Below are 144,179 nucleotides of genomic sequence, written 5' to 3'. Positions count from 1 at the left end.
GTTAAATAGGATTTAAAGAAGAAGATAAACTTGTTGTTCTTTTAAGAAAACGGAAAGGGGTGAAGACAACACTATTCATCAGGGTTCCAGTTACAATTTATAAAACTCAATACAGACTAGTGAAGGCAGAAAAAAGCATGCATTGGCTCTCTTAATTAAGAAGTCTTAATTAGGTAGCATTTCTGAGAAAAGTAAAATTAGTGGCCATCTAAAAGGGGTGGGGATTTTAATAAAATTGTAGTTCTTTGAATAAGTTGAAAAGAGTATGTTTGGTATCTAGAGCTCTTAAAAACTTTTCAGCATATATGGAGGTTTTTATTATGTAACCTGTTGATACCTAATTGAAGTGGCCCCTCCTTTAATCCCATAATCTACTTTTTCTCTCAGAGTTTAACCCAGTGCAACAGCCACAATTAAATGAGAAAGTACTGAAAGACAAACGTAAAAAGCTGCGTGAAACCTTTGAACGTATTCTACGACTCTATGAAAAAGAGAATCCAGATATTTACAAAGAATTGAGAAAGCTAGAAGTAGAGTATGAACAGAAGAGGGCTCAACTTAGCCAGTATTTTGATGCTGTCAAGGTAATCAAGGTTTTTTTTGTTTGTTTGTTTTGTTTTTTGAGAGATAAACTAAAATATTATACAGATTTGAGTATCCCTTATGCAAAATGCTTGAGACCAGAAGTGTTTTGGATTTAGGGGTTTTTCTTGGGGGCAGGATATTTGCATATATTTTAGGGATTGGACCTGAGTCTAAACATGAAATTTATGTTGCATATGCACATAGTCTAAAGATAATTTTGTAAATTTTGTGCATGAAACAAAACTGCGGCCCATCACATTACGTCAGGTTTGGATTTTTCCACCATGGCATTATATGGGAGTCAAAAAGTTTAGGATTTTGGAGCATTTTAGATTTTCAGATTAGGGATGCTCTATCTGTACTTATATTTAAAAAGTTAATGGGAGAATGGATCATGCTGAACCTCTTCCTCATAGCAATTTCTTCTAAAACTAAACATGCTTACCCTGTGAACCAGCAAATCTAATCCTCTGTATTTAAGCAGGAGAAATTAATTCAAAACTAGGATCAGCCTACTGTTCACTAATAATATAATGGATAATTAAACTGTAGTATATTTATACAATGGAATACTGTTCAGCAGTAAAAGGAATAATCTAATACTCAAACCAACATGGAATAAAAAAAATTATCAATAAATCTCAAAAACATGCTAAGTTTATTTCATTGTTACAATTTCATTTCTAGAATAGGTACAACTAATCTATGCAGGAAAAAAAATGTAGCAGTGGTTGCCTTGCGGGATATTAGAGATGGATTGGGAAGGAGTATGAGGTATATGCATTTGTCAAAACTTGACTGAATTTGTACATTTTGTAAATTTTACCTCAAAGATGGGAAAAAGTCAAATGCTGTAATTTCTGTAAAGGAGGTAATATGCCCCTCATTTTACAGAGGAGGGCACGAGTTAACTTGATTAGGTAAGCTAAGCCAATACACAACAGAAATTCAACATAGGCAAGCTAATGAGCCCAACCTGCACCACTGGATATATACATTTGTTAGTTGACATGTATTATTTTTCTATCACCCTGCAAATTAAATAGGGTAACTTTGGTGTTAGATACTTTTAACAGTTGGATTTCTCTAAACAACAGGTATTTCAAATCATACACAAAAAGACTTACCTGATAGTAAGAGGAGAAAAAGCAGCTGTGTTTTGGTGTTTTCAGTAATAAAGGTTTTTTCAACTCTTTGACAGTCTTTGGAAGTATTGATGTGAGGCTATTTTTGTGGGGGTTTTAGTGATATTTATGTTAGTTGGAAAGCATGTCTGAGTCATGAAACAGCTAACTTGTCATTTTTAGTGTTTAGTTTGTGGATGACTTTTTTATCGTAATACTGAAAGTTTCTCTCTGTTTCAGAATGCTCAGCATGTGGAAGTGGAGAGTATTCCTTTGCCAGATATGCCACATGCTCCTTCCAACATTTTGATCCAGGACATTCCACTTCCTGGTGCCCAGCCACCCTCCATCCTAAAGAAAACCTCAGCCTATGGGTAAGGAAGCAGTGTCACAATCAGAGTGCATTTAGTAAAAGCACAAATTGACTGTCCAGTGCCAGAATTAATGCCGGGGTAAATAAAAGACAATGTGGATGTAAACAGTATGAAATTTGATTAAATGTAAAATAAGAAATCCCTTGAAAATTGTTTAGAAGAGAAAAATATTATTATTAAGTGATTACTGTGGGGTTTTTTTGTTTTTGTTTTTTTTAACAGACCTCCAACTCGGGCAGTTTCTATCCTTCCTCTTCTTGGACATGGTGTTCCTCGTTTACCCCCTGGCAGAAAACCTCCTGGCCCTCCTCCTGGTCCACCTCCTCCTCAGGTCGTGCAGATGTATGGCCGTAAAGTTGGTTTTGCCCTCGATCTTCCCCCTCGTAGGCGAGATGAAGACATGTTATATAGTCCTGAACTTGGTGAGGAGTGACTGTTCTTTTGCTGTTATAATTACCATTTTTTATGTTGGCCCTGTTTAACATATTGTTCACCACTCTCAGAACTTAGGAAGTAAATGAGAGGATGTCATATATATACTCATATACATACAGTTGGATAAATTATAGGATCTATCCAAGTAAAAGCATCGTACATAAGTATATTGTGTTTTAAATTAGGCTTTTCTTAGAGATGTAACTCTATCTTTTAAGACTTGTGTATCTTGTTCCCTTTTAGCTTGTTGTCATCAGACTACAGTGTTGTATACATTCACTGACTGTGTATGTGTATATAAATATGATTGTTGCCAAAGGAAATGGGTTCTCAAATTAGAACCTCTTTTTAAAAAAATCTTAAATTACCAAAAAGTAGTGTTTAAAATTATTGGCAAATGAAAATATTGTTAGACTATATGAATAGCTATGTACAGGAATTTTTTTTTGTAAGAAGTTATTACAGTCTTGAGTTAAAATAACATAATTTTCAGTATTTCTGGGTACCGTGTTTTGGAGGATCCAATAATGTTACTTGTCCATGTTCCCTTCCCACTTTTCAGCCCAGCGAGGTCATGATGATGATATTTCTAGCACCAGTGAAGATGATGGCTATCCTGAGGACATGGATCAAGATAAGCATGATGATAGTACTGATGACAGTGACACTGACAAATCAGATGGAGAAAGTGAGGGGGATGAATTCGTGCACCGTGATGATGGTGAGAGAGACAACAATGAAGAAAAGAAGTCAGGTATGTGCAGATGAAGGATTCATGGTATTGATCGATAAAGAGGAAACAAGCCGAAGGTCCTAATTTATTAGTGAATCTGTGAAAGTCCTGTGAAGTCTTTGGAAGTAGGGCTCATAGCTGTATTCATCTTTGTATATTAAAATTTTGAAAGTTTTTGACACAGTAAGTACTCAGTGGACATTTATGAGGAAAAGCATTAAACAGTGTAATAAAAATGTCTGTAATAAAGTTCACTTTAGGGCAAAAGGTATAATAACTATTCAATAGCATAAGCATATGTTATTATGGTATGTTATAGGAAAGAAAGGCAAATAGCCCTACCTTTAAAGCCCTTTTATGGTTATCTTATATATTATGAACCAGGATCATAATTTAAACCCAGGTACACTCATGAGTGGAATCATGAAACGTATCTATAATGTGTATGTTTTGATTATTACAAAAATTCAAATTGAGTTACATGTACTCTTTAAAAGTAGTTATGACATTTGTCAAGAACATTTTAATCTTTGTAATAGGTACTGGCAGTGCAAAATGCACATTAATTCTGTCAAACCTCAGCAGTTCGGGAGCTTCTTTTGGGATTATTTTTGTGGCCTACAACAGAATACTTATATAATACTATGCAATACTAATGTTAATATTGATGACAAATTTTTCTCCTGCTGTGTCTTAAGAATCATGGTTGCCAACAAAAAAGCTAGTTAAAAAGAATAGATAGAGCTGGTAATGTATAGAGAACTGTTAGGTAGGAACTAGTACTAGAAAGTAGAAAGCCATTAGAGCCACAGCAGCTCCATTTTTTTTCTGTGACTATGTGGTCTCTTGCCTTCTTTTCCTTTTATTCTGCCAAGAGATTTTTCTTTTTCTTTTTCTTTTTTTTTTTTTTTGAGACAATCTCACACTTGTCACCCAGGTTGGAGTGCAATGGCGCAATCTCAGCTCACTGCAATCTCCACCTCCCAGGTTCAAGCAATTTTCCCAGGCAGCCTCAGTCTCCCAAGTAGCTGGGATTACAGGCACCTGCCACCAGACCTAGCTAATTTTTGTATTTTTAGAAGAGGTGGGGTTTTACCATGTTGGCTAGGCTGTTCTCGAATTCCTGACCACAGGTCATCCACCTGCCTCGGCCTCCCAAAGTGCTGGAAATAACAGACGTGAGCCACCACACCCAACCAGATTTTTCTTATATATACTCATCAACACACATGTTATAAAAATGGCTGTCTTAACTCTGACTTGATATTCACTCAGCTAATATTTACTGAGTTTTTACTATACACAGGGAATTTTTTTCTAGGCACTAAGGATACAGGGTAAACAAAACTAAAGTCCTGTCCACTTGGAACTTTTCTCCTCCTAAAATGTTTACCGAGAATGCTCCTATCCGGTGTCTTAATGAATAGCCTTTGTCAGTTAAGAAGTTCTTTTTCGTCTTAGCTTGCTAAGAGGGTTATTTCTTAATCATAAATATTTTTTATGTATCTGTTGGGACGTTATTATATTTTTTTGTTCTTTGTAAGTTCTTTATTGTAGTGAATTACATTGCTGGCTTTTAAAACACTGTTAGAATCGACCTGCTTACATATTTTTTTCCTTTTTGTAAATTTTAATTTTGATAATGTTTGGAGAACAAGTGGTGTTAGATTACAAGGATGAGTTCTTTAATAGTGATTCCTGAGATTTTCATGTGTCCCTCACCCCAGCAGTATATAAATTGTACCCCGTTTGTAGTCTTCTTTCCCTCACTCCCCTCCCATCCTTCCCCACTGAGTCCCCAAAGTCCATTGTATCATTCTTATGCTTTTGCATCCTCATATCTTAGCTCCCACTTATAAGTGAGAGCATACAATATTTGGTTTTTCATTCCTGAGTTACTTAACTTAGAATAATGGCCTCCAACTCCATCCAGGTTGCTACAAAGGCCATTATATTGTTCCATTTTATGGCCGAGTAGTAGTCCATGGTGGATATATACCACATTTTCTTTATTCACTCATTGGTTGATGGGCATTTAGATTGGTTCCAGATTTTTGCAATTGCAAATTGTGCTGCTATAAACGTGTTTAAACTTGCTTATATTTTATGTTGGCCAGAGATGATTTTTGGTATCAGGGTTATGCTAGCTTCATGAGTTGGGTAACATTTCATTGTTGTGCTCTTGTTATCCTTTTTTTTTTTTTTTTGAGACAGAGTCTTGCCCTGTCACCTGGGCTGGAGTGCAGTGGCATGATCTTGGCTTCCTGCAACCTCCGACTCCCAGGTTCAAGTGATTCTCATGCCTCATCCTTTTGAGTAGCTAGGATTACAGGTGCCTGCCACCACGCCTGGCTAATTTTTTTTGTATTTTTAGTAGAGACGGGATTTCAGCATGTTGGTCAGGCTGGTCTCAAATTCCTGACCTCATGATCTGCCCACCTTGGCCTCCCAAAGTGCTGGAATTACAGGCGTGAGCCACCTCACCCAGCCTGTTTCTTCTTTTCCTATCCTCTTTATTAGGAGATTTCTGTAACTTAATGTTTGGCTGAATTTCCTCTTAAAATTATTTGTAGCTTTTAAGGAGCTCTTCAACTACCCTTTAAGTTTTGAATATTCTGAACTTATCACTTCCTTGGCCAATTTTAGTAATTTATATTTTCAAGAAAATTGTTTTTATCCAGGTCTTCATATTGTTAATATAGCTATCTCTTCCTGCATTTCTGCCAAGTAGTAAGTAGCAATCATATCTAGTTCTTTATAGTATTATATAGTAAACATTTACTGAATTTTGTTGAACCCAATCTACTTCACTCCCTTCCTGTCCCCTTAGGTCTGAGTGTACGGTTTGCAGATATGCCTGGAAAATCAAGGAAGAAAAAGAAGAATATGAAGGAACTGACTCCTCTTCAAGCCATGATGCTTCGTATGGCAGGTAAGGCAGGGAAAAAATAGTGAATCACCTTTTGGTGTTTCCTCACGCTAATTGCTTTACGTACATTTTTCCATTTAATATCTCAACTATCTTCAAGTAAATAATAAGTCCTTGTTTTAAAAAAATAAGGTTTGGAGCCATTATATAGGCTGCCCAAAGTTACACAACAAGTAAGTGGTTGAACTGGCATTTAAATCTTGGTCTATCTTCTTTTAAAGCCTGAGTTCATTCCACTATGCTACACTAACATAGATGAGTAGAATATTATTTTATTCTTTCACATCTAAGTATTTTATTGAAGAAGACTATTTGGTTTTTAATTTTAAGAACGTATTTATTAACCATGCGTATTTAGTCATTGCTATTCTCCAACCTGAAAGAAACCGAATCAACTCTATTTATTGGGTTTAAAATTTCTTTCAGGTCAAGAAATCCCTGAGGAGGGACGGGAAGTAGAGGAATTTTCAGAAGATGATGATGAAGATGATTCTGATGACTCTGAAGCAGAAAAGCAATCACAAAAACAACATAAAGAGGAATCCCATTCCGATGGCACATCCACTGCTTCTTCACAGCAGCAGGCTCCCCCGCAGTCTGTTCCTCCTTCTCAGATACAAGCACCTCCCATGCCAGGACCACCACCTCTTGGACCACCACCTGCTCCACCATTACGGCCTCCTGGGCCACCTACGGGCCTTCCTCCTGGTCCACCTCCCGGTAAGCCTTAAATACTGTGAATAAAGTTTAAATGAGGTTAGAGTGAAGTCATTCCAAAAAATATTATGCATTGTTATTGTTCATGTTTTCTTGTTTCTTCCTAATGGAATTCTGTTAAGATGTGAAGGATTCTAAAAAGACAAGTAAAACTTGTTCATTCCCAAACTGTTGTTTGCAACTCATAGTTCTACTGATAGCACCTGTTTTTCTCCAAAGCACTCCTTTTTTCAAAGTTCTTCTGATTACAGCAGACAGAAACTCGAACATGTAATGGAGGCTTTCTTTAGTATTGCTTTTTAGTATGATAAGTTGACCTAGTTCTAAATTGGCAGTGAGTGGGAGTAAGACACAATTAATACTGTCTTGTGTTCTTAAGTTAGGAATTTTGAATGTCAGTGTAATCTGCATAGTCCTTTTAGTTGTAGATCTTTTTTAGAGGCAAAGGTGATTAATCTGTTTATTAAGTTTTCAGCTTAAAAGTATAAAAAGATTATAAAATGAAGCAACAGAGAACTTTTCAGCTATTTGTGATTTAAGTCCTTCATCCCACTGTCAGCCTTCTAAGTTTTCTTCAGTTGAGCTAATCATTTTCCGATTGGTACAAAGCAAAATTACCTATCTTATGTCATTTTTAATGGTCTTATATGTTCATGAGTTTTGGGGGGGTTCCTTAAAGCATTGTGTTTTTTATTCCATTTTCAGCTTATACTGGAAACATTTAAGAATTCTTGGCCGGGCGCAATGGCTCAAGCCTGTAATCCCAGCACTTTGGGAGGCCGAGGCGGGTGGATCACGAGGTCAGGAGATCGAGACCATCCTGGTCAACATGGTGAAACCCCGTCTCTACTAAAAATACAAAAAATTAGCTGGGCATGGTGGTGCATGCCTGTAATCCCAGCTACTCAGGAGGCTGAGGCAAGAGAATTGCCTGAACCCAGGAGGCGGAGGTTGCTGTGAGCCGAGATCGCGCCATTGCACTCCAGCCTGGGTAACATACATGAGTGAAACTCCGTCTCCAAAAAAAAAAAAAAAAAAAAAAAAGAATTATCACCATTGTGTATTTCCAGCACTGCAGAGCTGTGATTGAATATGCTTTTAGTCAGTGTTGGGAAATTAAAGATCCTCAACAAATCTAGTACTCTTTTTCTGGTGTTCAGATATTGAATGAATTATGTTTTCATATATGTTTCATTAAGTTTTTGAAGTTGATCTGATTTCAGGTTAAAGTCAAACTATATTTGAGTTACTTTTAAGCTATAATTATTACTTAATGTATATTTGTGTGACATTAATTTATCATTTTTCTCTTTTTCAGGAGCTCCTCCATTCCTGAGACCACCTGGAATGCCAGGACTCCGAGGGCCTTTACCCCGACTTTTACCTCCAGGACCACCACCAGGCCGACCCCCTGGCCCTCCCCCAGGTCCACCTCCAGGTCTGCCTCCTGGTCCTCCCCCTCGGGGACCCCCACCAAGGCTACCTCCCCCTGCACCTCCAGGTGACACTTTCAATTTCTATAATAAAAATTTAGCCTACTGTTTATTATTTCATTTGCTCTGAAACATATTGTCACATTTCAGTATTGTGAAATCTGAGGTAATCTTACAGTCAGTAGTGGTTTTTAAATTGCTGTTGGCCTGGCTTGAAGTAGAATTCTTCCAGTGGGTATTTGCACTTTATTCTGCCTGTCACTTGAGGGACTTCTAGCTAGAAAACGTGGGATTAAATTTTCTATTTGATAATTTTTTGGTTTTAGTAGTTACGAAGCTGTTTCATGCATCTGTGTGAGTACCAACTAAAAGTTTAAAATTACAGAGTTTTTTCTCTTTGCTCTACTTAGTGTCAAGGTTAGACATGCAGATTTTCTTGTAGGCTTGTTTTATGTGGCAGGTATTTCTAGTTTCCCACACTAAAATGTGCCAGTTTCCTGTGAAGGTCTGCTCTTTTAAGTGCAGCTGGGGCTTTTTTTTTTTTCTCCTCTCTCTCTCTCAGTGGTGCACAGAATAATTAGGAGTTTGTATAAACAATAGGATGTTAGATATAATAAAATATAATACTTTAAAAGTGGCATTTGAAGAATTGAAATCTGCAGTTCTTGGTATATGAATGTTATGTATGTGTGAACTGTTGATAGTACATGAGTTCTTTTCGAGTAATGATGACAGATTGTGATTAGTTGCATTCTCTTGCTCCATGTTCATTTTATTTTTTCTTTGAGCCAGAGTTTCGCTCTTGTTGCCCAGGCTGGTATGTAATGGTGCAGTCTCAACTTATTGCAATCTCCGCCTCCCAGGTTCAAGCGATTATCCTGCCTCAGCCTCCCAAGTAGCTGGGATTACAGGCGTGCACCACCATGCCCTGCTATTTTTTTTTTTTTGGTAGAGAAAAGGTTTCATCATGTTGATCAGGCTGGTCTTGAACTTCTGACCTCAAATGATCCACCCGCCTCAGCCTCCCGAAGTACTGGGATTACAGGTGTGAGCCACTGTGCTCAGCCTCCATGTGCATTTAATAACCAGGGTTAAAATTTTATTTCCTGCCCATTGTTACCTTTTTGTGTGAGGGAAGTGGTATGGAAATATAATGCATGGGGATCAGTCTCCTGACTTACTAATATCTGCACTATCCAGCTGGAATAGAATCTTGGGATGTAAGCTTTGAAATAATATGTGAAACCAGTTGATGGCACTTTATATTTTAAAGTAGAACATTGATTTAGGGAAGAAGAGAACATATTACTGTAAGTATAGGAATACAGGTTGAAGGTAAATATTGTTTTATAATAGAATATTCCTGAGTTTTAAAAAGTAAGCGACGTGAGTTCAGCTTATTTTCTGTAAGTTGTTATCCATTTTTTTAAAAATTGGCAACTAAGCCGGGTGCGGTGGCTCACGCCTGTAATCCCAGCACTTTGGGAGGCCGAGGCGGGTGGATCACGAGATCAAGAGATCGAGACCATGAAACCCCGTCTCTACTAAAAATACAAAAAATTAGCTGGGCATGGTGGCGCGTGCCTATAATCCCAGCTACTCAGGAGGCTGAGGCAGGAGAATTGCCTGAACCCAGGAGGCGGAGGTTGCGGTAGCCGTTGCACTCTAGCCTGGGTAACAAGAGCGAAACTCCGACTCAAAAAAAAAAAAATTGGCAACTAATATTTAAATGTCCTTAATAGTAGTTAAATTGTATTAGTTCTTGTAGTATTCATCCTTGCCTATTTTATTCATTTAGGTATTCCTCCACCTCGTCCTGGCATGATGCGCCCACCTTTGGTGCCTCCCCTTGGACCTGCCCCCCCTGGGCTTTTCCCACCAGCTCCCTTGCCGAACCCTGGGGTTTTAAGTGCCCCACCCAACTTGATTCAGCGACCCAAGGCGGATGATACGAGTGCAGCCACCATTGAGAAGAAAGCCACAGCAACCATCAGTGCCAAGCCACAGATCACTAATCCCAAGGCAGAGATTACTCGATTTGTGCCGACTGCACTGAGAGTACGTCGGGAGAATAAAGGGGCTACTGCTGCTCCCCAAAGAAAGTCAGAGGATGATTCTGCTGTGCCTCTTGCCAAAGCAGCACCCAAATCTGGTCCTTCTGTTCCTGTCTCAGTACAAACTAAGGATGATGTCTATGAGGCTTTCATGAAAGAGATGGAAGGGCTACTGTGACAGCTTTTGGTGCCAGAACAGGCTTCTGTTCATGACAGTGGCCCATGGAGAAAGAGGCTCTTATTAAACTTAGATGAAAGAGCTGCTTCCATTGTCAGGGTATTTTCTAATTTCAGTTCAAGGAATATCCTAAAATTTAGCCTTGTTCAGAATTTACTGCACATAAAAGAGAGTATTTCATTCAGAATAGATCAGTTATTGAAGCAGTGCTGCTAACATCATTCCCTTTCACACCACCGTTTTCATCCTGTTTCTTCACCAGTTCTTTGGAAATTTGTGATCAGAGGGATCTTAGTTGCTTATTTTGTTTTGACTCTTCTTGTGTGCTGTGGGCACTGGAGTAGAGATTTCTGACAAAAACAGTTTATTTCATCTTGCCTTTTGTGTTTGAGTTATTTTTAATATTTTCCTGTAAATATTTTGTAATATTTTACTTGTGATGAAATGGATCACAGTGTCATTTCCTAAGACAAGGCAGGATATGTGGGAAGAAAATGTACAATTCTTTGATTAAAATTATTTCCCACTCACCTAAACTTTGAGTGATTCGTGGGAAAAATAAATAAATGTTCTACACCAAGATACTCTGCGTTACTGATAATGTGTAAACATAATACCTTTTTTATGGGCAAAAAAAAAACGTTTAAGTATTTAAAACTTGGGTTTAAGGAACTGCCATTTCTAATACAGAATTAGAATCTTACTGGAAACATGGTAAAAACTAAGTTTTAAATTTTAAGGGATAAAAGAGTAATTCTTTAAGATTGTCATACTGGCTTTAGAGAAACTAGGTGTTAGGAATAGTATGGCTCGGCTTTTCTTCTTCTGAAGGTGTCTTACCTTCAGTGCTTACTTATTCCAGAGCTTTGTGAACTGATAGAAGTGGAATGGCAAAGGTCATTTTAAACCATTTTTAATGAATCATAAAATGTTAGCTTTTTTTCCTTTTTAAAGAGGTGGGGTTTTTGTGCTTTTATATTAAAATATGAATGAATAAGAATGCTTAACATTAATTTGCATTTATACCATTTCTTTACGAAGTGCTTTAATGACTAATCTACCAAGTAACCCTAGTAGATTACTTTTCTGGGTATTTACCCCATTTTACACTACAAGACATTGAAACTTAAAAAGGACCCATGATTTATCCAGTGGTCCAAAGTGTGTATTTCATAAACACATACACACAATATAGGCATTGTTTAGGCATGCCTTACTTTCCACAGGATCTTAAATGCCTTTCATGTGAATCCCATACTATCAAAAATTGGTAATAAACTAAAATGTAATGTAGTAATACAATATAGCATTTCTTTTCTTAGAGTTGATACCTTTGATGGAGTTTTAGATTTTTATCTGAGATCTTTTGTGTGTTTTGGCTTTGCTTGAAAATTACTGATTTATTCTTTCATATTAAAGCAAATCCTGCCAAAGCACTAAATAGACCATTTTGGGTTGGTTTGTTTTTTAATGTAAATTAATATAGGTCAGCACGTGAATTGAGTGATTGCTTAGATGCAAGGATTGAACCTTCAGTTATCAATCCTTGATATCTTGTGGATATCAAGGATTGAACCTACAGTATCAATATTGTAGTTACAGTTTCAGCATAAACAGTTACTTTCTAATATTTGAAATATTTTTAATGATCTTACTTGAAATTTATATTCTTTCTGGGCACGATTTCTTTTTTTATCATCATTTTTCCTTAGAGACAAGTTCTTGCTTTGTTGCCCAGGCTGCAGTGCAGTAATGTGATCATAGCTCACTGCAATCTCAAACTCCTGGTTCAAGTGATCCTCCGGCCTCAGCCTCCCAAGGAACTACAGATATGTGACACCTCAGTCAGCTAATTTATTTTTTAGAGACGGGGTCTCACTGTGTTGCCCGGTCATCATCTAGCCTCAAGAGATCCTCCCTCCTCGGCCTTGAGTTGGAGATTTCTAATCCATGTTAATAAAAGAAAGCTGTTGATGTTTATCATAAAGGCATTTCCTAATATTGCTAGTATAATTTTCTGAAAATTAGTGGTAAAATGTGACACAGTATATCAGGTGCATCCACAGGAAAGGGAAATTAATTAGTTCTGATTCTGGGTATACTTGTTATAATTTACATAATATTTTCACAAAAATGGTTAGATTACAACTATGAAATGTAAATGATACAAATCTTTAATCATGTATATGGATAGACTTGTGACTATTTCCTTATCAAAATGTCACTTTAGGGACAGCAATTGCCCCTTTAAGTTAAGGACCACCACAGTAATACTCTGCCATGTCATTAAATCAGCATAAAGGCCTAGATGCTATCCAAGATTCTGTTTCAGTTCTCATTTTGTATGTTGTTTGTGCTCTTCATTAAAATACCTCTATATATAGCTGGATGGGGTTATTTTTAAGTATTATAAAAATCATTTTTACTGCATTCAAGTAATTCTTGAGCATAGAAGATGGGACAATCACCACCCATATAGAACTCAACAGTTCAAACTACAGCAGATCTGATATCTGAAAATGTTCCTCAGCCAGTTAGTTTGGAAGACCGGCCTTATTATGGTACTTCTGGGGCTCAAAGCTGTCACCAAGCAGAACTACACATGATTTCTTCATAAACAGATTCTAGATCCAGGAAGGTATTAATAAGTTGCTAGAAAACATTTTTACGTTCTGAGAAATTCTAAGAGCTTTTGGCCAAAGTCAGAAATAGAACATCTGTGAAGCCAAAAGAACTATCTCCTGGCTTTGGTTCTCTCAAAGAAGGCCTTGTAGTTTATGAAGAAAAGAGAGAGGACAGAAGGCAGGTGGCTATGCTCTGGGTGAACAGAGGGATTTTAGTTGGCAAACATTTTGCTGAGGGGCAATAGCCAATAGAGAGGCTGGAGAATGAGGGGGTAACTGATGGAATGACATGCCTGAGGATTTAGGGACATCAGAATTAGAGTATGAAGTTTATTTATTGTACGGTTACTGTCCAGCAGCTGAGCTAGATGCTGGGAATACAGTAGTCAGCTAAATCAAGTAAGGTCCCTACCCTCAGGGACCTTAGGGAAATTCAGGGAATAAACTTCAATGTCTACATCTGTCTCAAACCTTGTGTACAATAATTATTAATGCTAATTTCTTTTTAAAAATCCAACTTTAAAATTTGGGGAAAAAGATCAGACATCTATACATGTCATGTGCCAGTGAAGACATACTCATTTTACGTTTATAATTTTGTATGTTAACTTTTTAAAGGTTTAAAAAAAAAAACAAATGGAATGTTTGTAAATTTAGAACTATTAAATATACACTGTGGGTCTAATGGTGCTGCAACCAAATAGAGAAAGTTTGTTTTTTAAATAAATCAGAAGTCTGCAAAGAGAAGACCATGGGTTCCCAAACACGTTTTTCCTTGATGTGTTACCCAGTCACAGAATACTTCCCCACAAGCACATTAAGCTTAAAAATAAGCTGTGTTTTTTAAAATTGTAAAATACAATAAATCAAATTTTAGTAAGAATTAAACCACCTTTGCAGGGGATAAATATATACAGAATTAACACTCTAAATATGCTGTAAGAAATGTAAAAAAAATACATATTTTAATGGCTTTTATAACAATATTTTGTGAAGAAAGTTAGAATACATTACAGTTTCTAGCCATATAACCTCAAGAAAAATTTACAGTCCAGGGAAGAACAGAATTAACTACACTGTTCATTATTATTGTCTATATCCAGCAACCTTGATTTCAACAAAATGGAGAGTCAGGTAAAGAAGGAAGATGACTGCCAAAGTATAGGCAGGAAGAGGGAGAAACGTATATCTCTGAAATCCTGTCCTATTTTATTAAACACACCACCCACAAATGAAAAAGCCATATTATTTTTATGTGAACTTCTTTGTAAAAGCGAAAAAGTGCTTCAGCAACTTATTGCAAAGAAAATCATACCTTCAAAGAATATTTGATGGCTTTCTTGAGTGAAAAGGAAAGTAAAACCCAGGCCAAGTAAAAATCCAACATCTGCTCCTAAGACTGTTCTTATGGCATAATAACGCAAACCAAGGGAGGAGATATTTTTAAATCCACACTTTGTACCCTCAAAGTTTATTTATACAATACCTGTTCATGGATAAAAAAGAAAACGTATTTGAAGAAATAATTTTAAGACTTTTTTTTTAAACTTAAGGGTTAATCTAATAAAGCATCTATTTGAAATAACTGATGCTATTCTGCTAGTTTTTATGGAGAAAAAAATAGTTAAGTATTTAAAACTTGGGTTTAAGGAACTGCCATTTCTGATAGAGAATGATAATCTTACTAAAAACATGGTAAAAGCTAAGTTTTAAATTTTAGGGGATAAAAAAGAGGAGTTATTCCTTTCCCTTAAGATTGTCATACTGGCTTTAGAATAACAGAGGTGTTAGGAACAGTATGGCTTGGCTTTTCTTGTTTACAAAATGTCTTCCAGTTTATGGAGAAAAACTAGCAGAACAACATCAGTTATTTAAATAATTGCTTTGTAGTTTAGGGAGCTTTGTATTTTTCATTTTTGCTTCCACTTATCAGTCTATCGACTGGAACAGGATAAGCAAGGTTTCTCTAAAGGGCCAGATGGTATTTTGGGCTTTGTGAGCTATACAGTTTCTGTCACTACTCTGCTTTCCTAACATGAAACCTGCACTGAAGGCAGGTAGCCTACCTTACTTGGTGTCCACATGGAAATATGCCCTTTCCTCCTGCAATGTTCCTCTACAGGGCCCTCTACTGAGAAAACTTCCCGGAGCCAATATTGAAGTTTTAATTTGGAGCTCAGAATCAATCCGTTTATAACTGGCATATATGAATCCAAAGAAAACTCAGGGGTCTATACTTCTTCTATCACAACGTTTTAAAGCAATTCTTAGCACAGGTTCCTCAGGCAAAAACAAATGGAATACTTCTCTAGCACCTTTTGGCAGGGGTTAGGTACTGCTAGCTTATGTGTGCTAGCTAACATAACTTTGTGTGTGTGTCACTTTTTGTTCTTGAAAAATCTCAAAGGAACTTTGAGATTAACTAGCAAGCTCCATGACAGAGTATATTGAATAGAACAAAGCTAGGAACTAGGAAGTAAGCAAAAATGCTCCAAGAAACTGGCACAGACAATGTACTCACCAAAATATGTCATCTTCTATATTTCTTGGGCTTCCTTGCAGTTAGATTAAGCCTGGGTTAGTTCTAGCAGATGGGCTGAAGCAAAGAAAAGAGGTGTGAGTTCTCTGTGCCCCTGTTCCCTGCTGGAAGAGACAAGAGATACTATGGCTGGTGAGTGGTATAAAGAATGATAGAAGAACAGGCTGGAATCTATAAACCTGTAAACTTTATCGACTTTACTTAAGGACTACTCTTATGAAAATTTTAGCAACGCAGAGATTGCATCTGGATTGTTTGTTCTTGCTAGAACACTCTGTATATCAGGAGTGATATATGCGAAGATAACTTTCATCATGTTGTAAAAGGTCCAGTGACACTCTTTCCCCCAAAATGGATACATGCCCATATTATACTTGGAAAACTAAGAGCTCTGCCCTCCAAATGCTCTCTTTATATTTTTCCGCCCTGCTGTATGCCTCCAGAAAGCTGAATTATAGAGAGGGCTTCAGTGGCCTTTCTTGTCTTTTGTCTTCCATTTGGGCTGGGCGATGGGAAACAGGATATTAGGGAGGAAAGTAAGGTCATGGTATTTACCTAATATACACATTTAAATAAGTAATATATATATTTAAAGCATGATTTATTGTTAGGAACACCTGCTATACCATGTTCAAGAAACAAGGACATTCTTACCCCATGTGAAGACATGGACAGAAAGATAAATTCAAGATAGAAAGTTACTTGATGAACATGAAAATGAGGATTTTGTTAGTGGATATGGATCCTTAAAATATATTATAAATGTATGACTTAACTACTCAAAGACAGTAGCTTCCTCTTTTGCATGGCTTAGAGACTGCCAACACTTGCCTTGAGATGTCTTTGTCTCCATCCACCAATGAGCGACCACTCTCCTGGCTGTCACATTATTTTTTTAGCTAATGAGCAAGAAAAAAACAGCCCAAGACAGTAACTGGCCTGGACTATCAGCTGAACTGTACTGTTGCTAGGAGTTGGCCTGACACAGCTACACTGTGGTGATCTGCGGAACATAAACAACACCAGCAGAACACCAACACGAGACAAGGCCACTGAGTGGCTGTGAGAAATCAAATAAAAAACAAGACCATTCTGTAATCATGTCTGAACAGACACAAAAACATGAACGTTGTTCAAACAACAAAAAGCCCCCTATCCCGGCTAGTACGTACTAGCATATTTACCAATTACAGCTTTAGTTTCACTTTATTCTGCACTTTACAGCATTCCTTGCACCCTACTTCCTGACAGCATGCAATCCTGAGCATAGCCCCCAAATCAGCTAACACAACCCAAATCCTATACTATAGCCTAACAACCTCTCACTGAGACACCCCACATTTCCCCGTGGAATGTGATCCCCCTTGCTGCAAAGGGCAATAAACCCAACTTGTTCAACTACAAGTATGTTCCAACATAGACAAAAATATAAGGTTCGCCAAAGCTCTCATTGCAGCAGGACTCTCAACGCAGTGTGCACATCTGAGACCTCCTGTCACTTAATCTGTGTGAGGTGCCACTTGCTCATGACTGGGAGTAAGTTCACATTGAACTGAGTTCCTATATTTGTGGAAGCACTTCAGTGTTGACTTTATGTGTTTCCCTAGGAAGACGATCTATTGGTTTTTAAATTATCTAATCAGATTTATATTCTTTCATCAAGCCATTTTTAGTCTTCTATTTCTTGCTTGTACTGCTTGTTTAATATTTAATATTGTCCATAGGGAAAGCTATCAACATAGTTATGATAAATCTGTTTGCAAGTGACCTCCAAGTGCTGAGCAGTTCAGAAGGCCTCCAGACCAGAGATCTTAGGATATATTTTGCTTGGAGTTACCATTTCTAAACTTAATTAAGACTTTTTCTTCAGTCTTGTCTACTTGCCCCTGAGAACTGGACTACTTTGTTTTGTCTGCCTAGACTAATAGCTGGCCCTTGGCCAAACTCTGGGGGTGAGAGGTTACACATCTTTACATACCACTGCATCTCACCTCGTCTTCAGTCTAAAACTGCATTTCTTTCAGGCCAAACACAAGCTTTCTTCATGTTGTCTCAATACAAGGCTAATAATCTGTACATTTCTGTCTCTAATAGGCACAATTTCATCAGGGATACTTAGGAACTGTAGTGGTCAATCGGGCTTTTAACATGAAAAAGACAGTTCATTTGAGAAGTACTTTAAAATAGAAAGCAGGCCAGGCACGGTGGCTCACCCTTGTAATCCCAGCACTTTGGGAGGCCGAGGCAGTCGAATCACCTGAGGCCAGAAGTTCAAGACCAGCCTGGCTAACATGGTGAACCCCGGAGATAGAGGTTGCAGGGAGCAGAGATTTCGCCATTGCACTCCGGATTGGGCAACAAGAGCAAAACTTCTCAAAACAAAAACAAAAAAATAAACAGAAAGCAAATAAACTCTCATGAGCAGACTACTTGTTTGTCTAAAAGAAAGATATTTTGTTGAATATAGGGCTCAATTCTCTTTTGATTCTATACTCTGCGGTTAAGCAATGTTGGCTTTTGTATTTCATGGCTTGATAAAATTATCAAGGCTCTATCAGCATAGTAACTTATGCCTGTAATCCCAGCACTTTGAGAGGCAGAATCAAGATCAGTTGAGCCCAGGAGTTAACAGCCTGGGCAGCATGGTAAAATCCTATCTCTACAAAAAGTATTAATAAAAAAAGTAGCCGGGCGTAATGACATACACCTGTAGTTCCAACTGCTCAGGAAGATAACGTGGGAGGATGGCTTGAGCCCAGGGATGGAGGCTGCAGTGAGCTGCCATCACAACGCTACACTCCAGCCTGGGCAACAGAGGGAGATCCTGTCTCAAAAAAATAAAAAATTAAAAAAAAAAAAAACAGAAAAATATCATGGATCCAAGTTACTGTTCAAATAAGCCATCATTCTCCTTTAAGTATGTATATGTTAAAATCCGATTTTCAGCACATAAGCTTTCCTTCCTCCACTTGTGGAGAAAACAAAATAAAACTTTACAGTGATTAATTTTATATCTGCCTGAAACCAGTTTCATTATTTCTTCCTCTGCTTCTTCTTTGTTCCTCTTATTCTCCATTTCCCTCTCTTGGAAAGCTAAACATTTATTGATTTTTTTGAAAAAAATTGACTTGTCCGAGTCCAATTTCTCATGTTTTAATCATTCTAAAATGCCTACACTGGCTTTATGAATAAGTTACTGCTTTTTCTGAAACTTTTTAAAAACTTAAGATGTAAAAAATTTTATTCAACTAAAAAGAATGAAGATAAAGGATATCTTTAAGGGTTCTTTGCCAATATTCTTCTTGGATTTTAGAAAAATGTTTTTGCTGTCACCATGTATACCTTAAATTTCCATATGTGCAATTTTAAAATGTAAAGGGTAAAAATGCATTTCAATTCCAATTCCATTAGTAACATGAGCTTGTCACCATTTCCTATGTGTGGAAAAAAGTAATAACTTTTAAAGACCATATTTTAGTTATATGGCAGATAAGCAAGCGGGGGTATGAAGAAGCCCAGTGATCCAAATTGTGGAAAAATCTCTATTGACACTTTCTCTCCCAGGGTCCTTCGCTGCATCCTCTCCTGTCTTTAAGTGATGCCTCTTTCTCTGCCAGTCGATTAAATCTCACAGATCCCCAGATTCTGTCGGTTGTGGTAATTTTTGATATCTGTCTGTACTCTCTACATACATGTATATGTTCTTTCTGGATGCTTTGATCTACTCTAGCTATTTTTAGTCATGACTCCCAAATTCTTATCTCCAGGACAGATTTTTTTCCCTAGATTTGGATTCAAATCCAGTTGCAGGAGTTACCTTTTGACCCCCATGTCTTCGTGCATGCTGCCTGTCAGCCCAGCTCACACCTCCCATCAGCCAGTGTACCCACCTGGCTGAGTACAAGGGTACCCGTATTCCCTGTTTCTGTTAACACCCTGAGCATCTCCTTCTCTCTACATGCACCCTGTTATCTTCCTTTTGTGTCCCATGATAGTAAGTTTCTTGACAGCTGGTTACCAATCATAGGTGGAACACATAATATTGTTCAATAAATTGTTAAACAAACAGGGTCCATTTTTAATATGTGTGAGTGGACTTAACAAGCCATAAATTCTAAACTAGGTTGTCTTCAGAGGGAAAAAACAAAAACAAACCCCCCATAAAATAAACAAAAAACCATAAAACAAAAAACAACAAAAATGCAAATTCAGGTTCACAAGCTTTAATCATTTATTACTTTTTTGTTATACATTGAATTGTGGATGTCCTCTAGTTAGTAAAACAGCCACTAAAATTGTGTTTATGGTTTGCTGTCACGAAAGTCACAGGATTGCTAGAATGCTGTATGTTTACCTGTTTCAACAGGTCCCATCAACTTCCACTACACACTTTACATAGAAATAAGAACAGCTACTATTCATCGAGCCTATTTCTATGGGAATCTTAGTGTCCTCACTCACATTAATTCACTGAATCCTCCCCAAACTTGCTAAGGTAAACTATTATGCCCATTTTAGAGAGGAAATGGAGGTTTAAAGAGATTAAGTTTCCAAAATTCAGATAATAAGGGGTAGAGTGAATCTCAATCTAAGTCTCATTGCAGAGAGCAAGGGGCTTTGTGAAATCTGCATGTAGTACGCCAGTCATCACCAATTAGGGGGCCTGACTAAACCTTTTGATTCTGGGCAGGCACAACTAAACAGACCGGTCCTCGGGGACACAAAGACAAGACTGGCCCTGCAGGAAAAGCAAAGATCAAACAAATCCTGGCCAAGCCACAGCCACACTGAATGACTTATCTTTGCAGTAAGAGTATGTGTGTGCATAAATAAAACTATGGATTATAACTCTATTAAAAATTGGAATTCAGTCCCCACCAGATTTTGTCTTAGGCCTTTTTCCATATGGTCTTATGCTTGAAGAAGTATTGGCCTTTTAAATTAACAATCACACATCAGCAAGAATTACTGTTTGTTCATCACGGATCATGGGCTGAGCTGATTTTGTAGGAGTATGCATTTTAAACTGCCAATAAATTATTCAGGTTAAAAAAAAAAAAAACTCTCAAAACCAAAATGGTGAGGGGTTGATTGATCTTTGAGCCAGAAGAAATATTTGAGGGGATCCTAAGAACCCTTGAGATCACGGTGAGAGAGGTGAGTGGAGACAGGGCAGTTACCATGCCTTGTATCTTGTCTATGTTGCTCATCAGGTAATAAGAGCTGGACAGACTGCTGTGACTCCTCCCAGGGAAAGACAAAGACGCTTTTTTCATATCAATGTCTTGTTGCCCTTTGTCTTTATTTCTTCATCACTTTGGTAACAATGTCTCAGATGCCTCATCTCTTTAAGAAGTTAGACTCAAATGTCAAAACCATATATGCATTTTGTTCCACTGACCCCAAGTAGTAACAATGGGTACTAATTCTAACAATTAGGCATTTTTAAAAAGTCCTGTTAATGTTTACCTATAATTTAACCTATAACGGTTAAACATACCCTCATAGAACATGGTACTTTTTTCCATTTATTGAGTGTCTAATATGTGACACATAGTAAATGAACAATCTCAATCCTTAAAACAGGTGTTACGACTTTTACATATGACAAAACCACAGGGAGTGGAGTCAACAGCAGGACATCTGGAACCTGCCCAATAATTTGCCTCCTAACAGAGGTGTGTAGGGCCTGACCTTTGTACATCTCAAAAATGGCAACATGGGAGAAGTAATTCCATTGTTCATTCGCAAACAGCAGAGAGGCACAAATACTAACAGAAGCTGATCTCCCATATTATCATATGTATTTGCTCCTTGTCCTGTCTCTGTCTTCAGGAACCAATAAAAATAAAGTGAGCTCCAAGAGTGAAAATCTGGTTGGCCTCATTCACAGCTATATCCCTATCACTTTGTACAGGGCCTGGCACAGAGAGATGTTCAATAAATACTGCGGACAAAATTTAAGTCCACGTGGGAAAATGGACCAGCTGCTACCAAGGGATGAAGACATACAATATATACATATATTTTGGGGGAAGACTTCAATTCTGACTCAGAGGAAAGATGAATCCAAAGTTGTGAAATCTGTACTGGGATCTTTTGTGGAGCCTCTGGGCCAGGATGAAATTTGCTGAGAAGGATGAAATAAATGGGGGTGTCAGCTAAGGGCAGAAGATGATTACTAGCGTTAACTTTCAAATGTGGATTCCTGCTCTGAAATGTGTTTCTCCCCACACTTAAATATTTGGCCCTGTCTTTCATCACATATTTATTAAAGCAATATTGTGCCATTAGGCAATGCAACTCCCAAAGGTATTACTGGAATGAGGTCATAGTGGGAGAACGTAATATAAGGGATTTCAAACATGTTATTTGTTGGGTAAGAACGCCTAAAAGCAAGAGGTTTTTGTTTAGTTTTAAAGCAAAGTCAGAGTCTCAAAGAGAATATGATGAAGACAAGATCATTATGAAGCTAGAAACGTGAGAACAATCACTTTAAAAGTTTAAGCATATGTAACTCACGACTAAAGGCGCTGCAATGTTATGCAACATGACTGTCAGGGGAACGAATTTCCAACCTCATAACTCATGTTTCTGTATTACTCATATTATTGAATCTTTCCTTCATTTAAAAAAATACGAACATAAGGGTGCTACATAAAGATATCCGGTATCCAAAGCATGAAAGCACAGCAGCTACTAGGCTAAGAAGAATCTGTTAATAGCCTTGATAACGTGCCATCAGAGCCACTTTCCAAGACGGAAAGTTACTCCACTTTTTGAAAAAATATGGCCGGGGACACTTCCCGCCCCAAGCCCAGCTCGACCCGACGGCTTTCTTCCCAGACTTTGTCCTCAGTGCCCCCAAACAAGCAGGAGAGCGAAGACTGCGGGAAGGGGAAGTAAAAATAATTCCGGAGGCGGCCTCGCCGCACCGACTCTGCCTCCCCTTTGCCCCGCTGAGAGCGAGGTGCACTCCCACCCTGCCCACCTCCAGGCCACCCTACCCTAATGCCTCAAGGGTGACCTGCGGACTAAAGCAGCCCAGAGGGAATAGAGCCCACCCACCAGTACCTGCTCCAAGGGTTTCCCGGTCGCCCCCCCGGGGCCATCCGGCAGGTCCCCGAGACTACACAGCTCTCTCGACCAAACGATTTTCACCAACTTTATTGGCTCCCGTAGGGTCCCTCGCCGCCCTCCTCCCCACTAGATGTCACCGGCCCTCCATGACATCCAGCATATTCAAAAGCATTGCGGGACGGCCATGAAAAGGGCCCTTGCTGGGGGAGCCAGCTCCCCGGGGGCGGCGTCACGGTCACTTGCTCTTTGCCTTCTGACTCTCCGTCTTCTTGGGCAGCAGCACCGCCTGGATGTTGGGCAGGACGCCTCCCTGAGCGATGGTCACCTTGCCCAGCAGCTTGTTTAACTCCTCGTCGTTGCGGATGGCGAGCTGCAGGTGGCGGGGAATTATCCTGGTCTTCTTGTTGTCACGCGCGGCGTTGCCAGCCAGCTCCAGGATCTCCGCCGTCAGGTACTCCAGCACCGCCGCCAGGTACACCGGCGCCCCGGCGCCCACCCGCTCCGCGTAGTTCCCCTTGCGCAGTAGTCTGTGCACTCGGCCCACCGGGAACTGCAGGCCTGCGCGAGAGGAGCGGGATTTGGCCTTTGCTCGCACTTTGCCGCCCTGTTTTCCGCGACCGGACATGATCACCTCTCGCCTACAACTCCAGAAAGCTAGACAAACCGCTCACAGCGTCCGGTACCGGAATGCAACGTACTCCACCCGCACTGCCTTGACAAACTCTTTGCTGCCGCGCGGCAGCCCCTTCTCATTGGCTCTGGTGACCAATGACAGGCAGGCTCCTCTCCCAATTAGCGCTCTAGGAGAGAGACGGGCTCCTCCAGCTCTCTCCAATCAATAGAACAATCTCCGAATCCTCATTTACATAGCCGCTCACATAAATGTCTTAGCCAGCCCGCTCTGCGTCTGGTGAATTTAGTGGTTACGGGTTTTCCACGACCACGCCCGCTCCCAAGCAAATAAACTACTAGAAAATAAGGAAACATGGTTAAGAACAGAAAAAAAATCCAGAGCGAGACGCTGCTATGCTAAATGGACGTTCTCATATCATACAGCATGCTAGTCAGGTAGGTTTCTGTGTCTGCAGCCCGCCGCCGCTTAGGCGAAACAACAACCTCTCCTCAGAATTCTGCCTGCCTAGGACAGGGTCCATGGGCTCTTTCTTTCGTTTGTTCGTTGTCTTTTTTTTTTTTTTTTTTTTTTTTTTTTTTTTGAGACAGAGTCGTGCTCTGTCGCCCAGGCTGGAGTGCAGTGGCTGATCTCGGTTCACTGCAACCTCCGCCTCCCGCGTTCAAGCGATTCTCCTGCCTCAGCCTCTGTAATAGCTGAGATTACAGGCGCTCGCCACCATGCCCGGCTGATTTTTATACTTTTTAGTACAGACGGGATTTCGCCATGTTGGCCACGCTGGGCTCGAACTCCTGACCTCAGGTGATCCGCCTGCCTAGGCCTCCCAAAGTGCTGGTATTACAGGCGTTAGCCACTGCGCCTGGCCTGGGCTTATACAAGCGCCTTGCCTCCAGGTACCCAACAGTGTGGAGACCACACTGGTCTCCCTGAAAGATCCTGCCTCCCACAGCCAGCCAATCGTTCGCTTGTAAGGCTTTGAAGACAGAGTGATGACCAGACGTGAATGCTTCCTGTACTGACGTGAACAAACCCGCCTAGTCAAAATTTCTTTTGTCTTTGAGGCTATGGGCTTGCAAAGAGCCACTAGGTTTTATTGGCGAGGCCGAAGTCTTGGCCTCTGCTTGCTCCCCGCAAGTCAGGGCGCCCCGGATCAGTGGATAGCGTCCTCTGCAAAGACTTGGAGGCCGCCCGGGTCTGTTTGTAAATGAGCCCAGGGACTAAAGTATGGCAGCTTATTCTTATGCTAACCCATGAGTTTTGAAACAGAAAAAAGAGAAGTGTTTTATTTTGTTTTATTTAGAAATTACTTTCTACTAATTCATCAAGGTCATTTTATTTTTACCTGAACATTTTCACAGTTACACAGTTAACACCGACAGGTGAGGTGATGTTGAACACTTGCTTAAATAAACAACATTTTATTTGGATCCATTTAAATATAAAGTAAAACAAATTTACCTTCTCACAATCCGAATAAAGATTTGACTTCATTGAAATAACGTTTTCAAGTATTTATGTATATGTTATTACTGCCTAGAACAATGATTAACCTATAACTCAATAAGTGTCTTCAGAGCTATTGTCATAGTTTAGACAGTCTTTCTGGAGCCCAACTTCTCCAGCCTAAATCCTGGTTTTACCACTGAGCAGTAACCTTTGATAAGTTACTTGACTCCTGTACCTATATCAAAGTGTTTTGAAAATTAAATACGTTATTGAGTATCCAATAACTCTTAGATATACCAAATAAATGGGCATACAAATCTCTGACGCAGTTTTTAATGAGGTGTTCCTGGAATGAGTTCTGTAAACTAGTTTAAATTTTTGCCTTTACCATAGGGAATTTTTCAAGAGTTTTTGAACGTATTACTATTTTGGACACGGTTTTTTTCTTTTATTCTTATAAGCAAGAGATTTCTCATTTGAAAATGTTCTAGCCTTGATTTCTTAGAAAGTAAGTATAAATAAGTCAACCTATTTTGCCATTACAATAATTATGTCTTCAGGATCTGATAGACTTTTCCTCTTTCCTCTGAGTTAAGTATTAAAATCACGGAGTAAAAGAAAAAGAAATGCCTTTTGGGTTATGAAGATGGGCAAGGATTGAAACAATTGTAAACTGTAAGCATTTAGAAATATAATTTTACCATGAAGCCTTCCTTCTGTAAAGGCTTATCTTCAAGACCAGGAACAAAGAGCCCCACTTATTAAAATTCATTGTTCAGAATCCTAATAAGACTTATGAATCATCCTCTAAATAATAGCTGCAGTTAAACCTTTAGGGAAGACAGGGTCCTGACATTTTCCAAGAGCGGTGACACCTTACAGAAACTTTCATTTTTGTTCAGATTCTCTTGAGAAAGGAAGGGCTTCAGAACCTCCAGAGGGGATTTGCAGTAGAAATCATTATTCAAAGCCGTGATTGTGGCATCCATTATTTTATAAGAACTTTGAATTTTTAAGTAGAAAATGTGAGATGAGAACCTGAGATCTGAATGACATAAGACATTTACAGTTTTTCAGCTAAATAACTATAGGAACAGTTACTTGGCTGAAAAGCACACAGGCTCTTGCAGGGCAGGAAAACCTGCGAATTTCGCAGAAACAGCTGAAAGGGGAATGGTAGGAATGGGGGAGGAGTGGAGGTGCAGTGGAGGTGTGAGACGGGAAGCTAGAAGTTTTTTTATTTCAATTCAAAGTATTTTAATTCTCTGCAAGGCCACAAAATAGATATAGTTAGATAGATAGATACACAGTCCTATCCTACAATGTCTTTTAAAGACCCATGTGTGAAAAATCGTAGGTAATTGCTTTGAAATCTCCTATGTAAAGCATTTCAGGTTTCTATTGAGTTTCATAGTAAGTCAGGAATTCCGTTTGAAAAAATATAATTGGAGGGAGGTAAGGAAAGGACAAAGAACGTGCATAGGTCTGGCCTGCTTTTATTTAAGGGCTGAGAAAAGGCAATATAAATTCTATTAGCTCATACTGTTTTAACTTTAAAATGTATCACAATGAATCTTTCTCCAAATTTATGGCAAAAATATCAGAAAACGTTTTCCCAAAAGAGCAAACTACAAATCAGGCTGATTTCACTGATTGCTTCCTGGACTTGTAACTGCAGCAAGTCTCCAGAGGTAGGGCCTAGAGCTCCGCCCACTTTTTTGAAGTTTTCAAACAGGTCCGCACCGAGACAGTATAAGCCCTGGTCGGCGACCGGCAATCATAGTGAGCAGCCCGCTTTCCTCCTGAGGCAGAGCTGTGACTTCAGTATGTCTGGTCGAGGTAAAGGCGGCAAGGGGCTGGGTAAGGGAGGCGCCAAGCGCCACCGGAAGGTGCTGAGGGACAACATCCAAGGTATTACGAAGCCGGCGATTCGCCGCCTCGCTCGACGTGGGGGCGTCAAGCGCATCTCTGGTCTCATCTACGAAGAGACCCGCGGAGTCCTCAAAGTATTCCTGGAGAATGTGATCCGCGACGCAGTGACTTACACGGAGCACGCCAAGCGCAAGACGGTCACGGCCATGGATGTGGTGTACGCGCTGAAACGCCAGGGCCGCACCCTTTATGGCTTCGGCGGCTGAGTTGTGTCCCCACAGCTTCTTTCTAGATTCCAAAGGCCCTTTTCAGGGCCCCCAAACTGTCACAGAAAGAGCTGTTAACACTTCTAGATGCTGGGTAAATATCAGCCCTTTAGATAGAGCGTTCCGGATACCGGGAGTGGGACATTGCCGGCCGGAGCAAGTGCTCGGGATTAGCCTTGGCGGGCGCGGGGAGGACTAGACCTCAGGGAGGGGACTCAGCGTGTGCTTAGGAACGACCCTGGGAGGTGCCGCGCAACGCAGCAGTGACTTCCCACTTCAGTGCACCTAAAATACAGACTGCGGACTCTGTTTGTTTAGAAGTGTTCCTACAAAGCCTAAGTGTTAAAACTGGTCTCGGGCTTCTAAGCAGCCGTGTCGTTGGGCCTTTAGCACCTATCGAATGGCTTCCCTGTAAACCAGGGCTTAGGTGACTTCCCGCCGGCCTTTGGGGTGAGCGTGACGCGTCAGAGGGCGGATCTTGTGGGTGCAGGGCCTGCTAGACCGCAGGAAATGGGAGGTCGCAGCACCCAGTAGGAGCATGCCTCTACCTGCAATCCCGAAAGCATTCAATGCAGCCCTAGTGTGGCGCGTTGTAGTCTTACTAGCTACGATTTAACTTCATCGCTGAAGTTCTAAGTGAGGGTTTACCAAGCTCAGATGCTGAGAGCTAGGTGGTCGGGCAAAGCTCGCGGCGTCCTGCTGTTCCCGTAGCCAACTGCGTCAAGTTGCCCACGCCGAGCGGGTGGGTTCCTGCTCGGCTACCTGGCGGCGGGCGTGGAGTCCGCAGGCAGTGGGGTCACGCCGGCAAGAAAAGCCAAATCTCTAACAGCAGGTCGCCAAGTTGCCGGGAGTCCCCCGCTTCTTGCAGTGTTGTGCCCATCACAAGTGACACTAGCAGCCGGGAGATAAGCCCTGGCTTCCGACTAAAGGCCCTGTTCAGAACAGCCTGGGGGTAAATATGCAGTATATATTTTTAGTAGAAACGGGATTTCATCATGTGGGCCAGGCTGGTCTCGAACTCCGGACCTCAGGTGATCTGCCCACCTTGGCCTACCAAAGTTCTAGGATTGTAGGCTCTGCCTCCCTTTATTATATGGCTTCTTAACATATTCCCTGGGTACTCATACACCTTTCTACGGCTTCACATCTTACCTATGGACTCCAAGCCTCTGTTGACAATTCAGACCAATCTCCTTAGCGCCAAACCTGGATTTCCTATCTAATATTATCTCCTTTAAAATTTATTTGCTCACCATGTTTAAAATTGAATTAATAATTTTCCCACGGATTTAATCTTTCTCTTTTGTTACCTGAAAGGCAGAAACTTGGGACTTTTCCCATTCTTATCCCTCCCTCTGTTGCCCTCTGCTGTCCACCCTGACATCCGGTCTCCATTTGAACATTCTAAGAATCCATTCTTTCTTCTTTTTTTGATCACTTTTTAGTTTAGTTCCTCACTGATTTACAGTTTAATTTTTATTTTAATTTTTTTTAGATTTGGAGTCTCATTCTGTCACCTAGGCTGGAATGCAATGGGATGATCGTAGCTCACTGCAGCCTTGAACTCCTGCTCTAGCTATCCTGTCCTGACCTCCAAAAGCAGTGAGATTACAGGCATGAGCCACCATGCCCAGCATTGATTTCCAGTTTTAATCATTACCCGCAGATGTGGGGCTATGTACCCAGCACTGTGCTAAGTACATTATCTATCTGCTTTACTTAGATTGATCCTCAAAAACATTCCTACGAAATAAACTTATTGCCCTCATTTATACTGAAGATGTTAATAAATGACAAAATATATAACTAATAAATAAAGGAGCCTCAGTTTGAAATCAGCTTTATTTATTTAATTAGCTCCCCTTTGTAACAGGAGAAAATTGGATTTTCAAAGGAATCAACTTAAATTAGCCAATTGTCTTTTCAAAAGAGTTCGTGTTTTGTGTGGAGCTAACAATGAACTAATCTAAAACAGCTGCTCAATAGAACTATAGTGCTATTATGTGAACCACATGTGTAATTGAAAACTTTCTAGTACCCATTTTAAAAACGAAAAAAATTGATAAAATTAATTTTAAAAATATATTTTATTTGACTCAATATGTCTCAAATATTTCAACACCAAACCAGTAAAAAAAATTGTTAAGGTAAGGCACACTGGTTCATCCCTGTAATCCCAGCACTTTGGTAGACAAAGCAAAGAGGATCACTTGAGGTCAGGAGTTTGAGACCAGCCTAGACAACATGGCAAAACCCCATCTCTACTAAAAATACAAAAATTAGCTGGATGTGGTGGCGCATTCCTGTAATTCCAGCTACTTGGGAGGCTGAGGCACAAGAATTGCTTGAACCCTGGGGGTGTAGGTTGCAGTGAGCTGAGATTGCACCACTGCATTCCAGCCTGGGTGACAGAATGAGACCGTCACAAAAACAAAAATTCGAGGGATTTTACATTCTTTTATTGCACTAAGTTTTGAAATTTAGTGTGTATTTTACACATACATGTCAATCAGGAGACTAGCTTTTCAATTTACTGGATTTCATCAAGTTTACAGTTGAAGATGTTTCACATATCCAAGTTATTCCAAATATACTTTAGAATGTTGCAATAGTTGAATCAATTACCCCCCCCCCCAAAAAAAAAAGTTTTCTTTACTATGGACATTTATATTGGCAAAATTTGTTTATCATTTTAAAGAATTGATCTAACTTTGAAGTAAAAGCATATAAGATTCAAAACTAGTTTCATCCATGTTAAGTAAGTAAACTCACTGGGGTGTTAACTTGGTATTATTAACACTGAATTCAAAGGAGTATTGCATAGACTGAAAATCAACTCTAAATTGACCAATATCAAAAAAGCATTCTTCGAATTTTTCTTGCAGCTTTTATGGCCAATTTGCGTAACGCTGTGATTGATTCACAAGCTTTTTTTGATAAAACTTCTTTTATTTGTCTCACAAGGTGTCAGAGCCCTGGCAATGGAAGGTAAGCTCGGGGGTAGAAAGAAGAATTTACCCACAACAGTATAGGTTTGAAAGGGTAAGTTGTATTAGATAGAAAGAACACTGCAGCAGATTGCAGCGGGGCACTTCAGCAAAAGAGCACAGAGCGTACCACAGTGGATTTTTCCTTAGGAGCATTTATGGACCTTGAAGAGAGAGCTTAAGGGTAACTTGGCCCATGTTAGCCACCTAGGTCATAAATGATTACATTTGTAGACATTGTGGTGCCTTGATGTCAGCAAGGGTTGCACAATGAATTTTGACATGTGTGCATTCAGATATGTTTGTATGGAAATGTTTGTTACGTATAATTTTTTGGGAAAGAAGCCAGGAACCAGATGCCAGCTTTAGATAACAGAGACATCTAATTAATTCTACATTCCTCGGAGAAGGAGTTTTACCTCTGCATGGTCTGCTTGATGGCCACCACCAGGTGGTCTTTGCTCTCCTTATGTTCCCTTAATAAATATCTTGGTCAAATCTTTGACCATTTTTTTTTTTGTTTACCCCCATGCTTGTGTCCACCTGCTACCTATTAGGGTCTCTAGAAAGGGAAAACAGCACAGTGAAGGGGAGCATCCAGTCTGTCTGACTACATCTGTCATGAAGGAAATGAAGGGTCATGAAAAACTTGTTTATGGGCCAGGGCAGGGGACCAGATTCCATCAAGAGGCCCCATGTAAATGGAAGTTGCTGTTGCAGGATGATATTGCATAGTCATCTGTAGGTGAAATCATTGTAATCTAGAAGATACAAACTTAATGAGAGTGGTAAAAAGGCAGGGAGCAAATCGTAAAAGAAGAATGATGAGGAATAAATGTCCATGGTATGGGAGAGGCCAAGTGATCTCTGGAAACCAACCAGTAAGGGTTTTGGCCCAGTTTTGGTTACTTTGAGAAAGTATATGCTAGCTCACTTTGGCTATCACTTATTTTGGCATTTCACGTCTAGTATCATCTCATGGGAAAACATCCACCCAGTCCAGTCTCCATGAATCTTTGGTATCTTCTGACAGAGCAAGTGATGGATCTCTAGTGAGTAACTTTGATAAAGTCCTGTCTATTCAAACCCCAGAATAAACTAAACATTGATGGATGATGAATTTGGGTTCCAAATGGACTATGAATGTTGTGACAGTCACCAACTGAAGAGACTGTTTTCATGGACAAATAAAGGCACTTGTGATTTTAATTTGGTACTCACCTGCTCAGGATGGCAAGACAAATTCCAGGTAAGGATTGAAATTTTAAGTGTTAAAAATATCAAGTGAACAACCCATTAAGCTTTCATGTCATTTTATGCCCATGCAGCAGTTATTTCCACTTACAGTTTGAAGAATTAATTGCAGACAGCTTTCTTAACATTTGTATCACCTAGCTATATGGAAATACACTGTTCTCAAATGAACAATTAATATATTCATCAAGTTGGTCTTTTAGTTTACTAAAATGTGCAGCTAAAGTTTAACATGGGCATTTAATGAAATTTACCAGTAATTGCTCACAATAATTAATTCAGTCAACATCACCCAAGCGGTTGATACATATTATTATATACTACATCTTTTTCTAGAATTAAAAAATAAATGTGTAGTGCCAGCCCTAGATGTAAGTTACATATGTCAACCCTATCCAATTTTCTCAGCCATAAAATTTACCTTTTTCACATACCTCAAACTCTTAACAATGTAAGAAATGTAGATTATTGCAATTTTACACACAGGGCAGATGGCTTCATGCCAGCTGGATAGCAGAATCTAGATTCTTACACTGGCCACATGGTAGACATTTTTTCCTTTGTTTTTGCAAAACAGAATGTAGCTATTAACCATCTTGCAGTATAAGTTGGACATCATTGGAGTGAAAGATGTGAAGAACCCACAGAAGCAGCGATGAAGGCAATTTATATTCAACTTACAAAAGACCTTAAAATCGCCTATATGGAGCAGAACTGAGGTGGGGGAACATCGTAAAAATTTTGTTCTATTCGATTTGGCACATATACTTACGGTGCTTTGTTAACTTCTTAAAAATAATCTATTTGAAAAACCATTTATAAATATGAGAGTAATATAATAATTACCCAGATGCACACAAAATGTCCTTTTTATTATCTGTAAACTGTTTGCAAAGTATTTTAATTTCATGTTAATTACCTCTACAACTGCATAGTTAATATTTCAGTATTATCTCTAATGTTGTCTCACAGGAAACAGACAACCAAGTCTGCCGCCTTTAATCAATCCAGATCTCTTGAGAAGCCATTGTGTTTGAAAAAAAATTACATATATTCAAAACTAATGAGAGGCAGATCCCTGGTATATGGTGGATTTGGGCTTTTCAGAAAAATTTGCTTTAGTCACCAGCTAAAGAAATTGTTGCCAGGAATAAACAAATGAAGCCATAATTCTAGTTGGAGATTTATTTGAAAATGGTACTATATTGAATTCCAGGTATGAATCCAAGTTTTGAATTCTAGAAGGATCATGGCATGCTTACCCTTTTTGATTTCACCAACCCTGAGAGATGGTCTACACTTCAAGATTAGAATGTAATGAAGTTAGAAGAGCTGCATCCTATGAGGCAGGGAGAATCAGACATGGACTTACAGAGCTTTTTATTGCAATTCCATGACTGTTACTTATAAGAACTTACACAAATCTAAGGATCACTCTGAGCCATAGTTTCTTCATTCTAAATCTCTTTAAAGGAGTTGAGTCCAAGCTCTCTCCCACACTACAAGACCCCATTGTAGTGGTTCCTTTACCTGCTGCCATGCCTCCTCCATTAAAGTCAGCCTTACTATCTTAAAAAAATAAATAAATAAGTGCAGCAAACCACTATGGCAAATGTATACTTATGTAACAAACCTGCACGTTCTGCACACGTATCCCAGAACTTGAAGTAAAATTTAAAAAAAGAAAAAATAAACAAATAGTAACATCTCTTTAAAGATAACTCTGCCTTTTCATTTTTGTGCTATCACCAATTTAGTTACTGGGACTACACTAGCAGGTACAAAGAGTAAAAATCCTAGCTGTCACGGATATAACATTCAACTGGGAATAAAAAAAAATCAGTATGATATATATATATACATAGCTTGTTAAATGGCTCTAAATACAATGCAGTCAGGCAGGGCAGGGTAAGGGGTTGCAATTTTTAATAGAGTGGTCAGAGAAGACTTTACTAAAGGAACATTGAGTAAAGCCTGAAGGAGGTAAGAAAATGCTCAATGAAGTATATGGGAGAGGAGTATTCAAGGTAGGAGAGTGGCAAGAGTAAAAAGCCATGAAATGGGACCATTCTGTATTACTTAGTTCAGGCTGCCATAACAGAATACCATCAACTGGGTGGCTTAACAGAAATTTGTTTCTCACAGTTCTGAAAGCTTGGAAGTCCAAGGTCAAGGTGCCAGCATGGTCGGTTTTGTTCTAAGGCCTGGTCTCTTGGCTTATAGGTGGCTGTCATCTCAATGTGCTCACTTAACTTCTTAGTGCATGCATATGGAGGGGAGAAAGAGAAAGCAAGTTCTCTGGTGTCTCCTTTTATATAAAGGTACCAATCCCATTATGAAAGCTCCACCCTTAGTCCCTCATCTAACCCTAATTACCTCCCAAAGGCATCATCTTCACATATCATCACACTGGAGAAAAGGGCTTCAACACATGAATTTGGGGAGACACAACATTCTGTTCATAACACATGCCAAGTATGTTGAAGAAATATCCAGAAGGCTAGTGAAGCTAAAGCAGACTTGGTAAAGGAAAGAATGGTGGGGGATGGGATCAGAGTGTCTGTTAGCTTAAAATATTGGGAACTACTGGAAAAGTATTGCCCTTATTTTTAAATGAGATGGGAGCCACTGAAGGATTTTGAACTAAGAGGTGATATCATCTGAATTATGATTTAAAAGGGCCATTTTGTCTGTTATGAGGAGCATAGCCTATAGGGGGCAAGAATGCAAGAGATGATAGTCATTTGAACCAGAGTGGTAGCAATAGCAATGGTGAGAAGTTGGATTCTGGATGTATTTTCAAGATAAAGTCAGTTTATTGGAAATTAGAGAGGGATTAGATGTAGAGTATGAAAGAGAAGGAAGTGTTAACTGTAGCCTGAGGAAGTAGAGTTGTGAAGGGATGTACTTGTCATTACTGATGTGGGAAAGACTAGGGAAGGAGCAGAATTAAGGAGGGGGCAGAGAAAAACAGGAGTGTGTTTTTGGACATGTTAAACTGAAAATTTGTATTAGACATCCAGGTGGAAATGTCAGGTAGGCAGTTGCATATAAAATTCTTGAGGTTAGGGGAAAGGTCAAAACTGGAAATTGTGTGTGTGTGTGTATATATATATATATATATATATATATATATATATATGTCAGTGTCAGCATATAGATTGTATTTAAGGCTTTGAGCTCTATGATATCATCAAGGAAGTAAGCATACCTAAAAAATAGGAGAGGGCTAGGTATGAGCTGACAGGTGAAAGAAGAAAAGAAGAAAAAATATAAATAAATAAATAAATAAATAAATGTTTTAACTGTGAACTGAGTATCAGCATGGGTGTTAATACACGTCATTGGCCACATTAATGAGAGTAATTTTCAAGAAGTGGAGGGGGTGAAAGACTGGTGTTAGTTTAAAGAGAGTGTGAGTTGAGAAAAGGAAGGCAATAAATATAGGCAAAGATTTTAGAGTTCATAAAGCATAGAGAGGCATCTGGAGAGTGTTTTGTTTATTTTGCTTATAATAGGAGGCCATGGCAGCATGTCTGTGTGCTGGTAGAATCATCAAGTAGAGACAGAAGAAGCTGCAGCAGAGAGAGGGAGCAATTGCAAGAGCAATGTGTCGACTGGAAGAGAAGGGAGGGATGCTATCCAGATGCACATAGAAGCATTGACCTTAAACAAGCAGGGATGGATCAACCACTGAAGCAGAAGGAAAGGAGAAGACAGTAGCATAGATGCACAAAGTAAGTAACTGGAATGTCTCGGGAAAAAAAAAAATTCTTGGACTGTGTGTAAAATCATCTGTAAATTTTGCTAAAAACACAGATGCTTAGGCTCATTTTAAACTTACTAATAAGAATTCATGGGGTAGAGAGTACATGTCCCAAAGAGGGAAGACCCAGGGGAAAGAATGAAAAATCTCAGTGCGAATGAAGCAGAGAATTTGAGAAGAGTGATCAGAGATGAGTTAAAGCAGGCAAGACTTTTATCACTTGGATATGGCAGAAGAAAGAAAGTCTCTGACTTGGTTAACACAGTGGGTGGCAGACCCATACAGCCAAGAAAAGAATTGCTCAAAAAATCGCAGAATAAGGGATGAAAGTTGTTAAATTATGGACATGTTGAGTTTAGGCATCTATGTGACCTCCATGAGATGCCCATTTAGTTATTTATAACATTGTTTTTGTACTTGGAGGATTACAATTTTCATTATTGGGTGGACTAGTCTACTAACAAATGAGCTAAGTTTACCATCTACTCCTGTCACACGCACACACACACACACACACACGCACACACACACACACACATGACAGTCATTTAACAGATCTACTGATTCAGAGCCAATCTACTGATTGGCCGACCCAATTGACTCATTTCTTCTGACAAACTTTGTCTACAGGTATCATTCTTTTTTCTACACATTTATAGGGAATATTTTCTAAGGTACATCATGACCCACCTTTTCTATTTGTCATTATACATTAAGCTTAATTTCTTCTTCATGTTTAGTATATTTGGAGATAATAAACTTTTAGAAAATTCAAGATAGTAACATTATGAAACATTAAAAATTCCAAAAAACCTAAATGCCTGTACCACAAGCAAATGAACATGATTAAAAGAATGTGCTGGGGCCAGGCAGAATCTCAGGACTTTGGGACACCAAGGTGGGAGGATCACTTGATGTCAGGAGTTCGAGACCAGCCTGGCCAACATGTGAAACCCCATCTCTACTAAAAATATAAAACTAGATTGGCATGGTGGTGCATGCCTATAGTCCTGCTACTTGGGAGCCTGAAGCAGGAGAATTGCTTGAACCCTGGAGGTGGAGGTTTCAGTGAGCAGAGATCATGCCACTGCACTGCAGCCTGGGCAAGAGAGTAAGATTCTGTCTGGAAAAAAAAGAAAAGAAAAGAAAAGAATATTCTGGCACTCTAGAATAAATATATTTACCGTGGTATAAACTCTCTTCCTATGTGTGCATCTACTGGCAGTGTGAGGGCAGAGAATTTAATTGAATTATTATGGGAATATAGAAAATCAAGATATAATATATTAAGTAACATGGTTTAAACTTGATTCTACCAAGTATCACATACCTAATGAATCCTCTTTGATATGATTTGCAATGTCTTTCAAAAATATTTAAATAACTTCACACAAGATACTGTGCTGTGAAATCAAAGCTTCCATTACTTACCTTAATTTAATACTGGAAACACAGAATCTTAGGTACCTAAGTCTGAAGTTGTCATATTTTTCTTTTTACCTTCTACTTGTCACACTATTAATTCATTTTGAATGTTAAAATAATTTTTCCCATATATAAACTAGACTAAATGATATAATATATTGACAAAATAAGAGTCTTACTTGCATTATTTACAATTTAAGTATTCTTCCATTATTGTAGCTAAAGCATACACATAAATATGCTTTGCCCACTTTCCTTGTTACCTTCTTTCTTCTCTTTAACCGTCATATCCACAGATCAGCATTTTTCTTTTCCTCTTAAGTTTCTGTAATTCTATTTGACAGTTAAAACAAAAATTATAACACTATCTGATGTGGTTCTAAATGTACATAGAGACAATTACTGCAAATGATAGTAAGAGGAGAACAATTTTTTGTAAAGACAATTATGAATGGGAGAGGATAAAGGAATATAAAGAGAAGTAAGATTTCTGTACTTTGCTTGAATTGGTAAAATAATGATTCCAGTAGACTGTAATCAGTTATGTATACATAACACCTACAGCAATAATTTTAAAAGCCATTACATAGGGATACACTAAAAATACAATAGATAAACTGAAACAGAATTCTACAAAACTTTCAAATAACCCACAGGAAGGCAAAATATAAAAATAAAAATGAAACACAAAAATGAAAAACAGAACAAACAGAAAACAAAATAAAACAAGGAAGCAAACTTAATCCCTAACATATTATTGATTACAATAAATGTAAATGGGTCAAATAAAATAATCAAAAGAAATCTTGGCAGAGTAGACTTGAAAACGTGATCCAAATATATGATTTCTATAAGAAATTCATTTCAAATATAAAGATATAGGCAGGTAGGAAGTAAAAGGATGTAAAAATTTATGTCATGCAAACAAAGATAAATGCTGTGTGATCTTTATATGTGTAATCTAAAAAAGTCAAACTCATAAAAACAGAGAGTAGAATAGTGACTGGTGGGAGATGTCCATCAAAGTGTATGAAATTTCACTTAGGAGGATTTACATTCTGGAGATCTATTGTACAGCATGGTGACTATAAAGTTTATAATATATTCTCATTTTTTATGATGAGAATAAGATCTACTCTCTTAGAAAATTTCTTAAGGAAATTAGGAAGTTTCTAAGAGAGTAAAAATTTCTTAGAAATTTTATAGCAAAATGTATAGCAAAATTCAATGGTAGACTTCTTCCAGAAAAATAGAGTTGATGTACTTTTTCCTATTCCTCATGCTAAGCACACCAGAAACCTTGGATATTATATATAAAACAAACATATGAAGACTCTGAAAGGTGGAGAGAAAAACACAGACAAATGAGGAGACTTAGAATCCCGTAAATAACACGGTGGTGAGTTTCCCGGGTCTTTCTCTTGGCTTATATAACCCAGAGGCAAGAGAAAGTGGAATTGAAGAAAGTGGCAGTCAGGAAACACAACAGGCATAGAAAATTCTTAGAAAATTTCTAAGAGAGTAGATCTTAAATTATTCTCATCATAAAAAGTGATAAGTATATGAAGTGATAGATATGTTGATCTAATTATTCACAATGTATACATACAGAAAAACATTATGTTTCATGCCATAAATATACACTATCAATCCACATATATATACTATTAAGGTTTATTTTGTTATTATAGGCTTTTAATTTATCAATTAAACCTAAATAAAGCCAAAAAACAAAAAAACTGCATTGAATTGAATGCACAACACATCACATTTGTGAGCTAAAATGAAAGCATTGCTAAAATACTTCCAGTTACATACATTAGAAAAGAGGAGTCTCAACATATTAATCTAAGCTCTCTTCTCATAAAAACAGAAGAGAAAGAGCAAAGTAAACCCAAAGCTGGCAGATGGAAAAAAATAATAAGGATGGGCTGGGAGCAGTGGCCCACACCTGTAATCTCAGTCATTTGGGGGACCATGGTAGGAAGATCACTTGAGACCAGAAGATCAAGACCAGTCCAAGTAACACAGCAAGACCCCATCTCTACAAAAAAAAGTACAACAAATTAGCTGGGAATGGTGGTGCATGCCTGTAGTCCTAGCTACGTGGGAGGCTGAGGCAGGAGAATTGCCTGAGCCAAGGGGTTCAAGATTGCAATGAGCCATGATTGTACCACTGAACTCCAGCCTGCACAACAGAGTGAGACCCTGTCTCAAAAAATAACAATAAATGCATAAAATGTATATTTTTTAAAAAAGAAAATAAAAAGGATAAGAGCAGAAATAAATGAAATTGAAAACAGACAATACAGAAAAATCAATATGACAATCACTCTTTGAAAAGGTCAGTAAAATTGACAAACTTCTTGAAAAGTTGTTTTAAAAAAGGGAAGAGATACAAATTACCAATATAAAGAATAAAATAGAGGATAGCACTTCAGACCCTGCACACATTAAAAGAATAATAAGGAAACCAATCTATACATGTAAATTTGGCAACTTAGATAAAATAGACAAATTCTCTTTTATCTAAGATAGAATCATCTTAGATATTAAAATTATCTTAGATATTAAAATTATCTTAGATAAAATAGAACACTAACTACCGCAACTCACCCGTAATGAAATATATGCTGATAGACTGATAAGTATTAAGAAAATTGACTTCAATTTTTTTTCTTTTTTTCTTTTTTTTTTTTTTTTTAAAGACAGAGTTTCACCATGTTGGTCAGGCTGGTCTTGAACTCCCGACCTCAGGTGATCCGCCCACCTTGGCCTCCAAAGTGCTTGGCTCACAGGCGTGAGCCACCGTCAATTTTTTAAAAACTCTCCAAAAGGAAATATCTTCAGGCTTAGATGGTTTAATTCAAGAATTCAACCAAATATTAAAGAATTAATACCAATTCTACACAATCTGTTTCAGAAAATAGAAAAGGAAAGAATATTTTCTCAATTCATTTTATAAATCTAGAATTATCCTGATACTCATACCAGACAAAAACAACACAAGAAAGAGAGAAATTAAAAAAGAATGAGGAAAAGATATTAATAACTACAGGCCAATATTTCATGAACATAGATTAAAAATCTTTAACAAAATATTAGCAAGTAGAAGTTAGAAATACATAAAAAGTATTATGAACAACTACCAAGTGGAGTTTATTTCAGGATACAAGGATAGTTCAATATTGAAACATCAGTTAATATCATCTATCACATCAATAGAAAATTACACAATATTATCAACTGATGCAGAAAAGCATTTGTTAATATTCAACATTCATTAATGATAAAAATTCTCATAAAATAAAGATGGGGAAAATTATTTTACTTGATAAATATCGTTTACAAAAAAACTACAGCTAACATGATATTTAATGGTGAAAGACTGAATCCCCACACCCCAAGATTGAAAATAAGGACTGCTCTCACCAGTTGACTGTATTGGTCAACATAGTCCTGGACATAACAGCCACTGAATAAGGGAAGAAGAGAAATGAAAGTCATATATCTCAGTGAAAATGATATTAAATTGTCCTTACTTACAGATTACATGACTGATCATGTAGAAAATTTTAAAGCCTCTGTAAAAAGGATCTTAGAACTAATACGTGACTTCAGCATGGTCACTGATCCAAGATCAATGTATAAAAATTAATTCTATTTCTGTATACCAGCAATAAATATGTGAACATCAAAATTTAAAGTACAGTATCATTTATAATCACTCAAAAAATGAAATACTTAGGTATTCATCTGACAAAATATATATATTATTTTAATGCTAAAAATTATAAAACAGTAAATAAAATCTAGAGACAAGTCAGCAAAATGGTGTAATAAGAAGTAACTCACTCATATCCTCTCAAAACTAAGAATTCTGCATTCATCCACAGACAAGTCTCTGTAGGATTCAGGTAGGAAGCTGTGAATCCCTAGTGGAGCCCAAGAGTTAGAGAGGCTGTTTTGAGAGTGCAGACCAACAGCCAGGTGGCAGACTTGCTGATCTTGCCCCTGAGTTTTAAACCTAGAAACAGCCTTGTCTCCCAAAAGGTTTAGCTACAGTCCTGTTTATCCTTGAGCCTACAGCCAAAACAATTTGCCAAGGGGTCTAGAAGGAATCATGCACATTAGTGCCTTGGCAGAAAGACTCAACTGCTCACTGACAATGGTCTTGGAAGTAAATTTATTTATTTATTTATAATTTATTATTTTTTTAAAGGTGGGGTTTCACCATGATGGCCAGGCTGGTCTTGAACTCCTGACCTCAGGTGATCCACCCACCTCGGCCTCCCAAAGTGCTAGGATTACAGGCGTGAATTTAAAGTTGCCTTGTAACTGGGCTCTAGCCCTCCTTATCTGGGATCCCAGCTTATTACTGTTTGTGCAAGAACTCAAAAGGAAGACTCATCGATATCTCACAGTCTAGGGATTACCCATGTCGGCCATGTTAGCCTACAAGATGGGCACATCAGCCTCCATCCCAAAGCAGATCCTGAGGGGTCTCAGGCAGCTCCAGCTCCTCAGTCTGGGAACCGTCCCATTTTTGCAGGAAATGATGGTGGGATGTGCACCCTCCTGACCTACTGTAGTGAACTCACTGGGCTTCATCTCACAGTGAATTCTGAGGGGAACCAGTCCCAACTTCAGCATCTCCTGCTACACTAGGGGAACTGTCTCACCCATTTAGAGAACTGTTGGGAGGCGTGCATATCTGGGCCACCAGCTCCCATCCCACAGCAGGTACAGAGGCAGCCCAGTTTCAGCTCCATTCCCTCTTGCTGCAGTGGGGAATTGGCCTGGAAGCATCACCTGTCTGGGCCTATGGGACAGGCTTCCAGACTTGGCTCCCTGGCCAGTATTCTCACACAGCTTGGGTATATTCCTTGATCTTTGCCAGGTCCATCTCTGCCAGAATGCATGCCAACCTTGAGGCTTTTGTAAAACTCACAACAAATATGAGCTTAGCGCACCCTCTAGTGTTGAAACAACTACCATCGTCACAGTCTTTTATAACAGTCAGTCGGCTTAGATAACTGAACAAGCCCAATGAAGAGGATGGGCACGTATAGGGCCAGACTGTGAAGACTAAAATAAATACCTAATTTTTCAATGTGCAGACATCAATGTGCATCTACAATCACTATGAACTATCTGAATTATGCCCTCACCAAATAGACAAAATAAGGGGCTAGTGACAAATCTCAAAGAGAAGATGTGTAATCTATTAGACAAAGAATTGAAAATAGCTGTGTTAAGAAAAAAAAATTGTATGGAACCACAAAAGACCCTGAATAACCAAAGCAATCTTGAGGAAAAAAAAAAAGCTGGAGGCCTTGCAGTAGCTGACTTCAAATATACTGCAAAAAGATAGTAACCAAAGCAGCATGGCACTGGCATAAACACACACACACACACACACACACACACACACACACACACACACACACAAAATGACCAGTGGAATAGAATAAGGAAGAACATAGAAATAAATGCACATGTTTACAGCCAACTAGTTTTCAATAAAAGTTCCAAGAACACACATTGGGAAAAGGACAGTCTAATAAATGGTGCTTAAAGAACTGGATATACATGCAGAAGAATGCAATTAGATCCTTATCTCATCATATGCAACATCAACTCAAAATAGATTAAAGACTGAAATGCGGGAGTGTGGTCAGGCGGCCCAGACTGAGCAGGACTTTCCTTATCCCAGTTGATTGTGCAGCTCGCTTGTCTTCTATTCACCATGGCTTCTTCTGATACCCAGGTGAAAGAACTGGAGAAGCGTGCCTCAGGTCAGGTTTTTGAGCTGATTCTCAGCCCTCGGTCAAAGGAATCTGTTTTGGAATTCCCCCTTTCCCCTCCAAAAAAGAAGCATCTTTCCCTGGAGAAAATTCAGAAGAAATTAGAAGCTGCAGAAGAAAGACCCAAGTCCCATGAAGCTCAGATCTTGAAGCAGCTTGCTGGTAAACGAGAGCATGAGAAAGAAGTGCTTCAGAAGGCAATAGAAGAGAACAACAACTTCAGTAAAATGGCAGAAGAGAAACTGACCCACAAAATGGGAGCTAACAAAGAGAACCGAGAGGCACAAATGGCTGCCAAACTGGAGCGTTTGCAAGAGAAGGATAAGCACACTGAAGAAGTGCGGAAAAACAAAGAATCCAAAGATCCTGCTGATGAGACTGAAGCTGACTAATTTGCTCTGAGAACTGACTTTCTCCCCATCCCCTTCCTAAATATCCAAAGACTGTACTGGCCAGTGTCATTTTATTTTTTCCCTCCCGACGAATATTTTAGAAGCTAATGTAGGACTCTATAGGTAGATCCAGACTGTAAGATGTTGTTTTAGGGGCTAAAGGGGAGAAACTGAAAGTGTTTTTTCCTAAAGTGTTGGTCTTTCTAATGTAGCTATTTTTCTTGTTGCATCTTTTCTACTTCAGTACACTTGTGTACTGGGTTAATGGCTAATACTGTATTGGCTCTGTGAAAACATATTTGTGAAAAGAGTATGGAGTGGCTTCTTTTGAACTGTTAGATGCTGAATATCTGTTCACTTTTCAATCCCAATTCTGTCCCACTCTTCCCAGATGCTACTGGACTTAAATTGTTAATAAAACTGCACAGTGCTGTTGGTGGAAAAAAAAAAAAAAAAGACTGAAATGCAGCCAGGTGGTGGTGCATATCCATAGACCCAAGTACTCAGGAGGCTGAAGCAGGAGGATCACTTGAGCCTAGGAGTTCAAGGCCAGCCTGGGCAACATAGTGGACACAGTGAGCTCCTATCTCTAAATTTAAAAAATTGAAAAAAAGAAAAGACTGAAACAAAAGATCCAGACTACAAGAATAAAATATAGGGTAAATGTTCTGGGTGCAGTGACTCATGCCTGTAATCCCAGCACTCTGGGAGGCCGAGATGGGTGGATCACTTGAGGTCAGGAGTTTGAGACCAGCCTGGCCAACATGGCGAAACCCAATCTCTACTAAAAATACAAAAATTAGCCAGGTGCGATGGTGCACACCCGAAATTCCAGGTACTCGGGAGGCTAAAACAGGAAAATCACTTGAACACAGGAGGCAGATGCTGCAATAAGCCAAGATCATGCCAGTGCATCCCAGCCTGGGCAGACTGTGTCACAAAACATCTGTCTGTCTATCTATCTACCTACCTATCATCTATCTATCTGTGGTAAATGTTTCATGACATTTGTCTGGGGCAATAATTTTTTTTATAAGACCTCAAAAACACAGGCAACAAAAGCAAAAATAGGTGAATGCAATTACAGCAAAAAGCTTCTGCACAGCAAAGGACATGGAGCAAAGACAATGCCTATAGAATGGGAGAAAATATCTGCAACTATGCATCTGACAAGGGGTTAATATCTAGACTATACAAGGAACTCAAACAGCTCTACAGCACCCCAAAAAATCAAACACCCAACTTAAAAATGGGCAAAAAGCCTGAGTAGACATTTCTCCAAAGAAGATGTAGAAATGGCCAAAGAGATGTGAAAAATGCTCAGCATCACAAACCAGGGAAATGAAAATCAAAAGCACAAAGAGATCTATCACCTCATCTCAGTTAAAATAGTTTTTATCAAAGAGACAAAAAAATAACAAATGCTGGTGAGAATGTGGAAAAAGGGGAACTTTAATATACTGTTGGTGAGAATGTAACTTAGTACCAGACATTAGGGAAAACAGTACAAATATTTCTCAGAAAATTAAAACTAGAGCTACTATATGATCTAACAATCCTAGTGGTGGGTATAATTAGTATGTCAAGGAGATACCTGCACCCACGTTTCTTGCAGTGCTATTCACAGTAGTAAAGATATGGAATCAACCTAAGTGTACATCAACAAATAAATCGATTTTTTTTTTTTTTTGAGATGACGTCTTGCTCTGTAGCCCAGGCTGGAGTGCAGAGGTGCGATCTCAGCTCACTGCAGCCTCTGCCTCCCGGGTTCCAGCAATTTTCTTGCTTCAGCCTTCCAAGTAGCTAGGATTACAGGCACCTACCACCATGCCCAGCTTTTTATTTTTATTTTTAGTAGAGACAGGATTTCCAGGGGCTGACCCAGAGAGTGTTGAACCTCGGGATATAGTAGAGAGAGCTTGGCATGACTTGTTACCCCAGGCTGTAGAATCCTGAAAAAGAGTTACCATACAGCCCATGCCTGGTCAACTGGAGGACCATCCTAGTGGAAAGGGGACAATCTGGGCCTCTGACCCAAGCATAACAATTGCTTTGTTTAATGTGCAGCAAAATATTTGATGTATTCCAGTCAGACATTTGCATCTTGATATCCTGTCTCTATTGCTAAAGTTTGTTTTCAATCATTTACTTCTGCAACATCTACTTTGGTCCTATCATTGGGTATAGAAGGGATAATAGTTTGATCAGAAGAAGGTCCAAAAGAAGAAGAAGGAGAAGGGGGAAAAGAGAATGAGGGATTAATAAAACACATTTCGAAAGACCCTATGAGGTCTGTGCCAGCCAAGTTGGTTCCTATGCTATAGAAGTGAACTAAAGTGGGGTCAGGATTGGTAGAGGTGGAGGTAAGAATAGAGAGCTATAGTGGATTTCATTGGTACTGTTGACAGTTAGAAGGAAGGCTTTCTTTGGTGAAATGGAAGTGTGGGTTTAGAGAGGTGCAGCCCTTTGAGGAAGTCCAATCTTGTTCCTCAGTGGTCCATAAGACATCATCCTAGGAGGGACAGTACCATCCTGAAAACTCATCCTTGTTTGGTTCCCCAAATTTGAGAAATATGGGGACTTGGTTTCTATGAAGCAAGCATCATGGAGGTTAGAAGTTACTTTGGAAGGACAGATATTTTTCTGAGGAGGCCAGTTGCCTTTGGTTTTGGAGATCCCCGCAAGGTATGGTGAGACAGGCATCAAATGTGGCCGTCTGAGGAAAAGGTGACCTGGTCACGTTAATAACAAGGTGGTCAGCAGTAGAACAAGGAAAGAAGAAGGAAAAATAAAATAAATAAAGAGGGTTAAACTTTTCTTAGCTTTAGTTTGGTAAGGTTCCCCTGGGACTATGGCCCATGATTCTGGAGGGGGTGGAGCTTTTTTGACTCTGGGTATGATGGGTCCATCCTCTTTCTGCTATCCATATTATGGTTTCAGTAGTTAGGAGCACTAGGTAAGGTCCTTTTCAGGCCAGTTTGAGCTTTTCCTTCTCTCCAGCTTTTGATAAGGACGTGGTCCCCAGGCTGATGTCTGTGTCCTGGAAACTCTTAGGGGTGGCACCTGTGCTAAAAGACCTTTTAGTTCTGAGGGAAGAGAAAATGGAAGATAAACCACGTATATAATTTCTGAAAAACTGATCTTTTGTTTCAAATGTAGGAAGATCAGTGGTAGGATGTAGATGGGGCAATTCATAAAGCACCTTATAAGGGGATAGGCCTATGTCTTTTGGGGGAGCAGTTTGGACTCTCAACAGGGTGCTGGCCGTTCTATTTTCCCTGATGAAGGTGAGTGCCAGGGAGTATGATATTCCCATGTTATATCCAGTACCTGGACTAATTTCTTTATGACATGTGCAGTGAAATGAGTCCTATTATGTGAATCAATGTCTTTTATTAATCTAAACCTGGGTATAATATTTTCAACTAATGCTTTGACTACATTATCAGCAGTTGTACTTGAAAAGGGAATAGCTTCTCTCTCATGATTAAGGTGATCCACTATTACTAACGTAGCAGGAGCGGCCACGGGAAACGGATCCCTCAAACACCGAATAAAGGAGGGAGGAGCTTATTTGGCCGGGAGACCAGGCAGTAATTTGTCAAAACCCCAGCTCCTCTAACAAAGGAAGGTTCTGCCTTTATATAGGCTTACGCTTTAGATGTTACATGTGGAAGAATCTTAGGTTCATGGTTTTAGGACTCACATGTGAAAAGGTTTTGGTTTACAGTTTCAGGAATCACATATGAAAGTGTTCTGGTTTACAGTTTCAGGACTCACATGTGAAAAGGTTTCTGGCTTGATCTTGTTTTAAGTAAAAATAGTGCCTTCTGGAGAGTTTCCCCAAAGCCTAGCCTGTCACCTATAGGAAGGTGAAACTGGAGGCGCCAGTCGGTCACCCTTTTCTTCTATCGAAATGCAGCATGATAGTCAAAGGGGAAGTGGATCTGAGAAGCCTGGGTCTCCCTCTTCACTAACAGATACTTTAGAAGACCAATTGGAGGCATTTCTGTGTAATCAACTTGGATATTTTGGAATGGTCTTAGGCCTGGACTCCTTCCCCCAAGGGGTAATCTATTTATAGTTTGTTTGTTTTTCTGACATACGAAGAAACTATCTGTAACTTCTTTGGCCATTCCTATACACCCATGATCTCTGAGAACTGCATCACACATGGCCTGGGAACCTCAGTGGATCCCTTGATGCAGTTGGAATAAGATTTCCCTTATAAAGGGTTTGGATAACGTTTCTTTCTAGTCTGGCACTATCCATTTTCCTTCTGAATTCTCTTTAGCACCTATTTTTATTAGTGTTTAAACCAAAAAAAAGCCAAACACCATTTTATATTTGACAATGCTTCTTGTATGATTTTATGCAGGATAAACTAAATTTTACCTTTATATTAGTGTGCTATTAATGTTAAACTCAATTTTTATAAAACCTCGTAGACATTTACGCAATTTTAATGTCTGACCATAGGTAAGATTTTTATAGACTCTTTTTAACCCTTTATAATTTTTGTTAAAGAGCAGTGTTGGTGACCCCAAGAATGTGGGGCATGACCAACTCAATACCCCTCTGGAGGCTACATGAGCAAACAGCAAACTGTTCTCATGAAAGCAGGACGCTGGCAAACTGACAAACTGTGCCTGCCACCAGAAGGAATGTTGAGGGCAGTCACATCCCAGGTCCCACCCTCCTTGAGGTTATCTGTGCTCCTTGAGGTTATCTACCTGAATATCTGGAACCTGTTGAACAAGGGAAGCAGTACCTGTGATAAATCAGCTGCCAACATAAATCAAGTAGCTGACTGACAATCACCATCTCCTCCCTATTCACTTTACTTAATAAGTATGAAGGGCTGTAAAAGCTCAGGGCCTTTGTTCACTAGAAGGAAAGAGCCCTCTGACCCCTTCTTTCAAACAGAACCTTTTGTCTTTGTCTTGAATTCCCCTTTCATCAGCCTTCATTCATGAGATAACTACAGGAGAACAGGTTAGTGCTTTAAAAAAACCCATTGTGCTTTTATTGTAATGTCCAGTTTACAGAAAAACTGAATGACATCCCTTTAACTTTAGCCAATATGTTTACACACAGAATTTCCTTTAAAATTAACATTCCAAAATTTGCTTAAACCTTTAAAACAATTTTTAATCTTAATATAGATAAAAATCTACATTCTTATGCCTCCTTATAATTCTTTTACCGAAAGTATATTTACTTTCCTCACACACCTTGCACATAAACTGTTTTTTCAATAGCTTAACATTTAGGAGGCCTAATTACTTTTAAATTATACAACATTTCATGCATAAATAATCTTTTATAACATTTTTCACAACTTTCACAGACAATCTTTGACATTTCTTAACTTTTTCTGATTTGTTGTAAACATGCCTTTCTTTAAACAACCAGTTAATTTACTTTAAGACAAGAATTTACCATGTAAGATTCTTTTTACATAAATTCCCTCCTTTTCTTTCCTCTTTGTCAAAGATGATAACCATTTTTGATTTTTGTTTTTTTTTTTTTTCCTGAAGCAAACTTCCATTTATGTCTGTGGACTAGACTGCCTAAGGCTACAAGATTGGAAGTTAGAATAATATATGTTACACTGTTAACTTTCAACAAACTGTACTTTTGTTGAAAACCTTGTAAGTTTGGGATTTTAATTATATGCTGGGTGTAGAGCCTAGGACCTAGACAGGAGTGCAGATAAGGTCTGCCTTATTCTAGCATTTAACTCCATGTGTCCTAGGTTTTACCTAGCTGTAAAGCAGGCCAGTTGTACAGCTAAGAAACAGCCTCCTGTTTGGCTACCTGATCAATAGTTCTAAAGTCTTGCACTAACTGGTATGACCCATCTGACTTCTTTACAGGCAGTACTGGAGTGTTTTAGGGAGACATAAAAAGTTCAAAAAGCCCATCGTGGAAAAGACCTATAATTATTAATTATAGGTTTTAAATTTACCTTCGCATTTAAAGGAATAGGGTATTGTTTTCTTTTTATTATTATTATTTTAATGTTTTAACATTAGGCCTAGGGGACTATTAGGCAAAAATTGTTGCTAGCTTTATTCTTTTATCTCTTACCTTACTTGGGTTATTTCCCATCTTGATGGTTTTGGGGAGAGGTTCAATTTCCCTTACTGAAAATGTCTCACCTTTTGGGGTAAGGCCCAATTTCCCCTACTGGAAATTTCTCACCTCCCGTGCTACTGGAGGTTTGCGTGAGGTTCAATCCCCCCAATGGACATGTCTTGCGCCTTTTTAACCTCTAAGTCAACCCGACCAAGGAATACTTCACCACCCCCAGCGGCTTTCCTTGCCTTGGTATGTTCCGACCAAGGAATACTTTACTGCCCCCTTGTGGTTTTTCTTACCTCAGCTCCCAACCACCAATGAAATACTTTACTGGCTCTGGCAGCATCTTTTCCTTGGACTGTGCACCGAGTCACCTGGTTGCAGCAGTATTTGTAGGCCTTCTTCTCCTGCGTTGCTGAGAGTCTGGATTTGTTCATCACACCGGATGGGTCTCAATTCCTTACCCCTGAGGCCACTGCAGTGAGACAGCAGGACATGTCTTCTCACAAGAGAGGACCTGAGGCTGCCTGGAAGAGAATGGCTTTTCCCCATATGGGCCACCAATTGTTATATATAAATTTTTGATGCCACAAAAGAAGTAGCATTCAAATATAAATTTTCTCAGCAAGGCAATTTACTTCTATAGAAGGGTGTGTCTCATAGATGGAGCAATGGTGAGCACATATCCAAACAGGAGGAGGGAAGGGCTTCTTATCCCTGACGCAGGTAGCCCCTACTGCCATGTCATTACCCTATTGGTTAAGGTTGGACCACACAGGCTAAGCTAATTCTGATTGGCTGTTTTAAAGCAAGCAGTAGTATCACCCAGAGTGGCAGGATGAGCAGTTTGGTGGGAAGGATGGTTACAGAACAGGTAACTAAAGGTGACTTAGTAAGAGAAGGTAGCCAGGGATGACTCAGGTCAAAACAGGTAATCAGGGTGAGTCAGGACAGAGCAGGTGACCAGGGGAACAGATGTGAACTACTATAGAACTGGCAGAAAAGTTTGTTTACTGAAACTATGAAGAAGTTAAACTTTAAAACAGAGGACAAAAAACTGAACATACTGACATACTGATTCTTTGAAGAGAAATTTAGAACTTGTTGTATCCAACATAGAGAATATTAAAGTCTGATTATAATAACATTTAAAAAATAGGAAATAATCATCAGCAGATCATAGTCATCAAGAGATTAATATTAAAAACTATAGTAAACAACTTCATAAGGCTTTATATTATTCAAATCACTGTCATATTCACCTTTTCTTTTTCATTCCTCAATGTCCTTTTAAAATCTATTTATTCAATAAGTGTTGAAGTTTGACTATACTGTTTTAAAAGATAGGGATATGGAAATGAACAAGATAGCTCAATTCCTTGAATTCAGAAAATAAACTAATATGAAATGATAAAAATTTTTCTAGAAAATAAAGCAGGATAAAGTAATAGGGAATGACTCCTGGTAAGGGGTGTTCTTTAAACTGGGTGATCACAGAAAGTGTCTTTGCAAGGTGCCTTTTGAGCTGAGATCTGATAACAATGGGACACCAAGGGGCAGAGCTTTTTGTGAAGAGCTGATATAAATATCCTTTAGTGGGCGGAACTTGAAAAGTCAAGCAGAGAGTGACAGGAGATGAGACCTGCAATGTGAGCAAGATAGATATCATGCAAAGGAGTGGTTCTCAAAGTGTGGTTCATAGACACCTTGGGTGAGGGTCCCCAAGACACTTAAAGGGGTCAGTGAGATCAATATCATAAGAACACTAAAATGTTGTTTGCCTTTTCTATATATTGACGTTAATGTTAACAGTGTGAAGGGAAAATATCTTGGGCCCCAATATCACTAAGGAAACTACTTAGGACAAACCTGATGCCCATTCTTTTCAAAGTCACTCCTCTGCTCATCTCTGCACATTGACATAGATGCATATCTGATTGCCTCCTTTGGAAAAGGCTAATCAGAAACTCAAAAGAATGCAACCATTTGTGTCTCACCTCTTTGTGATCTGGAAGCTCCCTTCCCACTTTGAGTCTTCCTGCCTTTGCTTCAAGTTGTCCCACCTTTCCAGACAGAACCAATGTACAGTACTTCCTATATTTATTGATTGATGTTTTACGTCTCCCTAAAATGTACAAAACCAAGCTGTACCCCAACCGCCTTGGGCATATGTCATAAGAACTTTCTGAGGCTGTGTCGTGGGTACATCCTCAACCTTGGCAAAATAAACTTTCTAAATTAACTGAGACCTGTCTCAGATGGTCTGGGTTCACATAGTATTATACAAGAGCAATAATGGTAAAACCACTGTAACCTCAGCATAAATCAAAGCAGTGCCACCAAACTCCACTCTTGGTCATTATATTCTTCTTCCACTACGACTTATTTGTATGATTGCTTGAGTCATAAGCTGAAATAGACACTGTTTTGTGGAAATGATTTTTACTTCAAAAACAAATTATGGTTATTCAGACTTGGGTGTTTGGCAGATAATTTGAGTGGCAAATTCCCAGTAGGTGCTCAATAAATGGCCGATGTTAATTCACAACATAATTCACAGCATTTGAGCCTTCTCCCACTTTCATTTCAGTGGCCTTTTTATCATTTCCTAAACTCTTATGAATACAGGAGCTGCCCAGGTGCAGCGGCTCATGCCTGTAATCCAAGCACTTTGGGAGGCCACAGCGGGTGGATCACCTGAGGTCGGGAGTTCGAGACCAACCTGACCAACACGGAGAAATCCCCATCTCTACTAAAAATACAAAATTAGCCAGGCGTGGTGGTGGGTGCCTGTAATCTTAGCTACTTGAGAGGCTAAGGCAGGAGAATTGCTTGAACCTGGGAGGCAGAGGTTGCGGTGAGCTAATATCATGCCATTGCACTCCACCCTGGGCAGCAAGAGTGAAACTTAGCATCAAAAAACAAACAAACAACAACAACAAAAAAAAACCACACACGTACATGTACAACACAGACACAAAACAAAACAAGAGTTTTAAGAAATTATTTTTAGGCAGCCAGAAAGTGTAAAAGTTCTTGGTGGAATTTTCCTTTAATAAAAAGCAGCCCCACACCATTTCTTCTAACAGAAAGCAGCCTGAAAAGTCAGGCATACCTACACAAACTAGGAGCTTTTATATGTAAACGACGGCAGTGATACCTGGAAGCCAGGTACTTTCAACATGGCACCTCCTGCCCTTTCTTCCTTGTCACCATGTATGCCAGTGTTTTGGCAGCCTCTAGGTAAAACCACAAGTATAGATATCATGGTGAGCTGCCAGGTAGAAACTACATTTGCATAATAAAAGACTAAGATGGGAGGGCCAGTGTTTTGGGGCTATGTCAAATTGATATGACAGGCATACCTGTCAAATCAATCACCTGGGCCCTATGTAAATCAATCACTGCCCCTTCAAGCCTCTGTACAAAATTGATTTCATTCAGCCGAAAACTGGAGACCCTCTCTTGGGCCACCCCACTTTCTCAGCATGAGGAAGCCTTTTCTCTCTTCTCTTCTTTGTCTATTAAACTTTCTGCTCCTAAACCCACACTCCTCGTGTGTGCCTGTGTCATAAATACTTTCTCAACTGTGACAAAGAATCAGAGCAGATACCTCAGACAATGGAGCCATTTCATTATCTTAGAGCCCAATCATTTCTATTTTAAGTATAGATTTTTGTATGTTGTCTGCCTCACATGTAGACATTTATTAAGAAAACACAAGCAGAGGAGACAGAGTCAGATGAAGTCAAACCCTCTGTTCTCTGATGGGGCCTCAGTATTTTCATACTTTCCTGCATCAAACTTGTCTGAAGGTCCATCTTGTCTGAAGCTAAATCTTCAGTCCTCTCCACCTTCTCAGCAATCTTCTTCTCCATTCTCTTTACATGTTTTGCTTCGGGAATTTTTTTTTTCTTTGACCATACCATTTCCAGGAACCCTTCCACTTGAACAGAGGGAATTTGAAATTTGCATCTCAACTGCTGTCATGTCTTCTCATTTCGGAGTTAAGCTTGAAAGCACTGAACTGCAAAACTATTCCTAACTGTCCTTCTTTTAAGAGCAAATGACCAACTATTTTTCTTTTGTCTCCAATTTTTCTGTGGAGGTCATGTAAAAAGTCCACGTGCCTTCTGCATGACAGTTACACAGCAAGAAGACACAAGAAACTGACACCAGAAACTTTATGATCCAACTTCCTCCATGTTCTCAAACTAAAAAAACCAAACCTCCTGTATCAGTTATCATTCTTGCTAACTTCATGTTTATGTTACAAGCTGCTCTTGCAAATTTCTATTTTTTTCCAGTAATTCTCACTAGGCTTCATATTCACATTTTCTATATAATTGTATTTTCTTTCCCCACAAATTTACAGCTTTGTATTTTGTTGACTCTTACCTTCTGCTTCTCTTGCCAATGCCTTAATTTAAATACTCTCCCCTTTTATTTCACAAGGGTGTTGTGAGTAAGGGCTGTAAATGGACTTAGCTTCCTTCTGTTTATTTTCCTTCCTTACTCATCAGGGTCATCCTATCACTGTCTCTATCTCTGAGAATATTAAAAGCCTGCAATGACGTTTGAGAGCTAGGGAAAAAAGTACACAAATATTACTGTCACTGGTGGAAGGTGTCCAGGTTCTTGGTGTCTGGAATAAAGAATTAGATAAAACACTCAAACAAAGCAAGAAAGGAATGAAGGGATTTATAAAAAATGAAAGTACACTCCACAGTGTGAGAGCAGACCTGAGCATAGGTCTGCACAGAGCTCAATGGCCCTGTTACAGAGTTTTTGTGAGTTTAAATACCCCCTACTTGGGGTACACCCTATATCAATGAAGAGGATGAAGTAAAGTTACGAAGTCATTTACTCAGTGTATGCCCTATGGAGAGTGTATTTTCTGTCACAGCTGAAGTGTGAATTGGCCTTATATTCCCTGCCTCCAGACCCTATTTTCCTGACTCATAACTACAGAATCAAAACTGATATATTACCCCAACAGCAGAATTGTATAACTCTTTACTTTTTTAACAGAAAAATAATGTGTGTGGAATGTGAATGCACTTAATACATTTGATTTAATGAGCCTTTGGGCAACTGGTTTTGCAACCTTGAAGGATCAAGAAGTCTTCTCCTTGACTTCTGTTACATGTAACAATCACCTTAAATCTACATATAACAATCACTTTAAATCACTTTAAATCTGATTCTTTCCACCAGACATTGGTTCATTCTTTGAATCATTTTGCCAAGTTTTAAGCATTAGAGAAATTATGTTTTCCTAATCTTATGCATAACATGAAAAGGAGTATGCATCATTTTATATTTCTTTTTTCTTTTTTTTTTAATCTGAGACAAAGTCTCGCTCTGTTGCCCAGGCTGGGATTGGGGTGCAGTGGCATAATCTCGGCTCACTGCAACCTCTGACTCTCAGGTTCAAGCGATTCTCCTGCCTCAGCTTCCTGAGGAGCATGCACCACCAAACCTGGCTAATTTTTGTATTTTTAGTAGAGACGGGGGTTTCACCATATTGGTTAGGCTGGTCTCGAACTCATGACATCGTGATCCACCCACGTCAGCCTCCCAAAGTGCTGGGATTACAAGCATGAGCCACTGCACCCAGGCATTCTATATCTCTTATTTTCTGTTCTCCGTTTCAAATACATTATGCTGGTTTGCTATAAACATATTTCAAGCAGTAAATAGATGTGTCTACATAAATAGTTTAAACTTCTGTTCCTGTGGTAGATTTCATATATTTGTTTTAGAAATATTTTTAAAATCACATCTAGCCTATCATTTCTTGAGTATAACTAAAATTTCTTCCCACTACCATTCTTTTCCAATACAATAAAATTGGCATATATTTAAAAATTTCAATTAAATTAGTTTTAATTAAATTTTTAATTAATGTTAGAGAAAAAATATCTATAATACACAAAAGCATCAAAAAGAAAGTCTTAATCTAGTCTGCTGTGGAGAGAAGGGCACTGAAGAATAACAATAATTAACACTTGCTGAGCACCTACTCAACTAGATGCCAGGAACTTTCTGATACTATTTTCTGATGTAATGAACCCAAATGTCCCCACATTGGGATCTGCAAAGTTCACAGCAAGAGTAGTAACTTATTTTCACTTGTTGCTGTCCCTGTATTTGTAGAAGTTGCTGGGAATGTTTTGAATATTGTCCAATGTGCCTAAGTGTGCTGGGTACGGCCATGGACCCATTGGGCATGAGCAGTCAGCAGGTGGTGCTCAGGCCAGGAGCAGCCTCCCTCCCCTTTATGTGATGGAGCCCGGTAGAGGGGCCCTAAGAAATGCTATCTATTTCTACTATTCAACCAGTGCCCTATTGGGTTGTTCTTCCAGTTTCTTATTCCAGGACTTTTTCTCCCTTAACCAAGATATGAATTTATGGGCTGAACTGTAGACAGATTTGAGTAATATGTCAACTAATCTCTACACGTCAATGCTTGCCTGTTTTACTTAGAATAGATTCCTTAGTCTTCAATCACAGGCATCTGGATTTTGTTTAGGCAGATATCACCTGGCGTACTTACCCATGTCCAAAATCCAACGAGCGTCACAGCTTAGGCCTAAGCTGGAAAACTGGTTCAGATAGAAATTAAATTTATTTTAGAAATGAGAAAACTGAGGGTCAGCAAGTATAGGTAACCTGCCCAAGTTCATATGCTTAGCAAAGAGCCAAAACAAGGTTCAAATCCAGCTCCAAGTTATGTGTGTGTGTGTGTGTGTGTGTGTGTGTGTGAGTGTAAAACTGTCTCCTAGAATACAAAGAAGCTCCTTTTTATCACAAGATATGCCACTCTCTTATTTAAATGCATTCCCTGCTTTTTAAACCAACAGCTAAGGATGCATCAATAAACAAAACTGGCCATTTCTCTGTTTACACTTGGGAGAAATAACCGTGGTCTTCTTTTTTTCCAAGCTATCATTTTAACCTACTTAAGGAAATAATCTTTCAGCTGCCCTAAGGGGCACAAACAAGAGTGTTAGGTGGCTCTTCTATGGAAAATACAGTTTCTTTATAAATATTGAAATATCAGCTCAACAAATCACACTTTGGCAGTCTAGGGAGTGAACTGTGTCTGTTCCTTCTGATGTGTTTAATTTAAGAGAAAACAGGAAGTTGTTTCCAGCACACAGACAAGTTTATTATAGCTGAGACATATTGCTACTGTCTCCAAACACACTTCCCTTCGCATGTAAACACAACCACCTGGACAGAAGAGCCAATCTAAGCGGCAGTAGGAAATTTAACAGATTTTTCATCTATCCCTGCACAAGCATAATAATCACCTGCTCCAGACTTTCTGGAGCACAGAGAATACTGTACTTAAAAGGCTTGGGGAGGAGGGAAAGGAAGACACTCCTCAAGCATTGAATAGAGTTGGAATGGGGGAGAGAAGAATCCAAAACACAGGTACACCAGTGAAAAGAAACAAGCCTGTCAGCTTGAAGCACCCCAGACACTGGCGCTAGGTTTAGATGTGAAGCGCTAGTAGTGATGTTGTGTCATTGGGTTCACCCCACCTTGTCGTCTAGCTAAGACTACTTTGAATCTCTTTTCATACTTATAGAAGGTCCAATAACCCTCCCCAGCTGATATAGTTTGGATGGTTGTGCCCTTCAGATCTTACATTGAAATGTGACCCCTCATGTTGAGGAGGTGGGCCCGGTGAGAGGTATTTGGGTCCTAGGGGAGGATCCTTTAAGAGAAAACAGGAAGTCATTTTTGTTTTCTGAAACAGAGCATTTCTGAGAATGCTCTTCCTATGGTAATGAGTGAGTTCTTGCTCTCTTAGTTCATGCGGGATCTGCTTGCTTAAAAGAATCTGGCATCTCCTTTTCTCTCTCTTGCTCCCTATCTTGCCATGTGATAGACCTGCTTCTCCTTCACCTTCTGCCATGAGTAAAAGCTTCCTGTTATATCAAGCAAGTCCTGTCCTGCCCTAGGAGACAGGATCCCCACAATCACTCATACAGTCAATACCAAGCTGAGGCCTGAGTGAGTCCATCCTCCTTGTGGGCTCTGCAATGGAGGGTGCAGCTCCCAGTGCCAAGGTGTTATCAGCTGAGAAACAGAAGGTCCCTGAAAGGCCACTCAAATGACCTCATGAGTGTCTGCAGTCTAAATGTTAAAGAATTTTTTTTTTTTTGGTGGGTTACCTCCATTTGGATTGGTTGAAGTTATCAACAATTCATATAGTTTGTTTGGTGAGGTAACTGCAAATCCAGCTGCATTTGGGGAAGAGATATAGTGCTAGATAGCAGAGTTATTTTTCTCTATTTTAACTTTAAAACATAAACTTTGCCATAAGTGGTCAAGTCAATGTTGTAAACAACGACGTTATCTGATAAATCACACGTCTCCGATTTTAATTCCCAACTCCCATTTAAGTTCAGATTCTCTTCTCAAAATTCCATGGGTAATGTTCTCACAACTGCACATACACCTTAAAATCCTTATGTACCAAGCAGAAGTCATTCTCTTCTCTATCAAACCTGCTCCCCTTCCAGAATTCTAGAGCTCAGTAACCAGCTGAGCATATCAGAGATGACCTTTGATTTCTTCTTCTTCCTAATGCCCTGAATTCAGTCAAATACCAAGTCCCATCCATTTTACCTTTTATTTTTTGTTTTATTTATTTATTAATTTACTTATTTGGAGGCAGGTTCTTGTCCTGTCACCTAGGCTGGGATGCAGCGGGATGATCACAGCTCACTGTAGCCTCGAACTTCTGGCCACAAGCAATCCTCCGGCCTCAGCCTCCTGAGTAGCTGGGTAATACAGGCATGGGCCACCACACTTGGCTAATTGCCTAAAAATTTTTCTTTATAGAGACAGGGTCTCTCTATGTTGTCCAGGCTGGTCTTGAAATCCTGATCTCAAGTCATTCTCCTGCCTTGGCCTCCCAAAGTACTAGGATGACAGGCATGAGCCGCCATGCCCAGCTAATTTTTTTTTTCAGTATAGATGGGATCTCACTATATTGCCCAGGCTGGTCCCACATTTTACTTTTTAGGTATTTTTTGAACCCATATCCACTGCCACCATCCTTATCCAGGTCTTCTTTAACTCTCACTTGTCCATAGCAACAGCCTCTCCATCAGTTCCCTGTTCTTGTGCCTCCCTCTCTCTAGGATACTTCTTCCATGGAAGTCTAAGTAGTCTGTCAAAATTCATGTCCCTTTCTTGACTCTTAGGATATAGTCCCCAATCCCTATTGGCTTACAGGAAAGTCCATGCCCCCCCCCCCACCTACCCTTCTGGCATCCTCTACTGCCACTTGACCCCCTCGCACTCTCCACTCCAACCAGGCTATAGTTCTTCAGTTTCTCAAACATGCCATGCCCCTTCTCACCTCTGGGTCTTTGCACAAGCTGTCCCCACCCCCGGCCTGGTATGCCCTCCTTCCTTTCCATTCAGCTGATGCATTTATCCCTTTTGTCCTAGCTAGTGGACACTGTCTCAGGAATGCTTCCTTGACTTTCTAGAATGTTAGGTTAATTTGCAATATGCTCCCATAGCACTCTGAATTTTTTTCATGGTTGAATTTAGTTATTCATATATTTGTTTACCCCATAAAACATACAACTACTACATACCCCTAAAAACTAAAATTAAAAAATAAAAATAGAAAATAGACATAACTATTTAATGTTTGCCTTCTCCCTTTAGAATGCATGTGCCATGAGGACATTAATGTATCTATGCTGTTCATGGCCAGATCTTCAGTGCCTTGCCAATGCTCAACACATTGTCAAATCTTATGTAGTTGCTGCTTGAGTGACTTTAACAGAGCTCTTCGTAGTTAAGGATTTCGTTTTGATGTGCAGCTAAAACCTAAGCACTAACAGTCCATTGTAGTTGTGTTTTCCTGTAGCCCTTTGACCTTTATTTTCCATTTCACAAAGTTTGTTATGTATATGATATATTGCCCTCTTTCTCTTTTCCCTCTTCCCAGTGATGTGTCACAAATTATTGTATTTTTATTGGGTGAGGCCCAGGTAATCTCTCTGTTTATAGCTCTGACATTTCTGGGTGCAAACACAAAGTGAACTTTGGTTTATCTCCTGCCATAATGTAGCTGCTAATTACTGGCAAGGAGGCTGTATTCCAAAGCGCATGTGACCAGCTGGGCATGACCAGAAAGAAGTGTGCGGAAGAGTGGGCTGAGGGGCTCCACTAGAGACTGTTCATCTGGATTCCCTGCCTCCCGGGGAGCCCAAGAGAACAAAGAAAGTGGGCACAAGGAGTATGGTTCTAATGTGATTAGGGTCATGAAGACGCCGCTGTGGGGCTTGGCTTTGTGGTCACTGCTCTTCCAGCCGGGGTGGCTGTTTTGGAGTTCCCGGGTGAGCCAGAACTGCCAAAATGGCAGCTACGAAATCAGCGTCCTGATGATGAACAACTCAGCTTTTGCAGAGCCCCTGGAAAACTTGAAAGAGGCGGTGAATGAGGGGCTGGACATAGTGAGAGAACGTCTGGAACGCGCTGGTAAGATGCTAATAGAACCTTCCTCCACTCTGTTACCACCTCTGGGGACAGAGTGCTGCTAAGCAAAGATCTGTGTTCTTTGTCTGATCACACAACTTTCTCTAAAGGCTATTCCTAAGCCCTTTCTATTTCATGACAATAGATCCTTAGAGAGAAGAATTTGAAACCTACTATGCTGTGCTCACTCACACTTGACCTTGCTCTGGGACTAGCCCTGACTCAGGAAATGTAAAGTGTTCACGGCAGTGAAATGTCCCAGTTAAAACTGGGTTTAGGCCTGATGCGGTGGCTCATGCTTGTAATCCCAGCACTTTGGGAGGCCAAGGAAAGAGGGATACTGAGCCCAGGAGTTCAAACCCAGCCTGGGCAACATTGTGAGACTCTATCTCTACAAAAATAAAATAAATAAAAATAAACTCAGTTTATTGCCCAGTTCCAGGAAGGCACCAGACCAAATCTTTGGTCTGGATCTGAGATTTCACAAGAACGCTAATCAAGAAGATGAATTAAGACTGTAAATTTCACATAGACACCAAATCTTTCTCTGGGTCTTTTATCCAGAGAAAGACATTTGTCTCTTGCCTGTTCACTCTTTACATTTCCTGTGGCTGTCATTACCAGACATAGTTAATATAATACATTTGTGATCAAATTCATTCTTGCAGTTCTTCATAGTGTCTTTTAGTTATAAAAATAAATTGTATAACATTACATAAAATGTGTAAAATAAAGCGGGGGGAAAACCCATGATTCCCAACCACCTGGATGTTTCCAGTCTGTTTTCATATGCTACTTTGCTTCCTGTTTTTAAGAATGTGATTGGTGATCACTACGGCATAGAAACAATTTTGGATTCTTCTGGTTCACGTCACATTATTGAACAAGTGACTTTCCTAGAGCTGCCTAGCCTTTCTAGTCATCATGTGAATTGATGTATAATATCCACTGGCTACAAATTACCTAATTTGGGGGATACATATTATAACATATATAATAATTCTCTGATGTCAGATATTTCATTCGTTTTTAATTTCTCATGATTACTTTTATAATACTCCAACAAACATTTTCATGTATACAGTTTTTCTCCATTCCCTGAGATTAGACTACCAGAAATAGAATTACTGGATCAATAAGTAGTTAATGCATCTTAATGGTTATTTGTGGTTTTAAGGATGGTGTGTCTTAATTTTCTCTATTTAAAAATCTGTGGAAATAGGGCAGCTGTTCGGATATGAATAATAACTCACTTCTGTGCACATACAACATCTCTCCAATTCTGAAACTAGATTCACATATAAGTGAATGGATCTTATCTAGAGCCATAATGGAACTAGGAAGTCATTTAGTAAAATCCCCAGTGTGGTATAATGGAAAGAACATTTGATTTGTTCTTTAAGGACCTGGATTGGGATTCCTGCCTCAAAGTTTTCTCTCTCTGTGATCCTGAGTTAGCCTCTCTCAGTCTTGGTTTCTTCAGTTACTGAGTACGTGTCATGTGGTAGCTAAGTTCTAGGTACTTCAATTATATCATCTCTTTAATCAACACAGCTCTATGAGGTTAGCATGGTTGACACTGGTTTCACAGCAGGGGTTTAATAACTTTGCTAAGGTCATGTAGGTTGTCTGTTTGAAGTGAAATTTATACCCATATCAGCCTGATCCCAGAGAGTACATGGATCACTCCTTGGAATCCATTATAATATCTTTACCTAGGGTGAACTAACTTTCTGATTAAAACAAGGCAGTGGAACATTATGGTTAGAAGCAGATATTTGGAACCTGACAGATCTTGATTTATTTTCCGGCCCGACCATTCACAACAGGTATGACCTTAGCAGCTACTTAAATTTTCTGAACCTCAGTTCTCATGCCTATAAAATAGGATAAGTGGTAGTTAACTTATATGGATAGTGTTTGGATTCAATCAGAAAATTCATATAAAGTACCTCCTTCACTAACTAAAACATAGTAAAAGCTCAATAAATAGTAGTAGTAGTAGTTGGTGGTGGTGGTGGTGTTGACGTGTTAATGTGGTTGTTCTTATTGTGGCTGTGCTGTTGCTACTGCTAGGAGAGCACATTGCCAAGCACCTAAAATAAATAAATAGAATATTCATGAAAGCCTTGGTCCCTGATTCATACAGCCTGAATTCGAGTGACATTAGGTGAGTCATTTATCGTTTCAAGGTTTCACTCATGTTATTTGTAAAATAGAGTTATTAGTAGGGAGGTTGTTAAATGTATCATTTAAGTGGAGAGCTCTATGGAGGTGAAAGAATAAGCAGTGACACCCAGACTTTTACATTTGTTAATTCATTTTGTTGGATATGCATGCATAGTAGCTCAGCTGGTAGAGCGGAGGACTGTAGGGGTTTGAACGTGGATATGCACGCATAGTAAATATGAAAGGTACAGGTTTTGCGGGGAAAGATGGTTCACGTTCTGAACATGTTGAGCATCGTTATTTGTGAAAAACTCTAAGACAATATATCTGAGGGCTACATGAAGAAAAGTAAAAGTTCAGATGTTGTATGTGATGTTCGAAAGGAAATGATCAATATTTTCTCTAAGAATTAGGAAAGCTTTGAGGGTCTTGAAGAACATTCAGGATCTAGTGGGAAAGAACATGAAAAAAAGAGATTCCTTCAACTTATGACATCACCTCCCTGAGGATGTATGGTTCCAAGGTTAATCACATGACCCATACCCTGTGTGTGCTCCCACGTGCTGAGCCGGTCCCACTCCTAGACCCCAGAACTGAGGCTTCAGCTTCATGTTGGTCCATGTTGGTCCAACCACATCCTTAAAGCCTTAGATAGGAAGAGAGAGTTCTGAGCTCGCCGCATGTTAGGTTTCCATCCATTTTCCCAGGAATAAGGTATCACGGTGGGCCGGAGAGTGCCTATAGCAGAGGATGAAAAGTGGCAGTGGGGGAAACGGCCTATTTTAAAAGTAAACCTTTGATCTGAAGTCGTGTCATTGCCTGAAAAATGTTTAGTATTTTCTAGAGAAATCACTTCAGTTCCGGAATGATAAAAGGGAAGATATTACCCCCACCAAATTAAAAATAACAGAAAGCAGTACACATAAAAGTATATATTGAGAGGCAGCAATTATACTATGTTCCACAGAAGTCATTCTCAAATATTTTGGTATTAGGGCCTCTTTAAACTCTTTAAAATTATTGAGGGTGCCGAAGAGTTATGTTTGTGTGGTTACATGTATCAGTATTGATTATATTGAAAATTAAAACTGAGAAACATTTTAAACATTTGTTTATAAATTCACCAAAAATAACAAATACCTGTTAGCACAAATAATATTTTTATTAAAGAAAATGCATATTTCTCAAGCCAAAAAAAAAGTGAGTGAGAAGACTGGTTTATACTTTTGCAAATGTCTTTAATGCCAAGCATAATGGAAGATATCTATATTCTCATATTGGCTTCTACATTCAATCTGTTGCAATAACATATGCCGCATAGCCTCTGGAAAACTCTATTATATGCTCATGAGAGGAGAGTGGAAAAAATAAGGAATGTCTTAGTATAATTATAAAAATAACTTTGACCTCATGGATTCCCTGAAAGGGACTAAGGGTACCTCAGTGGCTCAAACTGCTGTTCTACAGCATATCAAGTTCTAGAATTAGACTTCCCTAGGTTCAAATCCCAGTGCTACTACTTGCTAGCTTTGTAGCCTTAAGCAAGTTAATCTACCTCTCCAGACCTCCATTTTCTTATGTTTAAATGACGATGGCAAAATATTACCTTGAAGGATTCAGGGGAGGATTAAGTGAAATAATATCTGTAAAAAAAATTGCAGCCCAAAGCTAGACATATAGTGAAAGAGATCATCTGGCTCTATTCTATTAATAAATGAATGAGGAACTGGAGCCCCAATGGGGAAGTCACTTGTCTGAGGTCACACTCAATAGTTGGTTCCCTTTTTCTCAGGTGCTGTGCAGGGTTCATACTTGAGTTTTTCTGTGTCAGTCATGGGCCGGCTGGAACACAGGATTTTTGTGTCATTTTCACTGTCCCTCATGGCAGTAGGAGAGAACAGAGCCCTCACAGAGAGAGGAGGTCAAGAAGGAGGAGCTGGCTTACCTGTTAACAGCTGCAAGTGTGGTCATTTTCACGTGACTATGCGCTGGCCTCCACATCACTTTCTGCCCTCTCTTGCAGTATCCCAAGACCCTCTCCAAGCCTATTTTTTATAACTCCTCACATGCCCTCCTCTATTCTCCCAGGTCCACTGTAGCCTCATTAATTCTGTTCTCCTGGTTTCAAATTCTCTATATCCTCTCTATTGCCATGAAAATTAAATAAAATAAAGGGCATACGAGGCTTAGTACTGAAGCTGGTTCATGGTTACACTCAATTAAGTGTGAATTGCCATTAAATCCATCATTCCCCCATCTCTTCCATTAAATATCTCTGACTGGCCTAATTACATTGAAGCCTCCTATTTGGCTAGTCCTACCAAAGTACTGACATCTCTCATTAAGTTCTCTTATTGAATAAAGTATCAGTGTTTTCTAATTTAAAAAAGCAAGGCACGACATGCACCCTAGTTGGTAGACATCTCTCAAGTGGCTGTAGAAATGCAAAGACTCCTCCTTTTTTTGAAAAAACAAGTCTCTACCTTTACAAACATTCTTATTTGTTTGGAAGAACAACAACTTCTATTGTAGACATGCTTAGCTCTTTTAAAGGTTTTATTAAAAATTACCCCATTTGACCAACTTGGTTTTAACCTCATTTTACATGTGAGAAACTAAGTCAAAGAAATGAAAATGGCTTGTACAAGAACACATAGGAAATCACTCACAATGCCAGACTGCAGACTGAGGTTTCCAGACTCACTGTAGGCTTGGCAAACTTAAGAATATCCCTGCTTAGGAATCAGACAATTGTCCTGATTATTTTTCACTGGAAGGAACCAAAATGTAATAGATAGACTGTGGTCAAATGGCACTGCTATTACCTTCTAAAATGTGTTGCCTAGCAATACCCAGGGATATCACCAGAAAGACCCTTGCTTTCATCTAAAGATGGGAGTTCTCCGTTATACAAAGACCCCAAGCCAGAATGAACATAATTCACTTTGGCTTTGGGAGAAGACCACAGAGGAAATACCTAACACCAGGAGTGGTGTCCTGGTCAGCAAGGCCAGCCATCCTTGTGACCAGGCAGATATTTCAAAGAGAAACTTGTTTTTAATTCCTGTATTGCTTTCTAAGAGGAGAAACGTGTGAGTCAGAGTGAAATCCAAACAAAACTCTAATCTAATTTAGGACACTGATGAACACATTTTTGTTCTCTTTATGCTTGATGAGAAACATTTTAAAGTAAGAGAATATATTTTAAAGACAAAGGGATTTTCTGGAAATTTTGTAATGTTACATGATCTCCTTCCCAGTCTACTATGAAAGAAAACAGAACTTTGCATCACCTTCTTTATGACAAATAGATGATAGTTACATTGTTAACCACGTTCATTGCATGTGGGAAGTGTGGCCACAGTTGCTGGGAACCTCCTGAGGGCAGACAGGTATTTTTCTCTTAGACTATTTACTCTGTATCTTGAATGCTCCAGGAGAGACAGGGGCTAAAAATTGTAATACAGCAAGACTCATTGAGAACAAATAGTCATACTCATTGATAAATTTTGGATTTAACATTTTGGTGCATCACTAAGTAAAATGCCATTCCTTCATGCATGAGTTTTGATTTGAAGTATCAAAAATGTACATTTGGCTTAGGATGAGACAATCACAGTTTCAATTTCAGATCCCACTATTTACTGCATATGGGACTCTGGTAAGACAAACTCAATAAAGCCCATGTCTCAGGCGTGATTTCTAGAAAACTAACCAAGACACCCCTTTTAAGTTAGAATTATAAATCTGAGATACAGATGTGAAGCTTTTTATCAATAAGTGTGATTGCATTAGGAACTATTTCTGATGAGTGTATTTCAACTCCCTTAGTGTCCTCTCTATTTGGAAGTGTGACAGGCATCTCACACCTGGTGTACCCACCTCTATCACCACACGCACCACATGAACACACCTTCTCCTCCCGCATCCTTGTCTCACCTTGGTCAATACGAGTTCCCTTCACCCACTTGCTCAGGCCAAAAATATTGGCGTTATCCTGAGTCCTCTTTTTCTCATACTTTATGCTGTATTTATTAATTTCCTACCTTCAAAATACATCCTAAATGCAACCGTTTTTCTCCACTTTTGCTCCCACTACTGTAGCCCAAACTAACCTAGGTTATGAATAGCATCTTCACTAGTCTTCCTGCTTCTGTTTCTGTCCCCCACAATCTCTCTGCATCAGGATCCAGAGATATCCTTTAAAAATTATAGTCAGACAATATCATTTCCCTGCTCAAAGTCCTCCAAAGACATCTTATCCTGGAATAAATTGAAAGCACTTACTACACGCACATGACCATGCACGATGTGGCCTTACTGACCTCATGTCTCAACCATACTACCTCTGACTCACTCTGCCAGGACTGCACTGGCCTCCTTGTTCCTCCTGAGATTCCAAGAAGGGTGCTGCCCGGGATTTTTGCCCTTGCTATTCCCTCTGACCAGAGAAACCATACAGCTGCATGGCTCAGTCTTCACACAGGTCCCAGCTCCCCGTAGGGGTTCCATGATCACCCTGTCAGAAATGCACAATTCTGTGTAATGCCCCAAAGAAAATGTAAGCCTCTTGAAAGTAGGAACTTTTGTTCAATGCTGTATCGCAAGCACAAAGAAGAGTGCCTAGCACATAGTAGGAACTTAATATTTGTTGCCTGGATGGATAAAGATCGGAGACCAAGGAAGACTGCAGCCTCCTACAAGTTGGCAGCACCAGCATGTGCGGACCCTGAAAGAATGGGTCATCATAATGTCTATGTCTTTGCTTCCCAATGCTCCCAAGTCCATACAGGAGACTTGCTGCATCTAGGGTTGTGAAAAGATGAAGAGGGCAGTGAACACAACGAAAATGTTCTAAAGCTGGACCATGCAGATGGTTGCACAACTATATTTATTTACTGAAAGTCATTGAATCATAAACTCAAAATGGATGATTTTTATGGCGGGTAAATTATACCTCAATAATACTGTTGAGAGAGAGAGAGAGAAACAGAGATGCAAAGACATGGAGAGACAGAGACACAGAGAGGGGAAAAGTGACCAGGAGTAAAACGAGGGCTCAGAATGTAAATATTCCTAGGCCTGAAAATGGATATCCACTTTTTCCCTGGATCAATCTCATGGCTGGTATAAATTACTGAAAAATAACACTGGTGTTCTGTTTTCCCTCATCTCTGGATGACAGGCCTAAATGTGACTGTGAACGCTTCTTTCATGTATTCGGATGGTCTGATTCATAAGTCAGGAGACTGCCGGAGCAGCACCTGTGAAGGCCTCGACCTGCTCAGGACAATTTCAGTAAGTATTTGCTTTTGTGGATGCAGCTCATGGCTTCGGGGCACAGGGTAATCCCAGTGTGAAATGCAGGCACATGACCATGAAGCATCTCCTCCGTCATCTCCAGCCACATAGCTGAATGAGTGGCTGAGTACCAGGCAGTAGATTCTGACTTTATCCCCATAGATTACCCAAATAATAGGGGCCCTCTGGGAATCCAGGGAAGTGGGGAGAGCCTTGGCTATGTGCTGTGTGTACACTTCCAGTTGTAAGGAGAGGAATTAAGTTGAAAGGAGAGGAATTCTTTTGTTTTAAATTGTTGATAAAATTTTGTTTTGTTTCGTTTTTTGGTGTTTTTTTTGAGACAGAGTCTCATTCTGTTGCCCAGACTGGAGTGCAGTGGTATAATCACAGCTCCCTGCAGCCTTGAGCTCCTGGGCTCAGGTGAGTCTCCCATCTTAGTCTCCCAAGTAGCTGGGACTACAGGCATGTGCTACCGGGCTCAGCAAATTTCTCGTATTATCTGTAGAGACAGTTTCACCATGCTGCCCAGGCTGGTCTCGAATTCCAGAGCTTAAGTGATCTGCCCACCTTGGCCTCTCAAAGTGTTGGGATTACGGGCATGAGCCACTGCACCCAGCCAGTTTTAAAGTTTCTTTATTTAAATATTAACATAAACCGGTTTGTCTTTATGTGCCTCAAGAAATACCTGAGAAACCATGTTTAAAAACGTATTTCAAGGCTCCACACCAGAAATCTTTGTTTCTAGTCATATATCAGATCATGGGTAATTGCTTAAGGGCTGAATCTGACACCTAACTTGAAGTAGTAATTGCAATGTCAAAGGACGGAAATGGGAAGAGGGAGATTCTTGCCTAGTTCCTCCTCTCCACCCCCAACCCCCAATCCCAACCAGTGCTTTAAGGAGCTAGAGTGTTACGAGCTCTCTAGAGACAAGCAGATATGCAATGCACCCACTTACTACAGAAACTGAAGAAAAGGCTGTTCAAGCAGCAGAGCACTGGGAGCAGAGCCATGGCTCTAAACTTTAATCAATGAGATCGGCTGGGTGCAGTGACTCACGCCTGTAATCCCAGCAATTTGGGAGGCCAAGGCAGGCGGATCACCTGAGGTCAGGAGTTCGAGACCAGCCTGACCAACATGGAGAAACCTCATCTCTACTAAAAATACAAAATTAGCCAGGCATGTTGCTACATGCCTATAATCCCAGCTACTAAGGAGGCTGAGGCAGAAGAATTGCTTGAACCCAGGAGACAGGGGTTGTGGTGAGCCAAGATTGCACCATTGCACTCCAGTCTGGGCAACAAGAGAAAAACTCTGTCTCTAAATAAATTAATAACATCACACCACCAAGCAGGCCACACTGCCATCAGGAAGAATGGGAGCCATTCACAATCTTGCGAAGGTAAGGTGGGCACAAGCATAGTTTGATAAACTCCACATCACAATTTCAGAAATATATGCTGCTTTTCTTTGCCTCTGCAGAAGGAAGTATAACCTGGTTCTCCAAAACCAGGGATGAGATGGTCCCAACCAGATTCCCCTTAAGAAATAGGAGAAAATAAGATCAATAATCACCCAGTCAATTGCATTGCATTTTGCTCACTTCAGCCCTGTTTTGTAATTCTCTCCACAACTGAAACTTGCCCTCTCCCTTCAAAGCACCTTCAAATCTCAGCAGCACCTACTAATGCTGCTGCCTGCCAGCCCTTCTTCTGCCTCTTCCCGTCCTCCATTGAGAAGGAATCCAGGTTCACCTCCAGTCAGCTCACCTTTGTAAAATACCATCCCTCCCTGTGGCGTCTCTTTCCTCCCCAACCTCTCCATGCCTCAGTTGATCCTTGTTCAGCCTAAGGCACCCTATGCTGCTCTGAGTTTGAGCTTCTTGCGAGGCCCCACTTTCTAAACTTCTCGGAGCCTTCCCCTTGCTACTTCTTTCCTGTCCACTGAGTGCTTTTCTTAGTTTTAGGAATTCATTTCTGTTTTCTCTCCTACAGAGTGAAAAACGGATGGGCTGTGTCCTCATGGGGCCCTCATGTACATATTCCACCTTCCAGATGTAGTAAGTAATACTACTGTGAACTGAAGTCAGGACATGACATTGCAACTTAAAGGACTCATCAGACAACAGTCTAGTCAAGGCAACACAATCAGAGGTGTTGAGGTCTCGTATTTTGCCATCTCTCCACGACTGTCATTCTTATTCAAGTAACTTCCCTTGCTCAGCATGGAGTGAATGTCAGTAGTCATTCAGGTTGAGTCATTAACATCTGACCTTGACAGAAAACATCGTGCAGGTAAAACATCAGAGTTTTGAGAGAAAGCAGGAAAGACAGTGAAATTGGATAATTTGAGGAGTTTAATAAATAAAATATTCACAAAAGTATGGGTAGAGAGTTGAGAAACACAAAAGAAAGTGCAGCACCCAAAGGTATTAGTAGGGTTCTGTTCTATCCCATAGGTCTGTGAAAGTGGATGGAAATAACAATATATTTAGTTCATATGGTTATTTGAAGACTATACAAATGAGATGTTAAAGTCCTTTGTACAGTGCCCTTACTATCTTAGAACAAAGTTCTCAATATATCCTAGAATGAAAATATTTTTCTGGCTCTGGGAAAACACCCTGATCCCTTACATTCATTTCACACAATGTATCACCACAAAATGCTTTGTTCTGCTAATTACACCTTCTGCAATCAAAATCCTGCTCAGTTACCTTTTTGCACCTCTTTAATCCGACTCCGAATCAACAATCGCCCTTTATCTACACAGAGAAAACTGTGCAGAGGACCACTTGCAATGGATTTGGAGGATAAAACTCTGAAAATTCTGTTGTAAAGTTTGCTTCTGTCACCTCGCACCTAGCACTACAAACAGACTCAGATGCTCAGGCTCACTGAGCACTTTTTCAGCTTCTCTTCCATACCAAAAGGCAGACAGATCCAGAATCTTACTCTTCCGTGCATTTGTTCCCGACTGTCATCTTACCTGATCACTTACTAATATTGCTATAGAGTATGCTCAAAAGGAAAGGAGGATTGGGAAAATTGATTCACCATTTATGAAGACCTTCTATGTGTAAAGAAGCATTTTAACTGTGTTAGAATAGAGAGAATTAGGTAAAACACAGCCCCTGCCCATCCAAATAGAGAAGGTGACAAGGACTCCCCTGACCAATACAAGACATAGTGAGATTGATGCCATCAGGGACATACAAACAGGAAACTGCAGAGAGTAGGGATCAGTGGCACCTGCCTGTAATCCCAGGGCTTTGGAAGGCCGAAGCAGGAGGATCCCTTGAGCCCAGGAGTTTGAGACTATCTTAGGAAACAGAGTGAGACCATTCTTTACAGAAAATTAAAACATAAAAAAATTAACCAGATGTGGTCATGCATGCCTGTAGTCCCAGCAATATGGGAGGCTAAGATGGGAGGATCACTTGAACCCAGGAGGTCAAGGCTGCATGATCCAGCATCACACCACTGCAATCCATCCTGGGTGTCAGAGTGAGATCCTATCTCAAAAAACAAAACATAGCTGGGCGTAGTGGCAGACACCTGTAATCTCAGCTACTTGGGAGGCTGAGACAGGGGAATCTCTTGAACCCGGGAGGCGGAGGTTGCACTGAGCCGAGGTCGCACCACTGCACTCCAGTCTGGTGACAGAGCAAGACCCTGTCTGAAAAAAAAAAAGAAAAAGAAAGAAAGAAAGAGAAAGGAAAAGAAAAGAAAAAGAGAAAGTGTAGAGTGCACAGAAGGGAAGGGTCACCTCTGTTTGAGGGAACTAAGCTTCAGTGGGGGGAAAACCTCATGAAGGAGATGCGATTGTTTGCCTGTTGAAGAATGGGTAAAATTTTAATGGGTAGAGAGATAAGGAGATGAGCTTTCTAACTAGGCAGTGGGAGAAGCACGTGTAAAAGCAAGCAAGAAAGTGAAGAACATTTTTGAAAGTCTGTATTAACTGGAGTTCCGGAAATGTATAGGGGAATAACAGAGATAAGACTAGGAAAATTAAGTGAGACCACATTTGAAAGTTCATGGGAGGAAAGTCTGGGTGAAGGAAGTTGTATTTCATGTGATTTGCATCAAAAACCACTAAGGTTTTAAGCTCGGAAACGCCATGAGAAGCAGCTCAACTTTCAGAATGATTGACCACAGGGTGTAGGAAAGACACAGGCGAGACTGATGACGGGAAAGTCAGCAGAGCAGGAGGACCTGGATTGGCAAGAAGGAAGTGGACATGGAAAGGTAGGACAACTGCAAAGATATCTGAAGGTAGAATCAATCAATAGTATGATGTTGGGATGAGAGACAGAGAGTAGTCAAAGAAACCTGTGTCATCTCAAAACGCTAAAATAAATGAAAAAAATCTCAAAACACTAAAATAAATGAAAAACAGTTGGGAGTAAAAAAAATGAAAGAGAATTCTTACTGTGAACATGGTAGTTTGAGATGCAAGCAGGACGCCCACTAAAACCTTTTGATGGAGCACTAAAGATGGAAGGGGATGTTGTTTTCCTTCCTTTGTTAAATACATATTAACCACCTACATACAAGCCTAGCTGACTGGAGATGCTGAAGTGAAGAAGCCAGGGATGACCCCTGCTTTCAGGGAGCTTACAGTCTAGTGGAGGAAACAGTTATTAAACAGATACTCACCTGAATAGTGACCTGGTCTTAGGCACCAAGGAAAGTTTTCCTGGTAGATAAAGAGATATGTAATCTAGGAGCTGAAGAATGAGTAAGAATCAGTCTGGCAAAGAGGCAGGAGAACATCATTCCCGGCATTTGTCAAGGCCCTGATTGAAAACGAAGCTTGATAAGTTTAAGGCACTATGAAATGATCCAGGTGCTGAGCAAGGGAAGGAAAGCTCTCAAATCCCCAGCTGACGTCTCAAAGGTAGTCTGTCGCACAGCTGGGAAGAAGGCAATACATGAAAAAGTATAGATGGCATCTTTTTGGCTTCTGTGGCTATGGTGTTCCATTCTTTTTCTTAGCCAGACTTCCCCTGTATCCCAGCCCAGGTATCATGACAACTCACTTTAGACTACATCAAAGTAACCAAGCCGCATATTCACAAAATTGCCTAGATTGTGCTTGGAATATAGCATATGCTCAACAAATGTTTTTAAATTCAGCTGTATGGGAAGGACATCTACATACTTGAGAAACCTACGTTAATGACCCAATTTCATTCTTTTACCATTTATACACACATGCTGAAACAGGTTAAAAAGAAATCTTATTTGTGCTACTTAAGTTAGTCCCGATAATGGTTTCTTTCTCAACCTCTTGACACAGCCTTGACACAGAATTGAGCTACCCCATGATCTCAGCTGGAAGTTTTGGATTGTCATGTGACTACAAAGAAACCTTAACCAGGCTGATGACTCCAGCTAGAAAGTTGATGTACTTCTTGGTTAACTTTTGGAAAATCAATGATTTACCCTTCAAAACTTATTCCTGGAGTACTTCTTATGTTTACAAGAATGGTACCGAGTCTGAGGACTGTTTCTGGTAAGCAGGATCATTAACATTTCATTAGCACTTGCCATGTATAGAAGCCATAGGATCATGCAGGCCACCGAGTTATTATCAGATGCACCTTCCACTGGTTAACAGCATTGGGAACAGACACCAGTTCACTTTCTCACACAAAAACAAAAGCAAAGGAAACCAACTAAATATAGAATGGTAAAAATAATCAGCACAGTTTGCATGTGCGACACTCTACAGTTTTGAAAGTAAGTTCACATCGTTTGTATTGACTTCCTGCAGTACATTCTCTGAAGAAAATAAAACAAGTAATAGGATTCCCATTTTACAGATAAGGAAAATGAAAACCAGAAGTTAATGTTTTCACACTGCTGTGTAAGACACAATATCAGAGAAAATGCATCTTGCCTATACCTACAATTAGTTTGAAAAATACTACCTCACACTTCTTCAGAGGATCAAGAGGTGGGGAAGAAACAGGAATCATGGATATTGCATTGTTAATAGTTTTCATACTACTATAAAGAACTGCTCGGGACTGGGTAACTTACAAAGGAAAGAGGTTTGAGTGACTCAGAGTTTTACATGGCTGGGGAGGCCTCAGGAAACTTACAATTATGGCAGAAGGCAAAGAAGAAGCAAGGCACTTTCTTCACAAGGTGGCTAGAAGGACAAATACTAAATGAAACGGGGAAGAGCCTTATAAAACCGTCAGATCTTGTAAGAACTCACTCACTATCATGAGAACAGCATCGGGGGAACCACCCCCATGATTCAGTTACCTCCCCTGGTTTCTCCCTTGACATGTGAGGATTATTGGGATTATAGGGATTACAATTCAAGATGAGATTTGGGTGGGGAGACAAAGCCTACCGTATCAGGTACCATTACTAATTGAAAGATTCATTCAACTTCAACAAAGGTGGTAGAGGGAATTTTCTGGCTGGGTTGCTGCCTTTACTTCCAGGACGCTGATTAAGTCTGCAGTCTCTCCACCTAAGTATGCAAAAGACTAAGAAGGGATACCACCAGGGACACACGTGTAGGGACCTACAGGAATCAACCCTAAAACCTCACATTAGATACTACTGGTAACTAACGTGAGGATTTCAACTTATCTATGGTAATGATACTAGTTTATAGAGCAGAGTAGAACCCTCTTCCTGCAAGCAGCCAGAAGCCATCACAAATAACTCACCAAATGTCCACTATTTACATGGATACATGAAGATCCCTAAAAGTTCCCCCATCTTTTCACTAATTTAGATCTTCACAGTCTAAACTAGTGGTATCATGGTGTGTGCTGTCTACTGTGTCAATAGCAGAAATGAATTCTGGATTAACAAGTCCCAGGATAGATCTGCAAATAAGAAGTGAAAGGCATAGAAGGGCACGAGGGAACTAAGCTGTTTTCTTAGTTTCTCCTTTACCTGTTCCAGGTACCTCAATGCTCTGGAGGCCAGCGTTTCCTATTTTTCCCAGGAACTTAGCTTTAAGGTGGTGTTGAGACAAGATGAGGACTTTCACAATATCTTGATGGACCACAACAGGAAAAGCAATGGTAAGAAGACATGAAGATAGTTTTTTTTTTTTTTGCTAATTTCTTCTTTGTGACTACCACCTCTTTATAAGTCATTTCAACAAATCCTCCACTGCAGAGCTATCATTACTCATACATATTTTGTATATTTTGGGAGATCCATAATTGCATGCAACTTCATTATATTGTTGCTTTAATTGACTAAAAACCTTATCCTCTGAGAGAAGATATAAAAGCATTATTGAGTAATTATATTAATATAATAATGATAATGCTAAAAATCCAGCTTTTATAAACCCAAATGATATCATGACCCACCCTCAGCAAACTATTTTTTTAAATTCACCTCAATCCAACATATTATTGGATTTGTCTTCACGCATTCTGAACCCCAGTCCCGCTGGTGACCAGGAAGATGAATTTATTGATTATATAGCCTTATAAAAAATTACAAGGTAAGCAAAGATTATCTTACTTTCCTAATCTTTCTGTATCTCACCTGTCCAGTGATCTCCCAGCTAGATACCAAGTATGAAAGCCTAACTGGATAAAAAATTTTCCTCAGATAAAAGACGACACTTTGGGTACAGTGTATACTGCTTGGGTGATGGGTGCACCAAAATTTTAGAAATCACCACTAAAGAACTTATTCATGTACCAAATACCACCTGTTCCCCCAAAAACCTATTTAAATAAAAAAAATCATCCTTACTAAGATATTAGGGGATTTGTTGCACTTTCCACAGAATTCTCTCTACAAACAAGAATATATCAGGGGCAAAGGAATCACTTGTGGGAATTTTCTACAAGGGAAGATACCTGCTTGATGGATTGCCTGATATCATTCAAACTATCATTTATTGCCATTATCAATCATTTGCTATATTAATGACCTACCAGTTGCAAAAACATTAACCAAGACATGGCAGGAAAGAAATACATAAGTATTTATGTCCCTAAAGAGTTTACAATTCAACAGGACAGCATAGCACACCATCTAAAAAGGTCTAATGATGTCTCCCCCAACTCCTCTCACTCATAAAGCTGTGCATTCGGGAGAAATCAGCTGGCAGAAATCAGTGGTAGACTTCAGATTGGACCATGGCACTGGAGTAAATAAGATGGAATTTTGAGTTAAGAGGCTACAGATAAAGCCCAAGTTGCTGAGGGAGGCTTTATAAATTCTTCTCAATTCTCATGTTTATAATATCTTTTTCAACCTCTTTGACAACTGGTGAGGTCTACTTCACTTATCTATTAAAACACATTCTGTAATTACTCCAGCCTGGCATAATGGAATAAACTCCGAACTTGACTGTCAGAGCAATCTTTGTCATCTGCTAGTTCTTTGACCTTTTGGCATCTTGGCTTCAGCTTCCTTAAATCAATAAAATTAAAAGAATGATGGACTAGATGATTTTTTTAAAAAGATCCCATTCAGCTCTATTCTGACTCTATAATTGTAAATGAAAAAAAAAAGAAAGGAGAAATTTAAGGAATTGGAGTTTATCTTTAAAAAAATTAACATGAACATACTGGGTTTAAATTCAGGCAACTGGCTCCCTCCCTGTTAGTCTGTAGACTTGTCATATATTTCTCTCCTTGTCTTACCTTCTCTCCTCCAGTGATTCTTATGTGTGGTGGCCCAGACTTCCTCAACAGGCTGAAGGGTGACCGAGCAGTGCCTGAAGACGTTGTCATTATTCTAGTGGATCTTTTCAAGTAGGTATAGCATTTGAAAGAACCTTCCTCCTTTCAAAAAGGAGGTATTCCAAAGATTTCCAGAAGGCACATTCTCTTTTCTCTTGCTTTGCGCAACCCCTAATGGGGTTAAGTATGATGATAATATTTGAACCGAAGTTTCATTTCTTCTCCATCACACCCTCATTTTTATTTAATTAATTGTGGCCTTAGCAGAGATGCAGTCCTTTGACACCGTCATCATTTATAAATATGAACGTTTTATTATAGCCCCATTAAACGCACATGTCCATTTATCTGTGAGGCCTGCTGAGTCAACAGAGAATCCTGGCTGGGTGTGGTCACTCACACCTATAATCCCAGCACTTTGGGAGGCCCAGGCTGGAGGCTTGCTTGAGTCCAGGAGTTTCGGACCAGCCTGGGAAACACAGTGAGACCCTATCTCTAATATAAAAAAAAAAAAAAAGAAAGAAAGAAAAAACATAAAATCCTGATCTCTAGCCTGATTTTAAAGTGTTGGTCCAGGAAATAATAAATCAACTAAAGACTCAATAATATTGTTCCTGGTAATGTCAGCCCCATTTTTATCCTTCAGTTGCTAATGGCCTTTGGTCCTAAATTACTTTTCCTCCAGCCACCTCTGATAAGCTTGAAGTTTCAGTTATATGAGTTTGATATACACAATTATTCCTCACTCTCTGTGGTGTAGTCACTAGGTGGCGATCTTTTCCTCCACACTTATCTGGACCAAAGAGAAAAACTTCTGGAGAGTAGAAAGCACCTTTGATCATATCCCATCTTTTTTTTTATCACTGATTATCTGATATGGTTGGAGACCCCACTAACGAGCTGTGCCGAGGTATATTTGAGTCAGGTTAGGCTTGAAGAAGGTGTCACTGCCATGCCCATGCCCCTTGTCCCCAGCAACTAGATCACATGACTTCACTTATCTGACTGGACCATTAATCATTACCTGTCTGTATTCAGACCAGAGGCTGTTGCTGTCTAGATCTTTCCCATATTTGCCTCATCATTTCACCCACACTAAGCATACTTCTCACAGCATGAACGGAAATGAAGTATAGGAACTGCAGTCCTGTTTGATGGCTAGATGTTCATGAAGGTAATTTAATTGACCAACTAGCCTCTTAACTACAGAAATACAGGAAAGAGGGCAGAGTTGTCAATATTTCACTCCAATAACCACATAGATTTCACTAGCTGCTTTGCCCCTGGAAGGAGTCCTTAGTGTAGCCAGGTTGGTATAATTTTACTTTCACAAATCTTCAATCAGCTGCCAAAGTGCTGGCATTCCTTTGTCACTGTTCCCAAAGGACGCCTGGCTATATTTTGAAAAGATCATGAGACTAAATTAGACATAATGTGTTCACATTCTAATTCTGACACTTCTGGTTGTTTTGACTCTTGGATTTTCGTTAGCAGTTTGAGATTAAATCTTCTCATTTGTAAAATGAGTATTAAAGTGTCCTCTTCATAGGGGTACTTCTAGAATTACTGTGATAATAGGAGTAAAATGTCCAATACAGTCCTTAGCACATGGTAGATGTGTTCAAATATTAAACACGCTGGGCACAGTGGTTCGTGCCTGTTGTCCCAGCTGCTCGGGAAGCTGAGGTGAGAGGATAGCTTGAATTTAGGAGTTGAAGACCAGCCTAGGTAATGTAGCAAGACCTTGTCTCCTAAAAAAATGTTTTTAAGTAAAAAACATTAAATAATGGTCACCCTAATTGCAGCAGTCCAGACATATCAGATTCTTTTCAAACTTCCAAATAATAGGAAGCTTAGAAACCACAGCATTTGCAGAGCAACCTTAGACAGTACTGAGAGTCTACCACGTGCCAGGCACTGTCTAGGAGTTGGGGATACAAGAATCAATAAGCTAATGTTCCATATATCAAGAAGCTTACAATGTTAGATGTTTAGTCTTTTTATGCTTATGTTTCATCATCTAAAACATAAGTTTAGTGATGAAATTTCCCTCTACCATGTCTCAATATCTCTAAATTGTTAAAAGCGTTTAAAGAAAAGAAAGTTTCTACCTATAAACCAAGCCTTAAAAGCAAGCATGAGCGCACATGTCCACAGCCCCCCAAAATCTCAAAGAAATCAGGAAATATCTGTATTCTCACTTTCCTTTCCTTGTGTGTATGCTAACCACAATTGCTTAAATTCTCTTGTTTAACCTAGCAAGCACAGAAGAAAACACTCCTATCTGGGGAAAGTAGAAAGTTTTGCAGATTAATGGAAAAAAATGTTTTAAAATATTTTCAAGGATGACGGTATCATTTGTGTGAATTGTAGAAGATGCATCTCTATTTTTCCTAATTTTCATGAGGAACCTGTGCTTTTTATTACAGTGACCAGTACTTCGAGGACAATGTCATAGCCCCTGACTATATGAAAAATGTCCTTGTTCTGACACTGTCTACTGGAAATTCCCTCCTAAATATCTCTCTCTCCAAGAATCTATCACCAGTAAGCCATTATTTTATGTTATAGTATAAATGATATATTATTATTTTCTTTGTCAAGGGTAAGATAATTTTTCTCCATTTAAGACCCAAATTCTAAAATGAGCAATTATTTTTACTTCCTCCAATTCACTCAACAAATGTTAAGTGACACCAACTACAGGTACAGCCTTTTGAAACAGCAGGATCCCTATCAAAGCTCTTAACTATAGGTCACTCCACTAGACTATAGAGTAGAATAACAGTGGACACATCTGAACGCTGAGATGAAAGTAACAATATGGAAAGACAGGAAGAAGCCCTACTATTGAGGATCAATCTTATAGGAGGTAGAAATTAAATAATGTAAAATAAGGGAAAGGTTGCTGGAAAGTTCTCTACATCCTAAAGCAAAATTTTCTTGTCACTGATATTAAAATCCTACCTTTAGAAACATGTATTCCTAGGTTAAGACATTGTCTTCCATTATAATTAAGTTGACCATTGTCCAAATTTGTCCAGGAGAATTTTGGTTTATTCTTGTTATCCCACAATGCTATCTGGTTTGGCATTTGTGCAGAAAAAAAGAGCCTCCATTTGGACAATAAATCATGGTCACCTTATTATAATGCAGGACTCCTTGCTCTAACAGTATGTTGGGGTTTGTCAGTCCTTGTACTTATGATTAAACCTATTAGATGTATTCTGCCTGCAGAGACAAACCATTGAGAGCAGGCCAGGATGGGAGGAGGAGGAAGGGGCAATGCTTATGACCTTAAACAACTTTAGGATGGCAAGTCAAGGGCCAGAAAAAGCTGCAAAGAAAGATGGATACCAGCCAGGCGTGGTGGCCCACACCTGTAATCCTAGCACTTTGGGAGGCCGAGGTGAGTGGATCACCTGAGGTTGGGAGTTCGAGACCAGCATGACCAACATGGAGAAACCATGTCTCTACTAAAAATACAAAATTAGCCAGGCGTGGTGGCGCATGCCTGTAATCCCAGCTACTTGGGAGGCTGAGGCAGGAGAATTGCTTGAACCTGGGAAGCAGAGGTTGTGGTGAGTGAAGATCGCGCCCTTGCACTCCAGCCTGGGCAACAAGAGCGAAACTCTGTCTCAAGAAAAAAAAAAAAAGAAAGATGGATACCTCTGGGGGTGTCACAGTTTTTCCCAACTAGAAGTTCTAAGTCCTCCAGTTTGTGATGGTGCCAAAATTAGAAACTGCAGCCTATTTAGGAGCTGAGTCTTAACTGGATTCTTTTTACCTCATGAAATGATTTCAGCAAAAGAAACTGAAACCAATGAAAGCGTTTTATTTTTCCAGCAAATGTAATTCTGGGTATAATATCCAGATATCACTTGACCATCTTCAAAGTTCTCGCAAAAGTATAATTCTTTACAAATGGGCAGTCGAATGTGCCCGAGGTAATAGAACCCACTTGGTCTCAGTTCAGCAAGCATTTTTAATTCATTGCTCAGCCCTGTGAAGGTCCCCATGCACGGGCTGCAGAGTCAGAGCAGTTCTTACCCTCTCCGTTATTTTATCCAGGGCAGACATTTGGGGCATGAAGTAATACCCAGTCACAACTGTATTCGAAGCAAGTTCAGTGGTACCATCCAGTCAAAACTGCTCATGTTCCATTCAGAATTCTTAAATACAGGGATTGTTTTTGATTTTTAGTTTTTGGGTTTCTCTTTTGCACTTGAATAAAAACATTCAACTACAAGCTAACATTATTTCTATATAAAATCTTTAAGAATTATAAAAATGCTTTACGTTGCCTTTCTTGGTTGCATTTTCATATTTTTTCATCATGGAAAGGAAGCCTAACTGCTCATAGTTACTTCCCTAAGGCAGTGTTCTCATTTTACTGATTCCAGGAGGAGACAGATCTGTGACATGGGATCATAAAGAAAACTGGCCCAAAGGAGAGTTTTCTTTCTTTCCTTCTTTCTCTCTTTCTCTTTTCTTTCCTTCCTTCCTTCCTTCCTTCCTTCCTTCCTTCCTTCCTTCCTTCCTTCCTTCCTTCCTTTCTCTCTCTCTCTCTTTCTTTCTTTGACAGAGTCTCACTCTGTCACCTATGCTGGAGTACAGTGGTGTGAACTCAGCTCACCGCAACCTCCACCTCCCTGGTTCAGGTAATTCTCCTGCCTCAGCCTCCCAAGTAGCTAAAATTACAGGTGTGTGCCATCACACCTGGCTAATTTTTTTTTGTATTTTTATAGAGATGGGATTTCACCATGTTGGCCAGGCTAATAAACTCCTGACCTCAGGTGATCTGTCCGCCTCAGCCTCCCAAAGTGCTGGGTTTACAGATGTGAGCCACTGCTCCCGGCATCCAAGGAAGAGTTTTCTAAAAGTTTCCTTTAATGACATCCCTCCAATTCCCCTGATATCCTTTTAACTTTCCAGTTATCCTGCTGATCCTACCAACCTTTGCTCTAGGCTGAAGACCAGGTTCTTTTTTGAAAAACTCGTTTTAATAGTTTCCTTTTTTGTTTAGACAAAACGAGACTTTGCTCTTGCCTATTTGAATGGAATCCTGCTCTTTGGACACATGCTGCAGATATTTCTTGAAAAGGGAGACAATATTACCACCCCTGAATTTGCTCATGCTTTCAGGAACCTCACTTTTCAAGGTACTGGTTTAATAAGAGCAAATAACCCCAAGGTGAAAAATATGGGCTGTCTTAGTGGATTTGGGGCAACAAAGAGGGTTTGGAAATAGATGATTCCACAGCAAAATACCTTTGAAATTCAACTGGATGCAAACATCATTACATAAACTTTGAGGGTGCTGTTATTGATAACTGAACCCCAGTTTATGCTTCAGTCTTTTAGAATCTTTGGATATCACAGAAAGGGAAGGGAGCTCAGGTTCTGTGCTTGTGAACAAGCTCATGATAAGGCGTTTTGAGCAGCGAAGTCCTGACTCTGCTTGGAGACTAAGCAGAGGATAAGTATTTGCAGTTTGATTTGGGTCCTTCCATATCTCCTTTTCTATCCTCCAAGGATCTGAGACCCTATGTTTAACCTTTAGCTAGCAAAACCCCACAAAATCATACCCCCCACAAGACAACACAAACCTCCTGAACTGCATGGGTTAACATTGCCCCTTCCCACAAGCCCCTACTGAAACTCTTATCTTTCATATCCCAGATCTTATCCTGAAACTATGAAGAAATTTTCCTCTAAATGTAATGTATATTAAGTCAAAGAGAAATTATAGTTGCTCTTTCTAACTTGCCTCAGAGTCTTACTCAGTGAAACCTTTGTTTTACTGCAGAGTAAACGACTTCCTCTGTAGGCTTCGGAGGGCCGCAGATACCCAGCATTAGGACTTAGGACTGCACCAGTGGCTATGGTGTATGACAATGGCAAGGAGAGAGCACTTCTGCTTCACCGAAGATGCAGGGAGGGAGATAGTCATTTGTTGATCATCCCATGTGTCCCAAGTTCTACCAGGCACTCTCTATGCATTCTTAATTGCCACACTTCCATGACCAGAGTTGAGCATTTTAATAGCATTAGCACATTTGGCTCAACATTTAACTAGGAAACAAACAAGTGTTTGTTCCAGCCACCTACCAGCTGTGTGACCCTTAATATCTCTGGCTAAATAAATTATTTCTCATCAATATAACAGAGATAATAATAGTTTCTATATCATGATATTCCAGGGAGAATAATATGATAATGCATATAAATCATTTAGCACAGAGCCTGGTATATAGTAAACAGGAAGTAAAAGTTTATTGTTACATTGAACCATGTGAAGTTACTAATTTGATCACTTTTTTTAACGTACATAGGTTTATCTTGTATTGCCATTTCATAGATGACAAAACTGAAACTCAGAAAATGTAAGCAGTTTTCTTCAATGTCTTCAGCAAACGAGTGATAGTGAAAAAATTCTGACCTTCCTACAATCTATGTTAAGATTGTACAGTGACCCTATACACAATGCTAGCAGTTCAGGAAATATTCTTAGCAAAAATATATCACTAATAAACAAGGGACTTATTGACTCATTACATTTAGTGTCACCCTAAATGCAATGAAAAAGTTTTTCTTTTTTTCTAAATAAATACACCTCCCATAAACATTTTCTCCAGAGATCTCTGGGCCAAGAAGCCAATCCAGGTGCCATGTGATTAGATTATTAATGCTAACAATGTTTTCAGTAAATTTGAAACAGAGGTATGCGAATCCATTTTACACTCTCTGTCATGATACAACGTATCTGTCAGGCAAAAATCAACAATGGCCTCTAACAGACTCTGATCCTGCCCTAGGGTATAAAGGTTCAGTGACCTTGGACAATGTTGGGGATGTGGACAGTACCATGGTGCTTCTGTATACTTCTGTGGACACCAAGCAAGTACGTCTCACTGCTTATCGGAAAATGCAGGGTGCTGTGGCTGGGTGAGGAGGGATAACTTGGCAGGGGAGCACTAGCAAAGGAATTCGAGAAATTATGTTTAGGATCTCAAGGCAGTTCATTTCAACTTCACAATTATGCCCCACTTGGGAGAGTATTCCTTAAGCATTTTGACCCATAAAACTTCTTATTCAGAATATCCACTCTATTTACTATTAATATGCCTACACCTATATATCTATATTTATATAGATATGTAAAGCTATTTTAAATATTCACCCAGAATAAATTACATAATATAACGACCAGAGTACTGGTGTGATACAAATGAGAGGATCATAAGTCTTTCCTAAGAATTGTTTATTCATTTTCACAATTAAAAATTTCGATGAAATATTCCCTGTTGTCTCCATTTGAATTCTCAGGAAAATCATAAATGTGTAAACCTGAGCCCCACATAAGCAGCCCTATAATGCTATGCTTTTATTCATATTATATTCATTGTCTTTTCTTTTTTCCTCACCTACATGGTAAATTCTTTAAAGGAAAGAAATGGGTCTACCCACCTTCCTATCTCTTCAATGCTTAGCTTCTTATCTGGCATACCATTGGTGGCTGGTCAGCATTTAATTAAAAAAAAAAAAAAAACAAAAGAAACCTGCCTTCAAGTCATACAATGCTGTATCCATCCAAACTATAAAATCCACTGTTCCAGCCAACCGACTGGTCAGTAAAAAGGCTTTTTTTAGGAGGTCAGGTCCTGACATAACATAAAATGTATTCATTTTCTCATTTTCCAATGTGAGTGTTATGACATCCTAAGTCATATATTAAATATGTGTATCAACCCAGCTTTGCAAAAGATATCTCCAATGGCAAATGTGAAAAGCTAGAGAAAAGATGTCCAGATTGAGAAAGCTAAACCAGAAATTTGCTAGCAGCATTCCATAAATGTAATTCATAGTTTCTTGATACTATATTGAACCCTTAATATAGTGTTATGTTTAACATACGTTCCACAAGAATACCTTAACATAAGATCCCATCAATACTTCGGTTACTAATAATAATTACAAAAGCACGTGCATTCCTCTCTGAGTTATTTGCATCTGGAATGATGCCCATGCCTTTCATAGAGACAGGCAGAAATATGTGGTGAGATATAATGTCAGTCTCATAACCACACTTCAAAATGGAAAATGTTCTGTGCATTTATTCTCTCTAAAAGCAAATTTGGTTGAGTTTTTCAATAACATAATACCATCGGTTGTGCTATATAACATGTATATTTGGGGAAACCAGAGATAGTTTCTCAAAATATGAGGCTAGAAGGATGATAATCTATATCTAGGATAGGCCTCATTAGAGTTTCAATATGCCACATACCAATATAAAGGAAAAAGACAGAAAGAAAGAGTAAAGTTATGAAAGTATGAAACTGAGCCGGGTGCAATAGCTCCTGCCTGGAATCCCAGCACTTTTGGAGGCCGAGGTGGGTGGATCACTTGAGGTCAGGAGTTTCAGACCAGCCTGGCCAACATGGTGAAATTCTGTCTCTACTAAAAATACAAAAATTAGCCGGGCATGGTGGTGCGTGCCTGTAATTCCAGCTACTTGGGAGGCTGAGATAGGAGAATCACTTGAACCTGGGAGGCAGAGGTTGCAGTGAACTGAGGTCATGCTACGACATTCCAGCCTGAACAACAGAGCGAGACTCAATCTCCAAAAAAAAAAAAAAAAAAAAAAAAAGTTAAAAGAAAATATAACATTGTTGTTCAGAACATTTTAAGGGTACAGTGGTAAATTTAGAAGGATGGTCATTGATATGGTTTGTTTATGTCCCTACTGAAATCTCAAATTGTATCTGGCGGAATTCCCACATGTTGTGGGAAGGACCCAGGGGAGGTAATTGAATCATGTGGACTCGTCTTTCCTGTGCTATTCTCGTGATAGTGAATAAGTATCACGAGATCTGATGGGTTTATCAGGGGTTTCTGCTTTTGCGTCTTTCTCATTTTCTCCTGCTGCCACTTTGTAATAAGTGCCCTTTGCCCTCCACCATGATTCTGAGACCTCCCCAATCATGTGGAACTGTTAAGTCAAATTAAACCTCCTTTTCTTCCCCAAAAAAAGAGAAAAAAAATTTTTTTCAAAGGTTTAATGGACTCACAGTTCCACATGGCTGGGGAGGCCTCACAATCATGGTGGAAGGCAAGAGGCACATCTTACATGGTACCAGGCAAGAGAGAATGAGAGCCAAATGAAAGGGGAATCCCTGATAAAACCATCATATCTCATGAGATTTATTCACTACCACAAGAATAGCAGGGGAAAGACCAACCCCCACTATTCAATTACCTCCCCCTGGAGTCCCTCCCATAATACATAAGAATTCTGGGAGATACAATTCAAGTTGAGATTTTGGTGGGGACGCAGCCAAACCACGTCAGTCATTCTTCAGATATCCTTTACAAAATTGACTCAATATATGCAGCAGTAATTTAAGGATATATTACTGTTTCCATTGACAAATTACTTGAAAATGAAATCTTTTATTTTAGAAATGAATTCATGTCATGTATAAGAAAGCATATTAGAGCCAAGGAATAGAAGAGAGTAGAAAATTAAATAACTGATGGAAGTTAAGAAATGTAGTTATTTCAGGGCCCCTTGACATGTATCAAAATGACATAATGGATTTTAGCTTTGCTGCATTTTCTTGAGAGCTTTTTTCAAAAGCAACAATATTGCAGAAAACACTAGTGTTTCATTTGCCATGTGACTTGGAGCTAGCCATTTCATATTTCTTGGCCTCTAGTTAAACATTTTTAAAATGAAAGATTTGAATTAGTTCACAAAAGGCCTACAGAATCTGTGCTGGCAGACAGGGGTTAATGGTGTAGTGTATGGACATAAAGCAATAGGAAACTAATCAGTCCATCTGAACTTACATCTGTGTTCATGCTGGGAACCAGTAAATGATCCCAACTAGCTGGTTAACAATTGCCTTTTTGCACTAAGTGTTAAGGAAATCAAGTGTCATTGGGTAGATCGTTAATCTCATCAGAATTTGTTCTAAAAGGTTTTTCTGTTCCTCCTTTTTCTTTTTTGTGCCTGGACACAGTACAAGGTGCTTTTGACCTATGATACCCATGAAAATCAGACCTACCCTAAGGATATGAGCCCCACATTCACCTGGAAGAACTCTAAACTTCCTAATGATATTCCAGGCCGGGGTAAGATATTCCTAAAGAATGTTCTTTCTCTGACACTGTTTTCCTGGTAAGAAAAGTAAACTCTTGTTTATGTAATTCGCCTATGCTTTTTGTTGTGTTTTGTCTGCTGTCCCAGTTCGTTTTGCTGGGTTTGTAAATGTGGTCTTTACTTCCCTGCACAATTAATGATACTATAGTTCTGATTCAATGAAAATATTTCTGGCCAGGTACGGTGGTTTATGCCTGTAATCCCACCACTTTGGGAGGCCAAGGTGGGAAGATTGCTTACGCCTAGAAGTTTGAGACCAGCCTGGGCAACATGGTGAAACCCCATCTCTACCAAAAATACCATAAACAAACAAACAAACAAAATTACCCAGGCATAGTGGTGTGCACCTGTGGTTCCTGATACTTGGGAGGCTGAAGTGGGAGGATCACTTGAGCACAGGAAGTTGAGGCTGCAGTGAGCTATGACTGTTCCACTGTACTCCAGCCTGGGCAACAGAGTAAAACCCTGTCTCAGAAAACATACAAAAAATATTCTAATTTAGCTATACCTACCCTTAAAATATGTCTTACCATTTGACATAAATTATTCCACAGAAAACCAGATTTGACAACTGTCAAAAATGAGCACAGAGACATATATTCTTACTCCATTTACATTTTGCTGCAATAATCTCAAAGGATGTATCTTTCAGCAAAAAATACTTGACATATCAGGCTGGGGGGTGACCAGTGATCCTGGCCTTTACAGCCTCCTATATTCCCCCCTGGACACATGTTTGGGTTGCATTGATAGCTACCCACCTACTTAAGATTAGGTCCTATCATGTTATGAATAGCCCTAACATGACTTGGCCAGCCTTCACCCCTGCAAGCTGCACACTGACCAACAGCAGCAGGCAGGGCCAGTCAGGATGTTCTGGGCAATGAGGTCTCAGGACAATCCATCCATGACTGGCTTGGCCAGGGCTTGCCATAATGAGCAGTAATTCCATGTGACTAATCTATCTTTAGAAAAAAGTCTTAAATCTGGACAGATATTTAGCCCAAAGATTGAAAAAAAAGAGGGAAAACACTATCAATAAAATTATTTAGAGCCAGGTATGGTGGCTCATGCCTGTAATCCCAGCACTTTAGGAAGCTGAGGTGGGAGGATTGCTTGAGGCCAGAAGTTCAAGGTAGCCTGGGCTACCTTTTTTTTGTAGAGATCCTATCTCTACAAAAATTTATAAATTAGTGGACGTAGTCATATATACATGTGGTCCCAGCTACTCAGGAGGCTGAGGTGGGAGGATCGCTTGAGCTGAGGAGGTGGAGGTTGTACTGAGCCATAATTGTGCCACTGCACTCCAGCCTGGATGACAGAGCAAGGCCTTGCCTCAAAAAACAATTTAGAAAATTATGATATATTCAGAGATGGAGCATCCAGCAACCAATTAAAAATAATTATTTACAAGGAATGTTAAATGACATGGGAAAACTTATGATGTTAAGTAATAGAAAAATACAACTTTTTATTTAATGAGATTCTAACTTTGTAAAACCATGTATAGAAAAAGGCTAGAAAGAAATATGTTAAACTGTTAAGAGTGGTGTCCTCTGAGTGACGGGATCCTGGAAGATATTTTTTGCTTTTTTTTATTTTTCTGAATTTTCCAAAATTTCTACAATGACTCTATATTAGTCCATTATTTTCAATAAGTATTAAAAATTATAAGCTTCAAATATATATAAATTTTGAGACAGAGTCTCGCTCTGTCGCCAGGCTGGAATGCAGTAGCACAATCTCGGCTCACTGCAACCTCCGCCTCCCAGGTTCAAATGATTCTTCTGCCTCAGCCTCTTGAGAAGCTAGGATTACAGGTGTGTGTCACCATGCCCAGCTAATTTTTTTGTATTTTTAGTAGAGACAGGGTTTCACAATGTTGGTCAGGATGGTCTTGATCTCTTAACCTCATGATCCACCTGTCTCAGCCTCCCAAAGTGCTGAGATTACAGGCATGAGCCACCGCATTGGCCTATAAGCTACAAATATTTTTATCCTAGCCCTGCTCTACAGCCAGACACTCTGAAAGTTTGATCTGATATAAAGGAAACATTTCTGGTTTGAAGGGCTTCCTTGTGTCAGAGCTATACCTACCTTTCTAGTTTTCTTTCACTCTATGAGTCAAATTTAGTCCAAAATGATTCCTGTACTTTTATCCAACAGGCATTAGCAGCTGATTAACACAATGAAGGAGCAGGGGTGAAAATCGCATTGTTCTAGACAATAAGCAATCCGGAGCTGACTTCAGATTTACTGCTATGATTACAGTAAATTTTAATTTTAAAGTCGAATTTTATTTAATAAGCTTTTAAAACTATTTCTGGAACTATCTTCAACCTTTCTCGTTTTAAACCTGTTAAATGTAAATTTTTGGTGCTGCAAAAAAAGTAGCACTCAAATATAAATTCTCTCAGCAAATCTATTTACTTCTATAGAAGGGTATGTCACACAGACGGAGCAATGGTGGGCACACACCTGGATGAGAGAGGGGAAGGGGATCTAATTCCTGACACAGGTAGCCCCTATCGCTGTGTTGCTCCCCTTTGGCTATGGTCAGACCACACAATCTAAGCTAATCCAATTGGCTATTTTAAAGAGAGCAGGGGTATGAGCTGGAGTGGTGGGGTGGGTAGTTTGGCAGGAAGGACGATTACGGGACAGGTCAGAGGAGGTGACCATGGGTGACTCAGGTCAGAGCAGGTGACCAGAGCAGGTGATCAAAGCAGGTCACTAGGATGAGTCAGGATGAAGCCGGGGACCTGGGTAACAGATGTGAACTACTGATTAGAACTGGTGGGAAAGATTGTTTACTCAAATTACAAGGAAGTTAAACTTTAAAATGAAGAATTAAAGAATAAGAGAGCTGAACATATTGACATACTGATTCTTTGAAGAGAAACTTGGAGTTCACTATATCTAGCAAACTAAACTTGACTTCTGAATTTTATCTCTTTTCTCATGGGCTTCTGCAATTCTCAACTTCTTCCTTTTGTAACTTTTTGAGCTCAAAATATTTTTTTCATTTTCCTTTAACTATACTGTCAGTGACAATGTTAGTGTTTTAAATATATTTCCTTAAAGTTCTATGGTATTTTGGCTATTGAATAGGTCTGTGATTTGTAAAGTGCTGAACTTCTCAAAAAGTACTTTTTGAGAAAGCTCTCTTTACTTAAAACAAATCAAATTAAATATTCATACTATATCCTACAGGCACATTATATTATCCTGAGCAACTTTACTTCTCTGTCAGTTAACTAAAAACCTCAGTTAGCCAGGGCTATTCAATGCTTAACTGTTACTATATTTAGCTCTAAATTTTACCAATGAAGCAATAATACAAGAGTTAAAAAGAAATTATTTAGGCAGGTAGTGAGGGTACAGGAGTCTGTACCTTTTCTTTTCTTTTTTTTTTTTTTTTTTTTGGAGACATTGTTTGGCTCTGTCCCCCAGGCTGGAGTGCAGTAGCACGATCTTGGTTCACTGTAACCTCTGCCTCCCGGGTTCAAGTGGTTCCTGCCTCAGCCTCCCAAAGTAGCTGAGGTTACAGGTGCCTGTCACCATGCCCGGCTAATTTTTGTATTTTTAGTAGAGACAGGGTTTCGCCATGTCGACCACTTTGGTCTTGAACTCCTCACCTCAGGTGATCCACCCACCTCAGGTGATCCACCCGCCTCAGCCTCCCAAAGTGCTGGGATTGCAAGTGTGAGCCAGGGCACCTAGCCAGCCTTTTTCTTTTAATAAAAAACAGCTCCTCCATCGCTTCTCGGCCTTTTGGCTAAGATCAAGTATAAAAAACAGCTCCAAAACCATTTCTTTTCTAACAAAAAGCAGCCTGACAAGCGGAGCTGCAAGCATAAATAAGCAAGCTGGAAGCTTGCACAGATGAATGCCGGCAGCTGGACTAACCCAATATGGCGCTTTTCTCTCCCTTTTGTTTGTCGCCATGTGGGGGGTGTCATGGTGCCAACCAGGTAAAGCCAGGTGTGTGGGTGTCATGGCGCCAGCCAGGTAGAGGCCATATTTGCATAATAAAAATTAGGGCGGGAGGGCCAGTTTCTTCTTGGGCTATGTACATGGCACACTGGTCCAACCAATCGCCTGGGCCCTGTGTAAATCAGACACTGCCTCCTCAGGCCTCCCTGTACAACCTACCGCTTCCCCACAACAAGCAGGGTTTTTTTTTTTTTTTTTTTTTTTGAGACGGAGTTTCGCTCTTGTTACCCAGGCTGGAGTGCAACGGCGCGATCGCGGCTCACCGCAACCTCCGCCTCCCAGGTTCAGGCAATTCTCCTGCCTCAATCTCCTGAGTAGCTGGGATTACAGGCACGCGCCACCATGCCCAGCTAATTTTTTGTATTTTTAGTAGAGACGGGGTTTCACCATGTTGACCAGGATGGTCACGATCTGTTGACCTCGTGATCCACCTGCCTCGGCCTCCCAAAGTGCTGGGATTACAGGCGTGAGCCACTGCTCCCGGCCAAGCAGGGTTTTTTTTCCCTTCCGAGTCGTCCTATGTCTGTATGGAGGAGCTGTTCTCTTCTTTCCTGCCTATTAAACTTTCCGCTCCTTAACCCGCTCCCTGTGTGTGTGTCCTTGTGGTTAATTTTCTTGGCACGAGACGACCAACCTTGGGTATTTCCCCAGACAATGTAGCCGCTTCAGCAACCCAGTCTTTGAACTAGTGTAGAAATAAGATATGCATGGCTGGAACTTTCGTCTGTGTGTACACAGCTGCCAATTAAGTAACAATATTTTACCAGGAGATTACACCACCCCCGTTCTTTCATTTATTTAACAAAGATGTTTACTTAATACCAGACAATGTGCTGAGCACCCGGGAAACAGCAATGGACAATGCGGATTTGGTGCCTGTCCTCATTCAAGTCCTCAGCATCTTCTTCCTGTATCACAACAACGACATCAACTGACTTCCTGCGTTAGTCCTGCCCTTTTCCATCCAACCCATCCTGCTACCAGAAAGAAAGCACAAATCCAGTCATGTCACTGCATTGTTGCTAACATGTCAATTGGCAACTCTGCTTTACCTACAGAATACAGTCCAAATTACTTAATACAGCACCAAGTGCCTGTAATCTCCCTACCTCTCCAGCCTTATCTTTTACTCACCTATCCCTTTTCCATGCTCTTAACTTCCTCCCTACTTCCTTAAAGAGTCAGGCAAATTTATGTTGCTGTGTCCTTATTTATGCTACTCCCTCTGAATAGAATTTATCATTTCTCCATAGAGATGGGAAACACCTACTCATCTTCAAGATTAAACTTGCATTTCATCTTTCCTTAACTTTTTCTCAGCATCCCAAAACATTATTAATCTTGCTCTTACCCTACTCAACTTCTAGTGTAATACTTATATCATACTTACCTATTGACACATCTTTTTATGCCATGCATTTTAAAAGTGTGGGCCTTATTCTTTCTTCATATGTCCGTGCCCCAACACAGTGCTTTGGAATGAATAAATGAATGAATGAATGGCGACGTGAGATAACCGAGTATGTTTCCACTCTGGACTCTAGCACTCATCTATACTCTGTTAATTTCAGTCGATTTGTTTCTCTTTTCTACGTGTGAGTTTCTTCCCCTGTTAAATCAGGAAGTTTATCAGGTTCCTCCCACTAAATGTCATAAGACCTTGGGATTATAAACTCTCACTCACTGTGAGATGAATTAAATAGAATGTGATAACTACAACAGCCACCAGACGGCAGCAGAAGCTTAACCTTGGAATTTAGAACGTGCTCCTGTTTATCTAAAAAGCAAAACTAAAAATGTTTAATATAAAATGACTACATGCTTAATTAAAAATCAAAAATACTACATTTAAATCGTATATATAAATATTATAATTATATTTAGTACAGTGAGATATTCATACTGTAGGAGACAGAGAATCGAGGTGGGCTGAGTAGTCCCCACATTCCCTCCAGTTCATACTCTAGGCGATGTGCAATTTTGGTACATGAGCGAGTGAAATCATCTACACTGCTGAAAATGTTTTTCTTGTACTCACTTTTGTTTTCTGTCTGGGGTTGAGCGTGTGAGAGTGGCGGTAGTGGCAATGGTGGTGATAGTGATGGAAGTGGTGATTGTAGTCATAAACAGAATTCAGCTGTTGAATGTGCCCATAATGCAAGTTCAACTCCGATGTGTGAATTTATTTCTGCCTAGATGAGAGTAGAAATCCAAAGTTCACATTTTCACCATTGAAAGTTTCACCTGAGAATAAGACAAGGTAATAGAGGCAAAGTCACATGTTTGCAAAGCATAAAACCTTCAAATTCAGTCCTTATACAAAGGAGCTGTAGTATTTATCACAAGCTAAACCACCTACCTTGGAAGGACATAATGTGATTAAACAAAAACACTTTTAAAATACATGTGACATGAGACCCCTAATGACACAGGAGTCTTTCTATATGACTTTATTTATGTATTTTAGTGTCTGGCACCTTCTCCTTGTCTCTTTTCAGGGAATAAGATGAGCAGGGTCAGGTATTTCTTCCATTATTTTTTATTCAGCCTTTTTTTTTTTTTGAGACGAAGTCTCGCTCCGTCACCAGTCTGGAGTGCAGTGGCGTGATCTTGGCTCACTGCAACCTCTGCCTCCTGGGTTCAAGCAATTCTTTGCCTCAGCCTCCCTAGTAGCTGGGACTATAGGCACACACCATCATGCCCAGCTAATTTTTGTATTTTTAGTAGAGACAGAGTTTCACCATGTTGGCCAGGATGGTCTGATCTCTTTACCTCATGATCCGCCCACGTTGGCCTCCCAAAGTGCTGGGATTACAGGCATGAGCCACGGTGCCCAGTCTATTCAGCCATTTTTATTGATACTTTATCATGTACCAGGTCTTGTGCTGGGTGCTAAAGGTATAAGGATGAATAAGAATGAATAAGTAGGACATGGACTGTGCCTTAAGGAGCTTAAGTTACAGTGCCATGATGGAGAATACAGTATGAGGTTTGGGGATGCTGCTTTCATAAAGAGGTCCTAACACATCCTTTTCTGGGGCACCTGCATCAATTATATTTTAGCAAAGAAAAATTCACACATGGCTGGGAGCTGTGGCTCACACTTGTAATCCCAGCACTTTGGGAGGCTGAGGCGGATGGATCACCTGAGGTCAAGAGTTCGAGACAAGCCTGGCCAACATGGCGAAACCCCGTCTCTATTAAAAATACAAAAATTAGCTAGGTGTGGTGGCATGTGCCTATAATATCAGCTACTCAGGAGGCTGAGGCAGGATAATCTTTGAACTGGTGAGGCAGAGGCTATGATGAGCTGAGATCATGCCATTGCACTCCAGCCTGGGCAAAAAGAGTAAAACTCTGTCTCAAAAAAAAAAAAAAAAAGAAAAAAGAAAGAAAGAAAAATTCACACACATGATTTTAAAATCCAGTAGTGGATGTGTTCATAAAGGAAAGTGAATGCCCCTGTTCCCACCTCTGTGCATCTCTGCTTTCTCAGTCACTTCTGCTTTTAGTGTTTTGCATATCTAAATACTATGTTTCTGTTTCTTGATTTGTAAGCTCTAGAAGTTATCTATTCATTTTTTGTATTGATACATGAAGATTCAGCTCATCTTCACTAGCCCTCTTTCCCACTTCTTCCCAATATAGTTATATCTTTTTTGTCAATACAATTATAGGACACTTTTTCATTTTAATTAAGATGCATGAACTTCTAGTGTTGTTCTATCAATTACATATAAAATATCTTGCTCTCCCACTTTGTAAAATGAAGATGTTAGTGCCCCAATTCTTTCTTCTACTTCTTTTTCATCTCCAAAATTCTCCTGTATTTTCTTTGGCAGGGTTGATAATATCTATTTGGCAACCATAATAAAGACCTCTGTTCTTTACCTATAACTTGGTTCTATAAGTTGAAAACAAACATTTTCATTGTGTCGATATTATTTATATAGGGCTAAATAGTATACTGTAATAACTTTTTTTTTTTTTTGAAACAAAGTCTCACTGTGTCGCTGAGGCTGGAATGCAGTGGCATGATCTTGGCTCACTGCAACATTCACCTCCTGAGTTCAAATGATTCTCCTGCCTCAGCCTCCCAAGTAGCTGGGTTACAGGTGCCCACCACGCCTATCTAGGTTTTTTTAGTAGAGACGGGTTTTGCCATGTTGTCCAGGCTGGTCTTGAACTCCTAACCTCAGGTGATCCACCTGCCTTGGCCTCTTGAAGGGCTGGGATTACAGGTATGAGCCACCACGTCCCGTCAACATCTTTCTGTACAGCGCCAAAGTCTCCCTTTTGTATCACAAAGAAAAATTGATTTTCTCTCCTTTTTTTAATGCCTAATTCTCAGAGTCAGACTGCATTTTACTTTGTTTCATTTTTGGACTGTGGTTTCCTTGAACATTTTTTCCTTAGAATTCCTTATTGGGTTTATCTTTTTCTTGCTGTATGAAGAAATGTGTCTTCTTCACCATACTCCTATCACTTTCCAGCTTCCTACACATTCAGTCTATTGCTTGGAATCTATTCCATTTTTTCTTCTTGAACCTACTGGCTTTTCAACAGGGATTCATTGCAGCATGTATGAACCACAACTTTCCCGTAGTCTTATTATTGCTGTCCTTCTCTGCCTGGGAGTATTCGTTTACATACTCAGACGCTGCTTCAGTGCTTCCTTGGGTTGAATCCACATTTTTCCAGGTTCCACTTACTTTCTAAGAGTCTTTCAAGTTATTCCATCTATACAATTCCATCCACATACTAGTGTTCTAGCAAATGAAATCCTGTTCTTCATGGACTTCCCTCACCAGCCCAGGATAGCTTGGAAAGAACTAGCATGCAACACTGTCACTTAACATTCTACACTGACTTACTTTTCTTCCAGCATGTACTCTCTATTTAAAAACAGTTGGGTATGATGGTTCACACCTATAATCCCAGCACTTTGGGAGGCTAAGACAAGTGGATCACTTGAGGCCAGGGGTTCATGACCAGCCTGCACAACATGGTGAAACCCCATTTCTACCAAATTAGCCCTGCATGGTGGCACAAGCCTGTAATCTCAGCTACTCAGGAGGCTGAAGCAGAAGAATCGCTTGAACCAGGGAGGCAGAGATTTTGCAGTGACCCAAGATAGCATCATTGCACTCCATCCTGGATGACAGAGTGAGACTCTGTCTCAAAAAGAGAAGAAAAACAAAAAACATGTTGTCTTATTCTCTGTAAACCTTTCTTAGGTATATTGGTTTCAAGGACACCAGGTAGACTTCTATCACCAACATTTTTGTGTGTGCTATAAACGATTTTATGTTTGTGTAACACTTTGTGACTCCTGTTACAAAGAAAAGAGATGTATATGTTGTCAGAATAGCCAAAATTAAGCCACTTTCCCTGGGTACATGCCAGTCTCTTCAGAGAGTAGGGACACAGGACTTACTGTAAAGAAATTAACAAAAGATAAAATTTTTACAGGGTTCTCTTTTCCCTTCCTCAAATTAGATTGTACAACTAGAATCTTGGAGATGCTCCTGTTCTCTTGTCAAAGGTCCTTCCTAACACATTTTCCTCCACAGGCCCTCAGATCCTGATGATTGCAGTCTTCACCCTCACTGGAGCCGTGGTGCTGCTCCTGTTCATTGCTCTTCTGATGCTCAGGTACCACCACCTCTATCCTGCCTGTGCTCAGTTTCCAGAAAGGCAAGGAGGGAAAGGGGGAGAGGTCTGTTGTCTGTTGATGATGATGCTTCCTCACAGAAAGCTCTCTAGACTGATCTAAGACAATGAAGACATTCTGCATCAAAGACTATGTGAAGGGCAGAGTATCACTGAGTGAATAGATTAGGGCTTTGGAGCCAGAGATGCCTGAACCCAAATCTCAGTTCTTTGAGTTACTAGTTCTGTGGTCTAAAGCAGGTTACTTAGCAACTTAAACAGATAACTTAGCTTTGATTTCTTCATCTGAGCTGTTTTAAGGATTAGAAATGGAACATACATACAAACTACCATGTAATACGCATTATATAAATGAAAATAGTTATTTTTATTATTTTGTTGGCATATTGTGGGAGACATCAAACTTATTAAATTGCATGATAGTTAGGCTGGAGGAGGTTTTAGAAACAATTTATTCCAAATCTCCTATTTTAGCCTGGGGAAAGAGAACCCAGAAAGTCAAATGGCTTCTCTAGAATCATATCACCAGGTAGCGGGTAGGGCCAGAACTAGAACTCAAGCCTTCTCACCATCAGTTCCATGATTTTTCTGCTTAACTTGAGTCTACCAAATACCTAACTAGAGACATTGTGTGTACTAAGAAGTATTTGTTGAACACATAAATGGGTGAGTAAATACCACACTACTTCCTAATCTGCATATGTTTAACACCAAACTTCTAATACCGATTATGTTACCAGGTTCACTTGCATTTCCTAGCTAAACAAGACGACATTTTATCTGTGCATCACACACTTTGGTCTGTGTGTCACTATATACTTTCTCATGTGAGTGTCCAGCCTGCCATATACTGGTTGATGTTTTCTCCAGAAAAGGAAGTAAACTATTTTCTTCAATCTGACAGCAGTGCTTGGCTCCTGTAACTGTGTTTCTCAGAAATACAGGAGGTGGTCTACAGTGTGTGGTGACCATTTAGTGAAGAGTGAGAAGAAACCAAAATTTCCCCCAAAAAGCAAGTCTAAATGGAATCAGTTTAAGTTAGGGGTAAATCACAAGATCAAAGATAATAACAGGTGTTTCTCATTGTCTCTAAACATGAGAGGCAGAGATGGGGCTTTCCTAATGGCCATAGCAATGCTATGCCCATGAGGTGGCCTGGCAGAGAGAGGTACGCATGCAGTTTGCCATTACAACAGCCTATGCAAGAAAACTAGCAAACCCCTAATTCAGTATGAATGACAGTTGGCTCTGTTGGGTCCCAAGAGTCTCCTGGGGTACAGAGGTGAGACCCCAAGAGCCTTTAAGGTCTTGATATTCATCCTACTTGCCTTCAGGTCTTAGGGTCAGTATTTGCTATTTTACATGCATTTACTTGAAGAATACTCAGACAGAAGCATAAGAAGAGAATAATCATCTCTGCTTAGGAGACATTAAGGCAGGCATGGCCTTAAGAAGGTGTGTATAAGTTTGTCAAATAACCAAAAAGCAAAGGCAAACTGGGACAAAACAGGTTAACAGAAAAGAATACCAGTTCCAGAATCAGATACAAGCAAGAACTTATGAAATGACAAGGATGACAGTATGTGTTAGTTAAGAAATGATGTTGGTAAAGTAGGCTTTCCACATGTAAAAAAACAAAATTAAAACACTATCTAAAACAATACACATAGTTTACTCTATGTGGAATTTTAAATGTTAAGGCCCTCAATATGAAAATCAAACTTCAAAACTTAGAATAAATTAATAAAAATGACTTTTAAAAAGTATTTTTATTTTTTTGAGACTGAGTTTCACCCTGTCACTCAGGCTGGAGTGCAGTGGCACCATCTTGGCTCACTGCAACCTCCACCTCCCAGGTTCAAGCAATTCTTAGAGCTTGGCCTCACTAGTAGCTGGGATTATAGACATGCGCCACCACACCTGGCCAACTTTTATGTTTTTAGTAGAGACAGCGTTTCATCATGTTGGCCAGCCTGATCTCGACTCCTACTTGGCCTCCCGAAGTGCTAAGATTACAGGTGTGAGCCACTGTGCCTATCCAATAAAGATGAATTTATGATCTCAGGTTAGGAAAGTACTTCTCAGTCAAGATAAAAAAGGAAAAGCCATAGAAAAATATATAAATATGACCATAATAAAATCAAAACTTTCTGTAAAACAAAGTTAAAGGAAGTAATAAATTAAAAAAATGTGCTTGCAAAACACAAGGACAAAGGATTTATTTCTCAAAATATATTAAGAACTTATGTAAGTTAACAAGGATAAGAAAAAGACAAATTAGATACTAGGAAAAAATGAGCAAAATTATAAATACATAATTCTATATAATTCTGAGTCTGTATATTCTATTAAATAGCTAGAAAATATTTGAAAAGATAATCTCACTAATAACCAAGAAAATGCAAAGTAAAGCAATAATAAAGTAAATCATTTCGCCTACATCATAAAGGTTAAAACTGTATCAATACCAAATGTTGATAATAAAGAAAATGGGAATTCTCAAAATAAGAAGGTAAATTAATTCATAACCACTGCTTTGGGAAGCAATTTGGTGATATCTATAAAGTTGAAAGTTTATGTCCCCTATAGCCCAAGAATTCTGCTTTAGGTATTTTTTAACCACCAGCAGTCCCCAACCTTTTTGGCATCAGGGACTGGTTTTGTGCAAAATAATTTTGGAGGGAGTTTCAGGATGAAACTGTGTCACCTCAGATTATCAGACATTAGTTAGATTCTCATAAGGATAAAGAGTGCACATCCCGGATCCCTCACATGTGCAGTTCTCAATAGGGTTTGCGCTCCTATGAGAATCTAATGCTACCACTGATCTGACAGGAGGCGGCAGTCAGGTGGCCGCTCACCTCCTGTTGTGTAGCTTGGTTACTAACAGGCACAGACTAGTACCAGTCCGTGGCCCAGGGGGTGTGGGCCTAATCCCCAGCCTACACTGTCTGGGGACCTAGATTATCTGAAGAAAACTATACATGTTTAACATTTGGTAGTTGAGATAGGTGTTGTTACATTTTCTCTGTACTTTTCCATTTTCTTTAAACATATTTTTTGAAAAGGCACAGATGGGTAAGAGGAACTGGCTTATTTAGGGATCTGGTGTATTCTCTGTGGTTTAAAAAATAACATTTTTGCCTCTCAACTTTACCAACTTAACATTTTTTTTTCCTGTACTTTTTCCTCACTCTTTCTATGTCATCAGTTTACTGCCTTAGGGGAGGACCTGGGAAAGTGAAGTGAAAAGAAAAGAAAGACTAGGAAACAGGGGTCCCCAGTTCCCAGTCCGTGGCCTGTTAGGAACCGATCACAAAGCAGGAGGTTAGCGGAGGGGAGCGAGCATTACTGCCTGAGCTCAGCAGGAGAATCAGATCCACACAGGAGTGTGAACCGTATTGTGAACTGCACATGCAGGGGGTCTAGGCTGCACACTCCTTATGAGTATCTAAGGCCTGATCTGAGGTAGAATAGTTTCATCCTGAAACTACCCCCTTCCACTTCCATGGAAACATTGTCTTCCAGGAAACCAGTTCCTGGTGCCAAAAAGGTTGAGGGCCACGGCTATAAAAGCCCGTCAGAAAGCCTTGCAGGTCCACTGGTGGTCAGCACTTTACAGTTTGGAGAACATGGTGTTCTATCATCGAACTACCTTCCCTCATGCCCATCTACCTAAGCATACCATGGTTCTAAATTTCTGCCAGTCTTCAGAACGTGAATGGTGTGGATACTAATAAAAACCTATTGACCCATCTATTCCGTTCACAGAAAATATAAAAAAGATTATGAACGTCGTCAGAAAAAATGGTCCCACATTCCTCCTGAAAATATCTTTCCTCTGGAGACCAATGAGACCAATCAAGTTAGCCTGAAGGTAAGCCTACCTTACTTGTTGAAGAATGGGTGCAATTTGCCAGGAATTTGACAAAACTTAGGTAATGCTGCAGGATTATGTGCCAAGTACGGATAGTTATTCTAGAAAGCAAGACTTGGATGCTTTCCAGTTTTCAGCTCTCTCGCTTCCCCTTGATTCTCCATTCTCCTATGTGTCAGCTAGTTATATCCAATGAGCATTTCCCTGGAGGCTGAGATACGGTGTGTTTTCATTTTTTGCATCTGATCCAGAAGAGAAATACACATACTGGGAATTTGTCATGGAAAGGATGTAGGAATGGGTAGAGGATCTGAGTTCCCTTAAACCTTAGAAACCAATCCATCCATACTAAGGACCTATGACTTGTCTTGCTCATTCCTGAAGAAAGAGGCCTCTGCTTATATTTGCTTACATTCCCCTTCAACCAGGAAATAGCAACAGCCAAAAATAACTTACTCCATTTAGCACAGTCCATGCAGGACCTATGCTGTCTCATCTACTCCTCACAAGAACCCCCAATTAGGCTTTATCATCATAGTTTTGCTGATAAGGAAACTGAAGGACAAAAGATTAAGAAACAGAAAAAAAAAAAAAAGAAAGAAAAAACAGTGCAGGGTCACATATACCTAATGAGTAAGACTACTATAAGTGACAATAGCTAACACTTACTGAGCACTTACAACGCACCAGATGCATTAACCTGTTTCATCTTCTCCTGAGCACTGTGAAGTAGCAGGGCTGGAATTCCTGGAACACAGCTACAATTTAAACCCAATCTGTCTAACTAGAAAGCCTGAGATTGTAACACCTGCCATACACCATATAATTATCCTAGTTTGTATACCAACTCATATTAAGAGGATATGGAGATCCAAGACCTCCACAGATGGGAATTTGTGGACTCCTTCAGAGTAGGGACAAACTGATAGTGTAATGTGATTTGAGATGCTTCCTTACTTAAAATCAGCAGCAATAAAGTTGCACTTGGTTTAAGGTTGTCTCTGGAGCCTCTCTACCAGCTCCTGATGCTCCTCTCCAAGTCCTGCGTGCTGCCCTCTAATGGCTCAGGTCTCCTCATGGCTATCGGTGGACAAAGTCTTTCCTTCTTTCAGAAATATAACATGCTCCAATGTGACCTTCCTGCTGCATTCTGAAGTCTTCCCTTCTTTCAGAAATATGACATGCTCCAATGTGACCTTCCTGCTGCATTCTGAAGTCTTCCCTTCTTTCAGAAATATGACATTCTCCCAATGTGACCTTCCTGCTGCATTCTGAAGTCTTCCCTTCTTTCAGAAATATGACATTCTCCCAATGTGACCTTCCTGCTGCATTCTGAACCTCAACAGAAAGATTATATTCACAAAGACCAATCTGTCTCAGCCAAGTGTCAGGACGGAACCAATTTAACAGTAATTTGCAGTCAGGTGTAAATGACCTTAAGACTACTGAATTTCCAAAGAGAGAATTTATTGACCTAAATGACAAACTAGAAGTACCTAGTGTTAAAAGAAAAACTCTGGCAGACGAAATAGAATTTATTTGAGCAAAATGTGATTCATGAATCGTGTAGCACTCAAAACCAAAAGAGGTTCAGAAAGTTCCACTCTGCAGCATGGGCAGTGAGCTTTCATAGGATGTACAAGAAAGTAAAGTACACAAATGACTTGATTGGTTACAGCTGGGCATTTGCTTTATTTGGGCATGGTCTGTTCAGTTAGCTGCCTGTGATTGGCTGAAACCCAGCCATTTGTTACAAAAATAGACTCCTAAATTAGTTTTCAGTTTGCCTATATACTAAGTTAGGTTGCAATTTATAGTAACTCGTGATACAAAGACAGCCTCCTGCCAGTGGTCTCCTGCTTATTTGAAATAACACTAGGAAGAGGAGAGGGGACTTTCAGAAAGAGCATGTGCACCTCTGTCTCTGTACAGCACCGGATGGGCTCCCACACGCTCCACCTCTGCCTAAATCGAGCCTTAGTGTCACTCCTCAAGCATCTCCCCACTGCCTCAAAACCCCATATTTCATATTTTCTCTTTTGGAGTAAGCCAAAACATGTGTCTCTGTGTGTTTTCTTAAAATATAAATATTTCTAGAAGTATAATTCATCCATTTCTTGTCAGTTTCTATACAAAATTTTTATGAGTACAGAATGTTTACTATTTCATCAGAATGAATGAGTCACCTGGCTAAGGAAATAGGTCTTTGGGATAGTAAACTCAAAGGAGGGAAGTTCGAAGTGATTTTTATCATGTTATCATTGTTAATCTGAGTTTTAGACAGGCTGGGAAGCAGATGGATCAGAAATTGGCTGTACAGAGAGTTCATCGGGTGCTATGAGTCAGGTAGACATAGAGAAATCCAAGGTCACCCAAAGTGAGCAAGGGTGGAAAATACCATACAGCCAGAGCGGTAGTGGTTCAAGTTTGGATACTCACTGAATGCAGAAATAGGAAAGCGAGACTAAGAGAAGAGATAATAGAGAGTTGAACATCCCACTGCTAGAACAGGAAGTGTCAGAATATCAGACCAAAGGTTCCAGACAAAAGAAGTCAGGAGAGTCAAAGAGATAGAGTAACATAGGAAAAAAATAAGATGATCATTCTTTTGAGGGTAAAAAGAGAAGTCCTTTAGTAGCAAGAGAATTTCACACACCTTGTTTCATTTAACCCCAAACTATTTCTGAGTTGGAATTGTGAGGGAAGGAACTGAGGTCCAAATAGTTTAAATAATCTCCTCAAGGTCTGAAATAGTAAAAAGGGCGCTAGGCAGGAAGACAAGCCCAGGTTCTGCCATTCTCTTTGTATGTGACATTTAATGTCCTGTAATCCTTCTATACTTTATTTGTTAAATGAGAAGAAAATGAAATGACCATAACTGCCAGTCTGCAGTGGGCATCATGCTTGGACCTTGAGAGAATCATTTCACTCATATTTCAAAATGGCCTTGTAAGGTAAATTTTACCAAAGATAATAACACATCTCAGAGTTTTATGAGAATCACCCTGAAAGATGCAATTGTTCCCAACCTTTCCTCTGTCTTTAGAACAGAAGTCATTACCTGGGAGTCTGAGAGCCATATCTGGTCTGTAGTTGCAAATGCATGCCTATGTGCATATGTGTGTTGTTGTTGTTCAACATTTAACATTTTAAAAATTAATTGCCAACATACAAATATCATGAGATAGCATATAAGAATTCTTATTACCAGCTTCTTTTGACAAATAAGATGATTTAGCAGCTTCGGGCTGAACCCAGAGCTGATAAGACTGCTTCCCTTAGACACTTGGCCCAGTTTTCTCATTTGCATTGCTACTTGGGCCTTTAGGCATGGGTGTGCAACTCAAATGGACAGCATCCTTTTCCCTGAGCGTGCGTCTGTAGCTACACAATTCCCACGAAAACGGGGTTAGGGAGAGGGGAGCAAAGGAGATATCTGGTTGAAGTAGGGCCACAGGAGGAAGGGAGGAAACCCACAGTCAAATGTGAGAGCAATAGATACCTGCAAACATGTTGGAGTTCAATTAGTGAGAGGGAACAAGTCAATTACAGCAGCTTGTCTGGAAGCCTGCCCGCCCGGCATGCTGCTGAGCAAACAGATGCAGCCACCTGGAAGAGCCTCTCGGCCTTTGACAGTCAGTGGGTAGGAGCAGATATGGAGCTTCTGGAATAATCAGCCTTTTCTTGTGCCAGATTGATGATGACAAAAGACGAGATACAATCCAGAGACTACGACAGTGCAAATACGACAAAAAGGTGACCTCTCCCACTTCTCTGAACTCTCCATTGGGGTATGCTCTGGGCCTTCTGACCCCTCGTTGCCTCGGCCCCTGATGTCAGTATCACAATGGTGGGAATGCCCAGGATGTTCCCAGGGGCTGTTCTTAGAGCTTCACAGGGATGGGCAGGGCAATGCTTCAAGAGTTACAAAACTCACAATCCTGGGGAAATTGGAAGACAAACAGAATATTGGGGAAGGGTGGAGTGTAGGAAGAAAAAGAAAATATAAAAGACATTCAGAGTAGTCAGGGCAACCCTAGTATTGTGTTTTGGCTCATAACTGAGACATACAACAATCCCATATGACAGTTTTGCATCTTATTTCCATCCTTCCTTCTTCCCTCCCTCCCTTCTGCCTTCCTTCCTTCCATTTAATCATTCTTGAAGGAACATTCAGGCCTGAACTTACATCCCAGGTACTAGGCACCAGGGATATAAACATCAATCAAGGCCAGGCATGGTGACTCATGTCTATAATCCCAGGACTTTAAGAGGCTGAGGAGGGTGGATCATTTGAGGCCAGGAGTTTGAGACCAGCCTGGCCAACATGGCAAAGCCCCTTTTCTACTAAAAATACAAAAATTATCCGGGCACGGTGGTGCATGCCTGTAGTCCAGCTACTGGGAAGGCTGAGGCACGAGAACCATCTGAACCCAGAAGGCGGAGGTTGAAGTGAGCCAAGGTTGTGCCATTGCACTCCAGCCTAGGCAACAAAGCAAGACTGTCTTAAAAAAAAAAAAAAAAAAAAAATCAATCAAATACTGTCACTGTTCTCAAAAGCTTACAGTCTAGTGAGACATACAAGCAAACTATTATAATATGCATTTAAAGAGTTATACTACAACCGTGTCTCCTAAATTTCATTGATTTTTGCAGCGAGTGATTCTCAAAGATCTCAAGCACAATGATGGTAATTTCACTGAAAAACAGAAGATAGAATTGAACAAGGTATGTAGCCCTTACTTCAAATCCTTGAGAAATAATTTCACTCCATTTCTTCTAATCACTGAGGTCGCTAGTGGAGTAAGAGGCTGACAGAGAAGCCCTCAGGCCAAGAAATGGTGGCTGCACTTCTTGTTGAAAATTCTACCACGAGATATTGGAAAGTGAGGTTGTTGGTGTAAAACATTCTGGAAATCGACTAGTCTTTCCTAGAATGTGGACCTGATATTATTGGAAAGTAAAGTTTGTATTCAAGTCCTCTTACTGACAAAGGAAAGATTATTAAATGAGGTTGATACAATGTGTGATAAGCAAGGGTATTGATGTTCAGTTTATTAAGAGCAATACGTCTTCTCAAAGATCTGAAACAAAACTTGTTTTATTGGCATATTAATTTTTACGTTGGCACCCCATTCTCGCTAATCTGCTTTGTAAACAAACACGTTCTTCCAGTTGCTTCAGATTGACTATTACAACCTGACCAAGTTCTACGGTACAGTGAAGCTTGATACCATGATCTTCGGGGTGATCGAATACTGTGAGAGAGGATCCCTCCGGGTAAGAAACCATGGTCATTTCCAATTTCCTAATTATGTGAAAAATATTCAGGCAGGCCTTTTAAAATATTTACCGAGCAAAATAATATTAGAAAGTTATCAGGGAAAGTTCGTGGGCTCACATGCTTTCCAAACTAGATCCCCGAGATTTTTTCAGTCAGATTATGTTTTTATAAACAAGCGAAAAAAAATTTCCGAAAAACGATAATAGATTTTGGGAGAGGAGTAAACAGAGAATGGAAGTGGAAAAGTGAGTGATTATCTCCAAATACATATTGTTTTACATGAATACTTGCTTTTGTATTAAAAGAGATATGGATAATTATTATGATAGCACCAAATAAGTATTAGAAGACTTGGTCATCATTCTTGGTTCTGCTACGGTCCAAATTTATACTCCACTCTTGGACTGATGATCATCCAGGAGATGCCAAGCGAGGTCAGATATTTGGACTGTGCAAGTCCAAAGCAGACAGAGGAACTAAGAAAAAAAAACAAAAATATGGCCAGGTACGCTGGCTCATTCCTGTAATCCCAGCACTTTGGGAGGCCGAGACAGGCAGATCACTTGAGGTCAGGAGTTCAAAACCAGCCTGGCTGACACCGTGAAGCCCCATCTCTACTAAAAATACAAAAATTAGCTGGGTGTGGTGGCAGGCACCTGTAATCCCAGCTACTCGGGAGGCTGAGGCAGGAGAATCACTTGAACTGGGAGGGTGGAGTTGGCAGTGAGCCCAGATCACGCCACTGCACTCCAACATCAGCAACACAGGGAGACTCTGTCTCAAGGGAAAGAAAAAAGGCGAGAATATTAGCTTTCACATTATGTGGTATAAACTCAAATCTTCCTTCAAAGAAAAAAAATCATAGCCCTAAATGTTACTATCTCTTTTAAAAAATTATTTCATGCTTGTTATTCTAACGTCTGAGAGCTATTTCTTTGGATTACTGTCTATGAAAATGCAATAGTGGTACAAGGAAAAAGTGACATATTAAGCCATCAACTATATTTAACACTTTGAGAAGAATTCATGTGCTATATAACAAAAAGGAAAGCAAGCCCGTGAGGGACCGGTGGAGTGGAATGTGGTAGAGAAATCCAGAGCAGGGAGCTGGCCATGGGAAATTAAGATCAAAGAGGAAAACGGTGCTAAGGTAGAAGTTCTTTAAAAATAATAAACAATTTAAGTATTCAATGCAAAATTTAGAAGAATAACTATAACATAAGGAAAGGAAATTATTAAATATCATTATAAATCAAATAAAATAGGATAGAATTTTAAAATGCACTTGCAACTTAAAAAACAAAATTACTAAAACACACAAGCCTTTCACTTCCAGCAATGATTTAAAAAAAAAACATGCAAATACACAAAATTGGGAATAAAAACGCAGTGAAAAGATGTTTTTATTGCGAATGGATTTAGTGTTTAAAAAGGGAATGTTTCAGAAGCAATTTAATCATGAAATCTGTTTCAAGAAAGTAAATATTTAAACAGGCCAATTCTGAAATCACTTTCAAGGAATAATAAGCCATGTGAAACCCTTTGATCAGGCTCTATTAATTGGTATTCTAAAATTTCTGTCACATTGGAATTAAATGAGAGTATGGTTTAGACCTCATGTGAAAAATATTTCTGATTTTGAAAGACCTGAAATAGTTGTTATTATTATTCTTAGAAATGTGTATTTATTTTATTTATCAGCGTCAATTGATATGATCACTTTTATCATCCATTAAAATGATCATATGGATTTTTCTCCTATGACTTTTTGATTTAGTGCATTATAATAATATTTTCCATTCATAGAATTAACCATATTCAATTGTTTGTGTTATGCTTTTTGTATACACAACTGGCTTAGTATTTCTAGTATTTTATTATATTTTTTCATCTATATTCACAACTATAGTTAGCCTTTAATCAGATTTTAGTATCAATCTTATGCGAACTTTGTTAAATGGTAAATGAACTTGGAGTATGTTCATGCTTTTGTTTAACTTTAGAATAGTTTTTATATAGATAATAAGAATTACTTTTGCTAACTTCAACGTTAAGAAGAATTAAGCTGAATTTGGTGTTCTTTGTATGGGAATTATATTTTATTCTATTGTTATTAATGTAATATTTTGATATAGTAAAAATATATTTTGTCTTCATCCTTGATTCCTAAAACTATTTACTGGGTGGTGGGGGAGAGGAAAGCTCTTTTGTTATTCATAATAACCCCCTTTCAAACATACCTGAGTTATGCTACTTAAGATATGATAGCCATGGAAGATTTCTCTGACAAGATGACATTAAAGTAAGACTTGCATGAAATGAAGCTGTGAAACCATAGCTCAAAGAAGAGGATACCAGCTTTAATATTTGCTACCTATTCTCAACAAGGAAAACAGTGGTTAAATGGTGATATGTCAGAGAATTCTCAGATCTCATTTCAGAAATATTCCTAGGCTCCCCATAATCACAACTCTTGCAGAGTTAAGAATTAAACAATACCTCCTTAGCATTGCGAAGGCTGTCTGTCATAAAATAACAACTAACTTCATTTCTATTAATGCAAGACTCCCTATCCCCACCACTGCACTACTGTTTGTTAACTTCTGAAAGTTCTAACCAAAGCACTAATGCATGAAACAGAAATAAGATATACAGTCATTGGAGGGTGTTGACATAAGTAACAGAGAGACGCTCTCTAAAAGAAAGATATTTTGGAAAAGAACATTGTAATGGGAATGCCTGTGCCATCATAAATTATATGTGTATTCAGAGAGGTAAAGGAAGACAAAGGATTTTAAAGGAGGATTACATCATTGTTTTGTTACCAAGATCAGTAGCAAGGATGATGCCAGTCAGAGGTTGGACAGGCAGTTGTTGGGCGGATGTCTTTGTATAAGTGATTTCTGTGTAAGGTTGTGATAGCCTTTGTGCAAGGTTGAGGTTTCTGTAGCGTCTTTTGTGATAGCTTTTTTATTAAGCATGCAAGCATGACAACCCTCTTTTTCATGGCCTTTTCTAGCTGTATTTTTCAGGATTTTTTTCAACATTTGTGACTCTATTCTGATTTTGACAACTTTCACAAAAGCAATCGTCTTTTTGTTTGTTTGTTTGTTTGTTTTAATTTAAAGTTGAGACTGGGTGCAGTGGCTCATGCCTGTAATCCCAGTGCTTTGGGAGGCCAAGGCAGGCAGATCACAAGGTCAGGAGTTTGAGACCAGTTGGACCAACGTAGCAAAACCTCATCTCTACCAAAAATACAAAAAATTAGCTGGGCGTGGTGGTGAGCACCTGTAATCCCAGCTACTTGGGAGGCTGAAGTGGGAGAATTAGTTGAACCCAGGAGGTGGAGGTTACAGTGAGCTGAGATCCCATCATTGCACTTCAGCCCCAGTGACAGTGTGAGACTCCGACTCAAAAAACAAATTAATTAATTAAAATACATAATAAAGGTGATATGATTATTTACCTAGAAAATGCAAAAGCCTCAAATACTAAAAATTGTAAGAAATTTGTATGATGACTAGAAACAAAATAAGTATATAGAAAATAATTTACATAATGTATATAATGTATATATCATATGTATTAGCCAAATCAGTCAGAAAATACAATTCAAAAAATCCTATGTAATATTTTCAACAAAAATATTTATTTGAAAATACTCAGCATGAAATGCAAAGATCAGTTAAGAACGCTAAAAGTTTTCTAAGGCATTAAATACATCTTAACAGAACTTAGTCAAGTTCCTAAATAGGAATCAATGGTATGCTAGAACTGGCTGGTACTAGGTCAGAGCTGATTGTTAAGTTATTCAAGAATTTGCCAGCCAGTCAGCGTTAAACTTTTGGAAGCTGAACGTAGTCAGTAAGCACATTATATATCAGGGCTGTTACTAATAGAGAGCCAGTTTACCAACACTGCATACCAACTAATTCAATCTGAAAATATATAAATTTTTCTGAAAACAAGAAATTTGAAATCAAAGGCAAAGACTTTTCTTAACAGAGCTCATCAGAAATATATATATGTGTGTGTGTGTGTATACATATATATATATATATACCCACACACCCGCACACACATACACACACACACACACACACACACACATCTATACAAACAATAATAACCAAAACAGTTTTGAAAAGAAAAAATTGAGAGGCCACTTGCCAGAAAGTTACTATAATCAAGCAGTGTGGTGACAGCTCATGAGGAAGCAGGTGATTTATGGAAGAAAAATATATGGGCCAAGAATAGGATTAAGTTTATGACAAATGTAACTAAAGAAGTGTACTTTAAAAAATGGTGCTGAGATAATCAGGCCTGCAAACTTTTCATTCTCTCTTCCGCAAAATGTTCTTTTCCCATGCTGTTCCCTCTCCCCAAAATTCTTGCCTCCCTACTTCATTTGATCTCAGCTCAACAGCCATTTCCTGAAGGAAGCCATCTTTAACCTTCATAACAAACCCCAGATTTTAGGGATCAAATCCCCAGATTTTAGGCAATTTTTCATAGTACTTACCACAGTTATAATTGTATGTTTATTGGTCTGATTATTTTATGAATGTCAGTTTCCTTCATAGACTGTGCACCCTATAACAGGTCCCATTATAATCCCAGCACCAGCACAGTCTCTGGTCTAGAGGGAACACTCAATAATTTTAAAAAATAAATACACAGGTCACCTATTAAAATTGCTCATAAAATAACATATAAGTCTGCATATACATTATGATCTCAATTTTATAAAATTTATTACATATATTTTCCATATCTACATTAAAGAAGACTGGAAGAAAATATCAAAATGAGAATAGATAGTGCAATTAGCAATAATTTTATATTCTTTTTTATATTGTATAATTTTTTTTCACATTTTCTATAGTAAACATCTATTCCTTTTAGTATCAAAACAGAATAATATACTTTTTACAATTTGGCAGATGAGAACAGGGTAGGATGGGTGAATGGTGAGCTAAGTGGAGAGAAAGCATAGAAAAGAATTAGTCTGTCTGCCCATAACTCCCCTCTGTCAACTTAGCCGGATATCCATAGCCCAGCCAGCCTTATCTGAAATGATTAAGGACTTTAGACCCTTCCTTGGAAATTCTTGGTACAGTGCCTGAGTTAAAACTAAAAATCAAATAAGGATTTTTCCTAAAATAAGAAACTATTTTTATCAGTTAGAGTCCAATTTAGAGTTCTGTGAAGAACAGTTATGTATTAGCTTAATTAAAATCCTGCAACTTGGTAGAACCATCATCATATTAAACTAGTGACTTGAAAATTCCAGGTATAGGCCAGGCGCAATGGTTCTTGTCTGCAAACCCAGCACTACGGGAGGCTGAGGCAGGCAGACAGCTTGAGGCCAGGAGTTTGAGATCAGCCTGGCCAATATGGTCAGACTCCATCTCTATTAAAAATACAAAAATTAGCTGGGCATTGCGGTAGGTACCTGTAATCCAAGTTACTCAGGAGGCTGAAGCAGGAGAATTGCTTGAACCTGGGAGGCAGTGGTTGCAATGAGCCGAGATTGCACCATTGCACTCCAGCTGGGCAACAGAGCGAGACTGTCAATAAAGAAAAAGAAAGAAAGGGAAGGGAGAGGAAGGGAGGGGAAGGGAGGGGGGGAGAGGGAAGGAGAGGGGAGAAAAAGAAAGAAAGAAACAAAAAGAGAGAAAGAAGGAGGGAAAGAAAAGAAAAAGAAAGAGAAAGAAAGAAGGGGGGAGGAAAGAAGGAAAGAGAAAGAAAGGAGGGAGGGAGGCAAAGCAGGAAGGAAGGAGGGAGGGAAGGAGGGAAGGAAAGAAGGAAGGAAGGAAGGAAATTATTCCAGGTCATACAATTCACAAAAAATGCAAGATCTCTCTTATTGACAGAGGACTTAGTAAACTCAAAAACAAAACAAAACAAAAAACCAAGAGCAATTAATCTAATTGATATAACTGATTATGTGAGTAAAAACACAAGCCTAATGAAGAATTTTCTTATAGTAATTGCCTGTTTTAAAACATGGGTCCAATTTAAATGAGACAGAACACACAGGGCAGCCGCTTGTTAAGCAGTCTTCCCGCCTGCTGCTTATTCCTCTACACCTGTCTGATGGAAGAACTGAAATTTGGGATGCTATGGGTATCTCCTGCTCATATCCTGGTGGCAAAAACCACCCAATGCTTCTTATGCAGAAAATAGAACAAAAATAGGTTGATGAAAACCCAGACAATGGAATTCCAATTTGTTCCTGATCCTAAGGTCTCACAATTAGAAGATAATTATTTGGTTTATAATAGTTTCTCCACAATATCCTTTCTTGCAACAACTTTTCTTTTTATTTTTTCCTATTCAGGAAGTTTTAAATGACACAATTTCCTACCCTGATGGTACATTCATGGATTGGGAGTTTAAGATCTCTGTCTTGTATGACATTGCTAAGGTAAGGGAAATGTATACACACACAGAATATGTGACAATTAAATATAAGAAAACAGATGGAATAAGTTATTCAACCTTCTGTGCACTGGTTTTTTTCATCTGTAAAATGATACTAATAGCTACGTTAGGGTTGTAAGATTTTTGGTTGTGAGGATTTTGTGAAATAATGTACAAGTAATGGTACAAGTAAAAGTTCAATATATATCAGTTATTATTATTTTTTATTATATTCTTCGTAGTCTGGGTGTGGGGCATGTAGTTTCATAGATTTTCCAGAAATTAAAATCATATAAAACTACAAGAAAGACAACTGGGCGGGGCGTGGTGGCTCATGCCTATAATCCCAGCACTTTGGGAGGCTGAGGTGGGAGGATCACCTAAGGTCAGGAGTTTGAGACCAGCCTGGCCAAAATGGCAAAACCCCATCTCTAGTAAAAATACAAAAATTAGCCAGGTGTGGTGGCGGGCACCTGTGGTTCCAGCTACTTAGGAGGCTGAGGCGGGCACCTGTGGTTCCAGCTACTCAGGAGACTGAAGCAGGAGAATTACTTGAACCTGGGAGGCAGTGGTTGCAATGAGCCGAGATTGTGCCATTGCACTCCAGCTGGGCAACAGAGGAGACTGTCAATATAGAAAAAGAAAGAAAGGGAAGGGAGGGGAATTCCCATCTCCTGGGTATTGCTTGAACCCAGGAGACCGTGGTTGCAATGAGCTGAGACCACGCCACTACACTCCGGCCTGGGTGGCAGAGTGAGACTCCATCTCAAAAAAGAAAAAAAAGAAAGAAAGACAACTGAATCCTCAACTTCATGAGAGAAAATATTAAGTATAGGCAACCATCTTGCAGGAATCAATAATAAATGTGGACATGTATATTTTCAGATGTGATAGGAAAATCAAAGCGGACACCAGTAACCAGGGCCTCATTCAAGAATGAACACAAGTTGGTTGTGAGAGGGAGCGCCTTGATACAGTCTTAACTCACCTGAAAGTTATATGGAATCAGAATCAGTTTGAAAGAAGTGTTACGAAAATTGATTTGCCACACACATTTCACTCCTGTGATCCAGGCTGAAAACCAGCTTCGGCTGAGACACCCTCTAACCACCAGAGAGAAGCACACCAGCCAAAAACAGGCTTCCTCTTTTTTATTTTTTATTATTATTTTTTTTGACATGGAGTCTCCCAGGCTGGGGTACAGTGTAATGATCTCAGCTCACTGCAACCTCCACCTCCTGTGTTCAAGCGATTATCCTGCCTCTGCCTCCCAAATAGCTGGGATTACAGGCACCTGCCACCACGTAATTTTAGTAGAGACAGGGTTTCACCATGTTGGCCAGGGTGGTCTCGAACTCCTGGCCTTAGGTAATTTGCCCACCTTGGCCTCCCAAAGTGCTGGGATTATAGGCATGAGCCACCGAGCCAGGCCAGGCTTTCCCTTTTGAAACAGAATGAATAAAACATTGTTTGAAAATAGCATGAAACCAATTTCATTTTAGGAAATAATCTAGCCTGACACCCCCACACCTTCAGAAAGGCAAGGCACTGTTATTTATATTTTTATTTTAAATTGATGTAACAGAGGACCAGAGACCTACCCAGGGTCACAGTCCAAATAAGTGGTAAGCAGAAACACAAACACACACACACACACACACACACACACACACACACACACCTCTTTGCCTCACAGTATATACAACTACTTAACCAGAGATTTTAGACAATTCTCTTTTACTCTGTCATTCAAATAGACTTTGAAACTAGATATAATATATAGGCAAATATTAGGACTTCAGTAATGTTGTTAAAATAAAAATAATGAGACTAAAGTTAAAATCTGATGGTGTGACTGCTAAAATGATTTCCAAATGTCACTTTTTTCTCTAAAATAATCAAGCAGCTGAAATGTGTCACATTTTTATTTTTCTATCATCTGAAAAATTACAGGGAATGTCATATCTGCACTCCAGTAAGACAGAAGTCCATGGTCGTCTGAAATCTACCAACTGCGTAGTGGACAGTAGAATGGTGGTGAAGATCACCGATTTTGGCTGCAATTCCATTTTACCTCCAAAAAAAGGTCTGTAATGAATGAAATGTTCATTCATTTCCCAACTGCTTTTTTTTTTTTTTTCAAACACATGTGGAATGGTCAGGAAATTGTGATCACTGATCAGAAGATAAGTACTTAAAGCCACAAGAGGCAACATCTGGTTTGTTCTCCAAAACTTCACACTTGTCAGTCAATGAGTACTTCCCGAGTTAAACAAGTGTCCTCTGTGGATTGCCTTCATCCATGTGTCCTTTGATACAACTGAGAAATCATGAATAACTTAATGGCTGGTGAGAACAGAACTAGGTGAAAAAAATATAGAAGGTTAGAGCAGGAAGAGACCTTAGACATCATCTGATTTAAACTTTTTCCTTTATAGAGGACAGCACTGAGACTCAGATTTGTCCAAGAAGGTAGAGTAGAAACCAGAAGACCCATTTCCCATTAGGGACATCATTCATTTATCTGTGGTATTAAGAAATGTTAAGAAAAAAAAACTCTAACTAGTACAATATATTTTTACTTATCTCTTTCAGGATTATGGTGAGAGTGAAAAAAGATAAAATGAATTTGTGAAGTATAAAGGGCTTTTCGTGTTGAACATTTACCCTTACCCTTTTCTTTATTATGACTCACAGTTAAACAGACTCAGATACCTAGCACTAATGTTGCCTTAAAATACTACCTAAATTCAAACACTAAATTCTACTTCTAATTCAACTTGGCAATCCTTTTGTCTTTCCTTAAAAAAAGAAAAATTGAAATTCTGTCCCTACATCCACAACATGTCAAGCATAATATAATATTGGACTCAATCCAATAATTTCTTATCGAAGATCTGTGTGCCAAGCATGGTTCATGACATAATAGTACAAATTGTCATCAGATAACCCAACATGACACAAATCAGATAAATTACAGGTCAAATCCTATCCTCTTGAACAGCACCCACTTGTAGCTACCTACCTATGGCATTGGTTACCTGAAATTTTAGCATAGATTTACTTACCTTTTCTACAGCCCTTAACCTTTATAATCAACTATGCATCACAAGCCACAAAAATTTACAAGACATAAATTTGAAAAGGTGATGTAGATTTGGACAGAAAACCAAACAAGGAAAATGCACATCATCATAAACATATTATCGCACCTAAAAATATGAATCTATAAATGTTTCATTGAAACTGGTGAATATAAATCTCAAACGTTTGTAAGGAGCTACGTGATCCTGAAAAATTTGTGAAGTATGTTAAAGAAAAATTAATTGCATGTCCCTGTTATTACTAAAGATGTGTTATAAGGATTCAAAACTGGAGTGTCTCTAGGAGCTAAATATAGCATTGCACTAATGTGAAGTGAGTGAACTAGACGTAAACACTACGGAGTGGCAGAGACACGAGTAAACTATGAGTAAATTACATTCATTACTTTTTAGAGAATACTGTGGGAACCAATGAAAACACCTCTGTGGACACTAGCTGACTTGGAGGCTGCCAGTATGTTACGCCTAGAAAATATCAGTGATAGTCTTTTTGTCTTAATGTACTGTCTTTATCTTCTTTTGGTAAACTTATGTTTAAATATATATACACATTAAATAATAAATCATAATAATTTAAATAAAATATATTTAATATACATAAATTTGTAATTAGGATTTCATAGGTTTATTTCATATGTCCCATAAACTACTAAATTCCTTAACTTCTCATATTATACTGTATTCATTCAACATATATTTACTGAGCAGTTACTACAATAAGACCCCATTCTAGGTAAACCTTGAGCGTTTTCAAGACAGTGATCCTAGCAGATTTCAATAACATATTGCCATATGACCTCACCCAAATCCTAACATATCATAGTTAGTCTAAAAGGTGTGTTTTCTCCTTTTTATCACCAGTATTAGCATAAATTTTTCAAAAGTTTGGAACCATATCAATTCACGGCCACTCATAAGCCATCACCCATATTTAGAGTGGATGGTGCAGGGAATTAGAGAGCAAAAGCAGGTTGGAGACCTATGAGCCACTCACCCCCCTCAACTTTGCAATCTCAATGTCTGCATTTACAGACCTGTGGACAGCTCCAGAGCACCTCCGCCAAGCAAACATCTCTCAGAAAGGAGACGTATACAGCTATGGAATCATCGCACAGGAGATCATCCTGCGGAAAGAAACCTTCTACACTTTGAGCTGTCGGGACCCAAATGGTACATCTGAATCCCTTCATGTTCCCCCTCTGGGAGCAAGCCAACCTGCCTTCTAGGCTTACTGAGACCCTAATCTGTTTGTGACCACATCACAATTCCTTCATCTGCAAAATTAATGATTTCTCATCTGCATTACACATTTTACAAGAGTATTAGGAAGATTAAATATTAGAGTGCACTGAAAATCGTAAGACAACATATACTGCCAGGTGTCATTATTGTTGGTACTATTGTTAAGAATCTGCCTTTACAATTCTCTTCTTTCCTTCTGATTCCAATAAGAGAATGTGCCTGCTTAACACCTAAAGTAGATTACTCTAACAGGATGACATACATATTTTAGTTCTTACTAAGAGTAGATCTATAGATTTCGGCCACATGTCCTCTCAGGGGAAAATGCATCATCCCATTCATTCAATCCTCATTTATTAAGCATTTATTATGTGCTAACTGCTAACTGTTTGGTAGGGAATAGGGTAACTACAGGATGTAGAGAGGGTGGAGTCATAGTATGGACAGAAGCCTATTGAAGGCAGTGGTGTCTGAGCTGAGTTTTACAAGGTCAGTGGCATTTTTTCCCTTTTTTCTTTTCTTTCTTTCTTTCTTTTTTTTTTTTTTTTTTTTTTTTTTTTTGAGACAGTGTCTTTCTCTGTTGCCCAGGCTGGAGTAAGTACAGTGGCATGATCTTGGCTCACTGCAACCTCTGCCTTCCAGGCTCAAGCAATCCTCCTGGCTCAGCCTTCCAAGTAGCTGGGATGACAGGTGCATAACACCACGCCTGGCTAATTTTGTATTTTATGTAGAGACAAAGTTTCATTATGTTGCCCAGACTGAACTCCTGAGCTCAAGTAATCCCCCAAACTTAGCCTGCCAAAGTGCTGGGATTACAGGTATAAACCACTGTGCCCCACCAAGTAGCCTATCCTTAAGGTAACCTTCTGGTTATAAGTGGGATGAGACCCTTTCACTGGGTGCCTCATTGAATTAACACCTGTATATTAAGTGCTGGTCTAGGCTCTGCAGCACTCTCACTGAACTAAGAGCCATCCAGGGGAGTGAACCAACTGGATTTCTGCTAAAATTCCTTCCATTTTTTCATGCTGTATTCTTCTTTGTAATTTAAATTCTTCTCACCCAATCAGAGAAGATTTTCAGAGTGGAAAATTCCAACGGAATGAAACCCTTCCGCCCAGATTTATTCTTGGAAACAGCAGAGGAAAAAGAGCTAGAAGTGAGTATATCTTCCCGTTTTCGTTTCCTTGGCCTGCTATATAAATTACCATAAATGTAATGGATTAAAACAACAAAAATTTATTCACTTACAGTTCTGGAGGCTAGAAGTCTGAAATCACATGCTCAGCAAGGGTACACTTCCTCCAGAAGAGCCAACAGGCTAATCCATTCCTTACTTCTTCCAGAAGTTTCTGATGGCTATTGACATTTCCTGTCTTGTGGTCACACAATTCAATCTCTGCCTCTTGGTCACAGCTTCTCTTCTGTCTGTTCTCTCTCTAGCTTCTTTCTATTAGGATACATGTGATTGCATTTGGGTCCACCCAGATATTACAGAATAATCACTGCATCTCAAGAATTTTAACTTAATTATATCTGCAAAGGCTCTTTTTCCAAATAAGGTAGCATTCACAGGTTCCAAGGATTAGGACGCAGCATGTCTTTGGGAGCCAGCCTCAGCCTACTACATTGCCCATGCCCTTCCTCCACTCCCCAGCTCAGGAATGAGGTAGTTTCTAAAGCACACATCTCATTCTATTTATTTTTTTATTTATTTTTTTTTTTTGAGACAGTCTTGCTCTGTTGCCCAAGCTGGAGTGCAGTGGCACCATCTTAGCTCACGGCAATCCCTGCCTCCCAAGTTCAAGCAATTCACCTGCTTCAGCCTCCTGAGTAGCTGAGACTACAGGTGTGTGCCACCACATCCAGCTAATTTTTGTATTTTTAGTAGAGATGGGGTTTTGCCATGTTGGTCAGGCTGTTCTCAATCTCCTGACCTCAAGCAATCCCACCTGCCTCAGCCTCCCAAAGTGCTGGCATTACAGGTGTGAGCCACCATGCCCGGCCTCATTCTCTGTTTTTTAATTGATATATAATATTTGCACATATTTGTGGGGTGCATGTGTTATTTTGTCATATGCACAGAAAGTGTAATGATCAAGTCATGTATTTAGGGGATCCATCACCTTAAGTATTTATAATTTCTATGTGTTGGGAACATTTCAAGTCCTCTCTTCTAGCTGCTTTGAAATATACACACTTTTTGTTGTTAACCATAGTCATCCTACTCCCTTATCAATCATTATACCTTATTCCATTTTAGTAATAGTCATTCGAACTGGGGTAAGATGGTATCTCATTGTGATTTTGATTTGCATTTCCTGATGATTAGTGATGTTGAGCATTTCTTTATATTCCTGTTAGTCATTGGTAAATCTTCTTTTGAGAAATGTTTATTCATGAGTTTTGCCCACTTTTTTTTTTTTTTTTTTTTTGAGACGGGGTCTTTCTCTTTTCGCCCCAGCTGGAGTGCAGTGGCGCAATATCAGCCCACTGCAACCTCCGACTCCTGGGTTCAAGCGATTCTCCTGCCTCAGCTTCCTGAATAGCTGGGACTACAGGCGCATGCCACCATGCCCAGCTAATTTTTGTATTTTTAGTAGAGATGGAGTTTCATTATGTTGGCCAGGATAGTCTCAATTTCTTGACCTCATGATCCACCTGCCTTGGCCTCCCGAAGTGCTGGGATTACAGGTGTGAGCCACCATGCCCAGCCGAGTTTTGCCCACATTTTAGTGGGATTTTTTTAAACTGCTGAGGTGTTTGAGTTCCTTGTATATTCTGGAATATCATCCTTGTCAGATGAGAGTTTGCAAATACCTTCTCCCATTTAACAGACTGTCTCTTCACTCTTCTCTCTGTTGATTGTTTCTTTTGGTGCACAGAAGCCTTTTGGTCTAATATGATCCCATTTGTCTATTTTTGGTTTTGTAGCTTGTGCTTTTAAGGTCTTAGCCATAAAGTATTTGCCTAAACCAATGTCCTAAAGTCTTTTCTCTATGTTTTCTTCTAATAGTTTCACAATTTTAGGTCCTATGTTTAAGTCTTAAATCTATCTTGAGTTGATTTTTGTATATGGGGAGAGATGGGGTATCCTTCCCCCAGTGTATGTTCTTGGAGCCACTGCTGAAAATCAGTTGGCTGTAAGTGTGTGGATTTATTTCCGGATTCGCTATTCTGTTCCAGTGGTTTATGTGTCTGTTTCTATGCCAGTGACAGGTTGTTTTGGTTACTGTAACTTTATAGTACATTTTGAAGTCAGCTATGCCTCCAGCTTTGTTCTTTTTGCCTGGGATTACTTTGGCTATTTGGGCTATTTTTTGGTTCCATTTGAATTTTATTATTGCTTTTTCAATTTCTGTGAGAAAATGACAGTGGTATTTCCATAGGATTACAATGAATCTATAGATTGCTTTGGGCAGTATAATCATTTTAATGATATTAACTCTTCCAATCCAGGAGCATGGGATATCTTTCCATTTGTTTTTGTCCTCTTCAGTTTCATCAGTGTTTGTAGTTTTCCTTGTAAAGTCTTTAACCTTCTTTGTTAAATTTATTCCTAGATGAGGTTTTTTTTTTTTTTGGTTTTTGGCTTTTTTTTTTTGTAACTATTGTAAATGGGATTGTATTCTTGATTTCTTTCCTGCTGAGTTAATTATTGGTGGTCTATAAAAACACTACCGATTTTTGTATGTTAATTTTACATTTTTCAACTGTACTGAATTTATCATATCTAAAAGCTTTTTGGTGAAGTCTTAAGGTTTTCTAGATGTAAGGTCATATCATCTGCGAAGAGGGACAATTTGACTCCCTGTTTTCCAATTTGGGTGCCTTTTCTTTTTCTTGCCTAATTGCTCTGGCTAGTAATTTCAGTACTATGTTGAATAGGAGAGGTGTCTTTGTATTGTTCCAGTTGTTAGAGGGAAGGCTTTCAGCGTTTCCCCATTCCATGTGATGTTTGTAGGTTTGTAGTATACGGCTTTTATTATTTTGTGGGTATGTGATATACGGCTGGCCTTTATTATGTTGAGATATGTTCCTTCTAGTTTTTTGAGAGTTTTTATCATGAAGTGATGTTGAATATTATCAAATGCTTTTTCTTCATCTATTGAGATGATCATATGGCTTTTGTTCTTCATTCTATTGATGCAGTGTTTCATGTTTATTGATATGCATCTGTTAAATCATCCTTGCTTCCTGGGGATAAATCCCGATTGATCATAGTGCATTATCATTTTGATGTGGTTAGATTCCATTTGCTAGTATTTTTTTGAGGATTTTTGCATCTATGTTCATCAGGGTATTGACCTGTAGTTTTCCTTTTTTGTTGTATCCTTGTCTGGTTTTGGTGTCAGGGTAATGCTGCCCTTGTAGAATAAGGGAGAATTCCCTACACTTCAATTTTTTGGAATAGTTTGAAGATAATTAATTAGTTTAGTTCTTCTTTAATAGTTTGGCAGAATTCAGCCATAAAGTCATACAGTTCTGGACTTTTCTTTGTTGGGAGACTTTTTATTAGTGATTCAGTCTCACTACTCATTGTTGGTCTATTCTATGGCATTTTACATTTTCCTGATTCAATCTATGTAGATTGTATTTATCTAGGAATTTCTCCACTTCCTCTATATTTTTCAGATTGCTGGTATATAGTTGTTCATAATAGTCTCTGATAATCTTTTGCATTTTTGTGCAATTAGTTATGTCTTTTTCTAATTTCTGGTTTTGTTTATTTGGATCTTCTCTCATTTTTTTCTTGGTTAGTCTAGCTAATGGTTTACTGACTTTATCTTTTCATAAAAAAAACTTTTTGTTTCAATGATCCTTTGCATTATTTTTTCAATCTCTATTTTGTCTTGTTCTATTCTGATACTTATTATTTCTTTCCCTCTAATAACTTTTGGTTTGTTTTGTTCTTGCTTTTCTAATTCCTTGAGGTGCTTTGTTAGATTTGAAATTTTTCTACTTTTTTGATGCAGTCATTTATTGCTATAAACTTCTCTTTTACCAATACTTTTGCTGTATCCCATAGGGTTTGATATGTTGTGTTTTGATTTTCATTTGTTTTAAAATTTTCTTATATTTCTCCTAATTTCTTTATTGACTCAATGGTCATTCAGAAACATGTTGTTTAATTTTTATGTATTTGTGTAGTTTCCAAAGTTCCTCCTGGTACTGAGTTCTACTTTTATTCCATTGTGGTCTGAGAAGATATTTGATATAATTCTGGTTCTTTATAAATATGTTGAGACTTGTTTTGTGTCCTAATATATGGTCCATCCTGAAGAATGTTTCATGTGCTGATGACAAGAATGTTTATTCTTTAGCTATTGAATGAAGTGTTCTGTAAATGTTAGATTCATTTGTTCTAACATGCAGTTCAAATCCAATGTTTCTTTGTTAACTTTCTGTCTTTACAATCTGCTTAATGCTAAGAGTGGAGTATTGAAGTCCCCAACTATTATTGAATTGGAGTCTGCCTCTTCCTTTAGATCTAATAGTATTTGCTTTAAATGTCTGCATGCTTCAATATTGGATGCGTAGACGTTTAGAATTCTTATATCCTCTTGCTGAATTGAGTCCTTTACATTATATAATAACTTTGTCTCTTTCTACAGTTTTTTAAAGTCTGTTTTATCTAATGTAAGTATAGCTACTCTTGTTTGATTTTGTTTCCATTTGCATGGATTATCTTTTTCCATCTCTTTACTTTCAGCCTGTATGTTTCTTTACAGATAAGATGAGTTTCTTGTAGGCAGCCTATAGTTGGGTCATTTTTTTAAATCCATTCAGCCAGTTTATATCTTTTAAGTGAAAATTTAAATCCATTTACATTCAAGGTTATTATTATATAAGGGCTTATTCCTTTCATTTGATTAACTGATTTCTGATTGTTTTATACATCTTTTGTTCCTTTCTTTCCCATGCTTATCATTATGGTTTGTGGTTTTCTGTAGTGGTAACATTTGAGAACTTTCTCTTCCCTCTTTGTGTGATTGCTTTACTAGTGGATTTCATACTTTCATATGTTTTCACAGTGGTAGATGTCATCCTTTCACTTCCAGGCATAGGACTCCCTGATGCATTTCCTTTATGGTACGTCTAGTGGTGATGAATTTCCCTAGCTTTCACTTGTCTGGGACAGCCTTTATTTCTTTTTCATTTATGAAGAATAAGTTTGCTGGATATAGTATCCTTGACTGGAATTTGGTTTATCTTTCAACACTTTGACTACATCATCCCTTTTCTCCTGGCCTGTAAGATTTCTGCTGAGAAATTCGCTGTTAATCTGATGGGTGTTTCCTTATAAGTAACCAGAAACTTTTTTTCTTGCTGTTTTTAGAAATTTTCTCTTTAACTTTTGACAATTTGACCATAATGTGCCATGGAGAAGAACTTTTTGAATTATATATTTTTGGGGATCTCTGAGGTTCCTGTATCTGAATGTCTAAATCTCTTATTATTATTTTGTTAAATGGGTTTTCTATCCCGTTTGTTTTATCTTTGCCTTTTGGGACACGAAAAATTTAATTATTTAGCAACTTTATGGTGTCTGATGTATCATGTAGGCTTTTCTCATTCTTTTTTTGTTCTTTTTTCTTTATTTTTGTTGGATTGGATTATTTCAAAAGACCTGTCCTCAAGTTCTGAAATTCCTCTGCTTGATCTAATATATTGCCAAAGCTTTCCAATGTATTTTGTATTTTATTGAGTGGCTTCTTCAGTTCCAGAGTTTGTTTTATTCCTTTTTATAGTATCTTTTTCTTTGGCAAATTTCTCATTCATATCCTGAATTTTTTTTTATTTATTTGTATTATTTTTCTGTATTCTTCTGTATCTCACTGAGTTCTTTAATATTATTTTTAATTCTTTTTTGAGAATTTTATTAATTTCCTTTTCATTGGAAATTGTTGCTGCAGAACTACTGTGTTTCTTTGGAGGCGTCATAATTCCTTGCTTTTTCATACTGCTTGTGTCTTTATGTTGATATTTGTGCATCTGGTGTAACAGTTACTTCTTCCAATTTTTAAAATTTGCTTTCATAGGGGAGGACTTTTTCCCTGAAGATATATCTATAGTGTTGGTTGAGTGAGGCACTTTGGCTTTGATTCTGGGTACATGCAGAAATGTAGTCTCCACATAATTTGCTCATCTGTGAACAGTGTCAGTGGGTCTGTTATTTTCTTAGTGGGTTAGGATGTGATTACTAGTGGAGGCTGTGGGGAAGTTTGTTGAAGATTGGAATGCCAGGTGGGCCAGTCCTCAGACCCCCTTGGAGGCGCTGGTGCCAGCATAAGCTGTCTTTGGGCCCCAGGATATAAGCTGTCGTGGGGCCCAAAGACAGCTTATGCTGGTACCAATGTTAGTGGATCTAGGCAGATCAATTCTTTGGCCTCCAGGTAGCTTCCTCAGGCGCCAGCAGTAGCAGCAGTGGCCTAGGCTGGTGGGTGAATTCCCAGGTTTCTGGGTGTCAGGCATGGTGTAGGTAATGGAAGTAGCCAAGATAGGACAAGCTTCTGGTTCCCAAGCAGTCTGCACTGGTGTTGGTGGTGGCTGTGACAGGCTCGGCAGGCCAGTCTGCAGGTCCACAAGTGGTATATGCTGATGGGCACCAGCTGTGGTGGTAGCAGCAGGTTATGTGGCCCCCAGAAGGTGTGCTTAGGTGCCAACAGTGGTGGACTGGGCTAGATCTCTAGGGCCCCTGCACGATATGCGGAATCACTGGAAGAGTGGAAGTGAGCCAGGTGGACCTGTTCTCAGACCTGTCTTTAGTCTCCACCCCGTGGTGTGTACAGGCACTGGCTTCAGTAGGCAGGGGTCATTCTCAGTTTTTATAAGCTCAATGAACAAGGTGTTGGTGTGGAATACCTACTAGACTTACAAATGCCATCTAATCATTTAAAAGGAAATACGCCAACATCCAGAAAAAATCGAGAAATGTTCTTTTACTCATTTTATCCTTCCTCTGAAGGAAATGGAGCTTTTCTCTCTACATTTGCTTTTTTAATAGTCCCTCAAAAAGGCCTTGAAGCCCTGGGGAAAATTTCTAATTATTTTTTCTTTTAGCTTTTTAACTGAGCCTTAATAATCCAAGAAGATAGTAAAGTATTTTAAGATATTTATGGTGTTTAAACAAAAACATCTTTTGTTCCTTGCAGGATAAAAATAAAAACATTTTCACATTTCCATTCACAAAGACACTGCCAGATGAGTTTTATGGCCAGGCTCTGCAGGGCATGAGTGAGCCATTTTTGTCTCTCCCCTTCCCTTTCTTTTTCAATAGTAACAATATGTTGAAATACAACTTTCTGAAGTACAGCTGCTGCTAGCCCTGCCTTCTTCTCATTCCTTTCTTTCCTCCTGCTTTTCTGAATTCCAGGATTTCTTCACATAATCACCATATCCTTTCTCAAGTCCTTTTTTCTAATCTGATATCCAAATGTTTAAAACCTTTTCCACTAAAACAGCATCATCCTTAATTCATTTGTGTAGTTGGACAGTTCTGGAATTAGAAATAAGGAATAAAATTTCTTGTCAAGTAACTGATTCCAATAGAATACAGAGTTGAATCTAGATCACTCAGCAATGCCCCAAAAGCAGCCAATAGAGTCGTCCCTGTAACCATGGGGAATTGGTCCAGGAACTCCTGAGGATACCAAAATCCACAGCTGCTCAAGGATCTGATATAAAACGGCCTATTATGTGCATATAACCTATATACATTATCCTATGTACTTTATCTCTAGGTTGCTTATAATCTCTAATATGATGTAAATACTATGTAAACATCTGTGGTACTGTATTGCTTAGGGAATGACAAGAAAAAAAAGTCAGTACATGTTCAATACAGACACAACCATCCTTTTTTTTTCCCAAGTATTTTCTATCCTCATTTGGTTGAATCCACGAATGCAGAGCCCACAGAGACAAAGGGCTGATGATATTTCACTCGGTGGCACTGTATCGGCTCAGTTATTTGTTGTTTCTATTCTGCTTTAAGTCAGCAGATGAATTACCAAGGAAGGAGCGTCATCTAGTGTTGAATATGGGCAACCACAGGCTATACCGCAGCTTTAGTTCGTTCCCAGGAAATTGTTCAGGCAGTCCACGGACAGGGATTGGATCTGGTATCACTTATGATCTTGTTTTCAGCCAGAGTGAAAAACAAACTTTATTTAAAACAAGTAGTTTTCACCACACATTTGGATTTTTTTTTAAAAAAAAGCTGCAAACAGGTGGTACCAGGTAAGATGAGGTTCCCATGGGCTTCCTCCTGTCTCCCTACCTCCTCCATACCTTCCTTTTCTCCATCTCACTTCTCTACTGCAGCTGTGCATTATAATCACCTGAAAAGCTTAAAAATCTACAACTGCCCTTTGCCTATACAACGTTTGGAACAGACTTATACTCATGAATTATTCATTGTTTATCTGAAATCCAAATTTAACTTGATGTCCTTTATTTTCACTTGCTAAATCTGGGAACCCTACTAAGATCACTTCAAAATATATTAAATCAGAATGTCTTAGGGTGGGGGTGTAATAAATGGTGCAAATGTTCCCCAGGTGATACTATTGTTTGGTATAAGTTAGAACCATGCACAGTTGGGCTTGTATTCTCATTTGGAGCCATTTGTCTCATATTCACTGAGCCTTTGTTTCCTGACCAAACTGAGGGTTGGGCTGCTATTTCTCGTGACCCAATAATAAAATGCAGATGAACTGGGGAGGAAGTGAGTTTTTATTTCTATAACCAGTAACAGGGAGAAGGCCTGGAAATTATCACCAGACCAACTCAAAATCACAAAGTTTTTTTCAGAGCTTACATACCTTTTAAGCTATCTGTCTACATGTAAGTGTGCATTCATTTAAAGACATAAGTGATTAACTTCTTTTAATCTATAACTAAGGTCTGAGTCCTGAAGACCTTATTCTGGAGGCTCAGTAAGTTTACTTAATCTAAATGGGTCCAGGTGCTGGGGTGATTACCCTTATCTCGCCTCTTGCTAAATCATGGAAGTTTAGGGAGTTCCTTCAGACCTCCAATAAATTTGTCTGTGGAGGCCTGGGGAGTTTCTTCAGACCCCCAATAAAACTTGTTTAATCCTAAATAGGTCCTATTAAGAATTCCTTCATTATTTTGTCACGCTTTAAGGCCCAGGAAAGGCCTAGGAAAAAGTCTTGGTGGGCTTTTGTTACATTCCGGCCTTTGTATAACGGCACTGGTTTTCAATACTTGACTTAACCACTCAGTCAGTACTGAAACGGTTGTGATGGAGGCCTGCTACACCTTCACTATTTTTTGCCCTCTCTAACATAAACCTTGCACGCGCTTGCAAATTCACTCAGTCTCCCGTTCCCTATCAGCCCAGCCTCATCTAAATTGGTATCACATTTTTCATTAATTTTACCCAGGGGAATAACTTGATAACATAATGCAGGTGGGCATGCCTGAGACAGAAACCAGAGAGCTGGGGATCCCTTGTCTGCACTGACATAGTTGAAGATATTTTTTAACTATTTTTTTGCCTTAATCACTCCTATGAATGAGAATAAGAATTCTCTCTCGATTTGGTTTACTATCCCCTGAGCTTATTTGCCTGTTTTTTTTCTTCCAGGTGTATCTACTTGTAAAAAATTGTTGGGAGGAAGATCCAGAAAAGAGACCAGATTTCAAAAAAATTGAGACTACACTTGCCAAGATATTTGGGTATTGCTGAAATGTTTACTTTTATTCACTCATTTCAAGGATTTTTTTTTAATGAGAGTTAACATTCAGTGGCACCTAAGAATGAGAATGTCTTTTCCAGTGAAAAAAAATCCCAGGTTGCAATCAACACCTTTCTCATAACATTAAAATGATATGGAGATTATCAGACTATTTTCCCAGGGAAATAATCACTTGAAAAATTAAATACTCAAGGTCAAATTTTTCTGATTAAAAAATAAAACTTTAGCTGATTATAAATTTGACTGTTAAAAATAGAGCTTCTGGGTGCTTCTGTGGGTAATTAGGATTTTGAAGTGTAGCGTGAGTCCTGAGAATCTGTGAAGATCCTATAGAATTCTTAACATTGGCACATTCTTAGGACCTTAAAATCTTAAAATCTCCAGCTTTGGCCCTAGGTACTTAAAACATGTTATGAATCAGAGCATAATTCAAGGTGGGGAGAAAAGTACACTATTATCTAGTGAGATTAATTTCTTGATATCCCATGTTTTCAGTGAATACGCTGCAGAATGAGAAAAATAACACTGAATTAAGAGTTAGGAAATCAAATTTCTAGACTAAGATCTGATAAAAATTTGCCATGGGGCGTTGGGCAAAACACATACCCTCACTGAGTATCAATTTTCTTATTAGAAAAATTGGATTGAACAAGATGATTTTTGTGATTTTTATTGGATTAAACAAGATGATTTTTTCCAGGTCTTTCTGTACTTCTCATTAGGTTAAAGGATTCTGATTCTTAATGAGACTAAAAGTCTAGGGCTGGAGGAGATGAAGTGAAGTGAAGTTAATGGAAGTGTGGTCGTTAATAGGTAGAAGTAGGCTGTTAATTGTTGGAACAGAGCAGGAAATAATAAACAATTCTAGCCCTCTTTTTCTCCCCTTTGCTGTCCTGTTACTAAGATCAGATGAGACTTCATGTGTGACAGATGAGACTTCATGTGCTCGTGAAGAAACTGGGTCCTTGATACTCAGCCTATAAAGTGTGCTGGTTCTCAGACTTAGCTGCAGCTTGGAATCACCTGAGGAACTTTAAAAATACTGATACTGGGGTTTTACCCTAGAGAGGCTGATGTAATTGGTCTGGGGTATATGCTGCTGTAAGGATTTTAAATCTCTCCCAGGTGATTAAAATATGCAGTTAAAGGTGAGAAACTGTTTTAATTGAATCAATTCATCCTGTAGTAAGATTACTCAACTTCATCTTTTACACCTGCTCCCACATCCATGCTACCCAGCTAGACTCGGTACTGGCAGGGTCAAGTAAAAATTCCCTGGGGAACTTGTTAAACAATTCTGTTTCTTAATTCCAAGCCTAGCAATTTTCAGTCACATAGGTCTGGGGTAGGGCAGAAAAATGCACTGGATTTTTATCAAATATCTCTCCTCATCCCAGCGGATGATGTTGTAGGCCATCTTCTCTTGAGCCCAGAAGTGATTGTTACTGTTGTAATAAAGAGTGAAATGACTGTTATTTATTCAGCACATTCAATTGTGCCTTAGATGTTATGAACGTTATCTGTGATCCTCACAGTGCTAGGAGAACTTGATGTGTCTCCTCCCTGGCCTCTGCACCAAGGCTTGTCATACCTCCCACTGTCACACAAAGCTGGCATCTAAGTCTCCTTGATCTAACAAAATAATCCAGAGTTAGGCTTCTGGGGTTAGGACCCTGACTCTGTACTGGGGCGTTAATATAAAACTTGGCTTGGCTTTTCTTAGTCCTTCTCCTATACTTTCATTTATCACTTTGAGACCAGTTTTTAAAAGATTTTCCTTTATTGCAAATTGTTTATTTGGTATTTTAGAAAATACAAATAAGCAAGCAAGAAAGTAAAACATCACCTGTTTCCCAACAGGTGACCACCAGTTTTAAAAAAATTGAATTTTATGATACAAATTAAAATGTTAATGTTCCATTGTCCTGTCATATTTTAACTACATTTTTGTTACACATTTAGATTATTTTCAAATGTTCGTCTTCAAAGAATACTGTGACATTTTTTGTTGTTAACTCTAAACACATTCATGATTGTTTCCTTAGGATAATTCTCAGAAATAGTTATAAGCTGATTGGTATATGCATTCTTAAAGCTAGTGACATATATATGTGTGTGTGTGTGTATATATATATATATATATATTTTTTTTTTTTTTACCAAATTGCTCTTCAGGAGAGTTTTGTACTATATATATTTCCTCCTTCTCTTACATTGATTACCATCATTTTTTAAAATCATTTTTGTCCTAAGGTTAAGTTAGTTTTGTTGTTGTTGTTGTTGTTTTTTTAGTCAGAGTCTTGCTCTATCACCCAGGCTGAAGTGCAGTGGCACAATCTTGGCTCACTGCAACCTCCGCCTCCCAGGTTTAAACAATTCTCCTGCCTCAGCCTCCAGAGTAACTGGGACTATAGGCATGGGCCAATAGGCCCGGCTAATTTTTGCATTTCTAGCAGAGACAGGGTTTCACCATGTTGGTCAGGCTGGTCTCAAACTCCTGACCTCAAGTGATCCTCCCGCCTTGGCCTCCCAAAGTGCTGGGATTACAGGCGTGAGCCACCAAAACTGGACAAGGTTTTTTGTTATGTTTGTTGGCTTTTATTTTTCTTTAATTATCTGTTCATCATATTTGTCTATTGTTTTATTGGATATTCATGTTTTCATAATAATGGATAAGAGCTCTTTATCTATAACTACCTACAGGCTTTTTCATGACCAAAAAAATGAAAGCTATATGGATACCTTGATCCGACGTCTGCAGCTATATTCTCGAAACCTGGAGCATCTGGTAGAGGAAAGGACACAGCTATACAAGGCAGAGAGGGACAGGGCTGACAGACTTAACTTCATGTTGCTTCCAAGGTAAAGCAAGTCTTGCTGATGTAGAGACTGAAACCTTCAGCATGTCCTTCTGCATTGTTTTTCACTGTATCTATATAGGATTTGTTTCCTTTTATATATTCTTCAGTAGATTATTGGTTTTAAAATGCATGTACTTTGCTAAGCATTGTTCCAGTTTGTACTCCACTAACTAATGTTCCGAAAGTCACCCAGTGAATGGCAGAGCTGGAATTCTACCCAAGAGGCCCGAGCTAGAGCCCCTGATCTGCTTTAGCAGCTCTGACCTCAAACTCTCAAGCCTGTGAAAGTCAAATCACCTGCAAGAAAACTTGAAGGCAGATCACAGCTTCGGGGAAGGGAGTTGGAACACAGTTGGCAAGTGGTGTCTCATAACCTTGTGATAGAAGGACAAAACCCATGAGGCCTCAGAGTGCCTGGAAACAAGATGGAACCCTTCATATTCACTTCAGGGATGATAATTTCTGTCAGAGCTCCATAAATATTAGTTACATAATGCATAATTCCTTGCCTGGTCTTTAATGCTGAGTTGTGACAAAAACAACATCCTAGTTATCCGGCTGTCTTCCCAGGGTTTCAATGGCAGTGATTTTAACCACCGTAATGTCACTCAAGTGGCTTGAATCAGCTGGGTCACCATTTCAGCTTTTTTCCTAGCCTTGGTTCAATATGCCACTTGGACCACTAGATGGTGGATGTTTTTATCAGATTCCCAAAAGCTCTATCACACAAGTCTCTTCAAGAGCCACAATACACCATGGTGTCACCACAGCTCACTTTGGTTGTTTATGTAAAAATTATATTTGCAAGATAAAACTAAAACATGCATGAGTGATAACTAGAAGAATAAAAAAGAGATATGTATAGCAAAGGGAAATAAACCTAAGATTGTATGCAGGAAACAGGTATCACTTATTTGAACAGTACTCCTTGGGGTATTTTAAATACATTAAAATAGATGTTACTTTTTTTTTTGTCATTGTTGTTGTTGTTTTGTTTTTTTCTTTGAGATGGAGTTTCACTCTTGTTGCCCAGGCTGGAGTGCAATGGCGTGACCTCAGCTCACTGCAACCTCTGCCTCCTGGGTTCAAGCGATTCTCCTGCCTCAGCCTCCCAAATAGCTGGGATTATAGGTGCACGCCACCACACCCAGCTGATTTTTGTATTTTTAGTAGAGACCGAGTTTCACCATGTTGGCCAGACTGGTCTAGAACTTCTGACCTCAGGTGATCCACCCACCTCGGCTTCCCAAAGTGCAGGGATTACAGGTGTGAGCCACCACGCCTGGCCAGAAGTTTTTTTTTGTTTTTATGGGAAGACTTTCTAAGAGATCTACTCTGTGTACTAATTTTATCTATGTCAGCAACAACCTGTTATCAAAGCTCATCATGTTAAGTCCCATCCCTTCCTTCAATTATTTACAACATGAGTTTCTCTCTCTGGGTAACACACTATTTTCCAAGTGTAATAGTCCATTCTCACCCTTCTATAAAGAACTACCTGAGACTGGGCCATTTAAGAAGAACGGAGGTTCAATTGACTCACAGTTCCACCAGCTTATAATAAGTATGGCTGGGAAGGCCTCAGGAAACTTACAATCATGGTGGAAGGGTGAAGGGAAAGCAAGTAACTTCTTCACATGGAAGTGAGAGAGAGAGCAAACGGGGAGGTGCTACACACATTCAAATAACTAGATCTGATGAGAACTTAATTACACAAGAAAGGGGGAAATAACACAAGAAAGCAAGGGGGAAATCTGCACCCATGATTCCATCACTTCACACTAGGTCCCTCCCTCAACATTGGGGATTAAAATTCAACATGAGATTTGGGTGGGGACATGGAGCCAACTATATCACCAAACTCATATGACTTTTCAGATACAAGCAGTGCAATGAATTACAAATATGGCAGAATATTCAATTTAGTCATTACATCTATGTACCCTCCAAAATACTATGCACTTTATACAGGGCATGTCAAGAACAACCACTCCAATGTGCCCCTAGGAATCCAAGCAACACCAAAGGAATGTTTTTCAAGGGTTACAAGTTTTGTCATTGTACCAATTAAAAAGGTTTCTCTGGATGCTCTGTAGGTTCTCCAAATGAGTGTTAGAAATCACTGTGGTTGATTGGCTATTTTCTTTCCAGGAGAGCCCGCCTCTTTGCTGCAGTCAGCGCACCTCCAAATCTTCCCTATCTTCCTGAATATCCAAGGCCTGGGTTAGGCAGGGAGTGTAGTGCAAAAAAAAGACTGATGGGTGGGACTGAAGGTTCCTGAGTTCTAGTCCTGGCTATGTCCCTAATGGGCTATGGAACCTTATGGAAGTCATACTTTTTTAGACCTCATCTTTCTCATCTGTAAAAATGAAAGATTTATCTCCAATGACTTCTATGATATCACCTAGCTTCCAGTTTCTGATTCTAGTGGTTCCATACTCAAGGCCACTACAAAGTGATGGCAAGGACAGACAGGGAACGTCCCACTTCATGTCAGCCCCCACTCCCTTTTTTCAATGCAGAGGTAACTTGGCACATCAAGTATGAAGTCCCTTCTGGTTCTCTTCCCTCAATCTTGAATCTGATATGCTGCTCCTTATTCAGCAAAGATATTCTAAAAGTTGCTTTAATTTGACTTTTACTGTTTTAGCATAATTTAATTTATTTACATAATTGATTTTGCTTTTTAAAGTACCCAAATCTGGTTTCAAAATATATCAAATAAACTCTGGTACAGAATATATCAAAATTTATATTTAAATACATTATTATTTCACAGTAATGTTAAGCAATGCCATGTTATATATGCCAGGATAGTAAAACTATCGACTTTGTTGAGAAATTCAGATCTAACACCTGTGGTGATTTAAGTAATACCACACTCTCCTCAGCTTCTGCATATAGAGCCATATCTGTAAGAAGTTGATTATCAATAGAGAAGCAAAAAGTGAACAAATATATATGTATATATATATATATATCAGAGTTTTTATGGTATTAAACTTATCTGTTTATATATTAGTGTTAATAATGAAACACTAAGTTAATGTTGAACCTGCTTATATTAATCTGTGTTCACAACATGTATTATATGTGTATGTGTGTAATATGTTCATGTATATGATATACACAACCTCTCTTTGTTTCCTATTCACTCAATTCACTGGAAGTCTCAAATTCTAGAATTCTTTGTAGACAATTACTACTATCTGAAAGATTTATGTGAAACAAGAAAAAATTTGCTGAAGTTGAAGACATTTTTTTTTTCCTTCCTTATCTAGGCTAGTTGTAAAGTCTCTGAAGGAGAAAGGCATTGTGGAGCCAGAACTATATGAGGAAGTTACAATCTACTTTAGTGATATTGTAGGTTTCACTACTATCTGCAAATACAGCACACCCATGGAAGTGGTGGACATGCTTAATGACATCTATAAGAGTTTTGACCACATTGTTGATCATCATGATGTCTACAAGGTAACCACATCACCTAACAGGCTGAAGCAATTAATGGTGCTGCCCGAGGTCATCAGAGCCTGAATTGGTTGTTTCTGTTACTACTCTTGTCCTCTCTAGTTTACATTTAGTGAATTGATGGTTGAATCTGAGCTAAAAGTGAATAGAAGTAGAAGAATTAGAGGAGTTAGAAGTCAAAATTACCATTTAACTTTAAGAAGCAGCACAAAAGATACAACAGGAAGTGCAGCAGGAATGAATTTGGGATACTAAATTTAGACAAAACGGCATACTCTTAAATCACCTCCAAAAAATGGGCAGTGTTTAAGCTGACTAGAAATGAAGCAGAGAAGACACTGAGGTTATAATAAATAGAAAATCATACTACAAAAATGTGTACAATTACACATTACAAAATATTCTGTCAAGTAGTGTGTAGACATTTGCTAAAGGATTACTTTTCAGGTAACGCAGGGTGTTCCTCAAATTACATAAAGCCATTTAGATTATTTATTTGAACATTTCTAGAATTGTCACCACATCTGGACAATTTATATAATTGTGAAGTACTTTTAAATGGCTAAATTTCTTTATAGCTATTTTATCATCCATTAACTAGACTATAAAAAGCCCAAAGAAATCAGCGTAGAACTGATTGAACTGGCTCCAGAAAAGGTGTAAAGGGCTATGCTCATACTGTGTTCCCAAATCACGTTTTGTGTTTGATATGTGATTAACTGCTTCTGTTTAATTTCTATGCTTTTCAAAGTGGCAGAGCCACTCATGAGAAACTGTTTCCACAGGTGGAAACCATTGGTGATGCCTACATGGTGGCTAGTGGTTTGCCTAAGAGAAATGGCAATCGGCATGCAATAGACATTGCCAAGATGGCCTTGGAAATCCTCAGCTTCATGGGGACCTTTGAGCTGGAGCATCTTCCTGGTCTCCCAATATGGATTCGCATTGGAGTTCACTCTGGTATGGAGTTGAGCATCTTAGCAAATAGGGACCCATATGTACTGCTACGCACCAACTAAATCAGAAAGGATAAAAGATCTTCACGTGTGATCAACTTCACCTAATGTTTAGTCAATTCTTTTTGCCAAATGTGAGGTCCCACTATACATCCTGAGATACTTAGACCCAGTTCCTAGAGAGCTCTAAGAACAAGACCTTTGAGAGCACCACTGACTACTGAAATAATAAACAGCAAACATGTACAAAAACAAGAAGCTTTGGACTTCCTATTTAAATCACCATACCTATGATTTCATTTATCTCCTCCTCATTTCCTCTCTCCCCACCCCTAACTTCTATCTATTTTCCCACTAAAATATTATAGTACCTGAAATGGATTAGATTATCTGCAAGGGGAAAAAAACACAGCTGCTGAAATTTCTGTAATACTTATACCCCCTCCCCTGCCTGCCACTGCAGTAGTACATAAAGTACATGGGTCACTTGCAAAGACCATGAAAGTTACATAGCCTTGTTAAAAAAAAAGCTTTATGCATACCAAATAATTTAACACAGTTTAATTGAGCAATGAACAATTTTCAAATCAGATGGCCCTTAGAACCAGAAGAGGTTCAGAGAGCTTCCCTGGGTAAGGTGGGCAGGCAGTGTTTATAGACAGAAAACAGGAGTGAGAGACAGAAACAACTTGATTGGCCAGAGCTCCATGTTTCCCTGATTTGGTCAAGGTCCAATCAGTTGGCAGCCTGTGATTGGCTGAAGCTCAGCTACTGTGATTGGCTGAGACTCAGCTATTTGTAACGTAAGTACCTGAGCTAGGCTCTTAGTTTGTTTATAGATCAAGCTAGGTTGGAGTTTGTTGTGTAGGGTCCCCTAAGAGGCTGTCTCAGGCCAAACAGTTTAATTCAGTAGCCTTGAACATCAAGATTTGAGATGAGTTACAGGTGTTATGGAAAAACATAGTAGGAGAGGAACTCAGAAGTTATCTAGATTAATCTTTTGCAAGGCATTGCCTAAAACCCAGCTTTGCAGTTTCTGAGTTAATCTTTAACTTCTTAAAGTGGTAACTCCTTGCATTCAGTCATTTTATGCAGATACTTGACTGACTAACCCTTCTTTCCTACCTAATATACCACAGTGCATAGTCTCGCCTTCGGCTTGCTAGAACCTCCTTGTGCCACAGGCTTCCCCATCCAGCTGCATTCGCCTGGCTCATGAAATGCTTAAGGAAGGTTATGCCTTTGTCTTGTCTTCTGTCTTCCATTGTCATGCCACCAATCCCAGAAATGCCACCTTAAAATAAAAATAAATCAAACTTGAACCATTGAGGCTTCAAGTCTACAGTGCTCCCCATCAGTGTGAAATTCAGGGTCGTGTGGTTTGGCAGAGTAAGCAGGCAGTGGGCTCATCTTCATCGTTCCTGAGAGCCTTCTATTTAAAATCACCTTTGTGATCTGGAACTCCGGATGTCTTCCTGTTTGCTACACATATTGTTTTCTTTTCGAGAGCAAAATACTTTATGATCGCATGCATTCAATAATGATGCTTCATTGGATTCATCCATTTAAAGCAAAAGTCCCAGTTCACATTTTACAACCTCAGCCACTTCTCTATTACAGGAAGTATTCAGGATTGTGACCGTGCCAAGAAGCTTACCTGTTTTCACTCTACTCTGCAATTTCTATTGCCTCTACTTCCTGCTTTCTGTCCTTCATTTCAGGTCCCTGCGCTGCTGGAGTCGTGGGAATCAAGATGCCTCGTTACTGCCTATTTGGAGATACAGTCAACACAGCCTCTAGGATGGAATCCACTGGCCTCCGTAAGCAGGGGGATGGTTTTTCTCAGAAGACAAAAGACTCTGTCTTCCACCAGAGGGCAACTGTGAGATAAAATGCACAATCAGGAGATACAAAGTGCCAGCGACCTGTAGAATGATTCTTCACATTGGCTGAACACAACCCGGTGTCAATCCAGCTTTTGCTACATTTGCTTTTGTTGTTGTTTACTGATAATTGTTTTCTTATTCCACTTTTGCTCAGTTTTAGACAGTTTCTATATTTTTGTTTCATATACAATGAATTCAGGGATATTCTACTTAGAATGGTCATGGCATTTGGCATAGATTTATGAAAATTTTTAAAAAAGTTAATGGGCAAGGTAAGAAGTATACACTCTGGTTCACATTCCTGTTTCCCTGTTGTTTGCTTTTGCTTTTTTGTTTTCGTTTTTTAGCGACAGGCTCTTGTTCTGTCACCCAAGCTGGAGTGCAGTGGCACAATCATAGCTCACTGTAAACTTGAACTCCTGGGCTCAAGTGATCCTCCTACCTCATCCTCCCAAGTAGCTGGGACTACAGGAACATACCAGCACATCTAGCTAATTTTTAAATTTTAAATAAAGACTGGGTCTCACTATGTTGCCCAGGCTGGTCTCAAACTCCTGACCTCAAGTGATCTTTCCATCTTGGCCTCCCAAAGCATATTCAATTTTTCTGGAAATTGAGTTTTGTTTATTTGTTTAAGATGGGGTCTCACTCTGTCATATAGGCTTTGGTGCAGTGGCACAATCACAGCTCACTGTATCCTTGAACTGCTGGGCTCAAGTGATCCTTCCACCTCAGCATCTTGAGTAGCTGGGACTACAGGCATGCCATACCACACAGCTAAGTTTTTAATTTTTCTGTAGAGGTGTGGTTTCCCAATGTTGTCTAGGCTGGTCTCAAACTCCTGGGCTCAAGCTAGTCTTCTGCCTTGGCCTCCCAAAGTGTTGGAATTACAGGCATAAGCCATCATGCCTAACCTTGTTTTAGCAAGGAAAAATCTAAGCATGTGTTAAATACACAGAAATATATTGTATTTGCTTGGCAAGGTAGAGGCACAATATGCTGCATGAAGTAGATGCTCAATAAATATTGATGACAGTGGTAGTAGTAGAAATATATAGAAGACAGAAAACAGCATTGGTAGACATGGCTGGGGCTTACAAAACCACAGGAGGCAGGATGGTATTTTGGTAGTGTACTGACAATCTAATACTAGTTTTTACTGGCAAATCATGCTGGCAAGGAAAAGGGTCATACAGACTTGAGTTAAATTGAAATTGTGTTAATCACTGTCAGTATAAGTTGGAAGAAAGCTATCGGATCCTTCTAGCCCTCAGAAAGATAAAGATATAAATTGAGAATGGAATACCAACCTTGCCAAGAGGGTTTCTGAAAGAATTTGGGATGATGTCATGTTAAGCATTTAGCAATCATGGTACATGGTAGGTATAGAATTTGGGATTGTCATTATTCTTACTGTTGTTATTGTTTGCGGTGTTGCTATTAGGCCCCCATATTGGGAAAGGTGGTACACATCACTGGACTTGTGATTGGGAGTGCCCTCACCACTTGTTTTGTCAAAGGATAACAATGTTCCAGAAGAAGGAAAGTTGAGAAAATCAAGACCCCATGACTCTCCTGAATCTTCACATTGCCCACAAGTCTTTAGCTATTTATTGACACTTTTCCAAAGGGACCGAAAACCAAACTCCAACTCCCAAACTCGGCACTACAAGCCAAATCTAAAACTAGGTCCCCCAGGCTACTACTCTGAGCCAAAATGAGAATCTATGGGGCAAAACCTAGGGATCTCTATCACTCAGGGCCCTGAAAACCAATGCCAGGCCCTCTTTCTTCCCATGTGAAATTACATTTCTTGAGTGAGGCCGTTCTTGCCTTGCTATAAAGAAATACCTGAGACTGGGTTATTCATAAGAAAAGAGGTTTAATTGGCTCATGGTTCTGCAGGCTGTACAGGAAAAATAGCACCTGCATCTGCTTCTGGGGAGGCCTCAGGAAGCTTTTACTCATGGCAGAAGGCAAAGCAGGAACAGGCACTTCATATGGCAAAAGCAGGAGCAAGAGAGATAGTGGCAGAGGCGGGTGCCACACACTTTCAAATGACCAGATCTTGTGAGAACTCACTATGGCAAAGACAGCACCAAGCCATGAGGGATCCACCCCTGTGACCCAGACACCTGGCGGGAGGCCAGGCCTCCAGCACTGGGGATTAAAATTCAACATCAGATTTGGGTGGGAACAAATATCTAGCTATACCATTTCTTATCTGTCTGTTATTTTTAAGTGTTCTTTCACTAAAATAGCCACAATTGTTTCTCCTTGATTTAGGATTCTTGTCTCAGGTATTGTTAATATCCTGAATCAATGTGAAACAAAAAGGTCATGTAAGAGATTTCCAAATGGCTGAGATTTTTATTTACCTATTTTGCATATCCAGCCTTGAGAATTCACGTAAGTGGCTCCACTATAGCCATCCTGAAGAGAACTGAGTGCCAGTTCCTGTATGAAGTGAGAGGAGAAACGTACTTAAAGGTAAGGAGTCCACAGAGATAATACTTAGAAAAAGCTCTCAGACATGCTTGGGCCACCTCCTTTGATACACAGCCGGGAAAGCTGAGGAGCATGCTAATGAAGAATCCTTTCCTATACCATCCTCTGCAAGAGAAACCACCACCAAAAAATGTGAACTCAGAACTTTTCTTTACTCCAAAGAGCCCTTTTGACATTTTGAATTTTGCGACCATTTCCTCTGCCATATTCAAGTTTTGTCTCCAGTTCCTCCTCCAAACACAAGAGCTACATACAGTCTGATCCAGAGCTTATTTAACTTAAATCACAACCCCTGCCCCCCACTTACTTCCCTAATCTTACTACATAACGCTATGATCTGAGGTCACCTCTCTTGCCAGTTGCATTACTATTTAGAAGCTCTGGAATCACAAGGTGTGAATCACAAGGTGTGGGCCCATTCTCCTCCTGACTTGGCATCATCTAGATGCTTGTTAAAATGCAGATGTCTGGACACTCCACCAGGCCTGCTATGCAAGATTCTCTATGGGTGTAGATCAGAAATCTGTATTTTTAACAATATAATGTTTTTGTGACCACACTAATGTTTGAGAATCACTACTTTAGATTCTTCATGTTCCTCACATTTGAAATAGCTGCCCTCCAAAGCCATCAGCTGTCTCCAGTTGCTTCTCAGGTTGCTTTTCCAAAGTTATTACAATCTTTTCACAACTGGCAAAGCCAACTATTAACTGTAAGTTACCTGTCTCCAGCAGCCATCATGCTTCTGGCCTTTACATTTTGACTGCACCTTGGAAAAGTCCATTATGTAAAAGTGTTCTAACATCACTTTTGAGTTATTTTGAGTTCTCCATAAATGTTCTTTGTAAAAAATGTATTTTTTTAAATACATTTTTTACAAAGAACATTTACCCCAAAATAGAAGCCATTTATGGATTACTATGGTCCAAACACAACCAATGAATTATTAAATTCATCTTTTAAAAATGGTGGCTCACTGGCTGTGTTTGAATCATATGTATTCTGAAAAAGATATACACATGTATATCTCCAGTTTCTTTTTCAAATACCAGCTTTAGCAAAAACTGAGTTTCCAGTATTCCAGTAAATTTCCATACACTCCAGATGGGGCCCACAAATGTCACTTAATGAGTACTTAATCATGATGTACATGTGTGTATAACAAGGTAGGGAAACTGTAGCAAAAGTTTTGCGGCAAAACTTTATTGCAAAAAGGACTAGAAGAAAATATGGACAATGGGAACCAGTTGGATTTGTTGATGTAGCAGAATTGCAGATGAATTTTCCTCCTTTTTAAGTTAGAGTTCTTGTGATGTTGCTAGAGTGATATTTTAAAATGTCTTTTGGGGAAAAAAAGAAAACTCTACTCTGAGAAAAAGATGTCTGCTGAATGAGAAACATTTTTAAAAAGGCACTTGGAAATAAAGATTTGTCTAGAGATAATGCAAATCATAACAGGAATGTGTGATGCACTTAAATATTGGCACTGATAAGAAATGCGGAAGTGAAGTATGTCTTAGAAACAGATTATTGTGGGAAGAGTGGGCTACAACTGAACCGACTCGTTGGCCTCCGTGGTACATAACTCTTTTGTCTTACTAGGGAAGAGGAAATGAGACTACCTACTGGCTGACTGGGATGAAGGACCAGAAATTCAACCTGCCAACCCCTCCTACTGTGTAAGCTTCTGGGTGTGGCAGGGACGGGGAGGAAATTAGAGATCTTGGCTTTGTAAGTTACGCTACTTATAGCCAATTTAAGTTGGCAAGCACCTTACAAGTGGCATATATTGCATATGAGGCAAGGGACTATACATGAGAAAGTTTAGAAACCTCCCTTCTTAGACTGCAAGAAGGGAGTTATCCTGAAAGCCTGTATTTTCCTGAGACTTCAATGAAACAGAAAAGTACTTAGCCTTGGCTTCCCTGTCTGGAACATAGACTTGCTTCATGAATTAGATGTGTGTTCTCAGTATAAAACTACTTTTTTTTTTTTAACTCTGAATCCTTTATCCCAAGAGGGAGCTTCCACCTGGAAAAGAGAAGGAATGAAAAGACTATTTAGAACTTGAGGAGATTTTGTTATTTCATGTATTTTGTTTTGTTTACTGGCTCTGTATTCATGATATTTTTAAACTGTCAAAATTATGTTTTAAATACCTTATCGGCATTAAAGTATACTTAACTTAGAGTGGATGCAAAAAATCTACTACATATTAGACAAGAATGAGTTAAACATTTCCTGAGCCTGGGTATGTGCTTCTACCTATTCTGCCACTTTCCTAGAATGTACCAGTCATCATCTTGTCCCTGCTGAAAAACCAACTATATTGCCCTGCAATAAAGCATGACAAAGCTAGCATTGTGTTCCAGGCTTGCTCAGGAGAATGGAAGACACTTTAGAGTTCATCTTTTGTGTGTCTGGTTCTCACAAGAGTGGAGCATACTGGGGGCAAAGAGGGTCTCTGCATTCCCCTCCTGTCTTCATCTTTCTATTGAATCACCTGATGAAAACAGGACCTCCCTCAGCCACAAGACTGTGGTTCTGGGTATCAACATGAGGCCTGTGTTCTCCCACAGATGAGGAAGACAAAGTTTCAGGGTTAACTGACAGGTTTCAGTTCTCCTAAATGTGACTCAAGTTGTCCTTTAGTTCCCTATCAATACATGTTACTGCAGCCATCTGGCCATTGCCTTGGCTTTTGCTATGGTTAAGAAACTCTGTCTTGTAGAGGCCTAGATGGCAGACCTAGACATAAGGGAAGCTTCTAGAAAAGCCAAAATAACACAAATCTTCCCTGGGGCATGAGAAACCTGGCTCCTTACCTGGAGTGTCCCAGGTCCATTCTAAACTTGTGGCCCCCTTCACCGTTCTAAGCCTTCCCCAAGCAAGACTCACACTGTTAAGTATGAGTGGGACCAATGAGTTTTCAGCATTGTGTGGCAGGGGCCTAGCATCCTCCCAGCTTCTTTTTCCCTTCCTACAGTGGCATATGTAGACCTAGATCCTCCCAACCATGCCTCCAAATTCCAGCAGCATATTGTTTCACTTTGAAATTGAAGTGTAATTTCCTAGCAGAGATGACAGTTTTTTAAGGTCATCAAAGGCAAGGATCATTTTATATTCTTTGGATTTCCTGTGTCTAGCACAGAATGGGCATTTAAAGAGTAACTAACTGAACTGATTCTTCTGGAACTAAGGAATATTCTGTATGAATTGCTGAGAAGTTCTATTTTCTCTTCCCACCCTGTTTCCAGGGAGAATCAACAGCGTTTGCAAGCAGAATTTTCAGACATGATTGCCAACTCCTTACAGAAAAGACAAGCAGCAGGGATAAGAAGCCAAAAACCAAGACGGGTAGCCAGCTATAAAAAAGGCACTCTGGAATACTTGCAACTGAATACCACAGATAAGGAGAGCACCTATTTTTAAACCGAAATGAGGTGTAAGGACTCACAAAATTAAAACACAGTTGCACTGAGGCAATGGCCTCAAGTGTCCTGAATGCCTGCATTTTCCAGAGACCTCAATGAAGCAGAAATGTACTTAAGCTTGGCTGCCTTGTCTGGAACATAGACTTTCTTGCCTGAATCACATGTGTGTTCTCAGTGAAATAACTAACTACCTTCCACTCTGGATCCTTATTCCAGCAGTTGTTCCAGGAAGCTTCTAACTAGAAAAGAAAAGAAATGAATAGACTGTCTAGAACTTGAGAAGATTTTATTCTTATTTCATTTATTTTTTGTTTGTTTGTTTTTATTTTGTTGTTTACTGGCTCTTTTTCCTTCTGTATTCATAAGATTTTTTAAATTGTCATAATTATATTTTAAATACCTTATCTTCATTAAAGTATATTTAACTCATAATTTTTGCAGAAAGTATGCTATATATTAGGCAAGAATAAAAGCTAAAGGTTTGCCAAGTCTGTGTATGTGCTTCTACCTTTTTTAACCATTTTCCTGGAACGCATCAGTCACATCATCTGTACTTACTGAAAAACTGACTACATTCACTCATACTGAAGCATGGCAAAGTTAGCACTGTTGCTCCACAGTGAGAACCTTGAAGGTTAGTATCACCTGCTACACATGAGGGAATTTCTGACCTTTAAACACAAGTGTTGCTTCAGTGTGTCCACTTAACAAGTGGATGGTGGTGATCTAAGAATGGGACCTAGGCAGAAGTCAAATTCCTGTACTGCGTTTTTCTAACTATAAAGTAATTCGTGTCTCTAAGCTCCTGATCTTTCATCAGTAAATTATGAATCATAATATCCACTTCATATGAGACTGTGCCATCTCCTCCCCCAACCTGGCAAAACACCACTCACAGATAATTAGACCCACAGTTTACAAAGTAAAAGGAGGGAACTGGAGCGGAAACTTTGATGTCCCCACCAGTCTGAGCATCTTCACAAGAAGCTCACTCTGGTCCTGTCTCATGAACCATTCCAAGTACCAGGTGGGCTGAAACACGAGGGGTGAACTGGGGACAAAAGCAGAGGTGTTGATTGCCGAAACTCACATGCAGATCTTGCAGCTGTTCTGTGCTCCAATCAGCAGAGATGCCACACTGAGGAGACTGGATGATGCAACAGCTCTACTGGAGGCAAAACCCACAGGAAAGCCTGAATCCCTGGTTAGATTTCCCCCAAAGCCCAGGTGCTAATGTGGAACCTTCCTCTCACTTGTAAACAACTAAAAGAGTTTTTTTTTTTTCCTTTTAAACAACCTTTAAATTTTAGCACTTTCTTAAGTCTTCCCCAGACCAGGAAGCAATAACAGTCTGGTGATTAAGTTACAATATTAAGTATTAAAGGTCTAACACCAGCAAAGAATACCTGTAAAACCTGGAAGAAGTGACCATCTCCTCAAATGTGCAGGCATCAATGTAAAGACACAAAGATTGTGAAAACTCAGGGAAATATGATATCATCAAGAGAAACCAACAAAGCGCCAGTGATAGACCCAAAATAATTGAAGGCCTGTAACAAGTCTGGCAGAATTCAGAAAAATCTTCTTAAAGAGTTCAGGGAAGCACAAGAGAGTATAGATTAAAAAATTAAATGAAATTTGAAAAACAATCCAGGAACAAAATGAGAAAACTGACAAAAGAATGTAAAAACTCATATAAAAATTGAAATCTTACACATAAAGGATACAATAGCTAAACTGAAAAGCTCACTGTAAAGCTTCAATAGCATATTTAATCAGAGGAGAGAATCAGTATGCTGAAGACAGGACATATGAAATTACCCAATCAGAAAAAAAAAAGAATTATAGGATATCATCAAGCAAACAAAACTTTACATAATAATTCCTAAAGAAGATGAGAGAGAAAAGGGCCATATTTTTAAAAGTATAGCTGAAAGATTTTCAAATCTGAAGAAAGATAATAGCATTCAGGTTCAGGAAGCTCAGAGGTCACCAATCAAATTCAAAGAGGAATTCCCCAAATCACATCACAATCAAATTATCGAACATCAAAGAAGGAATATTTAAAGCAGTAAGAGAAAAAAAATCACACTCAGTAGAGCCCCAGTATAGCTTGCAGTAGATCTCTCAGCAGAAACTTTGCAGACCAGGAGACAGTGAGATATATATTCAAACTACTGAGAAAAAGAAGCTGTCAGCTAAGAATATTGTAACCAACAAACTATCTTTCAAACATGAAAGACAGATAAAGACTTTCCCAGACCAAAAAACAAAACAAAACAAAACTCTGAGGGGATTAATCAACATCAGGCTTGTCATACAAGAAATGCTAAAGGGAGTCCAGCAGTCTAAAAGAGAAGGATGTTAACATGCAACAAGAAAACATCTGAAGGTAGAAATTTAGAATACTCTAATACTGTAATTGTGGTATATATACTGATTATATCTTAATTATGAAGACTAAAGCTTATTAAAGATGATAACTACAACAAGTGATTAAGAGGCAATATAAAGAGATGTAAACAAACATCAAAAAGTCAAAACATAGAGGGGGAATGATGTTAAAGTATAGTGAATTTGTTGCTTGCTTTTCTTTGCAAACAAAGCTAAGTTCTTTTCAGTTTAAAATAACCTATTATAACGATAACATGTTTTATGTAAGCCTCATAGTAACCACAAAGAAAAACATCTATAATAGAGACAATGAAAACAAATAGCACAGAATTAAAACATACTACTGGAGAAAATTACTTAACACAGAGGAAGACAGTATAAGAGAAAGAAAAAATTTACCAAAACAATGCAAAAAAACACTTAAAAGAATGGCAATAGAAAACATTTCCCTATCCATAATCACCTTGAATGTAAATGGATTAGATTCCCCAATTAAAAGACACAAAGTAGGCTGGGTGCAGTGGCTTACACCTGTAATCCCAGCACTTTGGGAGGCCGAGATGGGTGGGTCACTTGAGGCCAGGAGTTTGATACCAGATTGGCCAACATGGTAAAACTCCATCTTTACTAAAAATACAAAAATTTGCCAGCGTGGTGGCATACCCTGTAATCCCAGCTATTCGGGTGGCTGAGGCACAAGAATCTCTTGAACCCAGGAGGTGAGGTTGCAGTGAGCGGAGATTGTACCACTGCACTCCAGCCT

At 39.2% G+C, this 144,179-nt stretch overlaps 4 protein-coding genes, 2 long non-coding RNA genes and 1 pseudogene across 11 annotated transcripts in view; 4 read left to right on the top strand and 3 right to left on the bottom strand.

The window, feature by feature from the left end:
• WBP11 (WW domain binding protein 11) overlaps window positions 1-11,144 on the top strand; it is an 18,352-nt gene extending 7,208 nt beyond the window's left edge. Inside the window, exons 5-12 of one of the 2 annotated variants that reach the window (XM_032253715.1) lie at window positions 388-584; window positions 1,950-2,083; window positions 2,306-2,505; window positions 3,081-3,272; window positions 6,082-6,183; window positions 6,607-6,900; window positions 8,216-8,398; window positions 10,129-11,144. In XM_032253715.1, the coding sequence (XP_032109606.1) occupies window positions 388-584; window positions 1,950-2,083; window positions 2,306-2,505; window positions 3,081-3,272; window positions 6,082-6,183; window positions 6,607-6,900; window positions 8,216-8,398; window positions 10,129-10,562 (1,736 nt within the window). In that variant the 3' untranslated portion in view covers window positions 10,563-11,144. The remainder of the gene's footprint in view (window positions 1-387; window positions 585-1,949; window positions 2,084-2,305; window positions 2,506-3,080; window positions 3,273-6,081; window positions 6,184-6,606; window positions 6,901-8,215; window positions 8,399-10,128) is intronic. The other variant, XM_032253716.1, reaches the window with a different exon arrangement.
• An 11,730-nt stretch (window positions 11,145-22,874) lies between these two features.
• LOC116533831 (histone H2A.J) lies at window positions 22,875-23,581 on the bottom strand. The gene has a single exon (XM_032253714.1). The coding sequence runs from the start codon at window positions 23,428-23,430 to the stop codon at window positions 23,041-23,043; it is 390 nt and encodes a 129-aa protein (XP_032109605.1). The 5' UTR covers window positions 23,431-23,581; the 3' UTR covers window positions 22,875-23,040.
• A 3,056-nt stretch (window positions 23,582-26,637) lies between these two features.
• Window positions 26,638-28,851, top strand: LOC116533830 (histone H4). Its single transcript, XM_032253712.1, has one exon. It carries the CDS (start codon window positions 26,709-26,711, stop codon window positions 27,018-27,020), a length of 312 nt encoding a protein of 103 aa, XP_032109603.1. The 5' UTR covers window positions 26,638-26,708; the 3' UTR covers window positions 27,021-28,851.
• A 13,259-nt stretch (window positions 28,852-42,110) lies between these two features.
• On the top strand, window positions 42,111-43,087 carry LOC116533829 (annotated as a pseudogene). The gene has a single exon (XR_004261464.1). The product of XR_004261464.1 is annotated as a stathmin pseudogene (transcript).
• A 3,370-nt stretch (window positions 43,088-46,457) lies between these two features.
• On the bottom strand, window positions 46,458-71,334 carry LOC116533828. Its single transcript, XR_004261463.1, has 3 exons — window positions 71,323-71,334; window positions 58,150-58,156; window positions 46,458-46,624 (listed from the first exon to the last, which is right to left on the bottom strand). It is a non-coding gene; the product is annotated as an uncharacterized LOC116533828 (long non-coding RNA).
• GUCY2C (guanylate cyclase 2C) lies at window positions 58,830-141,511 on the top strand. 2 transcript variants are annotated; one of them, XM_032253710.1, is made up of 27 exons: window positions 58,831-59,256; window positions 66,608-66,720; window positions 68,718-68,782; window positions 72,025-72,240; window positions 73,659-73,780; window positions 75,385-75,481; window positions 77,839-77,956; window positions 80,436-80,571; window positions 82,228-82,313; window positions 85,438-85,549; window positions 95,147-95,228; window positions 99,018-99,123; window positions 102,817-102,879; window positions 103,780-103,851; window positions 104,299-104,403; window positions 110,751-110,837; window positions 112,787-112,919; window positions 114,970-115,107; window positions 116,250-116,338; window positions 125,795-125,886; window positions 128,610-128,768; window positions 132,049-132,241; window positions 133,024-133,198; window positions 134,916-135,014; window positions 137,476-137,570; window positions 139,191-139,267; window positions 140,846-141,511. In XM_032253710.1, the coding sequence occupies exons 1-27, from the start codon at window positions 59,040-59,042 to the stop codon at window positions 141,018-141,020; spliced, it is 3,222 nt and encodes a 1,073-aa protein (XP_032109601.1). In that variant the 5' UTR covers window positions 58,831-59,039; the 3' UTR covers window positions 141,021-141,511. The 2 variants fall into 2 exon arrangements, with proteins under 2 accessions (XP_032109602.1, XP_032109601.1); XM_032253711.1 differs by lacking the exon at window positions 128,610-128,768 and having other exon boundaries at window positions 58,830-59,256.
• On the bottom strand, window positions 133,713-141,301 carry LOC116533827. 3 transcript variants are annotated; one of them, XR_004261461.1, is made up of 4 exons: window positions 141,214-141,301; window positions 139,572-139,619; window positions 137,459-137,537; window positions 133,713-135,074 (listed from the first exon to the last, which is right to left on the bottom strand). It is a non-coding gene; the product is annotated as an uncharacterized LOC116533827 (long non-coding RNA). The 3 variants fall into 3 exon arrangements; XR_004261462.1 differs by lacking the exons at window positions 139,572-139,619; window positions 141,214-141,301 and adding an exon at window positions 137,896-139,391; XR_004261460.1 differs by lacking the exons at window positions 139,572-139,619; window positions 141,214-141,301 and having other exon boundaries at window positions 137,459-137,548.
• Window positions 141,512-144,179: the final 2,668 nt, after the last annotated feature.

The sequence above is a fragment of the Sapajus apella genome, unplaced genomic scaffold (assembly GCF_009761245.1).
Source record: "Sapajus apella isolate SASKATOON/1434 unplaced genomic scaffold, GSC_monkey_1.0 scaffold84, whole genome shotgun sequence".
In the NCBI taxonomy this organism is placed as follows: domain Eukaryota; kingdom Metazoa; phylum Chordata; class Mammalia; order Primates; family Cebidae; genus Sapajus; species Sapajus apella.
Note: the sequence above shows the minus strand (reverse complement) of the source record. Positions and strands in the feature narration are given on the sequence as shown.

What these genes read in the sequence shown, in the direction of transcription:
- GUCY2C (XM_032253710.1), top strand. Translation starts at nt 59,040, where the DNA reads ATGAAGACGCCGCTGTGGGGCTTGGCTTTGTGGTCACTGCTCTTCCAG. An exon ending in CCAATCAAGTTAGCCTGAAG is followed by an intron (nt 99,124 to 102,816) that starts GTAAGCCTACCT and finishes TTCTTGTGCCAG; the next exon opens with ATTGATGATGACAAAAGACG. An exon ending in AGTGCAAATACGACAAAAAG is followed by an intron (nt 102,880 to 103,779) that starts GTGACCTCTCCC and finishes TGATTTTTGCAG; the next exon opens with CGAGTGATTCTCAAAGATCT.
- LOC116533830 (XM_032253712.1), top strand. Translation starts at nt 26,709, where the DNA reads ATGTCTGGTCGAGGTAAAGGCGGCAAGGGGCTGGGTAAGGGAGGCGCC.
- LOC116533831 (XM_032253714.1), bottom strand. Translation starts at nt 23,430, where the DNA reads ATGTCCGGTCGCGGAAAACAGGGCGGCAAAGTGCGAGCAAAGGCCAAA.